This window comes from Xiphophorus maculatus, chromosome 9, assembly GCF_002775205.1.
Source record: "Xiphophorus maculatus strain JP 163 A chromosome 9, X_maculatus-5.0-male, whole genome shotgun sequence".
Taxonomy (NCBI): Eukaryota; Metazoa; Chordata; class Actinopteri; order Cyprinodontiformes; family Poeciliidae; genus Xiphophorus; species Xiphophorus maculatus.
Genome location: NC_036451.1, coordinates 16,488,600 through 16,610,495, shown reverse-complemented (window position 1 = coordinate 16,610,495; position 121,896 = coordinate 16,488,600). Strand labels below are relative to the sequence as shown.

At 38.2% G+C, this 121,896-nt stretch overlaps 3 protein-coding genes across 6 annotated transcripts; 1 reads left to right on the top strand and 2 right to left on the bottom strand.

Moving 5' to 3' along the window:
• Window positions 1–8,223: 8,223 nt before the first annotated feature.
• aes (amino-terminal enhancer of split) lies at window positions 8,224–46,164 on the bottom strand. Of its 2 annotated transcripts, none has more exons than XM_005795662.3 (7): window positions 45,231–46,164; window positions 30,535–30,623; window positions 26,669–26,732; window positions 21,857–21,901; window positions 16,559–16,621; window positions 15,695–15,769; window positions 8,224–13,470 (listed from the first exon to the last, which is right to left on the bottom strand). In XM_005795662.3, exons 1-7 carry the CDS (start codon window positions 45,255–45,257, stop codon window positions 13,246–13,248), a joined length of 588 nt encoding a protein of 195 aa, XP_005795719.1. In that variant the 5' UTR covers window positions 45,258–46,164; the 3' UTR covers window positions 8,224–13,245. The 2 variants fall into 2 exon arrangements, with proteins under 2 accessions (XP_005795719.1, XP_005795718.1); XM_005795661.3 differs by having other exon boundaries at window positions 8,224–13,473; window positions 45,231–46,163.
• Window positions 46,165–48,717: 2,553 nt separating this feature from the next.
• LOC102218075 (guanine nucleotide-binding protein subunit alpha-11-like) lies at window positions 48,718–78,531 on the bottom strand. 2 transcript variants are annotated; one of them, XM_023339674.1, is made up of 8 exons: window positions 77,996–78,531; window positions 77,340–77,614; window positions 59,853–60,037; window positions 59,032–59,186; window positions 58,042–58,170; window positions 55,292–55,421; window positions 54,440–54,593; window positions 48,718–53,211 (listed from the first exon to the last, which is right to left on the bottom strand). In XM_023339674.1, exons 2-8 carry the CDS (start codon window positions 77,473–77,475, stop codon window positions 53,021–53,023), a joined length of 1,080 nt encoding a protein of 359 aa, XP_023195442.1. In that variant the 5' UTR covers window positions 77,476–77,614; window positions 77,996–78,531; the 3' UTR covers window positions 48,718–53,020. The 2 variants fall into 2 exon arrangements, with proteins under 2 accessions (XP_023195442.1, XP_005795720.1); XM_005795663.3 differs by having other exon boundaries at window positions 77,340–78,531.
• Window positions 78,532–86,668: 8,137 nt separating this feature from the next.
• LOC102222422 (guanine nucleotide-binding protein subunit alpha-11-like) lies at window positions 86,669–107,760 on the top strand. 2 transcript variants are annotated; one of them, XM_023340205.1, is made up of 8 exons: window positions 86,669–86,929; window positions 87,247–87,419; window positions 93,902–94,086; window positions 94,786–94,940; window positions 96,470–96,598; window positions 98,138–98,267; window positions 100,071–100,224; window positions 107,665–107,760. In XM_023340205.1, the coding sequence occupies exons 2-8, from the start codon at window positions 87,269–87,271 to the stop codon at window positions 107,718–107,720; spliced, it is 960 nt and encodes a 319-aa protein (XP_023195973.1). In that variant the 5' UTR covers window positions 86,669–86,929; window positions 87,247–87,268; the 3' UTR covers window positions 107,721–107,760. The 2 variants fall into 2 exon arrangements, with proteins under 2 accessions (XP_023195973.1, XP_005795818.1); XM_005795761.2 differs by lacking the exon at window positions 107,665–107,760 and adding an exon at window positions 103,275–105,556 and having other exon boundaries at window positions 86,670–86,929.
• Window positions 107,761–121,896: the final 14,136 nt, after the last annotated feature.

Here is a 121,896-nt window from a genome sequence, read left to right as displayed (position 1 = left end):
TTACAGTCCACTATCTTAATCATATTTGAATTTGCTAAATCGGTTCGGTTAGGAAGTAAAGATAAAGCTGCTGGCAAACTAAAGAGGATCTTTAGATTCAGCCGACATTCTGCTGTTTAGACAACCAGAAGGGAATCTCACTGCATATACGATGCATTATGAATGGATTTAGATGCAGTAGATGTTATAGTGCCCCAGCTATTGACTGTCTATTCTTGTAAAATGTTAGGAAAAGGCGTGGAAGAGAAATTGCTTAAATATAGAGAAAAATAATGAGGAGAGGAGACAGACAGAATGGAGGAAAACCTTGTTTCTCCCCTATAGCTGCTCAGAGGAGGAGGAGGAAGAGGAGGATGAGGAGAGATATAGGGAAGAGGAGGAGAAAGGATGTGGAGGAGGAGGAAGACTATGGAAGGTTGCAGATGAAGAGAGATGCAAAAGAGAGGGGAGGCTCATGCTAAATGAATGTAGCTTTTAGCATTAGGGAGTTGATTCTTCTGCTGTGCCAGTATTTCGTGTGTGCGTGTGCGTGTGTGTGTGCGTGTGTGTGTGTGTGTGTGTGTGTGTGTGTGTGTGTGCGTGTGTGCGTGTGTGTGTGTGTGTAATAACTAACTGAACACACATGAAAAACACAAGACAGTCATCATATGTTGAAGTGTTTTTCTTTGCATATTTTTTCAGGTTTGTGTGTAAAAACCATCAGTTGATGTATTTATGCTGGACTTATGATCTAAAATCTCCTGGACTACAGTGTGCTGGAAAAAAGATGAGGTGTGTGTGTTTTTTTTTTTTAGGGGTACCGTCACCAGGATTGGAAGTGACAGGCAGGAAATATCAGAGGCAGCTGGGTAACAGCCCACTAACCACATAGGGGAGGGCTCGACACTGAACAACATTACCTGTGGGGGCAGAGACACTGCAGAGAAAGACAGAGGGGAGGGAGGGTGACGTGCAGAAGAAATCAAAGAAGAAGTAGGGCATGGCAGTATTTTTTCTGTCATCTAAATACTACACAGCAATGCTGAATGTCCAAAGGTATGCAAGTACTGTCCTCCAGTATTGAAACCCCTTTTTGTCTCATTGCAACTTTATCATTTGCAATATTGCACAGCTCACATAATGGAGACAAGGGTCTTTATGGGTTTTTGTTTTTTTCCCCAATTCATATACCTACCTATTTGTGCTCACACAGACCCAGGGGCAATTTAGAGAGACCTACCTACCAATCATGTTTCAGGAAAGTGGGAGGAAAGCAGAGTACCAGGAGAGAACCCACAGATGAACGAGGAGAAAAGCCAATTCCCTAATGACAAACCAGATTGAAACCCAGAACTTTTTTGCTCCAATTCAACAGTGTTATCAACTGCTCCATTGTGCAGCCTGCTATGTTCTAGCATAGCCTCAAAATATATTGTTTTATTGCAGAAAGCATAACTTAAAAAAAAAACAAATAAGCAAAAAAAAACCTAACTTTTTGGTCATTTTTTCATAAACAAAAAAAAAAACAAAATTGAAAAAAATATTTAGTAAAGGTTCTACATTTCTTGACATCCACAAACAAATTATATAAAATAAACATTAAACTTTTTTTTAATACAGAAAGACTTGATCATAGGTATTAGGAACTTTGAATTAGGAATTCATGACTTTTTTTACATCTTCACTATGAAATTCAAATAAAAGCAAAAAGTGTGGTCAATGAGTGACACTATTTTTTGTGGTACCAAATATTTCAACACTTTCAGTTAAGATTTTAATTCACAATTGAAACTCTAAAACTAAAAAAAATGGCAGCCATCTTCCTGGGCCAAATTTATATCCTCCTTAATTTGCGATTGGAGACCGGAGTAAAGAATTACTATCAGGTGTGGCAAAAGTGTAGAGGGTGTAACCTAAACACGCTGATTGGTTCTTAGCTACAGTTTCACATCTAAAGCTAAAATCATGCATGGCGTCAGTCTCTCCATGGTGTAGCGACTGTAAGAATGGAAAGAGCTTTGACAACTTAGCTGGGAGTTTTTGGGGTTTTTTTTTATCAAACCATTGTCAAGAGATAGAAAAGGACCAGTTGGGCTGAAGAGACATTCAGCAGAGTAGAGAGGAGACAAAGATAGATGATGAGTAATGGAGATTCGGCATGAGCGGTTATGAGTCAAACACGAAGACGGGGATGGGAGATGAAAGACCTAAAAAGTAGGAAAGAAAAGAAAAGAAATTGGGTGAGCAAATGAAGAGAATGGAAAATGAGAAAGGAGACAAAGGTTATAAGCGGGGTTTTTTTTAAAGAAAAAAGATGGAAATATCAGAAGACAGAGAAGAATGATATGTGGAAGGTCAGAAAGAAGAGAAATGTTGTATTTCATATGAATCTGTTAAAGTCTATCCCTGCGGCACACAGAGCGATCACACACCAAACATCAGCTATATCGCCTTGCAAAAGTATTCAGGCCCCTTCAGCATTTCACCAGGATTCTTATACAATAGACCAGCACAAAGCAGCAGAAGTGGGATGAAGAGGTCTTCAAAGTCCTTTATGAACAAAAATCTAAAAAGTGGGGTATTAATTTCTGCTCATCAAAATCTGAGTCAGTGATGTGGAACAGCGTGCAGCATTGCACATCTAGAATATACTTTCGATGTTTGCTTCCATTCGTCACACTGAATGAATCTTCTTCAAGGATTTTCCTCATATGGGCCACATGGGCAACCTCCCAGGGCGGCATCCTCTGGGGGGGCGGTTTGCCCCGTTCCTGGTGAAGAAAAGCATTCCAACCTCTTGTTGCTGAAACTACCATGCATCTCCCTGAATAGTGTATAGTTTTCCCTCCACATGTAGTATTTTGAATGTAGACTAAAAAATTTATTTTGGTCTTTGTCAAACTTTAAACAAAACTTCTTTGGGCTTTCTCCACATCACTCTTTCGCAGAAAGCTATAAATAACAGAAATATATACTTTTCTTTTTATATACATACTGTATATAAATTTATCTTTCAACTTCTCAAAAATAATGATGTAATGTGAAAAAGTTCAAGAGGTGTGAATACTTTTTCAAGACACACTACTTGAGACAAAAGATAAAATCACTCATGTATACGTAAACTAGGACGCTCTCATTTGTCGGCTCTCTGTCTGTTTCAGTGTCAGAGCGCTGGATGGACGGCTTCCCAAGGTGCATCAGCATGTCAACATGGACGGCTCCGGCAGCTTCAGCTGAGGCCAGCAGAGATGGAAGGACACGTCTCTGAAAGACAACAGCGACAGATCATTGGGAACGCAACGGAGGAAAAATGAAGATTAAGAAAGGGAGGAAATGAATGTGAAGTGAGAATGAAAAAAGAGGAGCAAATGAGACAGGAAGAAGAGGAAAGAGAGAGGAAGGAGAGTGATGGTGATGGATGAAGGTAGGCAAGGATGGATGGATGGATGAGGAGATGCGGGAGATGGAGATTGACAGCCTCCTTTCCGGGGGAACGGGTGAATAAACTGGCGCAGCAGGGTGGGAGGTGGGGTGGGGGGGGGGGCTGTCAGATGGAGAGAAAAGGAGAAAAGATGGAGAAATAGAGTGAGAGACGGAGGAGGGGAGGTAATGAGAGATAGACTACGTCTCGGTAATCAAGCCATAAAGGAGAGCCAGAGCGAGGGAGCGAGAGGGAAAAGACGAGTGGGCTCTGAATGAGTCAATCATGATTAATCAAGACGCTTCTTGCTCTCCGTCTCTGTCTCTCTCTTTCTCTCCGTCTTTTTGCTCAGACTCATCATCGTTACAAACACACAGACTTGTTTCCCCGTGCAGATATGCCATCACCACTGCACACCCTGCCAGTTTACCAGCATCTTCAATAAGGTGCTTTTCAGACCTGTTGGCTCCTATTCTTCTACATCAACCTTCTCAAATGAAATGATGGGCTCACCATCGAGTGCGAGGTCCAAATAAAAACGAAGAGCCAGGGGGAGTCGAGCAGAGAGGGGAAGGAAAGCAACACAAACTTCTTTACAAATGCTATGAAAACTGCACCAGTGGTGGAGGCTGCTGAATTTGGAAGGCCGGGTCCCATTGAGATGCGGAAAACTACCTCTAATAAAGCTGAAGCTCTGAAAGATGATTGTGTTTGCTTCATTAATTCAGGTCTCTGCTTTGCCTGCTCTCAAATGTCTCGTCCTGCAAAAAGGAAGCAAAAACGTGTCTAATCTGCTGCTTGAATATTGTGTTTGGCAAATTCAGACGTCAACATCAGCAACAAATCAACCAAAGTTTTCATTAAGACAGGAAGGAGGGAATCAGATAAATTACCTTCTTATTCACACTGAACAGTAACTGGACCAATGTGTCTAATTGGTGATGTTTATATAATGTACCAGAAATGAGTATTTAAAAAAGAGCTGGAAGAAGTTAAAACTGATCTGAATGCAATAAACCACCAATAAGACTTTCAATGAGTGAAGTAACAGTACGTCTACTGAGACATCGGCGGATGTTTTGCAGCAAGGTTGGGATATTTTTACATATGGATTTAAAAAAGGGAAATAAGTACAAAAAAAATCCAATGATGAAGCATTTATCTAGAGGGTTATATTCCTCCTGTCTCTACGACTTGCCACATCATCCAGGTAGTGGCCGAAATGTGACCAAATAAACTCTGACACTTGCCCTAAGACAGACTAAAACATTATTAGTTCTTCTGGTAAGTTGTACATAAACGCAGCTGTGTTTGTAGGTAACTGATAGATTAGAGTCTCAACTCAACCTAGATATGCTTTGTGAAAATCTATGTTTTATTGCCCACACATGTGGATAGTGGTTGGTTTTCACTTAACAAAACACACATCATTATTATTTCGGTAAAATAAAAATAATGGTAGAAATGTCTCAGATAATGGATATGACACACAAATGGTAAAAATACCATACTATGTATGAATTATTTATCTGAAATTTTGAAAGTAAATTAGACGAAAATAGCAAATGGAAAAAAAAGAAAATCACTACGTATTTTTAGCTCATCTGCTCTTACAGAAGAGTTTTCCCACTGTCTCTTTTTATAAATGATTACATAAACATCTCAGGTTCCCTCTAAAAGTCCCATCTACTTATGAACCTGATTTTGTGGAGATAACAGCTCAGCTTGGCTTTACTGCAGCAGAAGACAATGTTTTCTCCTCTGCCACTCTCGGCTGCACCTCTCTTATTTAGTGAGAGAGAGAAAAAAAGATCTGCCTGACTGCTGAAGCTATAGAAGCTGTAAAAACAACCGGTGCCTGCATGTAACACATATTGAGCAAAATAGGTGCAACTCTGGTGCAGACTGCAGATTACAGGCAGTTATTGTCTGAAGGACAGAGGAAATGCAAGAAGGCCTGCTTGTGTGCTATGTAGATAAAAACTAATTGTAACAGATCTTTAATTCATGATTTTAATACGTAGTAATTCTAATATATACATTTTATATTGTAGTAATACAATATAAAAAAAAAAACATTAAAGGTTTCGGTTATAAATGCCCAGGTATACCAACACCTACAGAAGCTCCAACTCCAAAGAGTCTAAACTACACAGAAATGATGTGTGCAATCATTTGTCGTTATCAACCAGATTGATAGGTACTTTTTGTGTTTTGTTTGATTTTTTTTTTTTTTTTTTACTTTTTATTTGTTTTACTGACAAACGTACTTTGGGTTTGTTTTATATCTTGATTGTCTGAGAGAACTGAAAATGTAATTGAAGGTCTTACCTCACAGAATAGTAATAATTTGCCACAACTTAAATAATTGGTGCACCTGTTTGAGATCAGCAGGCACAAAATAAAACATGACTGGGATACAAGTAAGTTCGCCACCAGGGGCAGCATAGAGGACGGATGACAACTCAGTTGTAAACACTGAAGCATTGGTGATCCATAATGAGGAGAACTACAGGCAGGAAGAGGTTCTTCAGGGAGAAAGCAGTACATGTATAAACCACAACATGGGGAAGATTGAGCTGACTGAGCTCAATCTCAATCTGGCAATCCAGATTGAATTATGTCACTAAGTCTTTTTGTTTAATAAATTAATATGAGTACTTTTCAGGTGTTTAGGAGGGAAATTAATTCTCTGTGGTATCTTTGTTTTGAAACGTCATTTGTTATTTTATTTGGTCATTTTTATTTGCCTCTGGATGCTTTCAGTCTGGTTTCTCCTAGAGCATATACTGTATGTGGCACTGAAGACTCCAAACCTAACAGTAACAGGCAATGAATCATTATTGCCCTTTATTGTTTCTAATAATAATGTGGTTATAAGAGTTAATTAGCAGCTATGTCAAACATTACAGTGGTTACTGCACTAATAAGACATGTTAACTGAGGAAACACTTTTTTTTTTTTTGAGTGGATTTGGAAGTGCAGGTTCTGCTTCTTCATTTTTAGTGTGGCCCTGATAAATCTCAGCTTCTGGAGACTTGAAAGCCATATTTTGCTGCCCTGAGAAAAATATGGGTTAGGGGTAAAAATGAGGGCATCATTTTGGTGCTTAAGGCTGTTTTTCATAAAAAAGAATAGAATAAGAAAGGGAAAAATAATTATTAGCTTTAATTCATTATAGGTTTTGTGGCCTTTATTCAAGTCTCTAATTTGCTTTGTGAAAGACAGTTGAGAGAAACCTTCCCTCCTCTTCCTCTGCCGCTGCTCGTGTGGAGTGGTGTGTGAATCCTCAGACAGAAAGAGGAAAAATAGGGCACTTTCATATTTATTTAAGTGTCAGATCCAGAGCTGTCTGTGGGGAGAGAGAAACAGAGAGGAAGGGAGAAAGACAGGAGGAAGGGCTGCAACCACAGGAACTCAGAGGGCTCACAAGCCTTCCTCTGTTTTCTCAATCTCTCACACACACATCTGGCTACATGGACACACAGAGAAAAGGCAAACAGTGAGAGGAGGAAACGCGTGTGTTTACATGTGTGAATGAAACAAACCCAGTCTCAAGGCCGAAGGCAGAGCGGTCTAAGTGGTGATTATGTGCAGGTGCTGATCGGGTTGTGATCCATCGTCTCTGAGATGTCACATCAATCCTGGGTATGAGCAGCACAGAATAGATAAACCCTCATCAGTGCAGTTTAAAGAACAGGAAGCCCCCTTTTTGCTGTGACACACACACACACCTCAGTAATTACCTGCTGCCTTCAGGTCATGGCAAACGTAAAGCAACACTTCCTCCTGGTGGTCGGGCTGTGAACTGCAGCCACCCTCGTTAGGCTCAAGTTCTGACTCCCCATCATGTCTGTTCATGCACAGATCTAATATCAGGTGGACTCAGAGATCCAAGACGGGTTATTTGGTTTCATCAAACTCAACAGAGACTAGAAATGCCGACCAGATGCTTTCCAATTGTGCAGATTCTGATTGTGAAGAGATAAACAAGAGTTTTTCTCTGGCAATAAACCTGTTAAAAATTTAGAAAAAAAAAAAAATAAATAGATAAATATTAGAAAATAAATAAATACAAATTTTGCCACTCTACGTTTTGCTGGTGCGGTCCAGCCACCCCACTGAAAATATTCTTGGAGCGCCACTGGGTGAAAGGTGATTAGGTCAATGGATGCACAATATTGGAATTTTGGTCAATATCCGATATGCCGATATACCAAAACTCATTTGGCCAATAACCGATACCGACATCAACATTTTTTCCTATACCTACTTACTGAAACTATATGGCTTTCTCTACTGTGGAATTAAATTACTGCATTATCTTTGTTAAAGTAGCCTGCTACAAAATGCTAAAAATGAGGTTGAAAATGATGAAACACTTCATGGATTATGTATTACTTGGATTATGTTTAATGTTAAATTTATTTAGGACATTTGATCTCTCTGAGACAATGGTAACACTCAAACAATGCAAACTTGACATTGTACTGTCACCGATGATGCCTGAGTGTCATATAAAAACAACACCATTTATATCGGCGAGTTATTTTGACGGAATGGCCGATGTCCGATATCAAATTTTACAGCTCATCTCAGCAGATAATATCTTGCATCCCTAATTAGGACATCTTTTATCCTGAATAAAAGATATCATTTGATATCAATGAACTGAAACAACAATGTACATTTAAACAAATAACTCCATCCATAGGAGGATTTCAGCCTTAAATGAAACCACTGACACTTTATTATGATTGGATTGACTTTATTTGTAAGGCACCAGAAGTCCTTCCTTACTGCAGAACATCTCATTATTTATAGTAAATTTTTGTTGCACTTTTTTTTTTTTCCTTTTTTTTTTTGGCTTAAATGAAGCTATGGTTTCATACACACGTTGTTTTCTGTCAAAGTACACACTTTTTTGTTTTATATTATACACAAAATAAGTATTTAAAAAAAAAGACCTTTACAAAGCTCAAAATGCTTACAATGTTTCACTCTATAAGGGCAAGAAAGTCAGGGAGGAAAAAAGGGGAGACTGAGAATGAAAAAAGAAGATGGGGATGGGGGCTCAAAGGGTAAAAAAGGTGAATGTACTGCAGTTTTTTTCCCCCTCAGGTGTCACATCGGTTTTTGTAACAACACCACAAGAATCATTCAGGACAGACGAGAGAAGATGCAGCCATATACACATAAAGCTTTCTATGTATAACTGTATAGAGAGGCAAGCACCTCCGACTACTTGAACATATACATAGAATTTCATTTAATTATAACACAGGCTTTGAAGTTCTCCTTCTAGGTTATATTGAGTACAGTTTGAAATAAATGGGGAGGAGGGAAATCAAGTGCATTGATCACAAAATTTCTTTTAAAAAAAAGTCTCTCCAATAGAACAAAATCAATCTGTTCCCTGCAGACATGCATTGATGTGTTTCGCTTTCCGTCTACACATCTGGGCATCACTATGACAAGTGAAGGATGTAGCAAGATACAAGCAACATGTGAGCACTTGCTGCAAGCTTATTTCACAAGCGTGTGAAGAAGTTTCGATTGGTTTATCACTGACTACTAGATCTGTACACCTGTTTATACACAATGTGCTATAGATATACAACTGCAGGCTTAATTAAAGAAAAGGTTTACCTTTGGAGACATTCAGACTTTGTTGGGCTTGTTTGAAAATCCAATGTGATTTTCAAATAAGTCAATTGTCACCCTTTCTACTGGATGAAATGTCCAAATGATTCTCCATTTTTGTGGAAAATGCGTTCAGTAATCTTACCAGAAACCATATTGTGGCTTCTGTAAAGACAGTGACTGGTCAAGTCATTCAGCTACTAGAACAAAGGGAAGTGTGTGTGTTTCTGCAAAGTTCAACTACATTTTCAGTTGTTACAACTGAGGTCCTTATTTCTGGGGTCCAGCTACCACTGAGCCAAACCTTTCTGAAAATTCAGATGTGTATGAAGTGTTTGAGTTTAACTCTTAAAACCTCCTGGGAAAGCCAATATTTATAACTGTGTCCTGGGGTTAAGTGCAACAACCTTACACAGCAACAATTTATGCACACACTATTGTTTCCTGATTAGACTTTTCTCAAGTGAGTGTGAATTCACTCGGCATATATACTTGGGTTGTAACACCAACACTGCATTCAAATGACCCTATATAAAAGAGGTTTTAAAAAAAAAAGGACGAGCATACGGCAAATATCAAAAGTCTACGCTTTGCCAAAAATCTGTTTTTTTTGGGATGTAAAACAACATGACAGCATAAATCATTTAAAAATGTTTTAATGCAACATATATCATATCCAATTCAACTGAAAAATGCCTTTTTTCCAGAATAAAACTCAAACTAAAAAATAAACTGCTTGTCCAGATGTGCAGACCCTTAAACCAATACACAGCCATCATAAATTACAGTCGATTTGTTTACACCAAAAAAGGTTTCATTGGAATATTCTGCTAGTTTGAGTCCTCAAGCTAAAGCTGCTATTTTCAGCACAGATACAGAGAATCAAAAATGTGCAATTCAATAAAGGTATCAGTCAGGAGAAGAATGCAAAAAAAAAAAAACCCAAACGAATGACAAATGCACCTAGGTCTGATGAAGACTTTAGAAAATATGCTGCTTACATTTCTAAAAAGTTAGTTGTGTGTTTTGAAACTGGCCAGGGACCGGGTCAGTAACACCAGTTAAGCTACAGGAACTTCAGTAAATATCTGTTGTGCTTTAGGTAACTAAGAAGACGGGTTGCAAGCCAGAACAAAGAAAAACATCCAAGTCTGGATGAAATCTCCCAAAATCTACTGGGATTTTGTCTGCAAAACCAAAAGAGTCTGGTAGAACAAAATTTCTGGGCCACAACTCCATTTTGGCAAAATACCCCAAAACTGTGCATCACCAAAAGATCACTGTGTCAACAGTGAACCATGGTGCCTCATGCTCTGGTTCACCTTTCTTCTGACTAGATTTGTCAAGGCATATGAAATTTTGAACAGTTAAAAATACCACTCAGCTTTGAGCCAAAGCCTTCCAACATCGGCCTGAAGGCTGAAGATAAAATATCACTGAGAAAGAGCTTACATCTAAATTACCAAGACAAGGACTTCACCACAAGAAAACATGTTTTTGAATAAACTAGACAGCATCTGAAACTAAATCAGGCAAAAAAAAAAAATCTTAAGGGTAACCTGAAGACGGCTGTGGAAAAGAACTTCTCAAAGAATCGTATAGAAGAGTTTTGCAAGGTGGAGGAAACTCTTGCTAAGTTAGAATCTGGCCTGTTGAAAGACTCCTGCCAAAGACACATTGCTAAGCTGGATCCAACCGATGCTTCAGCAAAAGGTGCACACTTACTCAACCATGCTTTTGTATCTTAGAGAACGCACCTGCAATTTAAAACATGTGGGTTTGCTTTTACGTTGAACCGTACAAGATGTTTCTCACAACGGCAGTAAAACGTTCTGAAATAATTTATTATGGCCTTTATATTTTTTTTAGTCTGACTGTTACTTTACCGTTTTTTGTGCTAAGGGTATTAAGGTGATCAGTAAATTGCAACAAAATATCTCCTCACTATGCGACACTTTGTACTGAACAATGATGTTAAGTTGCCACTCGCTTGCATTACGTGGCAGGCAGTAAACATACCATAGCTTTTTGTTTTAGAGCTCATGAACATCCTTTCACCTTGAGGTTTAATCTGAGAGAACAGATTATTTACGACTCTGTTTTCATAATTAGATCATTTAGAGAGCAACATGTACAATAAGTACATGAACTGGATGCTCAGAGCTAATAAATAAACTATTCCCTATCAGACTTGGCCTGTATGCTGCTGTTGTCTTGTCCTTGGTTCATAGGAGGATTGTTCAAAGGCGTGCGCTGCCCTCTGCTGTCAAACACACACCACACTCCCTCCCCTTAGTGTCTGCTCCAATATAAGTGCACATTAAATATGAAAAAAAGCTGACAGAGGAGCAGAGAATTGAGGTGGTTTCAGTTGTTTCGGTTGCAGTTTAAGTTACCACAGCTCTGGTTGATGATGCCTCTTGGTTAAGGTACTGGGTGGGTAATCTAATGTATAGAGTCTTACCAAGGTATCAATACTCCTTAAAATGTTTTTCATAGCCAAATCTTTATGTGCAAGGAAAAGGATGCACAGTTTGTTTTTTTTGTTTTTTTACATATCCTAAATTGTGAGTTGTGCATTTGCCTTCAATCACCTTGAATTAATACTTCATAGAAACAGATTTTACTACCATTACGTCTGCAAGTCTTTTGGGATTCATCTCTACCAGCTTTGCACATGTGGAGAGAATTACCATGCCCATTTTTCTTTGCAAAACAGCTCAACATTAATCATGTAACCGAAGAAACACAAAATCTCACAACGTATTTTTGTCTACTTCCTAGTAGAAATATTTTTGTACGCTTGAAATAAAACAAACTTCTACATCTTGCTAAACAGTTAGTTTTGTCTTAAGTAAATACTAGTTGTTTTTTTCCCCTTATAACGAGACATTTTCCCATAAGTGAAAAAAACCAACTGTTTTTATAATCTAACCTTGTTTTATTCCCATGTAAACTATTAAGTTTAATTTGCCTTAATTCAGTTCTGGTGTTAATGTTGCCAAGATGGTCTATGTTTCTAATTACTCCCAGCTGATATTTATTAGATAAATATAGTAAGGACCACATTAGAGACAATTTGACACCATTCCGCAGGTTGAGGCAATGCATAAAGAATAATCATATAATAATAATATGTAATATATTCATGACACATTTTAGTCAATTTCACATACGCCTGGGAGAAAAAAAAATATTATTTTACATAAATGAGATAAATTCAGACTGAAAGTTAAACTTCCCTACATCTTTCTCCCTGACCCGTCTACTGTGTTCATTGGTCTTCATGGTGCTATATGTTCACTAATGTTCTGTTTTAAAAGAGATTAAATGACCTACAGGTGCACTCTGTTCACTGATCAGGTGGCTTCTGAAGGTACAAATAGTTACATTACATAATGTGTAGAGGCATTAGAGACGAGGGGTCTGAAAACAAATGCACACCATACTTTTCAGATAAAAAAAAGAAAAAAAAAGCCATGTGTCATTTTATTTCCACTTCACAACTATGGACTAATTTTGAGGCATTGATGGCTGGGGCTGTAACATGAGAAAATGTAAAAAAAAGTTTAAGAGATTTCAATATTTTTGCAAAGCACCACCCCTCATAATGTCAACAAAATGAAACAACTAAGATAATTGAAATAAGGGGCTTGTTTCCCCCCCAACATCAGATGAATGTTACATTTTGCAAAAGACTTGGACCTTATTTTAAGTGACTGGATTTTGGAAGGAACCTGTGTTAATGTTTGTAATAGATCTCTTTGTTAAACAGCTTGCTTGTTTCAACACCAGCTGAGGGATTTATGCAGTCTGACGGATCAGTCCTGCCAAACTAGAGGAGGAGCAGAGTGGGAGGAAAATAACCTGGACTAAAGAAGAATGCAGAAACTAAAGTATAAAGACGATGAATCAGAAAAAAAGAAAGAAAAAAAAAGCTATCCCTAAAGTGAACAGGAAAAAGTCCATCTTAAACCAAAACAGAAGACATAAAAAATCTACTATTTTAATTTAGTTACTGTAATATGAGTGCCAAAGCTTTTCCCAGAAGGGGATAGGTTAGGGGTCTAAAGCTGAAGCTGCGTTGAAGAAAGAAACCCCATGTTGAGTAAGGTCAAAAAGGGGACAACCACGGGCGAGGCTGCAGGGACAGATCTGGGAATTAATGTCTCTATGATAAAAGAGCCGCATGGAGACGAGACCTAGTCAGACTTGTCTCCGTCCTCCTCACGGTGGCTGTCCACGCCGTCACGAGAAGCCTTCTCCTCCTTGGCCAGCTGGGCCTGGGAGGCCAGCAGAGAAGACAGCGAGAAGAGACCGGAGGAAGTGGTGACGGCTGGCAGGGTTGGCTGGCTCAGACCCAGAGGCAGCGGGGTCATGGGCAAGGCCAGGCCCTGAAGCTGGGACAGCTGGTGAGCCTGGAGCTGCTGCTACAAGGAACACAAGCAGGTGGGTGAGAGCCAACACAAATAAACAGAAACAAGCAGGTTATGAAAAACAACATGATGCAGAAACTCAATAAGGCCCTGCTACGTGTCTCAAGGTAAAAGTGCTGATATTGTAGGATTCATAAGATCAGCCGCACAACCTGTGGATAACTGAGGCAGCTTTTAATAAAATCAAACGGAATCAAAGCTAAAAACACAGAACAAGTGCAGCAGAACACAAAGGAACGGCACAATTAACATAGTTTTATTTATAGAAATACTTCCAAGCCTGTGTATTTCCATTAGTCTGCAGAGACAGGCACAGTGAGACACATTCAGTGCGCTCATTGTCATGAGTCGCCTTTAAACTTCACAGACCGCTCTGCACTCTCAGCTATTAATGGTGAGAACTACATTCAAAAAGGACAAAATGAAATATTTCAATCACAAACAGGCCTGAGCACACAAGGACTCACAGTATCTTCACCAGGGGAATTACAGACTATAATAAAATAAGGTAGCTTCCATTTAGTGGCACACGACTGCTGTGTACGGTGATACATCAGTAAATCCATCCTGTGATACAAGAAAGCAGCATGGATGCATGATATTAGGAACAAATGCAATATTCTGAGAAATAAAATGTAAAAAATATAGGTGCAGTGATAAATTGGCACTGATTTCAATAATTTTGTGTGATTTGCCAATACCTACATGTGAAACTAATGTTATCCACCGATCTAATCTACCTCCACAAAGGTCTGAAAATCAGCCACTGTCCCCCTTTATTCCCCTTTTGCAATCAGTGATGGCCGGTAAACTGTAGTTTGTGCAAAATCTTTCTGCTTTGCGTTCATAGCAAACGTAGCTCTCAGATAATTAATATTCTGTCAATCTACTGGGAAAAAAAGTTTATGATTTCCATCACACACAACAATGTTTGATTGAGAAAGTTGCTTGTGGGTGATATCTGTGGTTTTGGGATTGAAACAACTTAATTGTAGTTTCTTAATGACCTGACCATTACTACTCCCTCTGTACCTTATAAAACTATTTATGCTGCATTAAACAACAACTGCCAAAAGATTCATTACAGGCATAAAGAGTCTGAATCATAACTAGCTAACATTTAATGCAGAACAGTGAGCTTTTCGCCTCATGCATATTGTGTTGCTGTGATCATCTAGAACACAGAGAGTTGCTACACCCTATTAAGCACAAGTCTTATCCTCACATGCAGAAAATAGTCCACAAATTTCAACATTCTTGCCAGACAGATCCCATGTCAGAGCTTTGTTCTTATCCAACACCTACATCTGAAGCATGAAGCACTAAATAAAAATTGATCTCCACCAAGAATGTTCCATCTTCGCCTGCCGGCAGTGGTAATTTTGACAGCACATTTTTATTTATTGCTAGATATCGTCTTCTTCAAGTGGAAATTTCATTTCCCTCAAACAATTTCATTATATCTAAGCCAACAATCTTATTTTTTCTGGAGAATTTAGATGTAAAATTGTTTTCAATCAACCAAGTAGTCTGTTTCTGATAGGAAAGCAGATATTTTTCAAAATGTTTCAATTTTGAAAAATTTATATTTTAAGAAAAAAATAATTTTAATAAACTTTTATTTTAATAAGATTCTTACATGTTTTCACTTGTATTTTGATCATTTATCTTTAGCGATGAGTTTTAGTAATAAGGTTAGAAGGTCTCCTTGCCATTACCCTCATATTTAGCTCCCTAGACTCTCAGTCAAGTCTCTGTCTGGGTCACTACAAAAGGTTAACATCAATTTCTTTTTTAAATCAAAATATTACTTTAAATTGAAAACTGCCAGGGCTATGGATAACTTTGAATTAAATTTATTCTTATTCTTAGCGAGTTTTTACTTGGTTGTTCTCCCCAGGAGGAAAAAAAATAAAAACATGAAGAAACTTTTACAAAAACAACCTTATGGCAGCCCACCAACTATTGAGTCTCAGTTCCCTCCTGAGAATGCAGCCATTATCCATAAAGTATAAAAGGCTGAGCTGCACTAGCATTTATCATCAGGCTGCTGTGATGAGAGGAGCATAAGCGCTTTTTAAGTGTGTAAAGTAAAAATAAAAAATAGAAGTATAACAAGGAAATAAGCCATCAAACTGATCACCCAGCTTATTGTTTGCATTTTTCTAGTCAATATCACACTCCTGGGTGGGGCTGAGCGACTGGAGTATCTTACCCTGATGATGGAGTTCATCTCTGGAGGGGTGACCTGCTTGGCCCTCTCTATGGCTGCCAGGACCTGCTGCTGGTGCTGCAGACGGAGTTTGTGTTGATGCGGTGTGGAGGAGGAGTGGAGGGAGGAGCAGAGAAAGTGAGACGGACAATAACAGATAGAGAGAAACAAGGGGAGGCCAGTTTAGGGGGAGAGAAAGGTTAAGAGGTTAGATCAATATCAACAGTCCCAACAGACTCCCTGACAATCCTCCCTGGTGATGCACCTCCCCCTCTGGACATTTAGCTATTCATTCAATCATATATACACACACAAACACACGCATCCACAAAAAGCCTAGTGTGACACTGGTGAATGAATGGCTGACTGGTGTGCTTTAATAGGTGGAGGTCAACCCCCTGGTGGGCAGATAAGAGCATGGCTTATCTGAATCACACAGCCATTTATTACACTGACACACACACAAGCCCACCCCCACAAAAGGAAGAGTGGGAAGAAGGGGTAGACAACGGAAGAATTGAGGGAAGCCAAGAATTGAAAGAGGAGGTCAAAAATAAAGTGGGGGGAGGAGAGAAGTGGGAGGAAGGTTACAGATTAAAAATGGCAAAGGAGAGCCGAGGTGAGGAGGCTGGGGCGGGGTGACAGGGAGAGTGAGTTGGAAGTGAACACGGGAAGCCAAAGATGATGAATGACGGGAGGAGAGGAGTGGGATGCCGAGTGAAGGGTCATGGAGGTGGGGAGATAAGGAGGCGGGAATGAGGGTGATCTCATTCCAGGATGTAAGGAATATTACTGCGGGTCAGTGGGTTGGTGATGACTTTGTATCCGTGTGTCGGTGTGTATGTATGTGTGAGATGCGCCGCTTACCTCCTGAGACAGGTAGGGGAGGACTTGTGCGCAGATCCCGTTCAGTCTCTTCACTATTTCAGCCTGTTGGTTAAAAGGACAATGGTCCAATTATTCTGTCAATCAGTTATTCTGTCTGCTAATTATATGACTGTATTTAAATCATTTGTAATTTATTTACAAGAGCATGAAAATCTATAAAAATAATGACATGCATGTTCACCAATGTATCATATAATGTTCCAATACTGGAGACTGTTGACACAGAGCAATCAGACTGAAATCTCATTAAGGAGACAGATACTAAAAAGGTTCAAATAATCTCACTAAACAATAGGATTGAGGAGGTCTTCAAAAATCTAAATTGATTTAAAACTTTCAACAAATTAATAAATATTTGGTGGGTTCTAGAAGCTTATAAAAAGTTAAATCCAGTAAATTTGTCTTATGGTTTCCCCCTCATTGCCGCAGGGTAAATGTGTGCGAGTCCTCTGTGCATCCATTCATGCAGGTGCTTCCAATTAGGGTGTTTAATTATGACTATTATTAAAGACTATGTGGGTGCATGCAAGCTGAGGCTAAAGGACAGCTTACCAACTATCCTATTAGAAATGCTGCTTTCTTCCCTTACCAGAGTTTACATAAACGGGATTTTGACATCATGATAGAGGCGCGCACGTAAATAACCCTGAAACATGATTTGCCCTTTAGACAGTTTCTGGTTCAGTTTCTGTCAGATGTTCCTGTTGGTTTTCAGTCATTGTCATGACTGAAAGCAGGTTCACAGGCATCCACAGGAATGTAGCTTACAGGAAGTAGCTCTACTTTGGTTAGAAGTAAAATTTGCTTCAATGGCAAAGTAGCAATCAAAACTAAAGGCTGATCAGCTAAAGAAAAGCGGGATAAACTAGAAAAAGAACCAAAATAATGCAGAACATTAGGTTAAAAGTAAAAACAACTAAGCAGACTGGTTGCAAGTACCACTGGCATTGTTACAAACCTCCAGGTAACAATGCCATTAGATTTTGAGTTTCAATTTTTAATCAATAAAGACCTCTTGCTTTCTAAACACATTTAGTATTTGTCACAACAGCTTCTGCTGGATTAAGATTTGTCTTGAATTACCATTACATTCTCTCCTATCTCTGATATTACTTATGATCAGCTGGAAATCTCAGACTGAAATTTCAATGTTCTCCACAGTTTATGAGTATCTCCAAGTAGTCAGACAATTAGCTGAATTAATTCAGCTTCCATGCCATGCATGTCACTCTAAGTCTTCATCAGTAAAGACAAGGCATTTACATAGCATTACGTTAAATAAGATAATCATAGGCTCATTGAGAATTTTACACTTCCAATGCAAGTCCAAAGAATCTGCAGCAGTTCAGGTTATCTAAGTAAGCTGCAGTATCATATGTATAGGCGACAACTGAATGACATTTACATAATTATATATGCTTTACACCTCAGAAGTGCAATGCAAATACTCAAGTGTGATGCAATAATAAAAAGATAAATGTAACACAAAGGATTGGTTTACTACTGAAAGAACAATGTGGAGAGTGGCAATAATTCTACTTTAGCTCAGCCAAATCCTTTAACATCTAGCCACGGCAAAAACATTCTAGCACTATTAGAAGTTGTATCAGTCATTAAGTCGATATTAGATAACTGATTCCTTCAAACGGAGGATTGACAAAATACACATTTACTAAACTAAAGAGTACAAATGTTAAACTATAAAGTACTGAGATCTGGTGTAGACTTTTAATAATTTTAATAAAAATGGAAGTTTCTAATAAACCTACAAAACTGCTAGTGTGAATAGTGTCCTTAAACAAACATGCTGCACAAGAAAGTGTAGGATTGCAAAAGAAGATAAAGCGAAATGTTCTTTACTTCCTGATTAAACTACCTTATGTCAAAACAATAAGCAAACCCTAAAAAAAACTGAACATAAATCTAAAAGTAACAATAAAACAACGTATGACAACTCCTACTTTTGGATGGAATTCACATTTTAGGTGCAGCTTTTGAATTACAACTGAAGACGATCCAAACTTGACACTTTTCTGAAATATTGACCAAATAACTGATTACTTGGTTGTAGATCAACTTTGGATTTGGTTCGATCCTTCTGTGTGTTTTGTTGAAAAGTAAAACACAAAATACAAGCAGTGCAATGACTTGATCTCCTGATTAAATGTAAACTGCCTTTTAAGAAAACACACTCATATACTTATTAGTATGGGAAACATCTGATACGACCTTCCCAAACATGGAAAAATATCTCCAACATCTCATATCTATTAATACAACAGACATTTCACCTCCTCCCCCCATTCACCTCATTAATTATACTGCAGGTACTCAACATTCCTCGCCCAGAAATTGTGGATATGTGGGCAATTAAGACACATGAACGCAAAACAACAGTCACAGATGCGGGCGCACAGATTCTTTTACCTTGTGCACACCCTTCTTTCTTACATGCAGGTCTGTTATCACATTCAGTTGGTAATCACCCAATCCGTCTGAGATATGCAAAGCAGCAGTAATTGTGTTAGAGCTTAATTCATAGAGCGATGAGGAGAGAGAGGGCCTCCTAACAATCATTAGGCATGCAGAGCGCAGCTCCCCATCAAGAACTCGATTCCTATCCTGCTCGTCATTACACGTACAATCTCCCTGACATCTCTAAAATGTCTCTGCGGGACTCGCTCTGTGCCATCTATGGAGCTTCCTCTTTTCAGTGCCCTTTGTGCTATCTTGGTTTTTTTTCCTGCCAAGCTTCAGTATTTTTGATCCAACTTGCCATCATCTCTATTCCCAGTGGGTCTCTCCTTCAGATATTTCTTTACAACTGCTACTTTTTATTGAATTACATATTTCTTGCTTTCCCTAAGCACTATTAGAGCACTTAATTACTAAAAAAAAAACTATGGGTCTTACACAAAAAACTGGACAATATACAATCAAAGCATGAAAAATTTGCTGCTCATAGTGCGACAGTGGTTGAATCTGCTTCTGTTGATCGCTGTGCTTATAGTCATCCAGAGTGATTTCATCTTTTGTAATACTGAACTTGAAGAAGAGTGAAAAATATGCTCAAATTGATTTAAAATGTGTTTAAAGGAAGTGTGGAAGGCAGCCCGGACAACTGTAACACTACACAGACTTCCTCTGCGTTCTGGTTTTGTCTTCGGACGACCTTCAGTATTTGAACCATGTGGGACTATTTCCTGCCAGATGGAAGTGTATACACGACACATTATCTTTTTTTTTTAGAAAAAGAAATTTCCAAATGATTCATCCCTTCTCAGGTATTATAAATACTACAGCTAAATTCAAAACAGATGCATGTCGAATAGTTTACATAAAGATTTTCAAATTTACTGCATTCGATGAGGCATTACTATACTTTTCTGATCTGAATATTGTAAAGACACTTTCCTTTGTCTACATGCTTTGACATATACAATCATACAATGCACTTCCAGAAGGATCCAACTAAATATTTTAATTTCCATTTTCTAACCGACCTTTCAAAGACTAATTTTGTTTTTAAACATAAAACCATGTATAATACATTCAACTTAATAAAGTAATTTATCATTTTAGTTCAGTTTGTAAAGTATTTTAAGAGGAGGAGCAGAAAAACTGATTTCTCCTTTCCCCAGTTAAGTCCACACTTTGGAGCAATCAAATACCACAAAAGAAATATGTGTCTCAGACATTTGATCCACGGAATAAAGTAGTAAATCAAATGAGTATCAGAAATATATTATATATATATATATATATATATATATATATATATATATATATATATATATATATATATATATATATATATATATATATATATATATATATGTATATATATGTATATATATATAGTTTATTTATTTCTACCAAAGTCTCATTTTCATTTCTAGCTCAGTCTAGCCTTTTCTCTCGAAGAGAAAATGAAAATGAGAGACGAGAGCGAAAAAAGCAAAAAGAGTGAAGAGGCATATTCTGAATTGAGAAGTGATCGAGAGGGCGCAACTGTGGGCAACTCACAATGTGTGAGAAAGAAAGAAAAAGAGGGAAATAGAGATGGCGGTGGAGAGAGGAAAACGAGGAGGAGGAGGAGGAGAAGGAGAGGGGAGACTGGCTCTGCACAATAGGCCCAGACATGAATGCTCCTCGACACTCGTTTCCACACATCCCATTCAATTTCAACGCTCTAATGGAACTAGCCATTCGCTGCACCCACTCACACTGGGCACAAAGGAACTACGCACACACACAGGGGCACAGAACCACAATAGCACGCAGTTATTCCTGAACACGTGCCAGAAATACACACATAAATTGAGGCACCAATGAAAGAGGGCACACTTTCTGACACACACACACACTATAACTTGTACTTGCAGTCTCAACCTACATACTGACTTTTACTACTTTTTAATATATATTTTGGATAGCTAATACAAAAGTGCAAGAACAAATATACAATGCCACATGCACGAAAAAAAAACCTGATGGGAACATGCACAAACACAAAATGCTCCACCCAACTTGTGTTTGTGAATTTTAACCAAGCACAAACACAGCTTTGAGTGTGTACGTGTTTGTGCATGTGACCTGCATGCATCACAGTGGCCGTCTTGGGCTTCCAGCATCTGAGAGTGTGTGGGTGCATAAATGTGAAGCTCTTTAAATCATGGAAGCTGCTACTTTCTCTGTGTGTGCGAGTCCATTTGTCAAAGCGTGCTGGCTTCTGCCAATAAGCTTGTCAGTGTGCACCATCAGTCATAGGGATTGCGAGTGTTTGTGTGTGTGCAGCTGGAGACGAGGTCACCGATAAGGCCTGGCCCTTCAGAGGCCAATCGCTCTCTCCCACCTACAGGCTGAGCATAAATTACTCCTCCAGTTTGAACCAAATAAACCGATACGTAAACATAATCCTCTCCTCCCTTCCAGCCTAAATCAAGCACCAACTATAGTTCTAAAGGCGTCCACCAAACTAATATTTCTGCAGAAAATGATTGTGATAGTGGAGAAATGCCATGACTCCCAGCTTACTGATTTCTATTGATGCTTGTTGCTCCAATTAGTTTGCTTCAGGTGTTTTAACAGACTTAAAAAAACATTTAAATAGTGACACCAGCATTTATTTTGCTGCAAATTAAATGGATTTGGAAAAATGGAGGCATCCTGGTACACAAAATATACATATACATATACTCATGCAGGTAACATATTTCATAAAATAATGGCAACATATTTACTGCAAAAGCCAATTAAGATTTAAAACAACCATACCTGTTTGTGCATCTCGATGTTCAGCCCGTAGGACATCTCGTAGTACTACAGAGAAAGCAAAAAAATAAAAACAACTTTAAAAATAAAGTTGTTTATATAGTGTTTATTCTGTCCAAATATTTTAAAACACAAAAATTTTCATAAAGTTTCCCAATTTTTTCATGTGTGGCATTGCTTTTGAGGATGTACTAGACAAGACCTTGGTATCAGTCAATGCTCGTTCCTAAAGAAAATCAGGTGATCTTTGCACATGAAATCAAACTTCAGTGATTGCTTGTTGCAGATCAAGTTTGTAGTTATTGTAAATTTGGATTCCAAATGTACAACTCATTTGTTAGAGTCTACTGTCTAAGTTCTCTGAAAGCTATGCACTTACATTCCTGCAGTTCAATAATTATGATCCTATTATTTACAATAACTGCTCAGAAAAGTTGGAATGGTTGGAGGAATGCCTGAAGAATAAAAAAAGGATTATAGTCCAGTACAGTTTGTCAAATTACACATGCAAGTAACTTGTAATTGTTAAGAAACTGGCAGGAAAGTTATTCAAAACAATTGCTTAATCATTTGAAATTGTATCAGCTAGTAGTAACTTCAGTGAGATTAATATAATAGCAATTTAGCAGCCTGCGACATTATTGTGAAGTAAGTTTGTCCCACTCCTCACTGTCCTCCATGTACAGTCGTTTCAAACCACTTCACAGCATCTCAAGAGGATAAAGAGCTGCACTTTAATTCAGTCAAGAGCTGAATCATTTCTTAATTCTTAGCCAATCGTCTGTGGATTTCCTGTGGATTACTTTTCTTTCAGGATGCAGGTTCTGGCTCTATTTGTATTTTTCATCCTCAAATGCACTCTCAACACACGATTGTGATGGATTTTAGGATGTTGAGCTGGGCTGCTACTACTCCAGCAAAGCAGCTTCATCCAGAACTCTTCTAGCACTTTGATTCACAGTTGGTAGAAGGTATTTTTCCTGGAATGATGTATTAAAATGTTGTCTGTTCTGATGTTCAAATAATTCAATTTTAGTGTAACTTATCCCACATGTCCTACTCTTTGTGCTGATTCTAACAAGATTCAATCGGGCCTTCATGTTTTCCTTAAAGAGCAAAGATCTTCTCCTTCCACACCTCAAAAACAGTGGAGAGTCTTTCCACATCATCTGTGGCAAGAGTCTGACTGGAGGCTTTTCTTAGCATCTTGCAGTCTGCTTTCAGGGTTAACTTGATTAAATGGCCAGACGGACGTGTTGGTAGTTACATAGACTGTCCTCCACTAGGAGACAGTTTTACGCACAGAGGAAAGACTAACTTTAAATTGTATTGTAACCTTTTGAAATCTCTTGCCAGACTCAAACCATCACAACATTCTTTCTGGAGGCAGACAGCTCGTTTGATCTCACCATGACGTTCACACTTACACATTATTATGAATGAGATTTGAAGTAACAATGTTCTTATCTTTGACAACTGGCGTGATGCACCTGTGGGCAATTAGATATTTACATGGTAATAAATGTGGAGGTGTCATAATTTATCTCATGGCAGAAATGTCTTGACAGAAGGGTCTTTTCTTCATTTTGTAGTGTTTATTCTGTCCAAATATTTTAAAACACAAAAATTTTCATAAAGTTTCCCAATTTTTTCATGTGTGGCATTGCTTTTGAGGATGTACTAGACAAGACCTTGGTATCAGTCAATGCTCGTTCCTAAATGGCTGGTTGGTAGATGGGACAAAAAGTAGACAGAAGCATCATTAGTTTAAAGTGAATATATAATTTTAGAGGGCTGCACAGTGGCACAGTTGGTAGCACTGTTGCCTTGCAGCAAGAAGGTCCTGGGTTCGATTCCCGGCCGGGGTCTTTCTGCATGGAGTTTGCATGTTCTCCCTGTGCATGCGTGGGTTCTCTCCGGGTACTCCGGCTTCCTCCCACAGTCCAAAAACATGACTGTCAGGTTAATTGGTCTATCTAAATTATCCCTAGGTGTGAGTGTGTGTGTGAATGGTTGTTTGTCCTGTATGTCTTTGTGTTGCCCTGCGACAGACTGGCGACCTGTCCAAGGTGTACCCCGCCTCTCGCCTGGAACATAGCTGGAGATGGGCACCAGCAACCCTCCCGACCCCATTAGGGACAAGGGTGAACAGAAAATGGATGGATGGATGGATGGATGTAATTTTAGAGTTAATATCCGACCAAGGGCTGTTTCACCACAAAGTATGCTGAACTCAAGATGACATATTTGAAATCTTAATGTTCCATATCAAAGAATTGGATGCTACAAACATATTTAAACAAGAGAAATAAAGGAACAGAGAAAGAAAAGGGGACAGCAGAAAAAGAGCCTCCTTTGTGTGAACGTGTGTATGTGCGTTCCCTGTTAATGAGAGGGCCACCTTCCAGGCGTCAACCCTGTTAATCACCCACTCTGTCTGCAGGGGTCTGCTTCTGTCACTGGAAAACAAACAACACACTTCCCTCACTCACGCAGACACACACATTGATGTACCTCAATTGCTCTTTCACACATGCATCGATGTTTTCAGTGCAATCTCATGCTGACAGGGTCTTGTGCACGAATGCAAGAGCGCACACACACACTAATCCTTATAAACAGAAACACACACACGCACACGCACACGCCATTCTGCGTAGCTGCCCACGTGGAAGCTCCCTAAAGTAATTACAGCACTGGGGAAATGGAGGTGCTGCCACTGGCCGGGGGAGTGGGGCAACCTGATATGCTATTAGAGCAGAAGAGGGGAGGTGGTTGTGGGGATACAAGAACGGGCCTGCCACTGATGGATTGAAGGTGTGTTTGGGTGTGTGGGCGTGTGCATGTATGGGGTTCTGAAATATTCCATTTGCAGTTTAATTTTACAGAAACATTTTGAGCAACAAATAAGAATGATGGCTACAACTCGGGATACATACAACCATACACATTCCTGCAAAGGTTGTTCATTTGTGCCATAAATACATTTTTCGTTCAGACTGCAAAGCTGCTGATGGGCATTAGAACCTGTGGAAGCTCTGCACACCACTGGATGGCTTTTTGTGCCATAGAATATAATCATTGTGAGATAATTAAAGCTCAGCTTTTTATTGTTCATAATCACCCCATTGTTTTTTCTGCCATTAATCATTCATTCTAAAAGTTTATAGATTACCATACTGCAGCTAGAAGTCCCCCATCAAGCTAAACTTGTGTTCAAATATGTCGCTGTGTGTTTCCCACCAAAATATATTTATTATGAGCTTGTTTTTATTCCAAGGGACCTGGATCCACTTTTGCCAAGCTGTTATATTCAAACCAATAAAAAACCCCATCAAACTGCAAAAATTCAGAGTCATCTTCTTTGATCTGCTTACACACAAATAAATTGTTAACATGTTTGTGCAGAATCCGCTCTGATTCATCACAAGAGGCAGCTGCAAGTTGTATTTCATCCCACAGAGCACCACAAACATATAAGTGCAAATACCGAACATTGATGAAAAAACTATTTTCCTCCCATTACTTTGTATAGATATCATCAGCCTGTGGGCCAGGAAGCATTCAGCAGAACATTTTCCTGACCATTAAAATAGAAACTTGGGTAATTGGGGTGAATGCCTTTCTACAAGCCCTCTAAATGCTTGAAATATTTAACTATAATAAATTACCTAAAGTTATGAATCATACAAAGTGCAATACAAAATGCTATTTAAAAACACTACAAAAATACCTTTTTTTTTAAATTTGAGAATTATTGTTAGTTTTCAAACCTATATGTTCTGTACGAAAGGCTGATGATGAGTGTGTGTAATAAACTATGTGCCTGAAAGAGACGCACAGCAATTGCGTCTGCATTTTGTGTCTCTCTGTTGGCCTGCTGATGACGGAGAGAGCAGTGCGGCAGCACAGATTAGATGAGATTAAAGGTAGTCAGAGGATCAATTAGAGGCAAAACATCAGACGGCAACACAGCTATGGCTAGCAACAATGAGATTAGCCCCAAGGTGGAGCAGAGAGCAAGCAAGCACATCTTTGTTTGTGTGTAAACGTGTGAGCAGAAAGACGAAGGCAGGAGGAGATGGACTCGGTGGAAATGAAAGGAGTTGGAAACAACTTACCCACAAATACAAACACATTTTCATCTGAACCTAAAAATGTTGATTATCTCAACAATGCCATCTGCCAGAGACTGCTTTTTTTTTAACCATAAGTGCTGACATTGGTAAATCTAAAAAATAAAAAGATGGGTGTAAAAGGATTTTTTTTTTAAATTGACAAAATATAAGCCGTGACTGCAAAAATGTTGGTCAAAGTTTCGTTCTTAAATGGTCAAAAGCCATCAAAAGTTGCCAAAGCAGGAAAACTAAGTGAACCAGACTAAGGGTCACCAATTGACAAAACTCAATAATCAAAATCTACTTGGACTCCTACCGGAATATGTTTGTACCGCAATTTCACTGAGAAATGTTGACGCTTATGACTCAGACTGAAATGGGGAAGAAGACTTTCATTCACTCTGCTCTTTCTTTATGGTACTTGTTTGACTGAACTCATCTAATTTAGTGTTTTTAAATCTAACCTAAAAGTTTTTGAGCCCGATTCCATGTCCTGAACCTGTTTTTTATAGCTTGACATTTTCTTTTAACCGTTTATAATTTTTTTTGTATTATTTGTTGCTGCTTCTTAGCTAGGATTGACTTGAAAGATAGCTGTTTTTTTTATCCTGGAGGGCTAAATGTTTTATTTTTACCCTGATAAAATAAAGGTTAAATAAAAAAAAATACTGGAGTACTTATGCTTAGGTTAACTTACCATAATATAATGGCGCTGCATCTCTGACTTCTCACTCGCTAACTTGTCACATTCAAGCTTCAAACTGGGAAAAGAGAGGGAGAGAGAGGGGAACAAAGTCAGCTTGTTATTCAGCTCGACAGACGTTCTTCTGAAGTGCTGACACCAGGTGACTTTTCAAACCCCCTTCATCATCATTACCTATTTCACTTTCTTTCACCACTCTCATTACTTCCATCATCACTAAAACCTCCTCCTTCATTTTCATCATTACCAACGCATTTTCATCATCTCCTTCACCCAAATAATCTGGATCATCTTTGCCACTCTCATCATCATCGTCGTCCCCTTCAGAAGTCAGTGGCAGCATTTCACTATGGATGACAGGTGCTGATTGGCAGGAGGGGGTTGAACTAGTTCTGATTTTCTGAGATAAACCTGTCTTGAACACCAGGATCTAGCTCAGAATAAAATACGTTTCCTTCTGGAGGGAAGAGGCAATGAAGTACAACGCCTGAGAATGGTGTTATAGCATTCCCTGTAACCCAGACCCAGTGACAGCCATTAACTGCAATCATGTCAACGCTGTTGTCATATGAGGCGGCGTGACAAAGGGAAACACGTCAACAAGTCAGCCTCATTGTCAAATAAAAATGACAAAAACAGTCCCTACATGGTGTCTGACTGAAGCATCCAGTTAAAACCTGCCAGTCTCAGAGGGCATCATTTATTCCAAGTTATTGGTAAGGCTTAACCAAATATGTGGAGACATGGTGGAAAGGTTTAGATTCGAGATAAGTCTGCAGCGAGCTTGATGGCGTGTATATTTATGCTGGGATGTTCTTCTCAGCTGTCTACACGAATGACAGCTCGATTACAGAGAGCACTGGCTGAGTCTGCATCATAAATAGTCTTAACTGGCAGACTGAACATCGTGTTGCACTCAGCCAATGATGTGCGCTCATTCATACACACCGCACTGTGCTGCTCCTATAATAATCACACCAGCCTCTGTTATTCCAAATGTAGTCAACTGCTTTATTCTTTTCTCAAAATCTGAATTTGTCATTAGGGATAGAAAATATTTAGAAGCAAACATGTTTGCCTTGCAATGCTGAAGTTCCAGTTCAACATTTTGCCTGAGCTTGCATTCAGTTCTAAGAATTATTTTCTTTCTTAAAAAAACAACAACACACACCTATAATTATATAGTTATGTACATTAGGACACCACATTAAACAAGTTATGAGGTGCATGTCAGAAGTAAGAAGTCAGGAAAGGATGATCATTTAAAGTCAGAACAGCATTGAATTACTGCAGTGTCATGAATTGTTTTATTTTATTACACATGTAGTTTGGCAGTTTAGTTAATTTTATTATTTAATCCTAATGATACATAACACCACTGTCTAATTCTTAAAGTGTATTTTGTTAGATTTTGTTTCTCTTCTTTTAAATTACAATGCTTGGGAAGTTGCCCGCTTTCTTTTTGGGCTAAAAGACAAGTATCTAAAAAGTATGATAGTTATTTCCCACATTAAGGTTTGCAATTGTATGTGCTTTTAAGAACGGCTGAACCCAAAGCAGCAGAACCTAGAGGCTGTTGAGAACTGGTACCCATTGACAGCAGAGGAATTCAAATCTGGTTTGGTAAGTGCGTTTACGAGTTCACTGCTTTAAGAGTTTATTCATTTAAAGCGAAGCAAGATAATAAAGTCATCTCTAAGAATCTTAAAATGATGGCAATTTTTACGATCCAAAAATCTGAAGGCCACACATCTGACAAACTAAAATGCAGGGGTGAACAAAACTCCAGACTACTAAAACAATTCAAGGATAGTTGAGGTGTTTACTGGTGAATGTGAATAAAACGTTGGTTCACATCATAAATTAATGCTCATGTCATGGCAGACAATGATAAGCCTAAAAACACTGAAACGGGGCTTGGATCCACTCCTGTATTTAGTGTTACTGATAATGATGTACTTTTGCCTTTTGAAGTGTGCGAACAAGCAGTGTCCACTTTCTCAAAATGCTCCCTTTGACACCTACATAAAAATCTTTCTGCTATCCCCACTTATGCGCGCAGGCCGTATAACAAGTTGTCATGACAACCGGCGTCCTCTCTGCCAGCCTGCCATGGATTGGCTCTGTGCCTCCTCTGATTGCTGCTCAGCAGCCCCAGGGTCTGCACCGGCGTTGTCAAACGACACTTTGATGGAGTTTTATTGCCGCTTCTTCCGTCTCTAAATCGCTCCTGCTGTCATCTTTATTTTGATTTATGTATTCCCTGATCTATTTATGCACGTGAAATTGGGGAGGGGAGAGGCGGCAGGGGGCAGGAAGAGTCGAGGGGGTGGGGGGAGGAGGAAAGAGAAAGACAACGACAGCTACAATGCTTCGTACTATACCCAGGGGAACGCCTGCGGTACATTTGCCTTTTAGTCTTCAGCAACAGACAAGCAAAGCGCAGCAGCAGAGCGCTACAAAGCTTCGTTTGTGGCTCCCAAGACCCCCCACCCCATCCCTGCTCCTGAGTCAATAGGCACTGTATGCATGTTCTGTATGCTGAGACAAAAGAGGCATTCTTTTAACTGCACCCTCACTCTCTGAAGAGGGTTAAACGGTGCTGCTCGCTGTTATGGGAATAACAAAAGCAAAGGCAAGGAAGAAGATACGAAGGGCGTTATTGCAGCTTCAGAATCCTCTGCATAACAGGAGCGATCAGACCACAGCAGGGATTTTACACACAATACACTGGGCTTTCATGTGCCTTTGAGTGCCTGTACCTGGGAGAGCCAAGTCTGTGGAAGGTTCTGGGAGGAGATGTACACAGGAACAAACCTGCTCCGGAAGGAAGATGGGCTTCAAAGTCTCCTTTCCTTACAGAAAGTTGATTTTTTTTTTTTTTTTTTTTTTTACTGAGATGCAGACCCTGTGGCACAATTCTCTAAAGAACAGCTATCAAACAGATGGATGAAGGTCAGGACTTTGGAGGCATCTCATACCTCTGGAAATGTAGAAGCATTTAAGCAGTACAGAAAGATCAGTAGCAAAGGGAAAACTGGCCCGATTGAGGTGCGACTCAGAGAATAATGTTTAAGCAATTGGTGCTGCAGTTGGGTTGCCTACACTGTTATTAAATTTCTTGGCATAAAACTACATCTTAAACTACCACACAGGCAAGTTGAATTATATATACTAAGGTGACCAAATGTCCTCTTTTCCCCACACATGTTCACATTTTGCGTTCTGTCTGAAGCATCGGGAGGGCTTTCTTTGATTAATGAAAATGTCCCGGTTTTTATCATTTTTCGTGGAATATGGAATTTAAATGCGATATTCCCTCCCAGGCCCTGTCTTGAGCTGATGCCAAGTGAGTGTTTTTTAGTCATTCATTGACAGAACGGACAGTGCAGGTTTTAATTTAGAATCAGTTTGAAAGCATAGACACAATTTGTATTTTTATGTAATTTTGAATAAATTCAAGCATTAAAGGGTTAAGCATTTGCTAGAAGAAATTAAATCTCTACGCATGGTGCTGCTATCACCATGTATTTTGAAGAATAGCTTTTTTATTACTCCGAGTCTGATCTGAAGACATTTGAAGATGGAGAAAATCATGAGAAAATGAATGTGTTCATTACAGCCACTTCTGCATCTTTCCACCTACAACACTCATGTATATTAGCTAGATTTGGAGTCAGGTAAAGCTCAAACACAATCACTTCACAAAATAATAAAAAAAAATCTCTAGTAACTCTAACCTCTGGCCATTACAGCAACAGATCAATTGTAAAATCTGTTTCAGTTTCATGTAGAAAAAATACATTTGTAAGGCCAATATATCTGTTTGTGACTGTGTGAGTGCATGTCAATGTGTTCACCTGTGATATTGTGCTTGAAGAAACTGGAACTCATCCTTGATCCTGTCACAGGAGTCAGAGGTCGTAAATTTCAGCTGCTGCGATGAGGCCTATCAAGAAGACAGACAAGAAGAAAAATGTGAGACCTAAATGCAGGAAGCTGCTGCACTTCCACTGTCCTATGATGCACACGAGTCTAATCCACATACAACCACAAACAGTGAAAGACTGATTTTAATGCACACCTGGGTTGACATTTTTAATGATAAAGTTGCTATTTGTTCATGGTTTGATGACAATGGCACTTTTCTGGTGCTAAGACATAAAGTCACCTCGAACAACATGTAAGGATTTGCAGCAGCTTATTGATTGACACTTTAAGAGTTAATCAACCCTACAACTTAAGTCCTTTTGAAACTTTCTGATAAAAGTCCAACATTCAGTTTAGGAGACAACAAGTAAACCTAAAGCAGAGTCATCAGAGAACCTGGAGAGTGATATGGTAATTACTAAACTCATTCAGTTCACACTTAGAGATTTTAAAACTGTATACAATCTGACTTGTAATCCGACAGCCTAAACATACTGCAGTTTATTCTTGGTTAGTAACTAGAATTAAACACATTCTAAATCTCACATAGTGAAATACATCACCAGTCAATCACTTAGCCTGGATGCAGTTTTTAACCCTTATTGTAATTCTGTTTGCACTACAATTCCCAGGAAGCAGTGCACATAGAGCATAGTATAGTAAAACACAATCTCATTATTTGTCCATGAACTGCATTATGGGACAAAATTTAAAAAAGCAAAATCATAATTTCAGGGAGCTCGCTGTTAGGATTGACCTGTTGCTTCATGTCTGATGACATGCTGCTCAACTTTTTTTTCTTTTTTTTTCTAAACAGGCAGCTTAATCTAAAGGAACATCTACATTACAATTACTTTAAGTTCTGATAACATTTACCTGGCTGGTGTTTTATTTGGGGGGGTTAAAAGTTTTGAATAAGTTCAGAATAATTTCCCACAGGTTTACTAGACAACCAGATCAGACAAAACTTTCTTGTTGTTAAAATTAAAATATACTTGAGACTTTAATCAAATAATGAAGTCACTAAAACACAGCGACAACCATGATCTGACCTTAACAAGCTAACCCCACACATCAAAAACTTCCATTCCACGCAAAGCAAACCGTTGCCTGGAGACAAAGGTTTCTGTGGTACAGCAGGAAAACCTGTTCCATTATCTCTGAAGCCAATAACGCAGGGACTAAATTCAACAAACAGCTCGGCTATACGGGTCTCTGTCACGCAGGTCCTGCGTCAACAAAAGGCACTTGGCAACGGAAAGCTGCACCACACACACTGTGCTGAATTAGTGCTCGTTTCAGGTGTATGTGTCCAGCATGGCCATTTTCCCAGAGAGATGTACTGATGCGCAAGATATGACTTACCCCCTATGAAGGGTATTATATGAACATTTAAAATACCAAAGTCTGAATCTTTGAGTCTTGGCCCTAAGGTAACTGGGCCATGTAGGTGGATGAAAACTGATAAGAAGACAAAAATAAAACAGCAGACAAATATTAAAGGATCATTTGCCATTACATTTGCAATCTGACAAACAGAGATACACTGCCAAACGTAAGATTTGCTTAACAACCTAATATGTGATGCTTCGGTGTAGTTTGGATGTATGAATATTAATAGAGACAAATATGTAGAACTTTGTGTATGCCCACTTACTACATTCTTGGTAAGGAATTTGATGCCTGTCTAATCTTTTTAAGGAACTGTTTCAGACACAACCTGACTTTCCAGGTGTGGTAACATTTTTCCTAAAAATATCACCAGCACTTTTTGCAGTTTGAGTTGTCAAAATAACAAGAAAAAAAAAATATTTCAACAAAGATGTACCAAACGGTTGACAGTAGGGGTTGAAAATCTCCCATCAAGTCTGTCTTACCAATGCTGAATTAAAGAAGTCTGCAGACTACAGCTTCTCCATCCAACTCTGAAACCAAATCTGATATCATCTGTAAAAGGTTACTTTGGGTTAAGCTTATGAAGGACGGTCCTTTCCACTTCAGAGGCAACCTGATGCGTATCACTTTTCATCTACCCTGTCAACACCTTTCCTTTACACTTTCAGTTTGGTACTTCTGATCGACTACATCCCTTTCCCTTAAGGGCAAGAAGAGCAAAGGATATTTCCCCCCATCTGGGAATAGTAGCTTCCAGTAAGTGTAACCAGATCAAAGAAAGTTGTTGGCAATGGACAACATATGGCAGCCCTGGGTGACTAGATAAATGTTCAACTTGACCTTCCAACTTAAAAAAATACTCACATCAAAAGTCTGCATCAAAAGAGTAACATTTTTATATATAAATTAAAAATTAGAATAAACAAACAACCACCAAGATATCCACATTTGGTAGGGAGCTAATTTATGTGCAAGACTAAGGAAGTACTGTTGATAGACCATCTTCCAACGGGTTTGTGCGCTCCATTTTTGTCCCTACACGTGGCAGAAGACAGCAGACTGAGTCAGCCTCTGTGTTCTATGAATGTGTGCTCATCAAACAGGACATCCAGTTAGTCTTACCAGGCACAAGCAGTGTTAAATAAAACCCAGCATGAAGGTTAATTGCCTCACTGTTTACCTCCTAGATGAAGCCACTAAACAAGCTATTGCTGCTATTAACTCTGTATTTTTTATTTAATATAGAATGTAATCCTGGATCAGTGGTTCAGTGTTTTTCTCCTCATCTCTGCTCTGTCTTCTCAAAACCCCGTTGGTCATGGTACATAACTGCACACCATCAGCAGGATATTGCTGGATGTACATAAATCTGTGCTTGAGATTAGATTTTCTGTGAATTAAATAGACAACAAAAGTCTTCAGTCTGGTGTCTCAACTAGTCCATTCTTTGAAGAGTAAATTTTGTTTCCAGACTTCAATATCCATTATTTGTTGTATTGTTTATGAATTTTGGATTTTTAAAATCCAAAATACATAAGCAGTTCCAATATTAAATGTTTGTTAGAAACGTATGTCTAGTTATCTTTCAGAGGGTGTACTTCCATTTTTTCCATTAATTTTACTATATTAAAAAATAGTAACAAAACAATATCATTTATTGCAATAACTTGTGGCACAATTTATTGTCCAGAAAATGTGTCATTATGACAGGCTTAATGACAAGTAGGTTGGTGATTGGAAAGAAATGTAGTCTCAAACAACATATTGTTTATCATTCCGTTTTGTGAGCCGGATGCGCTGCAACAAAACATATTTACTTAAGGTTGCTAAAATCTGTGGTTCCTAAATAGCACATTATGAAACAACTTAGTGAACAATGACTAAGAGCACTGGGTTTCACCTACATATGTCTAGCTAATATTTTTTTGTATACCAAGCTTACTTTGCTTTTTGCTACACAATGCTAACAATGTTTATTTTCTTCTATTCTTCAGTGACAAAAACAAGACAACAAGGTGCTCCACAGGGGCCTGAGAGGGCACAACAGATGGATGTCCATAATGTTAATGAAATACTGCCGTAATATTGAGACACATGCCATCTGCTATGACAGAAAAAAAAGGCTGCATGCTGCGTTAGCGAATATGCATCTGTGTAAAAAAAAAAAAAAAGATAATTATGTGTGCAAAAGCTTTCTTTAGTGTTCCAAGGGGGGGAAAAAACAACAACAAAAAAACATTGAAGTCATTGATGAGGTGTTTTTCAGGGACATGTAAGTTAACATCTGCTTGCATGTGTTTTAAGTTGTATGAATGGATGCAAGAGCTACAAATATTCAGTGCTATGAATCATACAGAAGGATATGAGATTTCACCCCCCCCCCCCCCCACACACACACACACACACTCCCTCATATGTAAAATCTGCAGGGCTCACACGCACACAAGAAAAGGCACACGCCTGGCACCTAAATGTAGGACGATCTCTAATTTGATTCCACCCTGCTCCTTTGAGACGTAATTAAAGCATTAAAAAGCTTTGTGGGCTGCTGAGGCAATTGAGACAGTCTTCGGCGAATAAATGGGATTCATCGTTTCAGGAAATTGCTGCCCCACCCCCATCCCCCACCCACCAACCCCTAAGCCCCACTCACCCCCACACACAGACATGCACACAGAGCCTTCCTGGCCTCATCATCTGGTTCAATCCATGTGAAATCTTCTGTGAACCATTATGTCTATTTTAAATAAGAATCAGACCAAGGCTGTTTCTGCTCTTACATCAATCGGGGGGGAAAAAAACGACAGGAAGGGATGGAGATTACAGGGGGGCTTGGGGGGGCTTAGCTTTACACACGCACACATACAGATCACACTACAATGATGAGACACATGAACAATAAATGAATACAGCAGGGCATTTAGACACACAAGTTGAGCACATACACAAATAAAAAGCGTAGACAGCCACACGGAATAACAGCAGGATCCATTGGAAAACATCTTCCTCAGTATAAATCCTGCCTGAGGGGTAGCTGCAGTGTGGGGATTGTATTTCCTGGAGCACTGCCTGACTGTTTACATCTCAGTCGGTGTGTGTTTGTGTGTGGCACATGCGTGAATGTTTGTGCGCTTGGAGGGAGGGATGGAGCCTTGGCATTGTAATCGCTCACTAATGACTGGATGTTATCTCACTCCCACTCTTAAACGAATGCAGAATATCCGTAATGGCAAACAGTTCCTCTATGTTTCACTGCCAGGTTGTCTTTCTGTTCCATGGCAACAGTCTGGAGGATGCCATGTAAGCTTTCCGCCTCTTCTGTCTGTCACAGTTTCAATAGAAAGGAGAGTAAGAAAGAAAGAAAGTAACTAATGATTCTTTCTGGTAGAACATTCCTTAGCGGTTTAGATTAAGACAGAGGACATAATTTATTTCCTCACTTAAAAACTGAATTTTTAAATCTTGCAGACACAAAGAAGACCTTTGCTATATTCTTAAACTATACTTTAAGTAGATTTATTTACATTCCACAAAAAGAAAAAAAAACACAAATCTACAAATACTGATAGTTGAATAGGTGTGGGTCTATTGTAGTTAGCAGAAGGGGAATTAGCAAATCCCACTGGATTTAAGAGTTGTGACAAGAATGGAACATAAACAATAAAAGCTAGTTATTAACAAGACTTTGATGAAAATATATATAATACTTAATATGTTTCTTCCACTGACTGTATAACAGATGAGGCAAACATATTTTTCTGAAAGGTGGCAAAAGGACGGTCTTAAATTGATTTTTAGAGATAAAATTACATCTTGAAAAGATTGCCAAGAAAATACTTTACCAGAGTTAAATACAGGCTTATAAATGGAGATATGTAATGGTAATGGGTCACGAGTCTCTTTCACAGTGAGTCAAAAGCAAAACAAACTGTAGAAGTGCATTGTTAAATACCCAGAAAGCACTCCTTAGCCAATGAGTGGTTAACGTTGTGTTGTTTTGCAGCTAAAACTGGTTAGCTGTTTCAGAGACCTCTCCAATGCTTTACAATACAGTATACAAACAAAGCAATATAATGCAATAAGTAACTCATTTCTCCTCAATACAGATTTTAAATGGAAGTGTGACTGTATGACATTCGTACATGTATGAATGAAACTCACAGAATGTGCTTAAACATTTCAGAAAAAGTCCACTGTTACAAGATTCACCAAGCCAGACATTGAAATGATTAAGTCTTTTGCTATTACAGCAGCCCCAAACAAGATTGGATCCTCCATCCAAGAATAGTTCCTACCAAACAATTCCATCTAAATATCCTGGATTAGTGTTTGGACTAAAGCATATGAGCCCAGCGATCTGAGAGAGGGACAGAACTAACTGGCCCGTATCCAAGCTCATCCGGGCCAACTCCGTCTGAACCAACGGAGAGAGCCCAGCCACGCTAGCTGCTCAGGGTTTGCAAGAGAGGCTGAGGAATAGGATTGTGTCTTCAGCAGCTCTGGACGGGGGCTTTAGAACATGGCGAGAGAGCCTAATCCTGTTTCGGCCAGGAATTTGATTTTGATTATTATCTCTCACAAACCAAGCGGAGGCTTACCCCCATTTCTGCAGCGTTATCCCAACAACACACATGCATACACACCCCAACACACGGAAACCTCCCTCCCCCTTGCAGTCTAGCAGATTTGACCTCGTTAAGACGCTTTAAAGGGGATTATTATACTTTTATCACTTCAAGTGAAGTGCCCTTGCAAACACAGGATTGGCATTGCTTGCCTTCCCTCCCCTCCCGGCACAACTATCTTGACCCATACACAAGGCCAGCCAAGCGCTCAGCACAAACACACACAAACATGGTATTTAAAACACTATGTTCTGCAAACACAGATGCACCTATGCACAAAAAACACAAGAAAGACACACACAAGGTGAGGGAGGCATGCTCCTAAACACACATACACACCACAGGAACGAAGTGCAGAGATTTCGAAGCCAAGGGAAATAGGCAATTTGTCAAGAGTGGGGAAAGTGGTGAGGCTGACAGTACTGTGGTTTTGGGGACCATAGCTGAGATTAAAGGCAGGCTCACAGAGGGAGGGCTTTAAGATTACACCCACAAAGCTTGTGCAGATGATTGATGCCCATTTGTAAAAACCAAGGTTATTACTGAGAACAGCCAGAAAAAGAGCAAAGACAGGCAGGAAAAGATTAGTCCCAAAGTTAGCAACAAGCAAATAAACAACCAAAGCTGTGCTTGCATATGTTTGACAGCAGGGAGCTGTTGTTTCATCTTGCGATGCATCAGCACTACTGTTCTTGCTCTTACAATTAGTAAAGCTTAAAATTTTAGGCTCCAGTTTTAAGCACGACTGACTTAATAGTTTTCAAATAGTGGTACCAATTGATCACCCTACAAAATGGGTATGACAACCTGCTTAAACATAATTGAGTATACCAATCTGTTGTTTAAACGGTGTACTATGTAAGAGTGGACAATTTTTTGAGCATAATGAAATAACATTGAATCCTGATGGTAGGTGGTGTTTTAGTTGGGTTAATATAATATTCTTTTATACGTGACCTCATTCCTTACAGGCACCAAACGAAGCAACTACCTCTCAGCTTGAAAGGTCTCGTGGTCTAGCAGGTCTTTTCTACTTTGGAATGACGCAGCCAATCAAGCCACCTCCCGTTGAGCTGCTTTGTTACAGCCCATCACACCGTTCTCCACAGGAGAGGGGTTGACCCGTCCTCCCAGCAGCCTCTTTTCTTTCTACCTCCCACATTCCCCTTCAAGGAATCTTTTCCTGAATACTGATTCAGTTCCTCTGAGTTCCCTCCCACACAAAACACACAATCTGGTGGACTCCTAATTGCACAACATGCATGCAAACATATCAATTCAACCAGTCAGCTCCCCCCCCCCAAACAGTTTTAAACTAAGCATGGAAAGACACACTAGCTAAATGTGAATAGAAAATGAAGACACCCAAAGATGCCAGGATCAGAAACCATTCCTATTTTAAATAAATGAAAAAAAAGAAAAATTATTAAAGTCCACTCTGACACAGATCTAGATAGTCTTTATGAGAGAGATAATAAGGGCTCAGTCTCCTTAATATACCTGTATACTTAAAAGATAATAAAAAACATGATACCAATCAGTGGAAATATGGGGGGTTTTTTTTACATGTTTTCTGTAGGAAAAATAAAATTAGGTTCTGTAGAAAATTGGCCTAAGATGTCAAATGTGTAAATTCAAATTTAGAATGAAAAAAATGAAATGAAAAACAAAAGTCCTACTTAATTCTGGACCGAACATTGTGAATACCAATATGTACATTTTGTACAGTAAAAACCAGCCTTTTCTATCTCTCAAATCTCAATAATATTTTAGTTAGGATTTTATACGTGGGATTTTATACGTCTGATTTATATAGGATTTTAATATTGAATTAAAGGACTTTGGAAAAGCTGCGAGTATTAAAGGCCTTTAGACTTGAGCACTGAGGTGACAATACAAATCAAGTGAATTCACCCATTTTCAATGGTGCACTTGAGGATGCAAGATAGGGCGCAGTCCCCCCCAACAGAGGCACATATTTAATAACTACAAAGTCTGATAAACTAAAATTAACAGCAAAAATGAAATTTAATACAATTAGTGTTTGTAAAATGTGTAAATGTCCACTATAAATTGTCCTCCAATTAGCTGAGAAAAATGTGTTTATCAAGTACTGTGATGTAACACAGCATGTACAGACCAGACCTAATCTGCTACAGCTTAAAATCTTTGTTGTTTGTGCCCCTTAGGGCATTGAAGATAGATGCTAAGTAGTGATGGGAAATCGTTTTATGGACCCGTGTGAGCAGCCGTAAATGCACGGCTTGCAGCTGTGCCTCACAACTACTGATGTAAGGTGATTATAGTACAACACTGAATTCCAGAAAATTGGGATGTTCTTTAAACGTCAGCAAAAAAAAATGGAGCACTTTCAAATCAAATCAAATGAGACAATTTTTTTTATTCACAACAGAACATAAAAATAGTTAAATAGACCTGAGAAATTGTACATCTTCATCCACCATATGAGCTCATTTTAGCTCTGCTAGCCATTTCATGTGCTAGTAAGCATCAAATTCTCATTTTAAACCAGGGAACTCAATCCTTGCTGTTCTTTTTGCATATTAAATATAGCTATTAGAACAATTAATTTTTTTATAAATGCATCATACCATGACCCCAGTTTTTACCAGTTATAGGCATGTTATGTTGAATATGTACACATCATATACATCGGTACAGAAAAGATGTGAAAAGAAAGCTAAATGAAATTGTACAAATATTAGTTCTTTTACTTTGACACAATATGTATATTCAACTTGAAAGCAATTGTTGATGGTGATTCTGAAAGCAGAAAAAACCTGGACTCAGGTATTTTTTGTGAATACCTGAGTCCAAATCACATGTGCTTGACAAGAAAAGGATTGTACCAGCCTCCACCCTACGCTAAACCCAACCCAAACTAAAGTCTTCTGACAATCACGTGCTGTGGCCCTTCACAAAAATCAACATCACCTGTGACCTGTGCCCTCGACTGGGCCACTCTTGAAGCATGGCCCCCCGCAGGTTGGTTGTGTAGTGGGGTTGAGTGTCGGGGGGCAGGGGGGGCTGCAAGGCTGTGTTTGTCATGCTAATCAGCTGGCCTAACCTCAACAACCCAGACATCTGCTGGCCCGCGTGTGTCAAGACCCACATTCAATTTGTTCCCCGAGATACAAAAAGCAGATAAGACCCTTGAGGCTGGTGAGAATGTGTGTGCCGAAAAAAAACCCCCTTTTTTTTCTAAGCATGTATGAAAGCAATAATTACATGCAGAAAGGAGAGCTACAGTTAATATTTGGGGGCTCTTGCGTTCTCTCATTATTCTGTGTATGCGTGTGCACGCAAATGTCCAGCTCTCCAAATAAACCAGACACATACAGCATGGCTTATTATTCACGCAGACACACACAAAAGTGTGTGTGTGTGTGTGTGCTGCAGAGTGATGGGAAAGGGGCGGGGGAGTTTGTTTAATGGACGAGACAGGGGACCATGGAGATTAAGCTCCCCCCAGCTGGAGGCTTTAGAGGAAAGGCTGGGGGCTGTTCTGTTAATTCAAGTGGGCTTAATAATGCCTGTGCACCCTCTGCCCCTGTCCCTCCCACCACTACAGAAGATCTGGGAGGAAACGGGTGATAAAGGAGACAAGGAGGAGGAGGAAAAGGAGGGGGTGGTATGTGTGTGTGCGTACAACCTGTGGCCATCTCTGCAGTTGAGCATGAGCTCAGGGGACCTGAGAGATTTCCCCTCCGTATTACTTGTGCTGCTCTCGCGCTCTGGCACTGAGCTTTCATGTTGTTCCACTTTCACGCCACAGCCCAGCTTTGTTGAAGCTGCATTAGGATTAATCAACACCAAAACAATATGCCAAACATTGTCAACTGGGTCAGGCAATGTGCCACAATCAAGTGATGTCCCCCCCACCCCGCCCCTCCCCTTTCTCCCCATCTCTTAAATCAATGAACTGTGGCCATGGCGAGGGATTCAAATGTGCACATAAAGGGAGAATGGAAACCTGAGTCCCTGCAAAAAGCTGCAGAGCAAGTATGCTTTCTCTTTCTGAATTCACTTGTATGTATTTTTTTAGATTTTGCATAAGAAAATAAATGCTGGTAAATAACCTATATCCAACTAGCTCCCAAGTATAAAAAAAAGTAAGTAGAATGACGTGTGTGACAATGTGTGTGAATACTCCAGAATGCATTGTGAGTAAATATGTTTCTGCTTTATTGTCTTTTCTTCATGCATCAACTAATCAATATTTCACAACCATCCAAACAGGTCAGCATCCCTACCAACACGGCAAATAAACCAAGGTGAGTTATATACTCAAGTCACTTACGTGGCTTACTGTTTAGTAAAACAGTAACATTTTTGTTTAAATCCAGGCGTGCCTTTCCACGTCTCCAGTGATCAAAGTCTCTGAGACCTGGTTTCAAAAAGCGTTTGTGTCGAAGTGAAACTTTTCCGAAGCAAACCCCACGGAGGTGTGAAGTAGTTTGCAGGTGTGAAAACGCACATGCCCAGGATACATGGCTGTGGGGTTTGTTAAGTAAAACTATTTTTTGTGGAAAATTTCCAAATGGTTCCACCTCACCACACATGAGAGAAAGTAGCAGCACAGGAGGAAAGTCGAGCACAGACTTGGTTTAGTTTGTAGTACCGGGTTGCTTTTACAAGTACCCGATGATGGACATGACTAATGTCTATGGTTTAAAAGTACTGTAACCTAAAGATTATAAAATAGAGCAGATTTGACGGGAGAATGAGGGTTCAGATTAGTACACAGTCTATCATCACTTCTTTCTCTTGCTTTTCATTTGTTTTACACACATATCTAAGTATGCATCATCATTTTTCCCCCCATCTTTAAACCAAAGCAGTCGGGTAAAGGCAATATGTAATGTCAAAAACTCAAGTACCGTGTGTACTGCATATTTAAGTGCGAAGCCACAGCGGAAGTTGACAAGCCATATTTCTGAGTAAAACTGAGGCAGCTGTAACTCTGGAGAAAAGGCCCGCTGAATTCCCAAACCTCACATTTAATCCTGAGTCCTGGGGTCCTAATGCTCAAATCAAGCAGCACAACAGCACTCAGTTGGATTATAAGAAAATGAAATTCAAGCAGGAGTGGAGTAAGCCAGCTGTTTCACCTCAGAAAAGTTGACTGAGGTTTTAGCAAAATTGGGGAGGGACTCAACCAGTTTCAACCAAAAAAAATAAAAAATCTATAACAAGTTGGAATGGTTGGAAAACAGAACAGAAAATATATCCCACTAAAGCAAAAATATCTTATACATTGCTGGTCACACTCTTATGCCAGATATTAATTTTTTTTACACAATTCAAACTGTCATGAAAGTGGACATAATTCACTTGCATGACATGTAAATAAATTGGTCTTCACCATTACCGCAATTTGATGTTGACAATAGAGAAATGGAAATATCAAAAAATACTGAACAGTCCCAGACTGCAGACCAAATGTAATTGCTACCGTTTACAGAAATCCATCTTGATCACTTTATGCATTGAGATTGCCTCCAATTATGACAAGACCTGATTCCAGAGGCAGATAAAGGCCCCACACCATCACAATACTTCCAACCAAAAGCTGCAAATGTGACCCCATCTAGGGGAAATTAAAAGCCTTTTGCAACAGGATGGAAAACTGATAACTGTAACATTATTGCTGTCAATTGCAACATTGATTTCAGTTGTGATTAATCCTAATTTTCCTCACGCATCACTTTCTTTAAACCCATCAGGATCTCCTTATTACTCTCGGTGGCCTTCTGCATTTTCAGTTGCTAAAATCTGAATCAAGTGTGTGAATCAAGCAATGACAGTCCCTATCAATCGTTTTGAAATTTGACAGCAAAAAGCCTCTTGTCCATGAAAAATACAAGGAGTCAGCTTGTAGATTTGTCAGTTTACAGCAGGTCTCGGCACAACGAAGTCTCAGAGTCAGCTATAAATTGTATACCAGAGTATTCTGGAGTAAAATGCTATGGATTTGGCTAACAGAACAACAGTAGCAAATCCACAACACAATGACAGAAAAAGAGAAAACAAAATGCTGTAATGGCGAAAGTAAAAGTCGCGGTATCAATCCGACTGAAATGCTGTGGCACAAAGTGGTTTTCAGTTTTTCATGGGTTGAGAGATTGCTCCAGACTAAGTCTACACTTGCTCTTCACAATGTACCACACAGCAGGGTATTCGTCAGTTGGCGATGAGCTTTCACAGCTGGAAATCCGAAGGATAGGGGAGTGTGGGGGTGTGAGTGAGTAGCTGACTGGAGTTCACAGGAGGCAGTACATCATGCACAGAGTACAACATAAGATAGCTGTACTTTCTCTACTACACTTTGAGATCAGTCTGTGAGGTTTCCTCCTTTTGTTTTAACATTTGACAGTGTGTCTTTATTAACACAAAATTGCAGGGAGTGTAAAACAACAAATGGGTCAGCAGAAAACACTACAGCACAAATTTCTGTGAGTATGCATGCATAACTGTGGCAAAGGCCACAAGAATTGTGCTTGCAAATTTTCTCACTCACTGATTTGTGGGGTAGTTTGCCTGTGGGGCAGATGGAAAGGTCTGCAAGAAGTCTGGAACAAATGCTGTGGACATTTGCTTCGGTGCATGTTGTCCCCCTCAGGCAATTTCTACAACATTTTCAGACTGCAAAGAAACCGCTCCAAAGGTAAAGAGAAGAAGAGCGAAAAAGAGACAATGTAAAAAGGCTTGAGCTATTGCAATGCAAAAGGCAGAAGCAATTCCTGCATCTTGATACGCTCTATGTCAACAATGGCAGTGTGGTTTTCTAGTTTGTTCATCCATGTTGTGTTTTTATTATTATTCCTTGATGTGCATTGTCTTCACATGAAAGAGGGTGCACTTACTTTCTGGCCACAGCTGTACAAGTATTTAATTAAATCTGATGAACCAAACTATAATCCTAAAATCCTGCTACCAACTCTGACATTTCCCAGCAAGATCATCCCCACTGTGCAGCGAATAATTCATGCCACAAGACTTCTAGGTTTGAATGTCTTAAACAACATTTACCTCATCAGTTGTAAAGAACTATTGAAAGAAAGCAAAAAACTATAAAAAGCTAGAATAGTTCTCTGTGGCATTTGTACCAGAAAAAGGCAGACTGTCACAGAAAGATGACCTGAATGACATTGATTGCTATTAAAACTAAAGCCATTTCCAATACTGCTAAAATCACAACATGTAAAGTATGTACAGTTAAGGTTGAATGATGATTTGTTGAACTGCAATCATCATCACACCGTTTGTGATAACGCAACTGACTGCTTGGTTTCATACGTCATTTCATTGAATTTACCGTTTGCCATTGAAATACTTTGACGGTCTGCAACTAGCCTTGATGGACACTATATATCATTTTAGTGGCTAAGATGCAAAAGCTCTCAGAATATGATGGAATAACTGTGATGATGACTTTCAAAATAATTAATACTGTTGTTGACTGTTGTATTCAGGAATACCATAACAATTGTATTATTTTCTTTATGAGGTCAAATTATGATAATGTTACTTTCTTATAAGGGCAGAGAGGCTTTTCCTATACTATGTTATATTTCTCTACAGTCAAATAGTACGAGGGAGACTACCTTTATTGGTCCTTGGGTTTTGATTCACAGATTGAAGCAAAAAGATACAAATTTCAAAGGATTATTGTACGATGTCAAGAAATTATTCCACAGAATGTTCTCTTTATCATTCTGCTCTTCTCAAAATAACATAACTAGATATTAGCTACCTATTTGAGTTATTTGGTTGCTGCAACTGCGTTATAACAGGCATGTCCACATAGCTTGCAAACTGCAGTTTAAATCAATAGCGACTTTAAAAAAAATAAAAATGTGTTTTTGGATTGCGTTCTTCATGAGTGGGAATGCCAAATTTCTCTTCGTTTTAGGTGACCTGTCTGAGTTGTCTTTCAGCCAGCTGACCATCAGCAAAGGGCAGCACTGCTTTAGTGATTTGCTGTAACTGTAACTCTTTAAAACCTTGGTATACGTCAATACTGGTTACCATTACAAGCCCATCATGGACTTGTTTTCTTTTTCCACCAATATCTTGACATTTGACAAAGACACAGCTCTGCCAGGCTCCAAACCTGAGTGTTTGACCACTGGGCTGATAGCCCACACCACTGATGAACGCCTGCCCTAAACTGAATTACTGTTACCAAGGAAACCTGAGATTTAGGGGAACAGAAACGTGCGCTTTTTTCCACTCATCCACAGACGAACCTAAATATGACAGTCCATCATTTGTGTTTGGCACTTGTTTGCCATTTTCAATACTTGCAAAATGTTTTAACGGGTTTATATTTCATGCTGAAATTATAACAAACGTCACCGACAAAAACTGGGGACTGGAAAAAAACATAATTGTAAAATCTAACAATGCAGCGATTGACACGTTAACTATTACGTCAAAACCTCCGAAAATGTTCTGCAGAACTTAAAAAGAACTTGCTAGCGAACAGATCTATAGCAATTAATTAATTACAGGAAGTTTCACGCGTCATTTGCCTTAACCAGAGAACAACTGAGCACGTTTTTAAAATCTGAACAGCTTACTGAGTGTCTTGATTGTGGAAACATCATGTCAGGTCCTCGTTTGTCGCTCCAGAACACGACTTGTGTGCCCGGTGTTTATAAAATTTCCCCGCTGCGTTGCTCCTTTGTCCGAAGCTAGCTCAGCCTTTCTCGGGAGCTGTCCAGGGTTAGCAGAGCGACTAGCTAACGGTAGCTAGCGGTCCCCCTTTTGACAAAAACAAGCTTTCGAGCCGAACGGCAAGTGTTGCACTTTGCAGCCTTTAGTGAGGAAAAAAAAAACCCAAAAACAAAACAGAGTCGTCGGTAGTGTTATCAGCTGTAGCCGCGCCTGCTCCCCGAACCTGGTATTTTACTGCGTATGTGAGCAGAAAACCACCATCGGTTTCCAGTTCGTGTCTCTGGCTAAGCTGGCTAATTCTTCAAAAGCTGTCAGTTAAAATGATTCATCGCCGCTGCGAGCTTTCCGCGGCGGCAGCGTCGATTCAGCGTCTGTAAATTAATAACGTTATATACACAGAAAGAGAGGGAGGCGTCTGGATAAAAAACCCCTCTCTCTCGCCTTGTGTTGCCCCTTCAAAGCTCGACTCGACCACTGTTGATAAATAGGTGATTTATAAAATATATATTTTTTTTAAATGCCACAGTTTAATTAAGCACCGACGCAGCCGAAAAAGCCGTCGGTTAAAGAAACAAACAAATCTCTTATTTCGCTGAAGCGGCGGATCCACTCAGATCCACCGGAGTTGAAACTCGGTCTTTATCCCCCTTGAACCGAGCAGCGCTCGATATTAATCGGAGTGGATTTGGCCAGCGGAGGGTGAAGCCAAAAAAATAGTGAGTCCGGTTGCTGAAGCAGCTGGATATGTAGACAGAGCAGAAACGCTGCTGAGAACAGAACAGCCCCGCACAGAAATAAGAGCTGCTAGATGAGCGCCGAGCGGATCTACACAGCGGGGATCTATCCGCCTCATGGTCGGCCGATGTATGAGCAAGCAGCGCCCCTAGTGGACAAGACGGAATGATGCGCCGTCAGGAGTGAAATGGCAGGAAATGTACAGTGTCACTAAATAAATGACAGGAATAGAACAATCAGAAGTAATATAATTGCTCCATTATTCATTTAAGTAAACATTTTTTCTTCACATTTGAAATCGTCAATTTACCGATGTATTTTTAAAACCTTTTAATTACTTTCCCTTTTATATTTTCATTCAGCACTTTTTAAAAATACCCTTCTTGCCCTTGAATGGCCTTTATTGACAGCTACCAGATAGGAACAAGTGGGAAAGACACGCACCAAAGGTCACAAGGTTGGGAATTGAATACCGGACGGCTGCGTTGAGGACCACAGCCTCTGTATGTTGGGCACCCACTCCATCACTACACCACACAACTATAACTCTGTGGGGTAATATACTGTATATATATATATATATATATATATATATATATGGTGGCTAAAATTTAGCTCCAACATGTATTTGAGTCTTCATATGCCTTGCTGTCATATCGCAGTAACAAAATCCAATGCATTTTGTGTAATAGAGAAACACTAAAGAGCAGACATCTTTCATATTTGAACCCCTTTACTCGGATACCACAAAAAAATAAAGCAGTCAGTTGCCTTCAGAGATCAGCTGTAGGTGAACATTTGAAACCTTGCAGCAGGGGTATTCAACCCCAGTCATCAAAGTCCTGCTGCTTTTCAATGTGTCCCAGAGCTTCTCAGCTGAATCAAATGACTGAATTACTTCCTCAATATGCCGTCGTTACCCAGAGTCCTGATAATTACCTAATTATTTGACTTAGGTGTGTTGAAGCAGAGACGCATCTAAAAGTTGCTGGAACAAGGACGCTTAGAAGAGTTGATAGGAAGATGGATGAATCCTGTTTGAGGCTGTAAAAAATTCAAGACTTGGGAAAACATTCAAACCCCAGCAGGACAAGGACCCTGAATGTACAGTCAGATGCAATAAAATGCTGTATATAATGTATTAGAATGATCCTGTCAAAACCAAGCCATAAATCCAACAGAGAATGTGACTTAAACACCGTCTCTTCATTCAATCTGATGGAGCTACCACTATTTTGCACAGAAGAATGTGCAAAATGTCTCTAGATGTGCAAAGCTGTTGAGGCATAGACACAAAAACTTGCAGCTGTGCCTGCAGCAAAATGAAACTACAAAAATATTTACTCAAGAGGGCTTGGAAAAAAAAGTGCCATACTTTCCTACATCACAAACATGCAGCACATTTAAATTTTATGCGATTCTCAGTTGTATTTTCTTTGAAAATGAGTGATACTTTTAACTGCAGTATTTTTAATAAACTTGCCATTACTGTACAGTCTCATTGTTATATTTTACCTTGTGTCACTTTGCTAAGAATAAAATATATTTCTATTATACTCCAGTTTGTGTTGGTTTATCATACAATTTCATTTACAAACATTGAATTCTGTGTTTGTAAGGTGACAGAAGACACTTCAGGGGCTTTCAATACTTTTCTAAGGTGCTGTAATTTTGTTTTACACTCCAGCATTCTTTACTATCCTTTGAGTAAAACCTGTTTACTCAAAGTTCAACAATGATTGAGGTGGGATGTAAAAGAAAATGCATCATAACAGCCACACTTCTTTGAGGAAGGAAGCGATATAGAGATAAATCTGATTTTCTTAAAGTCCCAAAATGCAGAAGACTCAAATCTCCAAAATATTATAAAGCATAACACACAGAAAATATAAAGAAACCTCTTCATCTTGTACATTAGGAATAAACAGAGACATCAAATGGGCTGTGTGGTGCTGCTGTTCTTTGCTCTGTTGCCTAAATGCGAGATCATCAAAATTCTTTTAAACAAGGTGGGGTGTGGAAGTAGATGTTGGAAGGTTCAGAAATTTCCAATAAGCTCAAACGAGTTGATGGTTCTTATTGAATCCTCCACAGGTTTTGTAGAAATGGATCGCGTCTCATTTCAACAAGACAAAATATTACAGCACAGTGCTGGATGTTAGATCAGTCAGTCTGCAGACCTGTCACTCATTATAGAATTGAAACATAAAATGCATCCCTATTTTCTCTCCAATTAATTCTTATTCCTTCACATTTTAGTTAGTGCATGTAGTATTTAGAGACTGGTCAGAATCAGACTACAATGGAGAAAGCAATGCAAATTCTGAAAATATGAAAAATAGAAAAAACTGCAGGGTTATTTTTGCACCATATCTTAAAAGTAAAATGACATTTGCATACTTTAAGGAATACCCCAGCTTATAGATGACTGGCAAACATAATTTCTGCTGTAGTTAGGAAACTCGTGATTTTTTCCCCGCTTCCAAAGGCCAGGCTTGTGCTTCAAGATAATGAACCCAAACTAAAAGACTTGTATAAAAAATGGAGGGGGAAACAACAACAACAACAAAAAAACAGGCAATCGCTTTAAAAACCTGACATGCCTACAGAAAGTAAAATATGTGACACCAGTAAATGCACAAAGATGCAAGAGGAGAGAGTATAGGAACATAGTTTATTCCAATTGAAAACATTTAAAAGGAGAAGGCTATGTAAAAATCATTATTTTTCATGTTTGAATGAGGTTCAGGCAACAATGGTTGAAATGAAACATACAAAAAGAGAAATATGGCTAAAATACTGTAAATTAATAACCATTTCCACCCTTCTCTAGGGTGACGCAAGAACAGTTTGTCACCCACCCAAATCCTCCCCCAACCTGACAACACATGCAAATCAATTGACACTTATCTTAAAAACAGCAGTTCATAATTAATCTTAAATATATAATAGTGTATTTTTTCTTGTTACTTAATCATATACTTAGTGTTTGCTTTAAAAAGTGGGCCGTGGAACTATACAGGCCCTCTGATTTTTCACAACATCGGCACTTGTTAAGAGTCTGGCTTTACAAAGAAAGGGGATTGGCACACATTGTACAGAATTTACATTTGGTATACTTAAAAAAAAAAAAAAAAAAGCATTACTTTCAATTTGTACACCACTACACAAACTTAACTGTTGATTTAACAACAAAGAAAAAGTTATTTAAAGTGGTCCACGTGTTAAGGTGTATAAACCTTATAAAAGAAAACTGAACAAGAAGCAAAGATAGCTTTTAATAATAATCACTGTACGTCCAACCCTCCAACCAGGACGGAGCTCAAGCTTAAACAATTGTGTACACACACACACACACACACCGCAAAGTACCAACAATGCTTGAATGGACATCTATGTTAACAAATGCAAGCCCACTGCAGTGTTGTAGCTTCAATGTGGCAGGACAGTCCACAGTCCAATCAAAAAAAAAAAAAAGGATGGTGGGAAAATGGTGTATGTAAACACTAAGCAGAATCATCCTCCTCTTTATTCTCTGCTCTGACCAATATTGGGCCTGTTTAGTACCTTTACTTGGTAAGCACTTCAATAAATAGACTAATACTGAGGCTTCTTCTGGGGAAAAAAGGTAATCTTTTAAAAAACGCATCAATAAAATGTACCAAAGTGTTGGGTCAGATTCAAAAACATTTTTGATGTATGTTTTTGGCACCGTCTTTGTACTGGATTGTCAACTAAACCACTTCTGAAAATGTTTCACACATGTAGAACAAAGCAAAGTAGCAGTCTGTGCGAAAGGATTCAAAAGGAGTGACCCAGCTGCTCTGATAACTGTCATAGCCACGTTACTTTCACTGCTGGCCCCTTTTGAAGTTGGAAATCTGACAGCCTACAATTTAATCTTTACAGAGTCCCACCAAGTTTGCGTGACAACTGATCAAACGGAGGACAGGCCACACACATTGTTTAGAGGTGGTACGCTGAAATTTGGGAGAACAGCATGTTTCCTGAAAGTCATGGACTTTACAAACTCCAAAATCATCATCATCCAGAGTGACACATACTGGTTGTTCCAAACAATGCAAAAGCCTGCTATGTGCTTATGTTAGTCATTCACCAAATTAACTTGCAACTTTGAAAGAAACTATGAACATGATTATTATTATTTTTTTTTTAGCATCATGCATGGAAATATCTAGAGCCAAAGAAATACTTTTAGCTCTGAACCAATCTTTTAAAACAAGCGAGGGGGAGGGATGTGGCACTCGGGGTTTTTCATGAAAAATTTCCAAACTACTCCTACTTCCTATATTTTTCCAGCAGCTTTGGTGACATTCCAGACATCTAAAGTGTGCAGCATTTACTGTAAGTTGTTTAAGGTTGTTTTAACTTGACTCTAGAGCCATAGTTACTAATCTTAAAAGTTATTTTAAAAATGTGCTATGTAGACCTTAAATCTGAAATTGAACAGCCCTTAATTTGTCAGATATTCAGAGCAGTTTTCCTTTTGATGTCACAGAATAAGCGCTGAAATGTATATTATCTTTATTCTACAGTCTTTTTGGGTTTTTTGATTTAACCGTTTTCCAAACTTGTAAAATGATTAAATCAAATCATTCTCTAATCGACCTCTATTCAAGACTGTGTAAAAATCTAGAAAATTAGCCAAAATGTTCATCCCTCGAGTATTTCACAACATAAATTGGTTAAAAAACAAAACAAAAAAAAAACAAAGCATAGTACAGTCAACTTCACTTCATGAAGGTTCCAACTCTCAATAATAAAAGACAAGAAAATCTCAACTGTTCTTTCATAAGACCCTCCCAGCTCTTTGTGTTTCTAAACAGTGTGAGGAGCAAATTATCTTAGCCCTTCCAACAAGGGATCAAAGTTAAAGTCAAAGATGGAAATACTGCAGATGTAAAGGCAAATGCACGTTATGGAAAACAATGAAGGTCAAAAAGACCTTTGCGGAATCTCATCGGAATTACTGGACGGTACCGTCCAACAGGTAGGACACCAAACGGACCTTGAGGAAACTCCTCCTTCCTTTTCATTTAAAATCAAAAACTAAACAAGTGGACTGTGGCCAGACTTCCTACAGGAGCGACACCATTCCTCCTCCCTGAACTCAGTTCAGCCGGCCAAAACCCCAACCCACCCCGGTCATCAATTGCACCTTTAGCTCTTTTTGTATAGTCATTTGAGCTCAATCAGATCTGCTAGGAGTAGCCCTTGTGATGAAAAAGTTATGAAAACTCACCTGAATTACATTGTGAAGACAAAAATAGCAATCACAAATCTTAGAGAAGTATTTCAACAGCTACCCGGAAAAACACACGATATGGGATTTGTACCAATAGCCAACGCACATCCTTATAAATTTTCCCAAAAATCTGCAAGAATCTTTAAAACAGCAAATATTTAACCATAAAGTTTTCTTTTTTTGTCTGTTTTGATTTGCATAAAGCACAAACCTGACATGGAAACACTATTTTCCCCAATCAGCAATTACGTCAAAACCGACCCGCAAAAACTAAACATGACGCATCATCAGAAAGATAGAACACTTGTCCATAAAATAGTTTGGATATTTTACAGCAGTATAAAAAAATTTTTCCATTAACAAAGCTGGAAAAAAATGATCTGAAATAAAATTTGGAATACTGAGTCAACAGAGCTGTGATAAATAATAAAAAAAAATACCCTATTTGATCACTGTGTGTTTGTTTTGGCAAAAAAAAAAAAAAGCCCCATGAATGTTCAGGACCAACGGAAGCTTAAATCAGCAACCTAAAAGCTGTAGTTCCCTGACATCTTACCATGGTAGTGATCTGGAACATGATTTCAATTACATGACCAATTCAAACTTTGACATTTAAAAAATGCCACTGAGAAACATGGGGATCTGACCCAATTGATTTTAACATCAGATCCTTAATCTCTTTTCTCAATATGGAACATTTAAAGAATGTACATTATACTGGTGACAAAATAATCATTTTTTTTTTTTAATGATCGATCCCAGCTAGTTTGAAGTTGGCAATGTGAAAACTCAAATAGTAATAAATACCACTAGAGTTATCACTGACTATTTGCAGAATTGAGAGTTAAACAAATTGAGATTTTTTCTTATGTACTCCTTTGAGTAGTCATCTTCATCATAATTAACAGACACATATTAGAAATAATAGGCTCAAGAAGTTAACATTTCTGAATATATCTAAAGTGAAGAGTGAACATTTAGTCATCTTTGTAACAGCCCTCACTCTGCGTGGGCAGCATCAAAACTTTATTTACATTCAATAGAGCTTATCTGCTCAGGTGGAAATCAGGATGATTAAAAAGAAAAGAAAAAAAACCAATTGGAGTTCCAGGGAACTAAGTACCTGACTGCACCTCAGCATTGCCTAGTTGCACCATTTCAAAATTAGTCATCCTTCGCAGATAAGCAGAGTCCAGTAATCTGCAGCCTGGTGTCACAAACCCATGCTGTAGTGTGTAGCATGCATGAGGAGCCCTTTGTCCACAAAGGCTTGTTCTACCCAGAGATGCCCCCTCCCACTCCTGCCTACCTCAAACACTAAAAAACAAATGATAATGTAGTGTAAAAAAAAAAAAAAAAAAAAAGAGCCAAACAGAGAGCCAAGAGGTGTGCCGGAGGCATCCAAAAAGAGGACAAAAGTGTTCTTTTTAAATGTGTTTCATTTGTGACTGTGCAAGACCAGCAGTTAGTAAAAATCACAAAACAGAAAAATTATACCTTTAAATTGCCAACAAACCAAACAGCCGCATGAAGAGAAGGAGCAAAAAGGGATAAGCGTCGGTCTGGTAAAGAATGAAGCATTGCTCGTCTCTTTGTGCAGCAGTGTGTTTCATGTAGGTGTACGTCTCTGGAGGGTAATTCCTGCACCAAGTGTGTCTTGAGAGGCCGGCGCCTCGCTCGCGGATCCTCCCTTCACACCAAGTTGTACTCTTTGAGATTGAGCTGCAAGATGGTGTCTTTGACAGCTGCGAAGACGAAGCGGATGTTCTCTGTGTCGGTGGCACACGTGAAGTGAGAGTAGATTATCTTGTCACTGTCAGGGTTCAAGTCCACAAACATCTTCAGGATGAACTCCCGACCTGCCTGAGCATCCCGCTGAGGACCTGGGAAAACAACAACCATCTCATGATTACGCTCAATCTGAATGTTTTTTTATTTCCATAGACACAAAATAATTTTGTCTTTTTGTCCATTTTTGGCAAAATAATCAACATGGGAATCAATTTGAAAGCCTTAAAAGCAATAGAGAACAAAAGTAAAAAGTTTAGATAAATGTGTACATAGAGATAATTTACAGCAGCGAGTCTGTGAAAGAATATGCGTATACAGTGAACCCTCGTTTTTTGCGGGGGTTGCGTTCCAAAAAGAACCCGTGATAGGCGAAATCCGTGAAGTAGTTACCTTTATTTTTTACAATTTTTATACAGCATAATTAAAAACTGTTTTCAGGACCAAGCTTTTTTTTTTTTTTAACAAATAGAACACTTACTTACATATAACTACAGTAAAATAATCATTTTAATCATCAATACGAAGTACACTAGGAAAAAATTGTGACTCGCATATTTCACTGTTCCTCTGACTGTGACGCTGCTGCTTCACTCCGCTCTGTAGTGTCTTTTTCTTCTGAAGCCCGTGGTGCAGGTGTGTTTTTTCGAGAAAAGAACGTAGTTATCGGTAGTTGCTGTTGCTTTTTTTTTCCTTCTGGGCAAAAATATTTGCCAAAATTTGCCAAGCTGCATTGCGTATATTTAAAGACCGTGACGTTATTGGCACGTTATGGTATATAGAGAAGAAGCGCGGAGTCTGTTCAGCCAATCAGGACGCAGAACACAATGCACTGTGGAAAAAAAACTGCACAGAAAAATCCGCGAAGCAGCGAGGCCGTGAAAGGTGAACCGCGTTACAACGAGGGTTCACTGCACTTTAAAAATAAAGTTTGTATTGTAGCACACTCAACAACCACTAGGTGTCACTCAAAACTAAAAAAAAATAAGATACACGAGCAGTTCAAAGGTGAGAAAGAGATCACTTGAACATTTTATTTATAATAAATATAATTCATAATAGAGAACAAAAGTAAAAGTTTAGATAAATGTGTATATAGATAATTACAGCAGTGAGTCTGTGAAAGAATGTGCGTATACGTTTAAAAATTCATTTTGTATTGTAGCGCGCATTACAACCACAAGGTGTCACTCAAAACTAAAAGAAAAAAAAGATACATCAGCAGTTCAAAGGTGAGAAAGAGCACATCACTTGAACATTTTATTTAGCGACACTAAATCTGTGCTAATGTGAAAAAAGTGAAATGTGAAGTAATCAGATTACCATCAAACTCTGGAAAATAGTCGACCAGGTGAGAGAACATGATTTTCTCCTCCAGCAGGTCTTTCTTGTTGAGGAACAGAATTACAGAGGAGTTCTGGAACCAGGGATATGTGATGATGGTCCTGAACAGGGCTTTGCTCTCCTCCATACGGTTCTATCAGGAAACAGAGTTACAAATTCATCTACTGGGTGACCGTCATTTGTGCCACCTTCTATGAATTAAACATCTGTGCATCTTCTTGGATAAGGTAAACATAAGCAATTATATTTAACCTTGCCAAGGCTACTAAAAAAGTTGAGAAAATCTAATGGAAATTATTCATTCATTTTCAACAGCTCCTCTTCCAAGACTGCCCTAGATGTAGCTTAATCTGGGGAATATAGATTTAGAATCTTACCACAATATCTTGTGATATTTATTCTGATAAAAATAAAAAAAATATGATTAAAAAAGGAAGTATTTGCAACTTATTTGCGGTCTTTTTAAGCAACTGTATCGCCCTAGAATCCCTAATGGATCTTCCAAGAATGTTGTATCATTTTTGAAACATACCCTGGAATAAACATCCTTTCAACTCTCGGTCTGACTTTCCTAATGCGTTTCTTGGTCTTCATAATGCCATTTTTTCATAAATGTTCACTAACAAACCATTCAGCTTTTCAAAAAAACATCTAAATTTATATATTAGATTAAATTAGACAGGGTTGAAGTTTTTAGTTTTTTTAATGGCCCCATTTTGTGATTATCTTATGAAATATATGAATAGGATTTAATTTAAAAATTTTACTGCAAGAAAAAAAAAATCAAAAAATCCAGAGCAGCTGTGAAAAAAGGGAGCGTTGATGTTTTACCTCATTGTCGGACTCCACCAGAACCTGGTCGTACTCGCTGAGCGCCACCAGAAACATGATAGAGGTGACGTTCTCAAAGCAATGGATCCACTTCCTCCTCTCTGACCTCTGACCCCCAACATCCACCATCCTGATAGAAGAGGATGGGGTAGATCAAATGGAAACACATGACACAGAATTACAATCAATTCTATGTCTAGATGTCATTAATAAGGCTCCGATAGTAAAATAGTAGATAATAAATTGTTTTAGTAAATTGAAACATTTGAAATGCAGAATGCCGTGTCTCTTATTGAGCAATTTAATATAATAATGCTCAGAGGTGACAGGAATGATTGAAAAGTGTTATAAGAGAGAACCCAGTGAAACAATTTAGTAAATAATTAGGGTTAAATCAGAATATAGGGGTTGGATTTTTGGAAGAAAACTGAGTTAAGTTGAATTTTTTTTACTCATTAGTAGACAGGTGACCACATTATGAGAACATCACTACAAATCCCTGATTTCAAAACCCAGTATCATATGAATCCTGCAAACCAAACATCCTGTTTTAATAATGAAGATAAACAAAAATAATGACCAGAATCTCTGAAATAAAATAGTGTGGACAGAGCAAATCCTCCCTTGGATTAAGAAAAACTAGCAACATAGACATAAAAAGTGTATATACATGCAACAGAAAGCAACACTTATAGATTTTAAAACATGTTTAAATTTTGATTATAATGCAGCACTCCTCGACTCGGGTTACTTTGTAGTACGTATTTGTTTTAGATATTGCTTTAATGCATCTTTTAAAGTGAAACCAAGTGAAAGGACTTCTAACATGAACTACTGGTTTTTATAAAATCAAACAAAGTAGCAAAAAGCTATCTTTTTCCTTTAAAGGGGATTATTATGCGTTTTCCGTGTACATAGTGTCATTTAATAGCACAATTAAGTAACTATATTACCTTCATAATAAATATTCCATCTATATAAAACATGGCTTCAAATTTTTTTTTATATATTAGGCTAAAAGAAATATGTAAATTTTATATAATAACTCCCCTTTTATTATGGGGTACTAAGCTAAAACTCACCGTTTGCACCATCAAACTATAAAAGGTAAACTGACCAGAAAAAGCAACAGTACAGATAAAATCAAGTTCCTCCAAAAGTCAGCCCAAAAATAAAACCCCTTCATAGAAGACCTCCGTTACCGCCTCGAGAAATGACAAGTGACCTACTTAGCTCCATAAGCTCCCCTATGTTAGCCAAACCACATGTTCTGTTACGTTTAACGCTAATTAAGAATGAAGGAAGCCATCCTAATGGAGATTCTTGTCGAAACAATTGCAACCATTTCAGTCAATTGCAAGCAGAGCCAGTTTAGACCCACAGGGAGTGTTATTCTTCTAGCTATGCATCAGCTAAAGAACACCTCATCATGCATCAAACCAGCCGTGTAATTAACAGCAAGAATGTGACAACACATCACTAATAAATCTCTAATATTAAATCTGAATCAACTCCTTTCTCCCATTAAAACCCACCTCAATCTAAATCCTCAAAGCCTACAGCACAAAACTGATGTCATTGAGAGTATTCAGAGATTCACCGCCAACGGCAGCACAGTCGAGCAGAGAAGAGCCTGTCGGCTAAGCTGCAGCGAGGTTGCTGGAAACCTCTTGAACGCAGCCTTATTGCGACCAGAGTTATTTCTAGCTGTGCCGAACGTGGGAGGGGTCTGACACGATTGCTTCCTATCGATTTGCAATCGCTCTTCTTCCCTTCCTCCTTCAAAAAAAAAAAAAAAAAGGAAGTTACTCCCAAGAAAAACATAAAAAATGTGAGCCATATTAGCTCCTATGATGCGCCCTAAACTTTAAAACATTTCTTATTGAGAAATTCACTTATTTCTCTATGTAGACTTGATTATTTGATCAATTTAGCGATTAAAGTTTGGTTATCCAATTTTTCTTTTTTTTTTTTTATATTTGGCACAAACAAGACAGCCAAGTGATTAGGATGCATAAAACAAACACAGTCCAGATTTTGGCTCTATTCTGGTCAGGCCTCCTGCTTCCCAACTATTATTCTGCTTTCTCTGACATTCCTCATCTTCAATGCATTAATTAGACACAAACCTTCAAAGATCGGCATCAGAATTCACCATTCCACCAACAAGAAACTCTTAACACAATGAAATTACAATATCCAAAAATAAGTAATCAGATGAACCAAACTGTAAATTCAATTCAAACATTTTTTATTAATCTCAAACGGAGAATAAATTATGCTGTAACTCATTAATTCATGGTTCTTCAAAAAGTTGATATAGACCCTGATGGCAGTGGGCAGGAAGGATTTCCTGTAGCAGTCAGTATTGCAGCGGCTCTGAAAAAGCCCGGGAACATGGCAACCGAGTCAGTAGAAATGCTGTATTTGTAACTACCTTATTTAACAAAAGTGTTGCTAAATGAACCAGAAAGGATTTATTTTGATCAGATCTCTCTTTCAAAGTGAGGTAGATGTTAGTCGTAGGTATCTTATCTACAATAGTTAAAGGTTTATTGGTTTAGAAGAAGTGCATCATTGTGCCTTAAAAAACTTTAAAATGTTATACCAATTTTACCAAAAGTTATATTGGTTAAAATTCTTATTAAATCTTCACTGTCTAGTCTACACAATATCATTCATAGTTGTGGAGAGACTGTAGTTTTCTGTTATTAAATGTGATGAAATTCAAAGTGAACGTTGTCTTCTACCTGAAAATGATGCTTTGCAAGTCGAAAGGGTATTCTATAATCCCAGTGGTTGGGACTCGAACCCTAAGTACGTCCTGTTGGGTTGGTAGATAGGACGCGTCGGAGATACGACCCAGATCACTTAAATAGCTGTAGGAAGAAAGAAAGTGGAAATAAAAACAAGAGAGAGAAAGGAAAAAGAGTAAAGCATCACAGCAGATTAAACACCTTAAAATGTGAGTTCAGATATACTGACAGAGGACCATTTTCAACAGGATAAGGAGTTAGAGTTCCACTTCCTAAGAAATACGGCTTTATCTTTGATGGCAGCTCCCAAAGACCAACCAATTAATTGATCTTGCCTGCTAATTTTTACAGACAGTCTTTTGGAGCCACCATTGGGAATTTGTTAATGTCGAGCCTGTCCCTGCAGTGGAGGGTGGATGGAGAAGCTGGTAAAGTTTCCCATTGGCTCACCAGCCGTTTTACAGTTCGTCGGCCTTTACTGGCAGCACTAGGAACCAGTACCTGAATAGAATATTCTCCAGGTCAAATGGGTATTTCATGGATGCCAGTGGTGGGCACTCGAACCCGCAGCACATCCTGCTGGCTGGGCACATACTCTGGTGCCGCTATTCGTCCTAATCCCTCAAGGTAACTGCGAGAATGCAGGGAACATATGACACAAGCGCAGATGTGGACAAACTAATCCGTGTCAACATTACAGGCCGATTCCAGTCGACTTCAACAAGAACTGCTGTCATTCAGAACGGACACATAAGAATTACTTAGATGATTATTTCACTTGTATAGATATTGCAATCCAACTATGAATAAGATGAGTCTTTTTTCCAAACTTAGATCTTTCTAACAGAGCCAAATGAGGCTAATTTACATTTGATTCAAATAAAAGCCATTTTTAGTTTCTCTCATCTGCCATAAATGTTTTCCCTCCTTCCAGAACTGTCCGAAAAAGTGTAATTAATTACAGTACATAGCACACAGACATACTATTTGGTTGAATCAGAGAGCTGGTACTCTCTCCTACGATCGTAAGCCTCCTTGATCCCGGGATCGGTCCAAAGCGTCTTTATCGCACTGATGTACGGCTCTTCAAACGTCGACACCTTTTCCACGTCCACTTCCCGCACCAGAAAGGCGTTACTCTAAAAATAAATACATAAAATCAACAACTAATCATGGTATATAGGACTTTAAATTTTGCCGTCTTCATAGCATTTTCCTACATTCATAGATGTCAAGAATTTTAAGTTAAGTAGCTATCACAACATTTTGACATAGAATAAGGTAAATTTTTAAGTTAAATCAATTTGGGTGCAATGGCCTTTCTTTGCAGTAGATTTTGTTATGTTACCATTTTTAAATATTGTTTGTTGAGATAAGAATCAGTTGTGCAAACCGCTTGATCTGTGTGGGACCGTTTCAGGACAAAAATAAAAACATAAAAATTACAAAGTGGCAGATGTTTTGTAAATAATTTATAAGCAACTGTAGGAAAATATTGTCAAACACTAAAATTAAATATGGAGCAGCAGATTTAAAGGTAAAGGGCTATTTTGCTGTTTTTAAGAGACTGGGAAACTATCACATGATCTGACCGTGAAGATTGATTTATAAAGACAATATATCCCTTACAGCTGTATGAAACTGTCTTGAAAGGAAATTAATTTGAATCCGAATGAAGCAGATTTACACAAAAAGTCTAATTATGATAGTCTACCAGGGACCACAAGTCACATATGTGCAGTTTTGCACAGATCTACTGATTGTGGTACCAAAAAAAAAAAAAAAATCCCATTTGTACGGCTGACCTTGTTCTCGTCAATCTCCAAGGTGATTTTGAGGGTCTCAGTGGCACGGATCATGGCCTGCATGGAGGTGAAGATGTTCTGGTAGACCAGTTTAGTATAGCTCTTTTTGTCTTCATCTGAGTAGCCTGTCCCGTGGATTATCCTCATCTGTTTGATGAAAGTGCTCTTGCCACTTTCACCTGTCCCTATAAGACAAGACAATACAAAAAAAATCACTAATCAACTACTGGAAAACACCACAAATTTGACTTCACAAGTTTTTTGTGACCATGAACCAAATAACGTAATAGTGGCTAAAAGTGCCGGCTACGACTGGGAAGGTTTTAAAAAAATGTGGTTCTAGTTTTTCTGCAAACATGAGACAGAGGAATTAGTTTGTAGGGTGAAATCCATTAAAAGATGCAAATAAAAAGAACATTTATAATTACTCCACCTATTTAATAGTTACTTAAAATACAACTTATTGACAAGTCCTTTGTTTGAAATGTATAAAACATCAAAGGTAATACTTCTTCTACATTAATATCTGTTACTTGTTAATGATCATTTCCAAAGTATTTTTTTTAAAACCCAACTCCGATTATAAATAGGTGTGTTTGCAACAAACTGGTCTAGTCTGTCCACCCACACCTCAGTGCTGACGATGGGTCAAACTGAAGAAAGCTACACTAGTGTGTGCCGGGCATTGATCCAAACTGCAGTGAATCTCTTTCTGGCGATCAAAAAAACACACAAACAAAAAAACAAAAACAAAACAGGGACTCACCCACTTCACTTAATATACAAAAAAAAAAAAAAAAAAAGGCCTGTCATGTTAAAAAATTGCTCTAAGATCAATAAACTTTACTTCCTAATAAACACTTAACTGGAAGATATTTTAAGTATCCAAAACAAACAGCAGAAACAACAAAATAAATGAAGTCTCTGTAGACATAATTGTTCTTTAAAAAAAAAAAAAAGAAAAAAAAAAGAGCTAGTTGAGGCCAAAGCACCAGACTGAAGATCTTTTTAATCCAATTTTTGGTAAAAGGGGAAGACAGAAAGAAAAAAAAAATCCTGGACATGGAAATTTTTTGAGTCGTTTTAATTTCTAATGCGATTAATTAATTTATTGCGACAGACCTCCTTAATTCATGTGGATTTGACATAAGACTCCAAGTGGTATTTAATGGATCGATACTCAAAAATCAATGATTTCTGAAGAATATCAATAAATATCGTAGAATCGACAAAATTACACTGCCCCAGTAAATACGTAAGTGGTATATCAGTCCATGTGTTGTTGTGTATTTGAGAATACACAACAACACAAATAATTAAGATTACAATAAATGCCCAACACAAACAGGGTCTGTTTCATCAAAGCAGAATTATTTGCTGTAGCTAAGACATTAACTGGTATTACTGATATTAAAAAGGTTTTTGTAAGAATGCGGTCAAGTTTTCTATCAGTTTCCTATTTAGAAAGTCAGTATTTCAGAAATTGTGTGAATTGTATTGAGTCCATCTTTTCATAACAATTTACACTTGTTGGAGCAAGTTTTCTGCAGAAAAACAGCAGCGGCTGATAAGATAACAGAATGTGTGCTGTGCTGCACTAGGCGTCCTAAGACGAAAAGATTAAAATGTTTTCCAAGGACATGAAGACAGGAGTCTACTGTGAGGGAGTGCTGTGTGCCCTGCAATGGTTCTAACCAGACAGAATCTTTAACTGAGAAAAGCAGGTCAGGCAACACTGGAGTTTCCTTTCCAGATTGAAGTTGTTAACGCTGGGTCTACAGGGCCAAGACACTATTAGATATCCCACTTACTATTTTATTAAAGAGCTCAATCGAAGAAATAGAAGAGAGAATTGCCACTGGTTTTTAAGGACACAAGAGTCAGGAAAACACTGTATTGTCCTTGCTCAATATTAAACAAGAAAACATAGGGCAATGGGAAATATGAGTTATCCCAGATTAATTTCTAAATTCACTAGAGCTCAAGAGCAAAACGTGTAGCTTGCAGAGTGAAAAAAGGCCCTTTTTTGACTAAGATTTAGAAATTCCTTGAACACTGTCACTTTAATAGAAAACTAAACATCCCTATACATCTGCAGTCTGCTAATATACCTTGAGCATTTCTCTACCATCTAGTATTTAGAGAAGGATGGTTCATTTTACACTCTGCACAGACAAACTAAAGAGTGTTTACCTTGCAGTGGATTTGAGTTTTGCATGTATGATCAGTTTAACTCAACGCAACTTCTGCCAGCCTGAAATAGCAAGCAGAAGCTTTTGTAATGGACAAGCAACTATAAACTCATTGGAGCGACTCCTGAGGGGTAAAGCTAGTTCCCATAGCAACTCCATCACCATACTTCTAAAAATGTGGCAGAAAACACCAGCTGATCAGCCTCAGCTTGTATTCAGAGAGCTCAGGTTTAACTTTTTTCATTTTTTAACAAAAAACATCCTCAACCAGTGCTTCCGTCAGTCAAAAAAAATGTATGGCAGTTGGGAAAACTAAGCTCCCACCCACACAGAGAAAGTTTTTGCCATTTAACCGATCCACGTCCACATGGATCCGGCGTTTTGGGAAACCACAAACCAGAATTTTTTACAAACCCAGAGTGAAAAAATTTCAAAATGGCAGTGTCATGTTTCAGTGTATACATGCGAGCCACATCTTTTTTGTGGCTCGCATGTACAGTACCTCACTCTCACAAATAAACATGCCACCAAATTTGTTAAAATCAAAAAATGTGATGCTTTATTAGAGTGGTTTTATTATGATTCAAAGTTTACTTTACAGGAATTTTGTTTGCAAGTGCAAAACCAAGTTGCACCTTACAGCAGCAACTGCTTGCTGAATTCCCACCAGCATTTACTTGAATTAAAGAAAACCATTTGTGGTCATTTGTTTCATGTTTTTCCCTTTGACTTATTTGTTGTCTATGAGACATAAATCAGCTAGTTGTTAACCACCAGCTGGATCTAGACTGATAAAATGGTCGCACCCACAAATAGACAAGATATACTTAGGAGGAACAACAGAAAAGTATCCATCCCATCATGCTGACATGCCTTTCAGATGTATGCAAATAGCTTTAACTTCAGTACTAATCCACAAAAAAGTAAAATAAACGGCAAAATTACCCCAATGTGACTATGGTATGGCAGCCGTTGTTTTAATAGGCCAATAAATCTTCACAAAAAACAATTGTTGTTGTTGCCAAGATTAAAAAACATGTCCTCCAGAGAAAACAGTTGCATATTAGCCAGCTACATTTACTAAGAACTGATCAACTTGGATCAAACAGAAGCAAGATATAAATCAACCAAGTTGAGTCAAAGCAAAAGCAAAAGATTTTGAGGTTCTTATCGTCAAATGGGTTAATTTTGACTTAAAACACAATCTTTTTATTTTCACATGAGCTAACTATAGAAAAACTACTAAGTCATGCAGCTAATTCATAATAACTCATCTTTAAAGCAAAAACCTGAGCAGCATTACTCTTTCAGCAAAATAAACTTTAAAGTTCAGCATCAACACATGGAAAAAATTGCAAAATAGACAAGAAGGAGAAAAAGGAGGCACAAAGGGTGAAAAAGAGGAAGCAAACAGCACTCTGAGTAAATGATTCCTGAGAAGCCTATCCAAGCACATCAAACAGGAAGTGATGTCCAAAGAGTTTTAATTACTGCCATAATTAAACAGCAGAGAGTTGGGTCAGATGGCACAGCTGGAGGCCCGACTCGATGTAGAAAAACTTAATTATTGCTGAGTGTCCATTTGTGGGAACTTTTCCCAAGATTAGTTTAGGAATTTAAACTTTATTCGCCACAAAGGAGCTTTGATGAGAAGCTATAAAGGATCATGTAGTAGTCTATAGTTTCTGCTGTGCAGGAGCCCCGCTTAACAGTAGCTACACATAAAATGAAATATGGAAAGGTCATTGGAAAAAAACTGCTAAAAATGCTAAGGTGCATTCAGACCAGCCCTATTGAATGAATGTCAAGCACGTTTCCTCAGACAGTGCAGTTTCTTTGGGGAGGTGTCAATGTGCAGTCGATCTTTAGAGTGAACACCGTTCCTTTAAAAACACAAGTCTTGGCCCGCTTCAAGTGAACACCACAGGACAAAACCAAAACAAATCTGCATGTAGCAAGACAGTCAGAAACATTCTTCCATGTTGAGAAAGGATAAATTTAAAATCCAGACGGCATATAAGGCACATATGTTGTGCATTCAATGTGTTTCACAATGTTTTTCTGGTACTGTTATAATAACGCTAAACGTGGCAAAAACAATCATTTATTACTCCTTTCTTAGGCACTGATAAAGTCATTACCACAGGATGCAGCAGTCATAGTCTCTCTAACACAAATAGAGCTCTTTAAAATCACTTATTTTTATTACTATTCTTTCAGGACACCTAAAAGAATAGTTTTAGGTGTCTATTGTGGGCGGTCTATTAAAGCATCTATGAGATAATGTGAGATCAAACTATTTCTTCGTTTCAATAGAATCTTAATTTTCATAACACATGACCATTTTTGGCAACTATTCTTTATTCACCTGTTTTGTCTTTTTTCCTCTGGTATTTCCACTCTAGTTTCCTCTCACTCAGTGCTAAAAGAAAATTATTTGCTGTAATAAGAGGGCTTATTTTAACATACTGAACCAAACTGTAAGCATGTGTATTATTATAGAACTTGAAGATAAGTTGTTGGCTCACTCAGTGGACTAACTACAAATATCAAATAGCTTACTATATATAACAATATTTTTATACTGTAATAAAACTCAAAATTATTTACACCACTAACAGGTTTGAATTGAAAATTATTTTTCATTCAACCAACAACTTTGTTTCTGATAGATGAGTACCATCAGTTTTGGAAAAAATAAATTTCAATGTAAAATTAATGTCAAAATGTTTATTTTCATTACACCAGACAAATACTTTATTTGTATCACAATAATCTTTAGCTCTGGGCCAATCCAACAGGGCAAAATTCCTTCATGACATAAGAAACATCTCGGTAAAATTAAAAGATTACATTAACCTAATTCTGCCAGAAGTTTTGGATTTCATTAGTCAAAAACTACAGAAGACAGGTTGATGACTACTGGAACAATAGACCACAGATTAGGAGAGAGAAGGATTGTGTGTCAGCAGCACAGGAGAACCACAGGGGACTGTACTCTCACCATTTATTTTCACTCTGTACACATTTGACTTCCTGTACAAAATACATTCCTGTTGTCTGCATAAATACTCAAATGACTGCAGTCGTATCAGAGAGGACAAGAAGCCGAGAGACCTGGTTGACTGCTTTGTGTCCAGGTGTGGGAACAATCCCATCTTCAAAGTGAACAAAAAGTAGGTCATTGCAGATTTTAAGAAAAATAGGGTTAAATGTCAAATCCTTTTTCCTTCCTTGAAAAGTAAGTGGAAGTGGCTGAGGAGTATAAGTTCGGGGTGCCACACTAAGATCAGTTTCTCATGCAAGTATCGGTTGATTGAGGATCTCACAAAATTAAGAAAATCTGTGTCGATTTAATGATGTCCCCAATATAAATATTTCTGTGGTCACCTGGACGTCCGGTAAGTCAGCAGTCTTCCCCATGAATGTGTTGGCTATAATATAGCCAGTTGGTGTTTCGTAATATTCTAATTTTCAAAGGCACAGAGTTTCATATTTTTTAAATCATAAATTGAAATCTATGTACAAGTTATCCTTTTTGAAATGAGTAATAAAAATGTTTTATTTTTTTTAGATAAACTTGTTCTATTGAGTAGGCAGTCCTTTTCAGACTACAGCCCAGTTTATCCTGTGGTTTAAGTGCCAGCTGCTGTTCAACACAGATGACTACTCATGCAAGGCCACAACTTGTTTTCTGACCTTCAAAGTTTTCATAATTTAGTAGCTCCAACAGTCAGTTTGCAATCTGCTAAGCATGCACATTAATAGCCGCTCTGCTGCAAGACTGTACGATGACAGATACACATGATGGCTGCACATGTCAAATCGTCAACATCCTGAATTTGTATAAAAGTTTCAGAATTACTTCAGGTAAAAGGCATTGTGATGAGCTAATATGTATCCATATCTGATCAAATTGACTGGTCATACCGAAAAGTTCCTGTCGCTAAAATGACCAAACAAAATAAGTACAAATATAAATAAAATTGCGTAGGGGTATTTTTTTTAAGTAGTAAAAATAACTTAATTTTCACATGGATTTTTAATTTTCTAAACTTGTAGGTAAAGCATTGTAAAAGAATGAATCATAGTATTAAACAATTTGCTGTAGGGGAATAAAAACGCAAATTCAAAATAAAAAAATTGGTCTTGATGGCTTTTAACTCTATAGAGTTAGTAAGCCATTAAATTATTAACACAGGCACTTATACTTGATATCAAGGATTGGATTTCAGATCTCAAGTTTCAAAATTATTGCTTGGAGCCATATCTTAACTATGGATCTCAAGGGTTAAATAAACTTTTGTGCTCACATGACTCTCCATATTTACCATCACGGGTAACTCATCTGTCTTGGAGCCAGAATGTATTGCTGATTAAACCACTAATGTCATGATGTACACCCAAAATCTCAGGTCTTTACCTCTAGGTTCTTCTTTAATAACTCATGCTCTTAATGAGGCCATGTGTGTCAGTAATGAACCAGGCAGGCACTGACAAGAAAGGGACCGTGCAGTCCTTAACAGACCTGGCTGCTATGGTTCTGCCGAAACTCTGGGTGTGTCGACCTTGGTTTGCTCACTGTGTTACAGTGACGTGACAAACAGACAACACAGAATGAAACACCTGCTTGTCTTGCTTTTATAGCTCACTATGAAACTTGAGTTTTCATCTTCCAGACAAATGCATGCATGCAACTCTAAATAAAACAATTGATTGGTAGCTATATTTAACAAGGCATAGCTTAACAATAACAAAGACTTAAAAAAAACATTGATGTTGGATTTCAAAAGGATTGTGGACTCTTTAGAAAGGGTGTCAAAGTAATCAATATCACAATATAAATCATTACTTAAAGATAATTGTTCTTGCCAAAATCAAACTAAACTGACCCATGAACAGCTACTGATATTGCTGAGTTTCCTTACAGCAGCATACGCTCTGCACCTCCTTGGCTCCCTGCAGCTGCTGGAAGATTTAAACTCTAACATGGAAAGTTTTTTTTTTACCCGATGGCAATCATGGCACTAAATTCAAAGGCATAAGAACTTCTGTTCTTGACACCACTTTGTTAAAAATGTACAGTCTGTTGCAACACCTCCAGGCGCTGCAACCATCTTCTGATGTCTATTTATTTCTCATTTTGTACTATTTATTTCTTTATCTTTGTATATTACGTATATACACATAACCTGCATCTTAACTCGAGTCAAGCAAATCTCAATCTCGTTGTAATCTGTTGATGACAATGACAAATAAATCTTATCATATCTATCTTATCTTATCTAACATGGAAAGTACAGATAGAAAACAAGCAGCATGAGTAGCACTCTTTATCCAACAAGGCAAACACAAAGTGTTGTTCAGAGCTACTTTCCCTTCAAGGCAGAAAGGAAATGCTAGCTTTGCTAATGCTAACAATTCACCGATGTCAAAGCAACTTAAAAAGGGCAGTAAAGCTCCTATTTGCAGCAGTGAAGCCGTAAACCTTCTGGATGACATAGGCTAACGCTATCTGCTTGAAAATCATCTTCACAAACACTAACTGTGCGATGACGGTGCTCTAATCAGGACGCACTTCCCAGTTGCGGCGCTCCACACCACACAACAGTCTGCTCTAATAGTTTATGGTCCAGTGAACTACTAAATAGTTAAGTAATGAAAAAAACCAGTGCAAGACGCTCTGCTATAATTGATCATGAAGAAAAATATTATGCAAAATTGCCAGAAAGACATGAATTGCACAGGGCTTCTGTTTGAATTAACCAAATCCATCTTTGTTTTAAAATACAATTTATTTTAGCATAGAATGACTCTTTATTTGTTCCCTAGTAGTAAAATTTTATTTGTATCAAAAGCAAATTGACAGGCAAATGAAATCACATAGTGGCTAAAGACAAGAAGTAATAAAAAAGAATAATTGCACAACTGATTTAAAGATATATGCTTGCATAAAGGATATTAACACAGTATCTGTTTTGCTAAATGAAATTGACAAAAAAATACGGTGGTACTGAAAACAGTGCACTATTTTTGTTAGTATCTGTATTTAGTTTTAAATTTTGGTATAATCTTACTCTTTAGATAATCTATGCTATGTTTTCTCTGTAAGCTTGTGCATTTTTTGTAATAAATTGGATAAAACGATTAAGTAGTTAGTGCCATCTATTGAAAGTGTTGCGCAAGTATCAAGCCCACTTTTTAACCAACATCACTGCAATCTGCATTGCAGTGAGACAACACTGAAAAAGGCTAAGCTTTAAATTTAAATTCTACGCCACATTACGAATGAACAAACAAGAGAGGGTAATGACAGGCTTCAAATCTAGAGAAAGCCTAGATTTGGCTTGGCAAGATATTAAGGTATAGAAAGTATCCCATTTGTAAACAAATCTGCTCAAAAAAAAAAAAACGTGGCTACAAAAAAAAAAAAAAAAAGTCTAACAGATCATCTTCCCATTTCAACCTGAAGTGTTTATTTTGGGGGTAATTGAAACGTAGGTATCCGGTAGCCTCAAATTTGACCCCAGAAAATATCAGCATTCGGGAGAGTTCCTGAATAATTCAATAAGTGTGGTTCACAGGTTCTGTGGCTTTAGTCAGTTCAGATCCCGCTTAGACATTTAAGCCTCTAAAGACATTACAAAGAAAATCATAACAATGAGGATTACACTCTTACAAAACCTATTATAAACCTGCAAAGGTGAGCCGATTCCAAGCTGCCTCTGGCCATTCACAAATCACAGATAAATAAAGCAATGTCCACCATCAACATCAGTACTGAACATAAAATCTGTCTGAAGTCTTCCCATCCTATTATTTTAAAACAATAATGGTGGGTGAGTTCAGTGTAATGGCAGAACAAATCCTTGAAATGTTTATGTTATGTTTGAGCTTCTCATCAGAAATGATTCAAGTCTTGCAATTCTGGACCTCACTGGTCGCATAAACCACACATCATCTACATCACTCACTCAAGCCGCAAAGCTGGCTTGTGCCTACACAAGTCAGACAACAGACTCTAACAGAGAAGGTAACCATCGGGCTCAACCCCTCTGTCACGTCAGGCCTTTCACAGAACACATGAAGGTGGTAAAACAAAGGTCTAATCCCAGCCTGAAGTGTTTTGTAAAAGGGAATAAGGACATGCCTCTATTAAAACGGACCATAAAAAACCCCAACTTGATTATTATGGTCCACTGGTATTTTAAGCAGCTCCAACAAATCAAATATTCTGTCTTTAATTCTGTCTGCTGACTGACAGCTTCACCAGTACCATAAATGCTATGTACACACCAAATAATTAGAACGATTATAATAAAGATGTGCATTTTACAAAGGATCATCGAGAATTGGATACTGGAATAACTGGTTTTGACTGTCGGATGTAGTCAAAACCAGTTGACTACATCAGACAACTGGTTCGGATGCATCATTCATCTTACTGGGCTTGAAAATATAGATAGAATAGATGCAAAATGAAAATTACTTAGGAAAGGACAGATTAAATTTAGCCACAGCAACAATCAGTCGTACCAATGCATAATTATACATGTGAGGCCTTAATAAAGTATCCTCTACCTCTGCCTTCAGCAAGCCTAAATCCCTTTGAGGAGAGCTGAGATATGAGGAGGAATCCCTGTGATGTCCAAAAATACTGCTGTACAAACAAACCCTCCAGTTTCTTTCGGGTCATTTTTAGCTTTTCAGTGCGGACTGTTCAGCTCCACTGTCTGCAGTTTTGTTATTTCAACAAAAGCCAACCGTGTTTGCCGTTGCCTTGGAAGCAGCCAACATGGAGGCAAACAAATATGGCCAACTTGAGGCTTATCTGCTTATTTCACTGTAAGATTTGCTAAGAGAAGCCATAATGGGCGTAGGCAGCTCCATGCATGAGACAACTTTGGGTGTTGCCAAAAACAAATACTTATTAACCCAGATAGTTCTAACCCGTTTAGGCAATGTGAGATCAACTGCATGCTTGTTTTGCATGTCTTAATTCAAAATCTTAATATTTTATTTATCAGTCCTGCCTCTGCCTGTCATTTGCATGGACTGATTGCAGCCCCGATGTTGTGAATTGAAGAGGTGTGTGGATGAGATTTAACGTCTTAGCTTGATTAAATCCAACCATTATCTTTGAAATCCCAACTGCTGTCGAACAATCTTCTAAAAATAAAAGTCTTGACTTAAAGCCGTTTTAAAATTGGATGTTGATCTTTGTTTTCAAGTCTCTTAATCCTTAAGCAAATCTAAACATATAATTAAATAAAGTATGGGTAAATATTGTATCTTTCAAAGTTTTTAAACTTGGCAAGTTAATTTCAAGTTATATTTTTAAAGAAAAATGTGATGACCAAATAAAATACTAACTCCAGCATGACTGAGGATATTCTCACATCTGATCCTGCACCAACGTTTGTGCTTGTGATACCAAGTACATATTTGAAATAGATTCTTAGGTCACATTGCATTTTGTGCAAATACAAGTTACATGATATACCTGCATGTGTTCTCATTACCCACATGTTCTGTGTCTACCTAACCATGCTGGCAATAGATGGGAAGAGAAACTGGAAGAGGCGGGTTGTGCTGCCAAGAAGAGCCAGCAGATGATCTGTTCCTCTATTAAAACAAAGCAATAAACGAAAAGAAAACAGATGTGAATCACTAGCAGAGACGCAACGGTCAGAATTTTGTGGCCCATTGCCAACTTGTTTTTTGGGTAACACTTTATTTGACGGGATGTGCATAAAACCGACATGACGCTGTCATAAACATGACATAACACCTGTCATGAACATGGAGTCTTTATGAAAGTCTACGACAGCTGTCATGAAGTGTCATTCGGTAAATAATGTCACTTTAGTGCAAAGTTGCTCTAAAAGTTGCTTTGAAAGTCCATTAAAAGGGTCAACTTTGCACTAAAGTGACATTGTCTGCAAAAATCATGCAAAGTTGGGATTTTTAATGCAACTTTTAAAACAACTTTGCGTTAAGTGTCATTATTTACCAACTGACACTTCATGACAACACTCAAACATTCATAAAAACTCCTTCATGTTCATGACAGTTGTTATGTCACGTTTATGACAGTGTCATGTCAGTTTTATGCCCACCCCGTCAAATAGTTTTACTGTTTTTTTTGTTATGCTTAGACCTTATGATTTCTAATTTACAAAGAGATTATGAACAGTATTTAAAATATCATCCTCAACTTTCTTCTTTAAAGCAGCAATACATAAAAAGGAGCTGCTCCTTCTCTTCACCAGTACCACCTAGAAACAACCAATCAGAACCAGGAGGAGGGTCTTAGTGCTATCATCTTATGCCTTCCTCCTGGTTCTGATTGGTTGGTTTCTGAACAGGCAGAGTGAATTTCTTCAGACAGCAATAGTAGCTCAGAGAGGTAATGAAGTAGCTTGGTTCTTTCTGAGTATATAAATAATAAAAGAGTCGGGGACAATAGGTCTAATAAAAAAGGATTTGTGTTCACTTGATTAAAAATATAAGGAGTTTGTTCAAGTTAGTTTGAGCACACATTTATGAGCAGGGCAGGCACACACTGGGAGTAGGGACACACATTTACCAGATAAGGGATGTTAATTTTTAAACTTGTCCGACAGAAGATCAACATTTTATTTGGATGTAAAGAAGCAAAAATCCAAACTGAAGTCACAACTTAATGAAATCTGTGCACATTTTAGTCACTGGTTTCTTTCATAGAGTACAGAGCAGAAGACTGCTCTTCCGACTGCTCCACTCTTCACCACACCAAAGGGGAACGACGGCATGTTGCTGGAATAACAGCTGGAATAATTGCCTTCCCCTAAAACTTCAAACAAAACCACCAGTGTTTCTTACAGGTAGCAGATGAGCATCTCACTCTGCTGCATCAAACCAGAACTACAGAGCTCTAACCACAACACCACATGAAGAGCTTCCAGTTTAACTCAGAACAAAGCAACAAACGCAATAGACCAATGTCAGAGTTGCATACGTTTGCTGAAAAAGCTCATACTAGTACATTGCAAAAATATAGAGTATTGTGTCAACGTGCAATAATTGATTTCTTGCCAGTCATTTTAAAAAGTGAAAGTCGTCATGTACGGCAGTGTTTCCCAAACCTGGTCCTCTAGTAATACTGCCCTGCATGTTTTAGATGTTTCCCTGCTTAAATACGCCTGATTCATCTGACTGCATCTCAGCAAACACCTGTTAAATGAAATCACCTGAGCTGAAGCAAGGAAACACCTAACATGTCAAACTCAAGGCCCCTGGACCAAATCCGGTCCACCATAGCTTTTTATTATCGTTTACTGCCAAATTATATCAGTCGCTCCAGTTTCTTGAGAACTATTGTTGAAATTTATGCAAAAACAAATCCCCACACTTTATTGCACGAATAATCGGAGGTTTATTGCAGATTTTTCTCAAAAATTGTCAAAAATATTCTTACTTGCGAGTAATAAGTTGCATTTACTGTCATAAATAAGCAGGAATATTTCCCAATTACTACCAGAAACACTTTGATTTTTATTGCAAAAAGTATCACAAAATCCTGGAGGGACTGAAAAGATTTCAATAATATTTCATTTTAAGAATTAATTGATATTTTAACAGTTTGATGAACAGGTTTTATCAATGCATTCTGGCACAACCATAGCCTTTATTCGGTCTCAGTTTTACTTATTGATATGACTGTCAAGAAATATTAAGTATTAATTTTCTTCCAGATGTACAAGCATTTGATTAAAGCTTCAATGCTAATTTTAATGTTGCCACCAGAAGCAGTGAAACAACCAAAACAGATGTATACAAATGCAAGGCAGTAGTTATTGGCGGTCCAATAAACAAAGACAGTAATAATAAAGCTACATAGAGCATGTAGGTCTACTCAAAGGATAAAAGATGGCCATAATAGCTGCAGAAAGAGAAGTGAGACAACCACAACTCACTAACACTATGAGAAGCAGGAAAAAAAAGCCTCCTACAATTTAGACTTTTATGGTGACCGAAAGCACAAAGTACTGCGACTTCCAAATAATTCTCAAGAAGTCACCTTTCCAGTTCATTATTAGAAACAGGAAAAACTAGTCAACTGAAATGGCGAGCTCCAGTAAGAAGCACTTTCAATTGTATGTTTGAAGATGTAGTTTAAACAAAATAGGAAATGTTTTATGTTGCTACTCAAACGAATACTGGCTAAAACAAAGCTGGAATTAAATTAATATTTATTTCTTCTGAATAAATTATTGTGACAACGTGATTTATTCGTGAAAGGTGTATGTCATCTCAAAATGTTAAACTCTTCCAAACGTATTAAAGTGAAAATGAAACAAATTCATAAATATGGGTATTTAAAATGCATTATTGCTATAACAACTGTATGTAACTTTGTAATTTATGGTGTGTACATTCTGTATCGTTGGTAATCTACATTAACACAAAAATACAGCTTTGTAATATCCAATCGAGGTCAGATAATTACCGCAGCTTGATGGCATATTGACACTTTACCAAAATCTAGTGATCTCATTGGCACTCCCCAAGTTCCCTAAGGCAAATTAAAATGCATTAAGTTTGTTGTCAGTAGAGCAGTGCTTTGAGGAAAATGTTTTATTCATTTCTATATTTTCAAGTCCCACAATCTCTAGAAAGTCAAAAATTAGGTTTTTAAAAGTCAGAAACACATGTATTTAAGTTGACAAAAATTAGGCAAGTAACAAGTGCAGCTTTTCCAACATAACCAACATCTGACTTCTAGCAAACCCTGGTGCTACTTGTAGTTAGACAAAGTGACATGCACATGTAAGTAGTTACCATACTTTATTTTTACAAGCAGCATTGCTATACTATTTAAGTCTGCAAAATATATCCCTTATTCTTCTTAGTTTGTAATAAACTATGTTTCATTTCAGTTTAAACCGCTCCTCAAGTTTTGTTTTGAACCAGCGCTGTATTCGTTGGTTAGCTTGTGGCTAATCAACTTTGCATGTTGCCCATTTAATCAACTGACAATGTCCCACAGGGGCTGATTATTTCTGAGCCTGAGACAAAACCCTGCAAGAATTTGTAGTCCACTTATCTAAAAGCAGACATAAGAGCGCTTTGAACTTCTTGATGTGGTGTTAGAAATTTCTTAGGAAACAGGACTACAAGTAGATCACCAAACAGTAAATGGAAGTCTATGGAGCATCTAGAACAACAACAAAAAAGTATCTAAAGACAATTCAGGTGAAAACATGGACTGTCTGCCAACTTTATAAGGTGACTCATTCACATTTTTGGAATAGCAGTCTTGCAATTGTAAGGCTGTCAGTTCAATTCAGGTGTTCCCCACATGTTGATCCACCCCTGGGCAGCAAGTTTACCATGAGTTTAGTATCGAGCCACAAATTTATCAGCACTGAGTGTGTGTGAAAGTGGCTCTGAGGTAAAAGTGCCTCGAGTATCCAGCATGACAAGAAAAGAACTACACAAGTGTAGTCAGTGTATTCCGACTGGTTAATTACAACCTCTTAAAAGAGACACCTACAGCAAATGTGCATCAGAAGAAAGGCTGGATGGGTGCACATTTTTGGGCCTGTCGCAATAAATGTTGCTGGATGATAAATTGTCCCAGAAGTTATTGCAAGGTTTCCCGTAGAAAACTTGCTAAGCCCGGTGGTTTGGTGCTAGGGCAGTCATTCATCCAGCGGCCCGTCATGTTTTAGAGTTAAAAAGTTGACAGGAAATTTGAAAATATCACTTGATAATCATGTATTATTGAAAGATTAATACCTGAACACCAACTATAAAATCTTAAAAAATGCAAACATTTTAAAAAAGACTTAAATAAATAAGTAATGCTTAGCCTGGTGGGGTACAAGTAAAGCCTGGTGGCCAGCCAGGCTTATAAGACACTGGGGGAAACTGTGTATTGTGATAAACAATAATATTGTTTTGAGACCACTTTCAAGTAATGAAAATGGTCTCAAAACATGAGACCACTTGAATGTGTTCTTGCATTATTAATGCATAATAATGCAAGAACAAATTCTCAAAGATAAATAAGCTTTAAATACTGATGAACATTTAACCCTAGAACTGGAAGACACTTTAAATATTGCAATAGGCCTTCACATTTGCAATTTGAAAAGCTACGTTTAAATATACAGGTATTTTCTAAGCCCTTAGCACAAATTGCTTAGAGAAAAAAATATCAACTTTAATTTTCCTATGGTGGCAGGGAGAAGGGAAAAAAAAGTAGCGTTGAATTAACCATAATGATGAATTACTGCCCACACCGTTTCACGTAACTTGACTAAGAAGACGTTAAAACAGGCTTGTCCACATATTTGTCAGGAAATATCAAGATTCAGCATTATTATTTTGGAAACACTGATGGTTCTGAATGCATTTAATAACTGGGTAAACGGTTCAACTTAGTGACACTACGGCACAAGTATATACCAAGGACATCGAAGAAGGAAACATTTATCAATACAAGTTGCTATGCTTGCTTGTGTTGACTCATATGAAAGCGAACATCCTTACAAGCAGGAAGTGTGTATTCAGTCAGCTGTGACAACAAACCAGAGTTAGGTATCCTTTAACATGATCCTGAGTCTTTGCCAGTTTTTCAGAGAAGCAGACCTGAATCCTGGGCCAAACCTTTGCTTCAGTGTAACCAGCAACGTCTATCAACACAATTACATCAGTGCACAAAGGTTTTATTACTCCAGTCTCATTTAGAAATCAGCCAACTCCTAGGGCAGAGGTCATTTCCCAAAGTAGACCACCTGAATGAATGCCGTACCAAGGCCAGACATCCAGAGAGAGCTGCCTCCTTTGTAGCAGACTTAATTAAAAGCCAACTCTTGCTCTCTTGTTTTACACACACATAAATCTATGGTAATCCTAAAGTAGGCTAATAAAACATGGAATGGAATATGTTGTTAATTTTGCTTTTCATTCGCCAAGATTATAGGGTCTAAATGTTTTGTGTATATTTTACAAAAGAGGCAAATTAGAGTTACCGTACTCTATCATTCTGCTGCTGTTTATAGGTTCATCACAATGGTAAGAATTTGTTTAGTAGAAATGTCAAAAGAAAAGGAAACCAAAACCTGAAGCGTTTTATTACAGCTCATAAAGACAGTCTCAGGTAAGACTAAGTAGTCAGTGAAAAAAAACTATAGATAAAAGATTTGTTTCTTTTGTCACATACACAGAGCTCTCAACAATTATTGGTAATTGGTAATAATTTTAAAAGACATTTGAAATTGCCTTTGTGATTTTATGAAGCAACTCTTTGCTGCAGATCTCCAAAAGGGATTTGTAGATTTGTTTACCTCCCTTACCAACCTCACAATGGGACGACCAGAGGAAAACAGGTCAGTTCTATTTTTTTTCTGTTTTTTTTTTCCACAGTTCCAGATTATTAAATATTATTCTGACTTTAGATACAAAAAATGTAGGCAAGTTATCCTTGCCTTGTAGCCACATCTGCCTTACACAGCATGTTCACCCATCTTTCCGCTCTTAAAGAGAGGCTAAAATGTTGTCAGAGTTATATCTCTAGGAAACAGAAAGTCATGAACAACAAATGCAGATTTGGAAAAATCTGGAAAAACTTGGAATTGGTCTTTTTTTTTTTTTTTACCAATTCTGATTTAAAGAATACCATGAGAAGCGTCAGTCTACTTAAAAAATATCCTAGAAACTCCAGTCAACTTAAAGCAAGCAAAACACTTTTAAAAAATAGCTCATTTTATGTATATTTTATAGAAATCCGTACGGTTAGCAACATGTGTTGCTCTGGTGATTCCATCTTACTGTTAATGTTCTTATTTTTTTTCGCTACAAAGCTGCAGTGAAACCAAAAAGGTTGGATTTTTCTTTCCTTTTCAGTGTGAGGTTTTGCCGCCACAATAAAGGTTTTGTCTATTTTCAGACTTTTTACGGGTCTTTGCGAGGAGAGTCATCACCGAGTCTGATCCTGTGCATCTGAGCCTACTGCTCTGAGCTTAGTTCTTGTTTCCGCTCATTGTCCTGCAGGAACCACGCTCCTCTCTGAACCGCGTGTGATTTTAGATTTTTGCATATCACATCCCAAACAAATCCTGTGGTGGCCTGAGTAATGTGGCTTGAGCAATTGTGGTTTCGGTGTTTTTGCATGTGCGACCTGCACAGTGCAATTACGTCCAACAGTTTTGGCTTTGGGTGCACCGGGGTCAAATTGAGCAATCTTTACAACAATGTAAAAAAAAACAACATAAAACCAATCACTTGTGTGATCATGCAGACCTACCTAAGAGCAGCAGCTTCAGCTCCCTTCGTGCGTCTCTCTTATCTCGCCGGAGTTGCTTCTCGATCTCAGCGTTGATCCGCTTGGACTCCTTCGCCTCCTCGCTCAGGCAACAAGCCATCATGGGCTCCAAAGTCATCACCGCATGAGCTGGGGGGGGAAAAGTCCGTCTGACAAGGAGCGCCGGGCTACACCACCGCCGAGAGTATCAGAGTGCAGGAGTCCACTTTCAAGTTGGTTACAGTCTTGCTGCTTTGTGCAGAATTTGGCCTTGTTTGCTGATGTAAAAAATAATAATAATAAATTGCCGTCAAAGGTTCAATATTTGACAGCTTTGTCTCGGTAAAAAAAATTAAAAAAAATGTTTAAAAACTACGAGGACAATGAGAGATTTACAGAAAATCTGCACTGCAACATGTCCACTTTAGATGGCTGCAGACGTGCAATTAACACATTTTAATTTGATGCACTCCCCAAATTGAGCTGGTTTTAGTTTGGATGCGTTCACTTAGAAGCTAGGCTGGAAAACTAGCTAGACGCTGGAGTGCTAAACGACTAAATAAATTCGCAGCTGTTCATTATTTTATAGACACTTTTAGCAATTTTCCTTGATGAAAAACAGATGTATATATGAAGAAAAAAAAAACAAAACTACCAACTTCAGGCCCAGAGACGGTGGGACACAACAGGCTGCCACGGCCACATCTGTACAATCCCTTCTCCTGGTCGCCTGGCCGAGTGCGAGCCTAGCCGCCCAGAAAAACCTACCCTGGAAGAAACGCCCAAGCTGTGACAATTAATCGCCGTCAAACTGTCCATCCAGACAGCTTGGCTCACTGTCTCATGGTCCTCGGAGAACAACAAGCCCGGGAATAATCCAAACGAGAGTGTGAGCGCAGAGCTGTCGCTGCTATCTCTTCCACACTGGAGCCCAGTGAGGCTAACTGTTAGCTGGGTAGGCTAGCCAAGGAAACCATCCCTAAAAGCCACTCAGCCTGGAATGACAGACAGCCGCCATGGCCTTAACCTTAAACTCTATTCGGGGATCTCGGTGGCGGAATAGCCTCAAGACGTGAAAATAGATTGCTGACAATTATTGTCCGTGCATTTTGTCGCTCCTTTTAATTTTTCCTGGTGATTCTGGTCGCTCCTCGTCACCCACTCCACAGCCCCGGTGTGGCGCTACTGCTGCTGCTGCTGACGTCACTTGAGATGTGGCTGGCTGACAAACGATTCAACCAATAAAAACAGAGTATGTGACAACCCATGGTTGAGACCCTCCCTAATGGAGAATTTCCCAAGTTTGCTTGAGAGGAAGTAGTGCTTTTATTCTGGAGGCGTGACAGGGAAAGAGATCGGTGTTTGATTTGACAGGCAACGCCCATCTTCTGTCAAACAGCAGCAGGTCGATCCACAGGGATGTTTGCTTCTCACATGTTTCCTTCGGTGGAGTAAGACAAGAGGTCAACAATGGGAACAGCAGTCTTTATTTAACCACATGACCACTTAGGTGACTTTACTCAGTACCTTTATTAGTAAAAACACCGTCACATGTGGAGTACCCCTAGGTTCAATCCTAGGGCCTCTCTTATTCAAAGTATACATGCTCTCACTTGCTCAGGTGATTACAGGAAATTATATTGGCTAACATAACTACGCAGATGATACGCAGCTCTGTCGCTTGGTGACAGTACGATGTCACCAAGTGACTCCAAACCAAGCACTAAACAGATGTTTAGAACAGATACATTTGTGGATGTGCCGTAACTTTCTCCAGCTGAACAAAAACGCAACTGAAGTTATTATCTTTGGACTTAAGCGTTCTAGAGTCAGCACACAGCTTTGGTTATTACTGCAAGAAACTAGAGATCAGGCTCAAAATCCGGGTGTAGTAATGGACTCTGACCTGAACCGTCAGAGCCACATAAAGATGTTTACAAAGTCAGCCTTTTATCACCTGAAGAACATTAACTGAACTAAAGAACTAATGTCCCAGCAAGATCTATAGAAACTCATCCACTTGTTTATCTATATCTTTACAGTTCTGCCTAAAAAAATCAATCAAACAGCTGCAGCTGATCCAGAAAGCTGCTACCTGTGTTCTGACTAAAATCAGGAAGATATAGCACATCACCGCAGTTCTAAAGTCCTTGCACTCTCTTACTGTAGCTTAGAGAATTGATTTTAAAATACTGTTGTTGGTTTATAAATCACTGAACGCAAAAAAAAATCTTCCAGCTGCGCAGCATAACCGAATGAATACAAAGTTTTGAATAGCATCTCATTCCTGGCAGTCCCGATGTAGAATCGGTTGTGTTTTCTGCATCAAGTCTCCAGAGGGCGTTGTTAAGCCGCTGAATTGAAACACAGCTGGTCACATTTTAAGAGCTATTAGCAGAAAATGTGACCAAAATAGAAGATGAAGTATTTGTGCTTGACAATTTACCTACCACTGGCTTAAGAAGTGTGTGTAAATGCAGAATGTTGCATTTTCAAATCACTGTTTTCTATAAAAAGAAAAACTGGGTCACATTTATTTTTAACTGTTACTAGCTATCATTTGGCTTGTCAGTATTTGGATTCATCTTCTGATGTTCCAGGTCAATAATATTTTTTTTATACTCCCAAATTTTCCAAATTACTGCCTGAACATTTAACTATCAAAATATGCAACCATTTTTATTTCACTCCCTCTGGAGTCACAGAATCTGAGATTCAAAGAATCTGGTGTAGCAGTACAAGTAAGTACAAGTTGCAGTAAAGCGGTGTCTTTTGGTAACTCGTTTAAACCCTATGTTTTAATTTCACGGTCTCTAAGCCAACTACTTTGTGTTGGCTTAGCTTGGAAACTTTTAAGGAAAACACTGATGTTAGCACTTCTGTAACATGTAAAAACCTTAAAGAAAGACTGTAAAGCCAATAATCCAATAGGATCACTAAAAACTTTCAGTTGTGGATATTACAATAAATTTATCAAAGAAAATATCAAATACTCAATTTCATCATCATGACTGTTCATCCCTCAGATTTCTTACTTCACTTCAGTCTCTAATCTGCAAGATTTTACTAATCATATATTGCAGTATCCCTATTAGTTTCGAAAGGTAAACAAAGACAAACAAAGACAAACTCAAATGTGCAAAAGGAGGGGAGCTAAGGCCTGGCAGCAGAGCACCACAAGGGTCAAGAGCAGAGTGGACGCCGACCCAGAAGGTGGAGACAGCCAGGTTTAAATGCTCTGTGCTCCAATTTAACCAATCAGCAGCATCTGTAAAGGGAAGGAGCACAAAGACAGACAACAAGACGCCTACAAGCCAGCCCATAAGGCCCAGGGCCGTAACTGATTAGAATGCAGCTAAAAACATTTGTTTAACTTGTGTAGTTCCAATTTTATGTGATTTGTCATATATATAATTATTTATTAACCACATTTTTTATTTAATTATCTGAGACACTGTTGACCCTTCATACAGATGAGGTGATAAACAGAATATTAGCAAAGCTTTTCTTCTTCTGCCCAAATGGTAAAATCCTGCAGAGCAAAGCGACATCTTCTGGACATTTGATGTAACCAGGTTTTAAGAGCATCTGTTGTACTTGGCGTGTTTCACATTTTCTTGTTACTTTGTTTTACAAGAAACAAATACATTTTTAGGATTTTAAGTTTTATCTTAAAATCACAATGACACCCCAAGCCCTGCCCCCTTCTTCCCACAGGTTTTTAAATGGTGTGTATTAATCCAAATTTAAATTGAAGTTAAAGGTCTGGTTTACTTTATTTTGCAAAAATAAAAATGTCCCCCCTTTTCTTCCATAAAAATAAATGATGATTAGTCTCTCATTGTTTTCAGATTGTATTTCTCATGGCTCAAATGGCACCGAGCCAGACAAATTGAGACATGACAGATGTTCACAAGGACATGGTATGTTTGGTATGATTGAGAAGATCTTCAGGTATGAATCATAACAATGTAGTCCTGAATGCTTATGTCTTGGTTGAGCTACAACTTGTGCCAAAAGCTCCACATAATGAAATAGTAGACAAACTCATTCATTCATTGAGGAGCTACAATGAACAGGAACTTCACTTACGTTTTAAACAGCAACATATGTTAAATCATGCATCTATTTCCATGATTATGCATGTTTGCTATTGTTTTGTTTTATGTTCCCAATTGTTTTTTTTATACAGGAGGGCCTGAGTAAACGATATATTTAGCAATATTTTTTTTCCACATACAGTACTCCCATAAGGAAGTGTGAAATCATAAGTGTTCTTCACTTCTGCAAAAATGAGAATTTCCTCAAATTTGGACTCTTAAACCTTATAAGAAACCATCAACAGTATTGAATTACTGATGTTTTTTAATGTTGAGGTGAAAACATATGAAACAGCCAAACTTACACTTTGAGAGCTGAAAGATGCTGTGACTGACTGAATGTACTGTTAGAAATTTTGTTGACACAAAAATGCCTGCAGCGCTCTATCTTGGGTTTGCCGGGTTTGTCACGCTGTCTGAGAGCTGACGCTGGTGGAGTAATCGCTGATCATCTTCCGATTTGCACCTCATATGGTGACAGAGACAGTTTGTCTCCTGCTGCATATTCATGACATGAATGAGGAGAGGAATTTGTGTCATATCACTAGCAGGTTGGGAAACTTCACAGAAGGCTGATAGCGATGCCAAACGTTTGTTTTACTGCTGCAAGAGGAAAGAGACAGGTACTTTTCAGGTACACACACATCGAACAGGATTTCCCTGTACTTGTGTCACCTTTACTCTGACCTTTGTTTCCTTATCAATTGTTTCCTTGTATTTAATTCTATTGCTAACACATATTTAGGAAGATTTGGATGTATTCTGAATAGAAACTGATTAAAAATATATACTGCTCAAAAAAATAAAGGGAACACTTTAAGTGTTAAACACCTGTTTAAGTGTTCCCTTTATTTTTTTGAGCAGTGTATATATATATGTTTTATGACAAATTGCATTCAAATAAATGTCATTATTTATTTTTCTTTTTAAAAAAGCACCCCTGAAACAATTTACAATCATTCACAAAAAAACTGAATCTAAATGCCAACATTGCTGCCTGCAAACACAAACTATGTAATTTGCTTCTGTTGCTTCTGAGACTAATATTTAACACATTTATACATATACTGTATTCCCCCAAAAAATTTGATGACACCCCATTTGTCACAAATTGAATACAACATGAAGTCAGCCTACCCTTAGCAGCTTCAGCTCTTCATGGATTACTATCCTTGTCTGTTAGCACGTTTGTTTATAGGTTCACTCTTGCAGGAAAGCATTAGGGAGGTCAAGCACTGATGCTGGATGAAATGGCATGGTTTACAGACTCTGCTCTAATCTATCCCAAAGAAACTCCATTACTTTCGCCAAGAGTCAGAGTCCTGACCACTGGCACCTAACTTGATCCTTATGAATCTTTTTTGTCTACTGGTGCGCAGTCATGTTGGAATTGGAAAGGGAGATAGTCCAACATGTGTTTTACGCTGCAGCAGTAAGAATTCTTTCACTGGAACTAGAGCTGCACAGTACAATTAATTGCACTCATCCTTGCCATCCTTTCACAGTGTCTTAAATGACTTCTTGGATGCAAAGTTTGAGGTATTATGTTACAGTTGCCAAACTCTCCTTACCAGTGATTTATTTGGGCTCTAGGATAGACATTCCTTGTCTTTTATGCCAAAATCTTAGAGTTCAATATGCTAAAGCTCAAGAATGGGAACATTAAAGAGGCTGGAAAGGAAAGAAAGGAGCAAGGTAATTACTATTTGCAATTTTTAAAATTTTTTGTTTCATATTGTTGTTTTTAGTAGTTAAATGTATTTGCTACAGATGCCGTAAAAAGTGCATAAACATAATTAAAAACATAATAAAGGTTGTTAATATTGTGTACCTGTTCACCTGACTTTGAAGAAATGCTCAATAAATAATCAAGGTGAAAATTTCCTTCCCACATTCTTCCCAGAATCCAAACATATATGCTACACTTTGCATCACAGTTAGTGTAAGAACTGGATCCAGACAGTTGCTCTTGGCTGTGGATGCCTGTTTCACAAAGCTTCCCGCTCGCTGATCTTAAACTACTCTGAAGACTACTTAAAGTTTTGAGTTACTGCTGACTCTACATGCTGTTGTTAGAATCGACGCCTCAACATTAGCTCTCCAAACAGCTCCCTCTCCCACCAACGTATGATATCCAGTATTTTGGAAATTTCAGAAACCACTTTATTGCGTCACTCCATTTCCCTGAGCTTCTCAGAGGGACCCATTCTTACACAGACTCTTGGGAACAGCAGTCTGCTTGCCTACAGGTGCTTAACTTTATACACCTGTTGTCACTGGAACACCTACGTTTGAAGATTTTGAGCAATGAACCAATATTTTCATCTAAATAACGTGCATTAGTTATTATTTTTCTACTCTGTTTCAACACAAATGTGAGCAACCCAAGACACAAAACATATCACCCCTATGAACATTTGTTAAAATTAAGCCTCGTTTTAAATCTTTATATTGGTGAATGCTAACAGCACCCATTCATACTCTTTTCTCTGGGTTTCTTGCCTCACCCTTTTCTCATAGGAGTGGAGGGCTCAGATGATCTCAATATGTGAAACCATGAAAGCCTGAATAACCGGTTCTGCACACTCAAACAAAGGATTGACATCTAAATAGCATCCAAAGAGAGACAATGTGTCTAAATATCTGTTGTACACTTAAAAAAATAGAATTAAAAAACAAAAGAAACTTAACTGTATAAATAAAAAATAGAAAATCTTAGCTTTGAAATTCTGCTGCATAGTGTCTCTTAAGCCTTTGCTATAGTGATATTTTTTGCTCAGTGTGATGTATTGCAACATTTGGCATGTGGTAGGTGCTTAATATGGTTTGTAATATAGATACGTATTTATCATACTCTTTTAGTTTGCATAATTAATGTTTATTTCTAAGAATAAACATCAAGCGAACTTATTAACTCCTAAAATTCACAGAAAAACAATCAAATATCGACATACAGCAGTGCAAAATCTGCTTTCCAGTTATGTTAGAAATGAAAAGTAAAACAAAATGTTTGCGGTCCGTGGTTTCTCTCGGACTGGGCTGAAACGTGAAGCAGTGAACTCCTGCAGCGGCCGAAACTTTATCCGCAGTCTCTGCACCCTCAGTCATAACACCGTAAAGCTAAAGGAATTCAAAAAGAGTCTGCTTCTGGGTTGATACTTTCAAAATAAAGTTTTATTAATTAGTTTGTTTGGTTTTTAGGTCTTAAGGGAACTGCAACGAAGGATCCTGAACGTGAGAAAGATCCAACCGCCTGGAAGCTTTCTTGAAACAAAAAATACAAACTAAAACATGAAGGAAACAGTCAGGAGCCATTTATATTTCACCAGCTGTCACAGTTCAGAGGCCGCTATTTACTTTGGAACAATAAACCCAGGGTGTGACCATTATCAAGACAAGAACCACGTACAAAACTATTCTGCCTCATCTTTAATCACCACATCCATCCATCCATCCATCCATCCATCCATCCATCCATCCATCCATCCATCCATCCATCCATCCATCCATCCATCCATCCATCCATCCATCTTCTTCCGCTTATCCGAGGTCGGGTCGCGGGGGTAGCAGCTTCAGAAGGGAGGCCCAGACTTCCCTCTCCCCAGCCACTTCTTCCAGCTCTTCCGGGGGAATCCCGAGGCGTTCCCAGGCCAGCCGAGAGACATAGTCCCTCCAGCGTGTCCTGGGTCTTCCCCGGGGCCTCCTCCCGGAGGGACGTGCCCGGAACACCTCACCAGGGAGGCGTCCAGGAGGCATCCTGACCAGATGCCCGGGCCACCTCAACTGGCTCCTCTCGATGTGAAGGAGCAGCGGCTCTACTCTGAGTCCCTCCCGGATGACTGAGCTTCTCACCCTATCTCTAAAGGAGAGCCCAGACACCCTACGGAGAAAACCCATTTCGGCCGCTTGTATCCGCGATCTCGTTCTTTCGGTCATGACCCAAAGCTCATGACCATAGATGAGGGTGGAAACGTAGATCGACCGGTAAATCGAGAGCTTCGCTTTTTGGCTCAGCTCTCTCTTCACCACGACGGACCGGTACAGCGCCCGCTTGACAGCAGACGCTGCGCCAATCCGCCTGTCGATCTCCCGCTCCCTTCTTCCCCCATTCGTGAACAAGATCCCGAGATACTTGAACTCCTCCACCTGGGGCAGGACACCCCCCTTGACCCGGAGATGGCACTCTACCCTTTTCCGGCTCAATCACCACATACTCTTCAATTTGTTGAACTTTCAGTCACAGTATAACTGGAATTCAATTTTTAGTCAATTGAAACAGCAGCATTTGTTGTAACTGAATAATAAACTAATAAGTAAACAAACTAATACATAAATAATAAGTAATCACAATCATCATCACTTTATTCTAAAAGCAATTAAAAAACAAAACATTTTAAATTAAACAACACACCAGCTGGAAAAGAAAATAAATGTTACGTATCAGCCACCTCATTATTTCAACCACTCGGTTCCTGGTAGATTATGTGGATCGACTATTTATGAACTCCTCAGCTCAGCATTTGAAAAGCTTGGATGCTGTATATCATTGTTTTCAGTCATTATTGCTGCACTTTCTATGCTACAGCAAACTGTCCCTTTTTTCCTGCCTGCAGACTTTCCCACTTGCTTGTTTTATTTTATGAATGAAACCCTGGACATCTACATATTTATGATCACTTTTGCCTAGAAGTTTCAGCCATTACAGCTCTCAGGACATCGTAGGTCAGAAGTGATTTTGATTTTTTTTTTTTTTTAAAAAAAGGCTTTTAAACTTTTACACCCCTGCACCTGGAAGAATTTGAAGAAGGATTTAAAGTTATCATGTTCCTTGGGGGCAATTTGAATCAATTCCAAGGACCGGCGAGAGATCAGATCACTTGGCTTCTGAAACTGCCCTATTGTGTAATTGTGAGATTTTTCTTGGTTATGTTTTTTGTGTATTTGGTCTTGTATTTTAAATTTGTTATATGTTTTATGCTGCTGTCACTCTTAGAAAAAAAAAAAAAAAAAAAAAAAAAAAAAAAATATATATATATATATATATATATATATATATATATATATATATATTTTTTTTTTTTTTTTTTTATCTCAATGAGTTATTTTCCCTGGTTAAACAAAGAACACACACCATGGCTTCCTGGAGACGTAGAATGGAAGCAGCACGCTCTTATTGTGGAAGCGGGTTTTGCGCGTTTTCCGCTTAAATTTGCTGCGCTTCACGCTGCGCGCATTCCAGTTTCATAGAGCGCTAAACGGATCAGGGTGACGGCGCATTCCTGTGTAGGCGCGGCAGACCTTCCACAGCGGATTGACCGGGAGAAAGACGCTGAAACCCGGCATCAGCTGGAGGGAATGACGGCAGGTGATCGCGGGTAGCCGGCAGGAGTAGAGAGGAGAAGTCAGGGGAAGACTGGGTGGGAAATGGATTGCTTAAAGCAGTCGGAGCCTGTACCTGTACCATCTCCAGGAAGTTTGGAGCTCTGATTGGAGGTAAGGAGATACGCTTAAGTAGCTGAAGTCCAACTTAGCCTTAAAAAGAAACAGGTAAAAAGATTTGCTCTGGTTATTTGTCTAAAATGAAGGCTGTAAAAAGCTTCAAAATTAAACACACAACACCACTGTAAAGGTTTTTAAAGGTTTAAAGTTAACTAAGCACTATCTCTGTATAGAGAGTTTTAATTAAATATTCTCAATGTGTGATGGATTAAATCATGGCAAGTTGAGTCAAACTCCAAGCGACGCCCTGGTTTATTATAACATGTCTATTATCACTTCTGGTTTATACCATGTGATTATTCTGTCAACAGGTGGATTTTCTAAGTTTTGTCCATGGCGGGGTGCTGTGGCTGGATCTACCGCACCTGCGTGTGCTGTCTGTCTGAGGATGAGAAGACCGCCATCGCTGTGGACAAAGAGATCAAGAGGATCCTCAGGCAGCAGAAGAAGAAGGAGAGAAGAGAGATTAAAATCCTGCTGCTCGGTGAGTACAGCAACGCTGCACCTGAGTCCAAACACATGATGGCACAAAATCAAAGCGCGAAGGCATGAAGAAGAAAGTTACGGGCAATTGCGAAATGCAATTAAAGGATGTGGGACGACGCCTTGAATCACCCTGTGTTCAGCCTCAAACTGCTCGGCCTGCTTGGCAGCTGCGCGAAAGGAGGCAGAAACTATGCAAGGCATGTGTCACTTTGAGAGTATGTGAAGAATGATCTAGATTAGTGCCTGGCTATACACCTGAAACAGTGTTTGGACACACACTTCCCTGAAATCTGTGAGCCTGTGTTCAGGGTGGGTTAAACAACTTGGGGTCCTGCTGACAGGGGCAGTGTTTCACCCTGATGATTTAATTTACATAGATTACAAATTAAATATATGAAATGCTACAAACTGTTAAAAAATAATTAGAGCTGAAATTTGATGTGTGTGGGTCTGCGCTGTAAATTGATAAAGTTATGGCAATTTTGAAGCTTTTGTCTTCGGCCAGCCGACATTTCCTGATGCGTTCATCCTACTAGTAAACTAGAAAAGTTCAGGTTGGTTCTGAATATTTTGGCAAATTTTGTGAAGTAAGAAGGTTTTCTGCTAGCTGCTCTGTTAGACTAGAATTTAGTTAGAATTTAAATACAGCTAAAAACATGTTTACACAGACAGACTTTTAATCAATTTGATGTTATTTTGATGTGTTTTTCCTATGTGTTTTTTGATTCTCTTTGTGATTTTATCTGTGAAAGGTGCAATGCAAGTAAAATTTTAGTTACTTACTTTAAGTGCCTTCCAGGTCTGGATAACTTAAAACATAAAATTAAAAATATGAAAAAGCAAACATTTCCACACTTGATGCTCTGTCTCTTTTTGTCTAAATGTTCTGCCCAATGGGACAAATGTCCTATCATTTGTCCCATTTAGTCTTTTCTGTCCATCACTCCATTCATCAATCTTTATATTTATACATTTGGCTCTCTGTGCATTTTTCCATCTACCAACATATAATTTTCTATCCATCTGTCTGTCGATTTCCCCATCTTTATTCTCTCCATCCATCCACTCATTAGTCTTTCCTCCTTTCTTTACAATCATCTGTCTCTCCATCTATCCCTAGAAAGAAATAAGAAATGTGTAGGACCCCTGGTTGTGGTGCTCAGCAAAGATTCCCCAAATAATGCAATTATGATTGAAATGTGCCAATCATAGCTTCACTATTTGCAGTTTTTACAACATTTTTTTTTAGATTGTTTTGTAATTGTTTGCTGATGTAAAGCTCTGTAGAAGAAGACATTTAGAATTTTGTTGAGCCCTTAAGCTGAAGGCTACTTCTGTCATAAAATCAATATTAGTGATTGATGTCAACTCCTGCTTTATCTACGTTTAGCATTTTTGTTTGTCTTTATTATGAATGTCAGACAAATGACTGAGAAACCTGAATACATTAATTTGACCCATTGAAAGTAGGTTAACTCACATGTTAATTGACTAACCAGGGTTGTATTGTAGTCCAATATTAGCAAGCTAAACAGATAACAGGAATGAACCAGGATTAGGGGAAATCCTGACACAGTGTAGAGATCCTGTAAACAATAACATAAAATTATTTCCCAGTCTTATTATCTGAGTGACTGTGTGAAGAGACAGAAAACAAATGTTTGTATATGGGAACAGGGTTGTCTGTAAAATCTTGATAGCGTTCACACAACTTGCTGCTGCTCGGTGAATCGTGTTGTTTGGGAACTACAGCAAAAATCAACAAGTTCGGAGATCGTCTCCGGCTTAAAGAGGTTGGTTTGATGAGCCGCTGTAGATCCTGTCGATAAACAGTGTTGGTGTTATATTACAGATTGCCAGTCCCTTCATTACTCTGAACTAAAACCATCATCCAAAGCATTTTATTGATATTTCATGTGTTGTTTCTCGAGGAACTTGTCGAATAATTGGTTTTCTAATTGGCTTTAATGAGGCTTTTAAATGGACTGGTTATCAGCTGATATAAACAGCACTTAGTGTATAGTGACATGCAGCAAGCAAAAATAATGAGGCTTGAAATGTGAAATGCAACATTGCCTTTAAGATCTGTTGTTTTTTTCATGACATTTTTAAAACACCTCAATAATTGTGACGTGCAGTTCTAAAAACCGAAGCTGAAGACTGAATGGTGGAAGTGAATCAGAAGGTGGTTTGACAAAGAGTGCGGTCACTTGTGCATTTATGATATTTCCCTTCTATTTTTTTACATTTTACATGTTGAAGCACACACTATACATAAAACGAAACAAACCCTTTTATCACGGTTTTATTTTTTTACATTGCAAAAACGTAATTTTAACGGGAATGTGGGGACTTTTATGTACACTGCATTAGTCTCAAGTTTCCACCATATTTCTACCTCCATTTTTTACCCTTGAATATAAACTACAGCATACCAGCTTATTGTATTCATCAGAGTGTGAATAGTTGTAAATGGGTGAATGTGGTGTAAAGCACTGTGGGGGTCTCTGGACTTGATAAAGCACGATACAAGTACAAACGATTTACTATTTATACCCAAAATCTGTCAGAGGAGTGAATCATTTTGGGCTCAATTGTACTAAATTTATTGGTTTATGATTTATTGGTAATTATCTGAAAACAGTACTGCATTCCAATTATTGAGGTTCTGATCCTCATTTATGTCAAGTTACTATTAAAACTCAAGCCAAATTAACTTGTGATTCTCTGCTGGTAGACATTTCTTAGAGCGATAAAACCACATTTCCTGAAAAAGTCCAACTTGAAACAATCAAAATCACAAATATACTAACTGGCAACGGAGTAAGAAAATGTCTGAAGGATAAAGAACATAGCAGTTTGTCTTCAGTCTGGACACTTTGACCTCCTCTTACACTTCAAAGTCTCCACAGAAATATTCAAAGTAATTTACTGCTAGAATACGAACCAGTGGTTAACAGGAGGCTGAATACAGAGAAACTGCAGAAAAATAGACAGAAAAGATGACTGGGATTATAAAATGAGAAGGAACAGGACGAAACCTGTTTTCCTGGGGAAAGGCATGTGGTGGAGGACAATACTGATTTCCTCTTAGACCACATTTTATACTGGAAATGCAACATTTAGAATCTGCTTTGTATGTCCACTGAACAGCTCAATCAATGTATCTGTTTTCAATGTTAGCAGGCTTAAGGAAAGAAAATGGCTCTGTGTTCTGGGTCACATAAAGTTCATGATAGCAATAACAAATCAGTTCACTGTATTTCTAGAGTTAAGATCCGCAATAAAAATGATCTCAAGACAATTTACTCCAAACATAAACTGGCTCAATTCAAGTAAACTTTCAGGAAACCTTCAGATCAGGCAGCAAAAAAATAGGGGAACCTTGATACATCAGATCTTTACTTCAGTAGCGCAAAGTGAGCAAGTACGAGGTGATGGTTGGAGGAATCACTCCATTTTAACAGAAACTCACAGAATATCAAGCCTTAGTATGAGTGTCCATCTACAGTGACTGACTGGGGGACGAGAGGACAGGAAAGAGACTCGGGTGACCAAGTGTCCCACTTTGTTTAGGTCTCCACGGCATTGTAAGCTCATTTTCTCTGTTCCTGTTTTGAGTAAAGTTGTGTGAACTTTTACATCAGAGACAGTCTAGTCAGAAGCTTCAGCCTTGCACAAAAAAAGTCCAGATGTGTAAAAGGTGAGATAAGATTTGTTTGACAAGTATTATGAGAAACTGCAGAGTATGTGTGCCTGCTAAAGCCAGGTTATTGCTGCTAGGATGTTTGTGATGGAAAGGCCTTCCAACCTGACGTGTTGAGCTCATCGCCAAAAATATATCATTCAAGTTCCAAGTTCCACTGAAAACATTCAAAAAGCTGATCTGCAAATACCTGATTGCTGTAGAACCAGTTAAGACTTTTCTTTGGACAAAATATTGTTTGTCCAAATTTGTTTTGCATTGTTTTATTATCTTTAAAGGATGCTTGTCTCAGAAACAAAATTCCCTGTTGAATGAAAGTATCTTAAAAGTATTTTCAATCTAAATCTATGTATGTGGATAGTTTTCAGGCAAGCTCAAAGTGAAATAATGGAAAAACACTTCAAATTCAGTTTCTAAACCTCCTCTACTTTTGAGTGGTTCAGTCAGACTCACACCAGGCGCCACAGTCAGCTTTGGAAGTCAAAGTTTTTTCCTCACAGTGTAAACATCTCTGGCCAGACAGTCATGGAAGATACGATAAGAGAAGATAGGACTTGACTTTATTGACCCCACAGCAGGGAAATTCAATTGTTAAAGCAGCTTGCAAAGACAGAAAAAAATGCAGGGCTCTTCTTTAGTCTCCTCTCCTGGTCGGAGTTGCCTGCTCCCCAGCAAACAACAACAAAACGAATTGGTAATGCAACAGCAGGCTTATAAAAAGTCATTATTAGAGGTGTGCTCACTCCAGAGACCCTTCTCGCGTATGGGATCTTGAAACATTTGTCACTTAGGTGGAGGCTCCTCAGACCTGCTTAACCTGCAGCAGTGGTAATCATAGCGGTAGTGGGGGTAATGATATTTTTATATCTTCCCTATCTTTCTGACTTTGCTCCCTCTTAAAATCCCTCTTTAAATCCATAATAAAAGAAAGAAAACTGTGAAGAAAACTGTGCTCAGCTCTCCAGTGGAGACATGGTTCATTAGATCCAGCGTTTTCAAAGCGGAAGCTTTAAGGTCTAATCTTATAAGTAAGAGTTCCTACCTTTCCTTACTGAAACTGAAACCTCTGTCTACGATTATTCAGCTCAATGTATACACACCCCAGGTCTCTGGGACTTAAACATTTGTATTTGAAAAATAAATTCAAAATACTTTTTCACATGCCATCATACCCTGCGCAATTCAAGTGCAAAACAAACAAAAAATGTATTAGAGGAAAGCATATAAAAATAAAAACCTGCAGTGACCTGGTTGCTCATGTTTGCAGCCCCTTGGACCAGATATTTTTTTAATTTTGATTAATTTTAAATAATATTCAGCTGATATAATAAGATATTCAATTCATAGGATAGCTTACAAAGAATCAAAAGGGTTTCATTTTATAAAGATATCAGTCAGGAGAAGGGTGCAAAAAGCCATAGCATTTATGGCTACCTTCACCATTTCAGGGTGAAGGTAGTTATCAGTAGTTACATAAAATATGTGACAAGAGAAATGTAACAAATTTCACGTTTCTCAAAACTTGATGAGAAGATCAGACTGAAACTAGTGAGGGAGGATTTCCTTTGTTCTCCATATATCTGAATCAACTTTTACAAATCAAAGAGCCATATGTACCCTGGTTCCTGCTAAGAAAAACATTTCTACAACCACAAAGCTTACGTGATCTTCAGAAATGAAGAATCTGTCAAGAATTAAACATACATGCTTGTTTAAATAACAAACCACAAATTACCTTCTATTTTTAGGTTTTTAGAGTAAAGAAAACTGTAAAATATGTAGAAAAAGGGGGAAAAATTAGTAGAACCAGGCTAATTGTGTCCAGTGTATATAAAAGCACATCATTTTATACTCATAAATCAAAAGCAACAGAAAGTAATTCTGTGTAGGCTTATGGAGGGCACAAAGGGCTCTGCATGGTCGGACTGAATTGTCAGAATCAGTTCTCATTGTCTCAGAAGAGGAGCGGAAAGCCGTCTTGGCCTCAGCCGGTCATGCATCCCTTCTCGACACAGGCCCTCCTGGTGAATGTTTCATATGTGAAACTATTGTGCGACTGATCAGAGCTTCATGGCTGTGTTTTTTTTTATGTGGAAATTAGCAACAACTGCTCAATTTGAGGAGGCTGGCTTTTCAGACAGAGAGCAGGATGAATACCTTTCAGCAGCAATTGTGAGGAAGTACGCACTAAAACACTGATTCTCCCCTTGGTCGGTTCTGGTCTGACTCACCGAGCGAACGTCCCACTGACGCCTTTCTTTGAGCTCTGGTCTCCCCATTCTGGACACATGAAACAAACAAAAAAAAACTGCTGAAAAATGAAGGAAATAAAAGATCACACAGAATAATCCATTTAAACATTTATGCATCTGTAATGTTGTTTTTGACTTTTTTTTTTCCTTTCGTAAAATGAAAAAAGGGCATCATGGCAAATGCTGTTGATTGATGCAATTACTGAGCAGAAATTAGAAATTTTATTTAGTTTATATGTCTCAAATGGCAACAGAAACGTTCCTTTAAGTTTGGTTATTGGTAGAATAAATTCTGACCAACCAGAACTGATTGAGAGAAAATGTTTAAATTTCAAAATCTGACCTATTTTTTGGTTCATCACATAATCTGTTGGTCTAGAGCGTGGCAGAAAACCAGAGCAATGAATCGTGTAAAAGAGAAGCCATTACTACAGACATGGCTGACATTAACAATGATGAAGGAATTACATATAGCTTACTTAATACTCCTAATTATTACCACCATTGTTATTGCTTCTTCAGGAACTGGAGAAAGTGGAAAAACCACCTTCCTCCGACAGATGAAGATCATCCATGGTCGAGGCTTCTCTGAAGAGGAGAGGAAATCCTTTGTTAAGTGTATCTACCAGAACATCTTCACTGCCATCAAAGCCATGACCGGAGCCATGACCACACTCAGAATCCCTTACACCAGCCCTGAGAATGAGGTAGAGCCCCACACATAAATCTCCGCCAGCATAAATACGCACGGTTGCACTTGGTTACACTTGAATGCTCACATATAAACACAGGTGTGAAGGCATCAGGTAAAAAACGCTTTTTAGACTGATTGGATTGTGCATACAGTGCGAAAAAGGCATTTATGACTCAAACAAAAACACGTGCATCTTGTTGTGCTCGGAAAACAGCCTGCAGCATCTACATGAAGACAGAGAAGCTACACATTCGAAAAGCTGCGTTAATTCGTACCGCAGACGAGCGGTACTGATTAACGTACCGCTCGTGTCCATGGGTTGTTTGCGTCCCTGAAGTTAATATTTAAGAAGATATTGTTAGCTTTTGTTGTACAGGAGGTTTATTGCGTCACTGCTGCAGATGCAGGAGTTCACTGAACTTTTCAAGTTGCTCTCAAACGTCAGTGTTGCAACGCCAGCATGTGGGATCCTCTGACTCATGGAGAAATAATCTCCAAACAATCGGATAAAGAGCGTCGCTCAGGTTTTCCTGGACGTACTTGCAATGTTAGCAGAGTTTAAAACTTACAGCAGTACTTTGGGAAATGAGCATCTTTGAATAATTTATTTTTCTAGTATCGAATATATTGAGAGATCGATTATTGTTGTTGTAGTCCATGTCTTTGCAAACGTCTGAGACACTTCTCTCACCATCCGATGTTTGCTCTCTAGAGTAGCGCCAGATTGCTGCAGGATGTGAACACAATGCAGATCGTCCACCTGGAGAGGAGAAACGTGGATGCCATCCGCCGCCTCTGGTCAGATCAAGGAATACGGATCTGTTACAGCCGCCGCTGCGAGTATCAGCTCCTGGACTCCACCGAGTAGTGAGTAAAACTAACACATACTTATTCTGGAGGAGAAAAATGAGCCGCACCCTCCGACTGGACTGGAAATCAGAGGGAGTCGCGTGAGTGAAGAGTCTCTGCAATGTCAGAAATGTGAAGAGTCTTACCAGAAGACTGCGTCTCAAAGTATGAATGCCACATTAAGAAATAGTTTTTTAGTAAATTCACTGGTGTCACAACTATTTCCCCCGGGAGTAATAAAAAGTGAAAGGGTCTTTTTATTATTACTCTCTGTCTCTGATAAGTATAGGAACAGTGATGCTGTGGACATTTTTTGGGCACCAATAACAACTTTTTGATAAAAAAATGTATACAAATCTGAGTACTAGAAAATTTGTTATCATTCAATGTGTATGACCAAATCAAAACAAAAATGTTTCACCGGACACAAAATTAACCTTTTTTCCATATCCACCATGTTTCCAGACTTAAACCTATAGAAACGTAGAAATAAAGCCTGAATTCTCTCCATTTGCTACGACCTCTCTAATGTTGTAGGAGAAGTCAAAGTCTTATTGGTAAAAGAGGGTTACATAAAGTATTAACAACAAGAAGATACATATCAATGAAAGGTTGAGTGGAAGGAGAAGTTCAAATTTGACTGTTTTTCATTCAACAGGAAAGGAAGGAATTACGAGTTCCTCCTTGTGTATCAGAGCTCATGTGCCTAATCTGGATTTGATTTTTATTAATCTCTAAAACAGTGATTCAAAATGCATCGTACTGGATGTTCATGGATTGAAAATGATGGGAATTTGTAGTTTTGATTGATTGATCTATTAAACATATTAGCTGTTAGGAAAAACAAAAAAAATTCATAATCATGCTCACTTGGAAACTGATTACCAAATTAAATATGAACAAATAGAAACATAATTCATTTCTATGTTTGAATAAATTTGATTCAAGTTTTACTTTCTTGGTTTTTGATTTCTGAAATGAAATTTGAGTTTTTTCTTTTCCTTCACTGTTTCAGCTCTAAAAGCAAAACTGTCACAGATTTGCTGTGTATTTCAACACTACAGGGCGTCTTTCTTACCAACTCTGTGTTTTTGTGGAATCACGCAGCTTTAAATGTCAGAGTGCAGAGTTTACGGCTGTTTCTCGTCATGTTGTAATGCATAGCAGTAGGTGTGATCCTGACGCTCAGAGTGACTCAGGATAAGAACAAAGCCCGGGTTGGGCCTGTTCTCTTCAGTCCCTCTTTTCTATTGCTGCGCCGTCCTATTTGCCCAGCAGCTCTGTCATCATGATGTGTGCTCGATAAGGGGCAGTCTGTCAACACTGGCTAATGACAGCTTGTTTCAACACCGGCCATAAAGATGCTGTTTGCACACAGGTCAATGTGGGCTCTCCCCACACCTCACCCGCCTCTTGTGTATTTTAATCACACTTTTTCTTCCCTCACTAATTCATCACTTGTCTCCTGTCACTTTCAGTTTGTCTTACAAAACTTCATGTAAAGCAAACAGCAGCAGAGTTTTCACTAAGTCTTCTCTGTCTTTCAGCTACCTGAACAACTTGGAGCGGATCTCGGCCCCCGATTACATCCCTACGGAGCAGGACGTGCTGCGTGTTCGGTTTCCCACTACGGGCATCCACGACTACTCCTTCACCATCAAGAACATCACGCTAAGGTGGCTGGGCCTCACATTACCGCCCTCTCACAGGGACAAATCCAATACCAGCACTATTCACGGCGCTGTGAATAAAATACTGTTGAGGCTTTGTCTGCTCGCGTCTGCTTGGACACAGTAGGATCGCGTTTCTAATTGCCTCTCTGCAGAGTTTGTGCTGAGAGGTGAAGTGTCCATTTTGTGTTTGATTTTGATCCAAATCCCACATATGTGGGTTTCTACCATTAAAGATTTTAACCTTCCTGGGCGACACAAACACAGAGTAGCCCGTCCTGGACATATTTTTAACATGATTCTTTCTTTTTTTGCGTTTAGCTAGCTTTTTTCCTGTTTTTATATTTGATTTTTTTGAAAACTGGAGGAGGTGTCTGCTTCGTTTCTGACACAGCGACCAGTTGGAGGCGTCACATATCGTCAGTGTGAAGAACGTCCTAAATCCGCCGCCTGGTTTTTTGCAGCTTCGTCACAGTTTGTAGGCGTGAGAATGATCTGTGAGAACTGGGACAGTTCCACCCAATTCATTGTTTTTCTGCCCCAATAATTAATGACACGATTCTTAAATAGAACTTGACTGGTTTAAACAGCAACAAAAAAACAGTGTCAAGTAACAACATTTGTTCTTGCTAGTGTACATCAATTTTCTGGTTTTCAGTCGGCAGCAGGGTTTTTTTTTTCCATCCATATTGGCTGAAGATTAAAACACCATAATCCATAATCAATCCTTCAAATGAAATCAACAAATGCAAAATGTGAGATGGATTGGTGAAAAGAATCAGTTCCCTATGAACGAACACTTTGCTGACAATGTTTGTAAATCCTTTACAGACACTTTTCTCTAATCGATGCTATTTATGCCATTTCTATCAATGAAGACTTTTTGTTTAACTCTCCCTCTTTCTTTTTTCTCTGCCATGATTATGTAAACCCTTGGTTCTTTCCTTCCTTTTTGTTCAACCTTTCCACTATCCTTCATCTTTTTCTTTGTTTTATTCTTTCTCCTTTCTAGTTTTCTTTTTATGCAACATTTGCCCTTTCTTCATTCCATCCTTTTGTTTTCCTTCTCTTCCCTTTTTCCTTAATTTTGCCATCTTATTTTTCCATTCCTTCATTATGTCCTCACTTCCCACCTTTCTTCTCTGCATCCCTAGCAACCTTTCTTCCTTTGTTGTTATTTTGTATTTTAGTAACTGTACCTTTCATACTGTGTTTTTGTTTCTCATTGATTAATTTATTTTTTTATTTCACTCCTACCTTTTTTGTTTCTAAAATTTGGTCCTTTCTCTCTTCTGCGTCCTTTCCCACGACCTCCTTACTTGAATTTGCCATTGCTGCTGTGAAAAAAGCAGTTTTGATTTCTGACCAGATGAACATCTGTAGGTTTTTTAAGCTCTGTTAGTTTGACGAGTTTAACCACTGATCAACTCTCTATGAGAATATTTTCATGTTCTTCGAAACCCTCAGAGTTTGAGTTTATTTATCAGTCCTCGATGAGTCCTTCATAATGATACAGACAAGCTTTCTTTATCTTCCCTCCCTCAGGATTGTGGATGTTGGTGGTCAGAAATCGGAGCGTCGGAAGTGGATCCATTGCTTTGAAAACGTGACCTCGCTCATCTTCCTGGCCTCCCTCAGCGAGTACGACCAGGTCCTGGAGGAGAGAGAGACCATCGTAAGAGGAGTTTGCTCCCTTTTCCCTTCACTCTATTAGATCAAGCAGGAAGTGGATAAAATAATAGGAGCTATTTTATGAATCCATTTCTTCTCTTGAATTATATTTATATAAGATTTCCAATGCATATCTGCTGCATTTCCTTAATTATGGAGATTCAGATGGTTTTGGCTTTAAAATCAGATGCTTCAGATAATTAGACCAGTGTTAAAATTCTTGATTATTTGAGCGGTTTGTGATCTTAAGCTTTGGGAAGCATTTGAAAAGTCGGAATAAAATATCAGATTTTCAGGATTTTGCAAAAGGCCTTTATTAAAATTCTGCTTTATTTGCACATTTTCTACTTTATACTTCACAAACTTCTCTGTGTTTATCTGTCATAGACCTGGAAGGACAAGGGTGCAGAACTCCAAAAATATTTTACAGATAAAAAACTGAAAGTTGTTGCTCATTTGCATTCAATCCTCTTTATTCCAAAACCCTGAAATAAAATACAGTTGAAGCAATTGTCTTCAGAAGTCACCTCGTTAGTGTGTTCACTAACGAACAGAGAAACTGGTCAGAGTTAAAGGGGCGATGAATGAAGTTAAATATATAGCAGTCTTTAAAGAAAAGGCGTAAGAGGTCACAAGAGATTTCAGATCAAGGTTCGTCTTCTAGCAAGTCAACAAAACCAAACACACAGCCAGCTGTGACACATTTTCCAGGATTTAAGTATTAAATTAAAACTTTACAATTCATAATTTTCTCCTGCATTTATCTATTGGGTCAATTCTCAGAAAGTATGTTGAAGTTTGTGGTTTTTACATGTGAAAAAGATCAATACATGTTTTGTTTCTTTGTGCTGTGTACTGTAGCTTAATGCCTTTTTTCTGGTTTCAGTTCCAGTTTTATAATGTTTCATCAGTTAAAGCCTAAAAAACAGTTTTGTAGAAAACCTGAACACAGGTGTCAGAAACCAAACTTATTATCTAGAGTTTATTGTTTTGAGATCATCCAGATGAAAAGAGCCAGTAATCATGCTCTGACATGATTTCCTGTTGTTGACAAGCAGACAAATGCCTCAGCACTTGACCCTCCAGAAATCTTACCCAACCAGTCCTACAATGACCTCACAGTCTGAAGACAGACAGGATGAGGCTTCACCTCTTGTAGCTTTGTTGTCTCCTCTGCCTCCAGATTCATTAGTGCATCTATCTTATGTAAAACTTTTAGACTGTCAGAAACTGTTCATAATCTATAATCCAAGACCAACAGTATAAAAAAAATCCCTAAAACACTACAGATAATTAACTCAGGTCCTCAATAAGCCTAACTTGGATGCTTCAATAATAAGCAATTTACTAACACTTTACATTTTACTGTGTTATTTATTTATTTTATATATTTAGTTGTAGCCTGTAGTTGTAGTCCTTTGTTTTTGTAATTTCATCCTTCCTCCTGCAGGTGGCACTATCGTACAACACACGTCGTCTCTCCTGCTCTCCTCTCAGCCCCCTGGTGCTCTCTTCTTCCCTCCCGTGCTATGACTAAACCTGTTATCTCTCCCAGACTCTTTTTGGTCTCCCACAGCATTCATTAATCTCCATGTTGGTCCGTTGCTCATTTTCTTCCCCTTGCTCTTTGTTTAAATTATTCCTTCCTCCAGTTTCGCCCCCAGCTACCCAAAAGCCCCTGCAAACTGCTGCAGCTCATGTTTTCTCTCCTTGTGAAAATGTTGTTATTAAAGGATAAAAGAGAGAAATAAAACATGTATATCTTCTGCAGAACCAAAACCTGTTAAACTGACTGTGTGTTCCTCAGAATCGCATGCAGGAGAGTCTGGCCCTCTTCTACACCACCATCCATTCTGCCTGGTTCCACAACACCTCCATCATCCTCTTCCTCAACAAGACCGACATCCTGGTAGACAAGATCCGGACGTCAGATCTGGGGAAATACTTTGACAGTTTCACAGGTTCGTTGTTCTAAGACGTGCTTTTGGTTTTCATTTACCGCTATAAATACAACGTTGAGTTTACAGGAGGAGGCGGAGACTTTAATGAGTGAAATTAAGTGTGTGTTCACCGGAAGAGATTAAGACGTTTAGCAGCGTTTTTTTTTTGTTGTTTTTTTCCTTTAACAGCAGCTAATTTAACTCGTCTTATTTTATTTGTGTGTGTGTGTGTGTGTGTGTGTGTTTGAGTTTGAGCGCAATCTGATATTACTTAACGACTGCATTTTTTTAAGCTCGCTGCAAAATGTTCAAACATCCAGAGCAGAAATTGCACCAGTGTTGAGGCAGAGTCAGGTTATCAGTCAATTTCAGTGCCATCATCGCGCTCAGTGGCAGCTGTTTATTCTCATCACAGAGCAGACAGGACCACTGCAGGGACATGAGGGCTGTGATGCCGTTTGTCCTCCGGTCAATTTGCCTTTGACTTATAACCATCTCATAATGTTCTGCAGAAATAATGAATTATTCACCAAAAATATTGACAAAGTGATTTCAGCCCCACTGCGACTCTTCCTCCTCCTCCTTTCTTTCTTTGCTATTATCATAATCATCTTTCCTCCATTTCTGTTTTTCCTTTTTGCCCCTTCTTTTTTCTTTTTATCCTTTCGTCACACTTTTCAGTTTTTATCTTTTACTTCTGTTCATCTTTTTCTGTTCCTCTCAACATTTCCATTTCTCATTTCTTTTTCTGTCTGCCTTCTCTTTTCCCTCCCTACTTTTTCATTAAATAGTCCCTCCTCTTTTCTGTCATCCATTTCCCTTCCTTCATTATGCCCTTCTTTGTATGCTTGTTTGCTCTCTCTTCCATTTCTTCTTACATTCTTCATTTTTCTTTCTGACTTTCTACTCTGCTTCTATTTTGTTTTCTTTTCTTAACTTTCCTTGTTTTCTTCCTTCCTATGCTCCTTGCTCCTGTCCTCCCCTTTATGTTTTCTTTCCTCCCCTCTTTTTTCTGTTTTATCATCCTTTTCTCCCTGATTCCTTCTTGACTTGTTTTCTTCCTTTTCCTACCTTGTGCCTTAAATATTTTATTCCTTCTTTACTTATTTTTCTTACATTCTTCCTTTTTTATTTCCTTCTTCCATCATTCATATTTTGCTTTTCTCCTCCCCATTCTACTTTTCTATACTTTGTTTTGTTCTTTCCTTTCTTGTTTCTGCAATTTCACCTTCAGTTCTTTCTGTATATTCCTCCTTACTTTTTTGCTTCTCTTCTCTTCATTTTTACTGCTTTGCTTTTTGTTCCTTTTGTTATCCTTTCATCCTTGCTGCTTTCCATTCCTGCATTTTTCTCTCCTTCCTTCTTCCACCCTTGCCTTCCCTCTTTCCTTATCTTCTGCCTTTCTTTTCCCTTTTCTTCATTCTTTCTGTTCTTTCCTTCCTTGTCTCCTTCTGCCTTTCGTCCTCAGTAATAACTGATGCCTTCAGGTGCTCTTGATCAGCTTACCTTCAGTTCTGCTGGTGTAAAGAGGCTCTATGGCGTCTCATCGCTTCCCCCTCAACTCCATCACCTCCACCCTCTCTCCCTCTGTTTCCCTTGGCAACTACAGACAGGTACTTTGTTCCCTGCCAGCCCTGCACCACCACCCGAACGCCCCACACCCCCCTTCAGGTGTACTATATGTACTAGCCGTGTGTTTGTGTGTCAGGTGGCTTAGGGTTAGACTTAGTGACTGTGAGTGAACACTTGTGTGCATCTGCAGTGCACCCACTGTGTTTTACCGGCAGCATTAGCACGGTAAAATAATGACTCACACAGGGTCAAGCTTCTTGATGTCAATTTAACCTTAATGACAACTCCGAGTAGCTCCTACCGCTGGCTGCTGTTTGCTGCTAATGATGTTGTGTTCCTGTGTGGAGACTGTGTGGCCCTTATTACTGCGGCTGTAACTGCATTTGAAAGCACTGCTGTTAAGTAGCTCCGCTTCCTGACGCAGTTCTCTGACACTGAGAAACTGGATTTCACTTGCTCTTAAGCAATTACAAACAACAATATAATAACAGTGTTTAATTCAGCCTCTTGTTACGGCGTTTTAGCCATTTCGCATCTTGCTTGTTTAGACTCATTAACTTGTCGGCTGCAGCGCCGCGTCTGTTTGAACAGAACTCGCTAATCTGACCCAAAACATTTTACGACAAAATCTACACACAAATAGATTTAAAGTAAACAAAAAGGTATTTTGTTCATTATCTTTCCAGTCCTTGACCTTGAGCATGACAGAAAATTGTGCAGCAGCTGCTGAGGAAATTTTAAAAGTTGACAAGTTGAGGACAAAATAAGAACTGAAGAAACAAAAAAAAAAAAACGCTGAAAAACAATCAACATCCAATGAAGATGCAGAATGGCTTCTGCTCTTCCGGGAAAAGCTTCCCACAAACTTCAGTCATGGAAATTTTTCCTAAAGTAGATCTGTGAGGTCAGACACTGATGTGGGACGAGAATCCAGACTCTATCCTGAAGTGGTTTCATTTGGCTGAGGTCAGTGAAAGGAAACAACTCAGTTCAATCCAGTCAAGTTTAGATAGAACTCAACTAAAATTGTATTTGAGGGAAGTTTGAATTGATTTTGAAACCAAATGACAGCACTGTTTGTGCCAACGTGACACTTTACACATTTTCCCCTTATCTTACATAAAGTCTAAACATTAAGGAATGAAAATGTTTATCTTCTGCTATACTTTTAAATAATCGGTTTAACGATCAGTTGAAATGTGTAATTAGAGTAAAACAATAATGAAAATAATTAGGCTTTATCTTTGATTTTTAACTAAATAGCCACAGAATATAAAAATTATAAGGATGTTTTAAGGAACAATAGTTTTAACGGTGCTACCTGTGGGGTGACTGGCTCAATTCAAAATGTTGTGCCTCCTTAAAGATGTTTTATTCAATCTAATGCCCCTACAAAAAACAGAAATGCTTTTCTGTCATGTATTTTGGCTTTTTAAACTCCTACTGGTACTCAGCTCAGATTTTTGTCCTTCCCTCCAACGTCTACCATCATCTTGCAGGTGAAAAGCAGAACGCTGAGCTAGCAAAGCAGTACATCCTCAAAATGTACGAGCAGCGTTCCATGAACCAAGAAACTCGGGAGTGGAAGACCATGTACCCGCACTTCACTTGTGCCACAGACACCAACAACATCCGCAAGGTTTTCACCGACATCAGAGACACGGTCCTGCTCAAGTCGCTAAGGGACTACGGAGTCCTCTGAGCTTTTACTCAGTGGCGTGAGGCAGAAGGAAACGTGACGCTTCCCCACATTCATCCTGCTCTCAGGACTAAAAACAGCGACTGAACACTTTTTCACATGGAGAACTTTTTCCGTATGAAATCTTCTCCGACTGACATGTTTTATTGGTTTTTAACAGAGCAGCAGGGGGGATTATTTCTTCACTCACATCTGAATTTAAAAACATGAAGATCTGGAATAAAAGCTGGAATCACGTACTTTAAATCACACCTGTGTTTATTGGTAGGATTGCTTTACAAAATAAGCGTTTGGGTCATATGTTATGCATGTTGCTCTGTAAATGACGCTGTAGTAGAGATGCTATGAAGTACAGCATGACCATTAGTGGTGGAGATGGGGTCATGCACTCCACTGCTGTAGTGCACACATGAACTGCTGCAGGAGCATCCACCAGTTACAGACAGATAAAGTAGAAGCCTATAATAGTTCACATTTTTCACCAAAATGTGAACTATTAGGACAGATATTTATCAGGATAAGCTGTTTTATGCAGTCATCTATTATCAATCTTGGAAATATAATGTATCTCTACAACAAAGACTGTAGAGATACATGAAGCTGCTGCACTACACTGAATTTGGCTGATGAGTTTATTGCTTAATGTGTTAAAAACTACACTGTCAAGCTGCTCAGATGAATGTTTTTCCAAGCCTGTTTTGAGTTTTAAAAAGGCACTTATTGAGTTTTTATGCTTCTGATTTCCAGTTTTATTTGAGGTCTGACTTGCCAATTCAAATCTGAACCTATTCTTCAATATCTTCTTTGCACTTAAAAGAAAAATGAAGAAATGGCAAAAATGCGTGCCAAAGTACATGTTTTGGTTGATGCATTTGGAGACTGAACATGATGGGATTTTATGTTTTTGAAGCATTTAATGAATAGCAGGAAGAAAAGACTGATTTTTCAGTATTTGTTGTATCAGAGGGAAATCAGCTGAATTCAACTTTGGGGATTGATTGGTGCATCTGTGGTTTTTAGTGCTTTTCTGACAGAGGAGAAACGCTATGTGGACACAATTTTTTAGGAGGGATATATAGTTGACTTATGCAGAGGTCTGCAGACTTATCTGTAAACCTGCAAAGGACGTGTACAAACTCTTAAATTATATACATATCTAAGAAAATGTATCATCCTGCAACTGAAAACTTCTGTTTTTTTACTGTTTTTGGTGACAAACACTCCAAGTGAGTCATTGAGTTGATTTATGGAGAAGCATCTCAACCCCACTGTTGAGCATGGTGGATAATCTGTGATGCTGTGGGCTCAGAAGAAGCTTGATGTCTGAAAATCTGGTGGACTTTGCCTGAAATCTGTATACTTTTCATCATTTGCTGGGAACACTCAATGTTATCTACTATGCTTATGCTTTTTCATTTTATGGGCAGGTACAGTATGTTTTATCTCAGTGTTGCCAATTCATTATTGCTGCTTGGAGGTGCAAAAAAGCCTCCAATCTGTTAATCCAAGCTTTCAAATATCTTTTTGGGTATTTTTTATGTAAATAACAGAGAGAAAGAGAAATGTAAAAGTCTTTCAGTGGCTGAAATATGAAGTGGTGTCCTTCTTAGAAAGGTCAGATAATTGTACTCTCATACTTTAATAACATTAAAGGCTAAATTAAACAAAGGCTGATTAAAGTGTAATAATAACTCAGCCTCAAATCGATTTAAATTGTGAGTTCTTCCTCTGTCTTGTATCAAATTCATGAGTCCAAAAGGCATAAAGAAATTTCTTTAAAATCATAAAACTAACTGACCTGAATGTAAAGCTCATTGGAGCAGAGCATTAATTTCCATGCTTCTGATTCTTTACCATGCATTTGATACAAATATGGACGCCTTCTGTACATGACTACTGTTCTTGATTCTTTGTAAGTCTTGAATTTGTAATAATTGTTTACCTGCTGGACATAGACTGTGACCAGAGAGTGTCAGTGAATGATCTGCCCCCTTTGGAGGCAGTAAAACCTTTGTGTAGAGTCTGGTGGAGGAAGAATAAAAACATGTTTTTATAGTTAATATTAAAGAGAAAATCTTAACACACACTCTCACCTGCTTGCTTTTGTTTCTCCTTGCCTCTCTGCTCGGTGTCAGAGACTCGCTGATGCCTGGGGTTTGCAAACAGGAACGCTGCTGAATTTGCATCGGACTGACACATGCACACAGCAATCATTTCCATATGTTGTGTATGTTTGTCTGTGGTGCAGACTGGAAAAACAACATAGATGAGAAACCTTCCACTGTAGTGTCAGCGTGTGAAACCCAAGCGGCGTGTCTTCTGCTGGCAGGAGAAAAGCGGTTCCTCATTAGTGAGGGACAGATCGCTTCTGCAAACAAAAGTCTGTCACTTTTCCGAAAAACACAACTACAAAACATACATACAAATAATCCCCGAAAGGCAACCTTAGACAGACTGCCTGTCTCTGTCTGGCTGCCACAGAAAAAATAAGAAAGTCGCCACGGTGACTGTCATCTACATGACTTGATATTCTCATATGTTGGACCGAATTTGTCTGTCTCTGGGTAGATGTCTGTTTTAGACATGAGTTCATGCAAAATAATTTATCATGTTTGCAGCCTTGAGCCAGTGTGTGTGTGTGTGTGTGTGTGTGTGTGTGTGTGTGGGTGTGTGTGCGTGTGTGTGTGTGTGCATGTGTGTGTGTGTGTGCGTGTCTGGATGTGTGCAGAAGTGCCCTGTGGGTCACCTAACTCAAAACCTGATATTGTTATTAAACCTGCATCAAACTGTTTACATTCTGCCTTATATGTCAATGATGTTAGAAGATATGGAGTAAAACAAAGAAACCCTCTAAGATCGCCTTCCTATGCATCTTTACTGTTGAACGTTGAATTTGATCTGGACTGACATGTTAACAGAATGAAGATCACAACAAATATCTGATCATTTTGAACCTTTTTGGTTTAAGGTAACCTTTTGTTTTTACCAATATTTTCTTTCTGACTGGAAGTAATATTAACGTTATGGAGGCGATCACAAACTAGCAATAATAATGAGGGAAAGATTTCTGTAAAACCAATAAAGGTTCCTTTGTCGATATCTCAGGAGGGTGAAGAACCGTTTGATTTGTTCTGGAAATTAAATGAAAGTTTTCTCTGGAAACAGGAAAGAGATTATCAAGTATTTTAAGGCGTCCTATCCCAATGAAATGCAAGGCACAAGCTCAGTGTCACAGTTTTGTAAGGATGGAACAAATTCCTATTTTCTAAAAGTGACAAAATACAATCTCATCGTTTCAAACAAAGTTAACCGTTTGATCAGACTGAGTTTTGTGTTGAGTTTTCCCATCAGGGCTCATAATTTCAAAGTTGTGGTATTCACTGGAAAATGACAAAGAGATGCAGACTCGTGTGTCGTCAAATAACCAAGCATTCATTACTGATGACAGCAAAACAAAGCTCATGTAAGTCACTTGAAAATCACCATTTATTGTGAGAATAAAGCTGAGTTTTTCCAGCACTGAAAGCAGACATGAGAGTCTGCTGTTATCCAGACTATGAACTGTTTGGACACAAACCTTAATCACATTAATTACCTACAGCTGCCTTGTGTTCACACAGGCGCTGATGGGAACCGCTGTCAAAGAGTCTTATTATCTAGATAAATAGATGCTGAAAAAATTCTGATGGGAATTTTCAGGAATTGCATATGAGATGCTGACATGAATTATTCATCTGCTTTCCCTATTCATTATTTGCAAAAATAAAACATTTTCATGTTAACTCTGGTGAAGATCAGCGTGTACGGTCTTTATTTGTTTCTCTCTTTTTTGTTGAACAATCTTAAGCTCGGTTTTTGTAGAAAAGCAAAGATCAAGGCTCCAGTTTTTAAACAATATTCTACCACTGGCATCCGGTTTTATTTATTTTTATTTGTCTTCTGTGTGACCCAAAGATGAACTTCTCTGATTCAGAACGTCTTGATGATCAGGAGGGGGAAAAAAGTTGCTGTGGACTAAATCTCAACTAATATATTCATGTTAGTCTCTCACCTTTCCATCAGTGCAGAGGTTTAAACTGGAACGGACACCCACGCACAAAGTGGGTGGTTTATAATTTTTATTTTTGCAGCCGGTCTTCTTGTTGTGGACTGCTGCATACTGATAAGAAGCTCCTCCATTTCCTCTGCAGCTCCTCAAAGCAAAGTGAACGTCTGCTTTGCTTTCATCATACACACACGCAGGTGAGGATTCTCCAACCAAAGCTTCGTCCCGTCTGGATTCACCGGTAACTCTGAAACACCTCCAGACCCAGTTATGTTGATTTTGTTCACCAATGTGCAGACTTACAGTACGCTGACTGATTAAGGTTCTGTGATGCTGACCTGTGTTTCAGTGCTGCATTTATAAGATATTGCTGTCGCCGTGTTTCCCAACCTGCTTCTTTTCTCTGTGACAACAGACGTGTTGTTCAGGGGCCCCTTTCAAAGCCACCGCAGCATGAGAGGACAAAGAGAGAAGCTGCTTATCAGCACAAGAAATGAATCAATTTTCCAGCATGAATCACCTCTCGGCTTCCCAAAACAGCTCCAGCGTTTACAGCAGCAGCTGGCCCTTTGTAGCCAACATCTCCCTCACCGTGCTCTGGCCTCACACACACATACACACACCTCTGAACAGGTTGTAAGGAGGACACCTGACTGCTGTGCATCCATCCCAATATTAAAAGACCTTGAACAGAGCAGAGGTGTTTCATATACTGCCAAGGAAGTTCAGATTTGTGTCAATTTAGTCAAAAGTAAAACATTTACAACAATTACTTTGTATGTTGTTTCTATTCTTTAATGTAAAAATCCACCGTGCCTTTGAATATCACTTGAATCTCTGCACATTTTGTCATAACTACAAACTTCAAGATATTTTTATTGGGATTTTATATGTCAGACTAAGAGACATCACTGATTTTGTGGCACATTTTGCTCACAAAGTAGGAATATGTTGTCATATTTTTGAAACAACTTTCTTTTATTTTGAATGTTTAAATAACCAAAGCAAGAGGGTTATTTTTTCATATAGAATCCTCATGTTTTAAAGGTTTTGATGAGGACCAAAACGGCTGCAGGACAACGGCAGACAGATTGTGGAGTGAAGAACGAGGGATTTAATGGCTGAAAACAACTTGCAGAGAACTTTGGAAAACACACAATAGAGTCAGGGAACAAAACAGTGGCAGAATAATGGAAGAATCCAGCAGTGAGTGCAAGAAACCAAGGAGTAAAAATGCTGCAGAGAGAGATGCGATTGGGGCACCAGGTGAGTTCAATCAACAGAAATCAGAGCAGCTGGGAGAAAACCGAAGCAGGGAAGGAAGAATAATTAACGGAGGAAACAAGAAATCAGAAATATCACACAAATGAACAACAGAGCAAATATCTACCAACAATAAACACAGAGAAATACACAAAGCAAATCTATAAGAATGCAGAGAAACTAATAGAGCTAATACTCGAAATTAACTGTTAGAGGAAAAAGATTAACACAGAAATATATACAAATTTACACAAGATTAAACTACAGAACTCTGCACAATTGAGACACTAGTAACTCTAAAATAACCTAAATAAAAATATAAGAAAGAATCAAAACATAAAAACCCAAAATGTCACAATCAGAATAGGATAGAATTGAATATCACAGATTTATTCTTTATTGTTCCTGCGTGGGGAAATTTAGGTGAAGGAGCAGCAAAGAAAAGTCATGCAGAGAAATCAGCTGAGTTGAAGTGAAGCTTGAACATGAAACAACTGGAAAACTGTCTAAGTTTCCTATAATATAAGAAACCTAAGCAGCCACTATTTAACCAAGTGAGAGAAAGACCAACGAAGTACTTGGTGGATTTTTATTTCTTTTTACTCTAATTTATAGATCCCTACAAATAAGAAGCTGCAACAAAGAAGCTGATTCCCTTGTTTTTAATAAACTATAGATAACTGTCAATAACAGAGGTCAGTCTGACATCTGGAACCAAAAACACTAAAAGAACTTTTTGCCTGATTTCTATGAAGCCAAACTGTGTCTGGCAACTTTACAATGCTGACGAGTTGTTTCAAAATAAAACAGCATTAAAAGCAAATATGTGACATTTCTTGCAAAGTCAAAAGAAAACCTTTCTCGTATTTTCCTCCTAAAATTGAGCTTTAATGTTCCCAACATGAGAAACTATAATAAGCTTGAGACGGTGCTGTTCTGGTCCAGATAAGGTCATGGTTGTTTTAAGACTTTAATATTTTAACCCATTAGTATTATTGTATAGGAAATAATTTAATTGCTTTATGGGGGAAAAATCAATTAACTTGAATTCAAACACAGTCTGGAAGCAAAACCTGATTTTTTTTTAATGCTTATTTTTATAGAAAAAATTAAGGTGAAAGACTGAAAAAGGATGTCTACAGCAAAAACCTAATTAAACGTCAAAATCTTCAAAGGGAACCAAATGTTGGATGAAAATCTTTCAACTTGAGCTTATAATTAAAGAGAAGCTGCATATCAGTTGCATAAATAAAGGCATCAGTGAGATGTGATGTTGAAAATATAAAGAAATGTTTAAATAAAAGTCGAGTCTATGTATTTATTAAAGAACACAAAGTTCATCACAATAAAAAGACAAATAATACTCAATAAAACACTGGGTTTGAACAAGGATGTCTGAAGTGCATTATTGAACACTTAGTTTGACGAAAAGTAAAATATTCAGCGTTGGGGGGAAAAAAATGTGCATAAAAGACAAAAAGCACCAGAAACCAAGAAGAAAAGCCAACTTTAGCAACAACTGCCTGGATCCCGGCACATCTGAGGCAGAAAACAGCAGAAATAATGTTACCTGTGACTGAATCGTCATATGTGGAGAAAAAGTTGCATTTAAAATCATCAGAAAGAAAAATGAAGATGGAGATTTTAAAACTTAGCTTAGCACCACTAAGAGGTTTGACAATTATTACAAAGTAATTTAAAAGAAAACTGAAACGGTAAAAAAATAATAATAATAATAATAATAAAGAATTACAAACAAAACAACAAAGAAACTTTAGTTCTTACAAAGACTTCTTGCATATTACTGAACAAACAAATGTAAATTTCATAAATTAAAATACATAAAACACAGAACAGCTGATGCCTCAGGTGGGAACCAAACAGGAAGTAGCAGATTTTATAAAAAAAAAAAAAAAAAAATAAGAAACAGCTTTACCTTCTTATGGAAAATTTATATCAGTGCTCCATGGAGGCACAATTGAAATGGTCATCAATAAAATATGAAGCAAGAGATATTTGGATGATTCTACTCTAGACTCACAGCTGTGTAAGATTTCATGCATTTCCACTGTATTTGCACAACATAACTAAATAAAAACTAACTGCTCACTGCTGTGATGGTCATAAAGGCCTTCAGCGTCTTTAGTGTTTTCTTCTTTGTCTCTCTGATCGAGTCGCTCTCTGATCACTTCAACTAATGGAAACCAAGTCAGAAGCAGAGAGGCAGTGAGCCATCTCCCCGGTGTTTAACATGGTCCATTACCACCAGCCATGTTTCCACAGAAAGTATCCAAAATCCTCCTCCTCACCCGTATTCTAAACTAAAACATCTCCACCGCAATGTTCCTAATAAAGTTTCTATTTGTCAGAATCAGCGGGGCCCTCGGTGAGCTACAGTGTTTAGCCATTATCGTGCCTGACAGCTGACACCAACTCAAATGGAAAAGTACAAGCACATTTCCACTGTGGCCGAGGGGGAGATGCTGGAAACATTCGAGATCCACATCAGGTCAGCAGCTTGGTGCTTATAAATGGAGCGGTTTCGTCTCTCTGGCCCACTCCTGTCCCTGAGGGAGAGACACTGTCTGGTCCGGCTTGGAGCACAAATTTAGGTGCATATAAGAGCTTTAAAAGCAGCAACAGAGAGGCGTTCGTGCCATGTTGCTTACTCTGCTAAAAAATGTTGTTTTTTTTTAAGTAGATCACTGCAAAAACAGATGCAGATAGAAACAGGCACGCTTTTACTTTGATGAAGAAGGAAAACCAAGTCACTTGTTATCTGGAACTGGCTGAAAACTGGATTTTAACCATGGAGCCACAAGTAGCAGCATTTGAACAGAGGAAAATAAAATCCCTCTGCAGAAAAATCACAACATTCGAACCAATGGCATAAAAAATCTATTTCTAATATGTCAGACAAATATTGCATATCATAAAAAGACGACCTGAAACATTACTTGTTGTGATTTTCAGGCAGAATTAACAGTTTCATTAACAAGTCTCCCAGATCCTGAAAAAAACGTAACAATACCTCCTTGGGTTCACTTTAAAAACATTCAATTGTTGTCTCTTCAGTCCAGACTATTCAAAGGTGTTCAAGACATCAAGATACTTTTTGTGATTTTTCACCTTGTAACTCTTCCCTGGATCCTGAACCACGAAGGCCACTCTGACATGAGGCGAGTGACGCTTGTAGTTCTTGAGACATTGAGACGTTTTATATCTATATTCTTACAGCTGGAATCCTAACACCCCAGAAGTGGCTTTGTAATCCTTTCTAAGCTGACAGCTGCCAATAACTTGCTTTTCATATCTTCTTCTATTTGCGTTGGATTGTGCTATGATGTTTTTTCTTCTTGGGATCTTTTCACCTGCTTCATGCTGTGCGTCAAGTTCTAATTAAGCAAAATGTGTTTATTTTTGCGGTACGGGCCGCAATCAGGCCAGCATGTCGCAAGGGAAATTAAATCCAGCTGAACTCAGCCTGACTTTCCAAAATATAAAGTTAATCACCCTTAATTAGGGATTTCAGAATGAGGAAGAATACTGCCTTAATGAAGGTATTTGGAAATTTAACTGGCTGTTTAGTTAGTGTTTTCCACTTCTTTTTGTACTTATGTCATCTAAATCCATGGGATGGTCTAAAACATGAGTGTGAGAAAACAGAAGAAACATGTAAGCTGTCAAATATGACACTGTATTCATCATTTCAAAACTTATTTCATTACAGGAGATCTTTTCAATAGGCAACAGACGATTAAATAACCAGTTTTACTAAGATAGCCGCAGTCCGAGTATTTTAAACAGCGCTTTGGTTTCCACAATAACCCATTAAAAGATAAAACTCCATAAATAAAATCTCTTTTTTTCCCCCATTATTACTACACATGCCTATTCTGAGCTTTTATTAATCCTCATTTGCATTTTGGAGACTCTAGCTTTGGCCTGGTTTTTGACTATTTTCACTACTTTGTGTCCCTAAAATGAAAATATCTTGTGCATCCTCTGGGTTATGACTCATGCATTCCTTTTGTAAAATGTGTTTCATCTTCCAGGAACTATTAAATTATTTCAGCTTATTATTCCAGTAAAAAAAAATAAAAAAATAGGGCTTAATCCATTTATTGCACGACACTTGAAATCCAAAGCTTGAGTTTTCAGCTTCTCATTGGCCCTCTCAAGCAATCTCCACTGATTAATTATCATACCGTGTGATCGTGAGAGCGAAGCTGTGAATACCAGCCTGCTTAGAGACGTGAGCCGCGGTGCTGAGTTCATTGGCAATGCAGAGGTGACAGAAAGATTCATAAAACACATGCTTAGATTTTTGTGTTTGTTTCTTTTAAGCACATGTGAAATAAAAATCATGCAATTCGCCTGCTCGATGCACATGTGTGAGATTGAGAGGGGAAGCCGTTGAGGGGGAAGTGATAGCTCTCCTCTGTGTGAGTGCTGAGCAGGCTCCTGAAATGCAATAGAAGTAATTACGGCATTCAGCGGTGCATGGAGAAAATGCAGATAACACCTGCTCTCAGAGAGAACTCCTTCAGCTGTGATTTCGCCCGTCTGTCCTGGACGATTACAGCCAGAGGAGAGCGAAACACCTTTTGAGAGAACACTTTTAATGCAGGAGAGGCTAAGGCTTCGACTCTTCACACACGAATGACGCACCTCTGTGTGCAATCTTTATTTGCATAAAAAGGAACAAAAACAACAAAAAAAATGTTGACAGATACACATTTCATATTCACCTCAACGCTTTTCAGTATACGTATAACCTAATTGCCTCTGAAGCCTGCGTGAGTCTGCAATTACTCACAACTTTGCACTCACACAGACGGTTTGCATCCTCTTTCTAGATGCGTTGCTTTACTCTCATTTGCAGTGATTAGCGCAATTAGGCGTCTGCCGTGGGGCTTTTAGCTGATGTTCTTTTCTAGTAGCTGATTGAGCTTAAATTCTTTTATTACCAGCCTCTACAGCACTCAGTTCAGTCGTTTTGTATCGTTGGCGCAGAGGGAGTTTGACTCGGTGGTCACGCAGCTCCTCGCAAGCAGAGACAGTTTTCCTCTGCCGTTGGCAATGCGTGTTTGTTTTTTCTTCAACTTGCTGCATGTTGGAGTTTATGCATCGTGTATTTCGTTCACGTTCATAGCAGATTAGCGAACATATACCATCAGTTCAAATAACCCTTTTTATCTCTAATATTGCTCCTTTGTTCTGCGACTGCTTCAGTTCTTAAGGGCCCTTGTTTCACCTTTTAAGGTTTTACAACTTCGCTTCACCTCCGTTTTCCCCACATGACTGTCAAGGAAAGTACTAAAAATGAAACACAAGGTAGCAAAACAAAAATCCCTGCACAATGAAACAGTTGAAGTTAAATATGCAACATAAAAAGACAAACTTTTTTCCTCACTTTCTGACTTATAGTCATTAAACAAAATCCTGTTTAATGTCGTTTGAATAATAGGACAGAATGAAAGAGTGATATATATATATATATATATATATATATATATATATATATATATATATACAGTACAGACCAAAAGTTTGGACACACCTTTCTAATTCATTGGGTTTTTTTTATTTTCATGACTATTTATAAGGCAAGAAATCCCACTTATTAACCTGACAGGGCACCTATGAAGTGAAAACCATTTCAGGTGTCTACCTCTTGAAGCTCATCAAGAAAATGCAGAGTGTGTGCAAAGCAGTAATCACAGCAAAAGGTTGCTACTTTGAAGAAACTAGAATATAAGGGGTATTTTCAGTTGTTTTACACTTTTTTGTTTAGTGCATATTTCCACATGTGTTATTCATAGTTTTGATGCCTTCGGTGTGAATCTACAATGTCAATAGTCATGAAAATAAAGGAAACTCATTGAATTAAAAGGTGTGTCCAAACTTTTGGTCTGTACTGTATATATTTAAATTCAGAAGTTTGTATTTACTACAATCGCTTAATTACCAATTGGGGACGCCTAGGTTTAGAAGCACACCCACCAGAATGCACAAGAGCTGGATGCAGTTCAAATGTAAAATGTATTTAAATATAGTTGCCCCGCTCCCCTTCCATGATTCCCTCTGCTCACAGAGATCTGTACCAGATTAAAATTATTGGTGAAAATGTCAAACTCGGCAGCGGGAAGCATCAGAAAAAAAGCCTGGCTTGCGTCGCAGGGATAACAGAGATGGCCACACATTTCCCTGAGGTTGCTTTCCAGACAGAATTGATTTACTGTAGATGTTTAACGCCTGATATTTAATTCATGATCACCATTAAATGTTTTGCTTTAGTCGAGTTTGGGAAGAAACTAGAGGATCATTTGTAATTTCCATACTGGGCCATTAAATGCAGAAACAAAACGTGTCTGTCAGTTGGAGCTCAGGTTATTTAATAAATTGTTTGACTTGAAACTTTCTCTCACTGAGTGTGAGACTCATGGAGGTCACCGTTTTCCCTTGCCTGTATGTTATTTTTATTTGCTCATACAGTTCAGGAATACAGTTATTTACTCTTAATGACAACTGCATCACAAAAGAGAAAACTGATGTTGCACAAACAAATTTAACATTTATAATCTTTATATTACTCACATTAGCCAGGAAACTCCTTTTAAGCCACACCAACAAAGTACAATTGTTTTGGCATATTTTGCCTACCATATGCTAAGAGTCCTAGCTTGATCACGACAAGACTTCCAGAAATAACAAATGATTTGACTCAGAGGTTGGCCACTGTGAGCAGCGTCCAGGCTACCAAAATTAGAAAGATTTGAAGTGGCAAAAGCTCCATGAATCAGCCTGTGAGTCAGTTTCTTGTCCTCTTTGTGTTACTTGTGCAACCCTTCCAAGTTTTGCGACTGCTTATTTATCAGCTAAACCGCGGGGAGTTTGCAGGAGGCCTGCGCTTCCTTTCTGAGGGGAGTAATGAGTGCAGAGACAGATGGCGTCTCTGTGCGGCGGCTGATGTTTCTGCCAGCACATTGTGCCGGCTGGGAGGCGAAGAAAGCCCCAGCAGCACAAACTTTACATCCCAGGGTGGCAATCTTCCTGAGCATCACATTATTGTGCTGAGGCAAGGCTCTAAGTCCACACACAGCAGAAATTAGAGGAGATGATTCAAGCCTCCTAAATGCACGCCGTGATCATTGTGTGTAGGCAGAGCTGGGGGCTTTAATTTTTAATGAGAACCAGCTGTTCCGATGGTGGGCTGAATTACAGATTTTAAATCCTCTTTGCTTCCCTTTTTCTTCGAAATGCTAAATTGTTTTCACAACTATTAGCCCTTGAGAACAAAGCTGGTCTACTACTTTTTTTTTTTTTTTTGAAAGATGCAGAAATTGTTATGTTTATTTTTTATATTATTTAATACTTAAATAAACTCTGGGATAAACAGAAATGATGAACAACAGAGACGTAAACAACAACCAAGAAAATCCTGATTAAAGACACAAACTGAGGCTGATCACAAGTAAACCAAAAGTGATCAAAGCAAAACATTGCAACACTGAAAGAAACAAAAACTACAGGCAAGCAAATGTTTTAGCAGCTGTTGAATTCTCTTTTGTTGAAGTTACTTTTAGAGTAAAAATGTGATTAAGTGGCATCTTCCAAATAGATAAGCAAAAAAAAAAAAAAAAAAAAAAATTAGTTATCCCCAAACTTTAAAAAAACAACAACAACAAAAAACCTTCCACTTGTTGAATATGGAAGCGTAGTGTAATTATCTCTGAAATACAATAAAATAAAGATTTGGTCTTATGGTTTTGTTTCTTAAACGTCAAAACTACTTTGCCCTATAGCTTTGTAACATATTCTATAAGGACTAACAGGGTGCAGATAAGCAAAGGGGAAAGAACTGAACTTTCTCTCCATACAGGAGGTAAGGCAGCCAGTCGTCACTTCAGGTCAGCCTGTAGAATAATAAGTATCACCCACACACAGCCTTTGTTCTCCCACTCTTTGTCTAGGTCCATTGCCGAAGGAGGAAGTAAAAATAATGGCGCTCTGCGATAGTGAGACTTCACTAGATGGAGCAGAAATACAGCGTGCTAAATGATGCGTTATTATAGTGATTCCATAATGGCGTCCTAATTGGGCCCAGGCGGCGCGGCAGCTGATTTTTATGCCAATCATTTCTTTTTCTGGCACTCTCTGTCCTTCCAGCCCTCCCTTTAGTTTTTTTTCTTCCGCTTTCAGTACCTGTTTATGTCTCCTGTTTCCTCCCGTTGTGTTTCCCCCCCCATCTGTCTTCATAAGCATTCTCTGCGTCAAGATTTGATTGAAAAAAAAAGAACAATGAACCTGTTTCTATGCGCAGAAGACTCGAATTATACCAGAATCTGTGTGGGCTGTCCGCTAAGACAGGTAGCTTAGAAAATGGATAATTAACAAGATAATTAACAATGTATTCATGTTGTTAAGTTATCTATCATGATGTGTCATGACTCAGAAAAAACCCCAACAAAGGCTAAAAATAAAGTTATAGAACAATAGATTTTGATTTTTGAAAAGAAATTATGCAAGAACCTACTGACATGAAAAAGCAGCATGCCTAAACAATATATCCTGCATCAATATATTGACTTAATATATCAAAAATATTGATATATTAAGTGTTAGGAACACTTAATATATCAATAAAAAAAGTGTTTTTAAACTGATAACTAATTTATGCTAGATCTTTCAACTAATGTCACATTTTTTTCAGATCATAAGATGTAGAAAAAATGGAATTACTCTGCAAACTGTATGTCTGAATCAAACACCTGCATAATTATGTAGCTCTTAAGGAGATGTTGTATCTGGCTAAGTGCAATTATATAACATTTATTGTGAAATATGCAGTAAAAATACACTAGATGGGATTTTATTTAATCTTTCATTGTTTGTCCTTTCTGTTGTCAAATGTTTTATATTTAGTGCATTTTCCATTTCCTTTGCTGAAAGCCTTGCAAACAAATATTTACTTCCATAAAAACTATTATTTAGCACAAGAATAAGATAAAAACTAAAGTATAATGCAATTTACGGTAATAATATTACATTTATTTGTTGGCTATAGACACGTTTAACAACCTTTAAACTTTGTGCTGCACATGATAAATTAAACAAATGGAAACAAATAATGAAGTAAATATTTATGGCCGTTTTTAATCAAATTCTGCGTTATAAGTGAATTGAATTAATTGGTAATTTATCACCATGGTTTTTAATTTAAATCCAATTTCATGGCTCCGTGATTCAACACATGCAATTCTGAAAGCTGCATTTCTGTTATCTGCTTTTTTTTTTTTTTTGCTTCCTTGAATGTAAACATATTGTCCAGCAGTTTTGAAGCATAGTATGAAATGTGTTCAGACTCATTTCAATATATATATATGTATATATATATATACATATATATATCTTTTTTTGTTGATTTGGACTCTTTTCACCATATTTTGCATTCTGTCGATATGAATTGTTGTTTAGTTTTCTTACATAATTATATGTTGCTTATTTTTCTTTTTATGTCACAAAAGCTGGAGGGAAAGTAACTTTGAGACAGCATAAGTTTTATAATTGCAGAAAGAAGAAAAATAAAAACGGTGTTTAAACTTTGCAGAAGCATATTGTAAACAGCACACAGATGTAATTTTAGTCAACATGGTGACTTTGCTCCATTCTGTTCCTCCCAGAGTGATTAAACTGTTTCCAGGCTTTTGTTGTCTCAGTGACAATGACTGTTGTTTATCTTAATAAATAAAAATTATATATCATAAAATAACTTTCATTTTTATTTATATCTTTGACAGTGGGCTGTTCAAGGAGATGTTAGATTCATAATTGTCCTGTCAGCAGCAGACTCTACTACGGCTCTCTGCAGCTCCTCTAGATTTATCATGGCTTCTTGGCTGCTTCTCTGCTTGATGCTCTTCTTCTTTCTTGGCCTGTCAGCCTGTATCACTGTGTCTTGGTATGTTTAGAGTTATGTCATACTTGCCTTAAGGCAAGTTAACTTCCCAATTATGTGGTACCTAGTGTTGATCTATGATACAAAGATCCAGCAAAATACACTTAGACTTGTTCTACTGTGATCATAAAAAAAAAAAATCAAAGGATGTGAATATCAGGCACTGTAGCTGTTGAACGTACAGCAAAGATGTAAAGTCCACAGAAGTGATAAATGTAATATATGAACTCCCACTTTGTAGACATAATAAAGACGATTTTCTCATTGATGAATAGAAAATTATGTTGTTGTTTTTTTTTATGTTTGGCATGATAAACAAAGTTTAATGAAAATTTAGGACCTCCAGAAGTTCATATGATCCTTGGAAACAAAGACTGCTGCATGTGCTATCAGTGAAATCTGTGGTAAGCTTACAGCTGCCTATAAACCCGCATTGTTTTCATCTGTGGTTCCTAAAAAAAAATGAAATGAAATTAATGATCCCTGCTTCACCGGGGAACTGAAAACATTTGATTCACTAATTTATTGCTTCTCTGCTCAGTGGTACAGAGCAGGATGGCTGCTAAGGGTATAATTACAGAGATAGATGAATATAAAGGTGTAATTACTTCTGGAGAAAGTTCACTGCAACTGAGCCCCACAGAGACGAACGGTAACTGCACATGTGGCTGAATTTTAAAGCACTCTAACAGAGGGCCTGTAGCCTATATGTATCAGTGTTCACACAGAGCTGGATCCCCAATTTACATAACGCTCGCTAATGGCTGTTTGATTAAATGAGGAAGACGATCCTGACCTTTCCTCTTTGCTTGAATGAGAAATGTGATAAGGCCGAGATTTTATAGAGGAGAGACCTTGACCTGCAAATACTCCAATAAATAGGTGCACAGATACATAATTTACAATAATTTTTGACATTTAGCATAAGGTAATGATATTTTTTGCTGCAAGATGGATGAGTAATAACAGTCACTCTTATTGTCAGGGCTGGTGATGCTCAGATTTCAGCAAATCACAATTTTATGCTCCTAGTGCTGTGAAAATCCTGCTGCGTCTTAGCAGGTTTGATTGAACAAAATCTACTGTAACACAAGTTATAAAAAATAAGATTGAATATAAACTCATCACTAAGAAGAAAGGAAGTAATAAGGAAGTTGGTGTTCGGTTGTTTTATCATTTCTTTTTGGGAAGTTGGCCACTCCACCGTCTTCAAATCATACAAAAATGGTGTCAAATGTTTTTCAGCAAAAAGTTTCATTTGTGCCGCTATCATTCTAGAGATATTAAGAAATGTTTACAGAGGTCATGAAAGGTCAACCAGCCCCCCCACCACCTTCTTCAAATCAAACATAGTTGAGTTGTCAATCAACTCAACTATGTTTGTGCAGCAAAAGTTTTTGTTTGTGCTGCCTTGGCTTAGAAGATATTAATGAAAGTTTAAAGGTCATTTTGATTTTGTAAAAGTGGGGGGACGGGGCTTTTTGACCTTTAAACTTTCATTAATATCTTCAAAGCCAAAGCAGCACAAACAAAAAATGTTGCTGGACAAACGTAGTTGAGTTGATTGACACCATTTCTGTCTGATTTTGCGGCACAAACATTTGACACCATTTTTGTCTGATTTGAAAAAGGTGGAGGGGCCAACTTCACTCAGGTTCTTTTTGTTTTATATTGTTGGAAATTCTGTTTACAATGATGCCACATTTGTAAGGAAAATTGATGTCTGGCTTGAGCAGCAAAATTGAGATTCTTTTCCAATTGCCAAGTGGGAGAACTTTACACAGCCAAACAGTGTGGCATCATCCTCCTCCTCACGCTGCTAACTCCTGAGTTTCTTACTCCTTTCCTGTTCTTACCTCTCTGTTGTTCACCTCAAGAGTTCACTGCGTTGCCTCAAGTCTCTCTGCATGAATCTCCTCACTGCTCCTCTGGTTCATGTTGTGAGAATCTCACCACAACCATCTGTAGCTGCTCACCTGCCTGTTCAAACATCCACAATTTCAAACCTATCCCAAAAACATTCAACTTCCAATATAACCAGTTCACTTGTCCTCCTCTGAACCTGGAAGAACCATTCAATAATCTGAATCGATCAACTTTTCAAACTTCTCTGTGGTGTCGGTAATCGTTGCCTGCTTGAGGGTCTCGTACCAAACCAACATGGCAGTAGGTAGTTTCCATAGTTACAGAGAGCAACAGGGCAACAAATGAGTCTGTCCTTTCTTCTTTCTGCCACAACAACGCAGGTAGATACGACGAGAAGAGAAAGTCGCCCATTTCCTACAGAGGAAAAAACGTTGGTTCTGCAGTATGAAGTACCGCATTAATGAGCGTGTGTATGAAATGGAGAAAAAACTGAAAACATTAGTAAAACTATAAAGTTTTTATGAGAAACCATGCAGAAAAATGGTTCCTAAAAAGATCTCTAATTAAAAACCTGCAAAGTTTAGAAACTTGCTTGTTTCATTTCATTTCAAACTCATCAGTATGTTTCCCCTGATCACTGATTTATACTTTTCCAACTTGCCTCTGCCTTTATTTGACATGATTAGGCATACCAGAAGAAATCATCACAAAACCAGAGAAAAATTAGTGATTCCTTTAAATATGTGAATCTTGCGGGCGTTTTGTTTACCATCCTAAAAGAAATAGCAAGTTAAGATTCATTTGTTTGCGTTTCCCAAACAAATAAAATACTCTGCTCATCATTGAGCTTAAGCAAATGTTCAGACAGCAAATGATTGCTTATAGAAATGTGTCTGCAAAACAAAAATGGAAATCATAAATAAAGCTAAAATGTATGCCACGTAGTGAAAACAGCTTCGGTGATATATTTATGAAAAAGGTTTTAAAGTTAAGTAACAAAGCAAATATCTGGCAACTTCATTGATTAGTTTATTTAACAACTAGAGGTTATAGAAGATCTGAAAACAACTGGTAAGATCTGAATTTAGCTTGATGCCTTGTTGAAAATAAAACAAAAAAACATAATATGTCGGGACTTTGATCAACAAATCATGAAAATACCTTTAATTGCAGCTACAGCTACAAGTTTTTTGGACTTTGTCTCTGCCTCTTCTCAGTTTCTTTAAGCTGATAATTTTACTGCTTTTGCAGCAAATCTCAAACTGAACGTATTGAAGAAGAGAGAAA

Coding starts and splice junctions, on each gene's coding strand:
- aes (XM_005795661.3), bottom strand. CDS start 45,257: ATGATGTTTCCACAATCAAGACACTCA. Junction 15,770..16,558: donor TCCCCTACCTGTCTCAGGAG/GTAAGCGGCGCA, acceptor CTCCGTCTGCAG/CACCAGCAGCAGGTCCTGGC. Junction 13,474..15,694: donor AGATGAACTCCATCATCAGG/GTAAGATACTCC, acceptor TGTTCCTTGTAG/CAGCAGCTCCAGGCTCACCA.
- LOC102218075 (XM_005795663.3), bottom strand. CDS start 77,475: ATGACTTTGGAGCCCATGATGGCTTGTTGCCTGAGCGAGGAGGCGAAG. Junction 60,038..77,339: donor GCTGAAGCTGCTGCTCTTAG/GTAGGTCTGCAT, acceptor CTTGTCTTATAG/GGACAGGTGAAAGTGGCAAG. Junction 54,594..55,291: donor TGGTGGAGTCCGACAATGAG/GTAAAACATCAA, acceptor GTTTCCTGATAG/AACCGTATGGAGGAGAGCAA.
- LOC102222422 (XM_005795761.2), top strand. CDS start 87,269: ATGGCGGGGTGCTGTGGCTGGATCTACCGCACCTGCGTGTGCTGTCTG. Junction 94,941..96,469: donor CTCCTGGACTCCACCGAGTA/GTGAGTAAAACT, acceptor TCTGTCTTTCAG/CTACCTGAACAACTTGGAGC. Junction 98,268..100,070: donor TGGAGGAGAGAGAGACCATC/GTAAGAGGAGTT, acceptor TGTGTTCCTCAG/AATCGCATGCAGGAGAGTCT.